Source organism: Myotis myotis, unplaced genomic scaffold (assembly GCF_014108235.1).
Source record: "Myotis myotis isolate mMyoMyo1 unplaced genomic scaffold, mMyoMyo1.p scaffold_m19_p_7, whole genome shotgun sequence".
NCBI lineage: Eukaryota > Metazoa > Chordata > Mammalia > Chiroptera > Vespertilionidae > Myotis > Myotis myotis.
Genome location: NW_023416379.1, coordinates 47,241,980 through 47,386,158, shown reverse-complemented (window position 1 = coordinate 47,386,158; position 144,179 = coordinate 47,241,980). Strand labels below are relative to the sequence as shown.

The following is a 144,179-nucleotide window of genomic DNA, read 5'->3' as shown; positions in this document are numbered from 1 at the left end:
CACCACCTTGGTGCCTCTCCCTCAGCTACACTTATTATCTCACAAGTTCTGCTTTATGACTAGCTGATAGAGGAGGAAAAGCACAGATTTTTTAGGGATACGTCTACAAGGTATTATGTCATCAGCCAAGAGTAGATCAATGCTTTATTTTTTTCTTTTCTTTTTCTTTTTATTTTTTTTAAATATATTTTATTGATTTTTCACAGAGAGGAAGGGAGAGGGATAGAGATTTAGGAACATCAATGAGAGAGAAATATTGGTCAGCTGCCTCCTGAATACCTCCTACTGGGGATATGCCTGCAACCAAGGTGCATGCCCTTGACTGGAATTGAACCTGGGACCCTTCAGTCCACAGTCCGATGCTCTATCCACTGAGCCAAACCAGTTAGGGCACTTTTATTTTTTTAATTATTTATTGTTTAAAGTATTACATATGGTATTACACATGTCTCCTTTTTCCCCCATTGGCCACTCCCACCCTCCTGCACATGCCCCCACTTCCCTAGTGTCTGTGTCCGTTGGTTATGCTTCTATGCATGCATACAAGTCCTTTGGTTGATCTCTTACCCCTCTCTCCCCACCCCGCCACTTTCCCCTGCCTTCCCTCTGAAGATTGACAGGAGATCACTGCTTTATTACAACCCACTTAGGGTGTCCCTGAAAGAGAGTAGTGAAGGGAAATGCTCCCTCTGAGCAGAAATTTATGAAATAATATTTGCTCCACATCTTGTAAAAGGAGAGTTTGGCACAAGTCTAAATTAATTATTGGTTAATGATTAATGGATTGCCCATCTAGTCAGGGACCTTTAGAGATGCAAAGATTGACAACAATATCCGAGGAAAAGGTACACAGATGGATGTGGTGGCCATGAAAATGCATTGCTCAGCTCTCCTGCTTTAGGAAACATAATTGACTGAGTACTCAAGCTATTGGTCTTCTGGATCCACCACCATATTTTTGTCCAGGCCGCATGTCCAATGGGCTGCACCAAGCCAATGACTTTGTAAATGAATTTATGGATGCAGATCCATTCCTGCAGACACAGACTTTTTCAGTGGAATATTTTGACTTGAGGACTTCCCATCAGCCTGGGAAAACTTTCCTGTAATTGCATTGCAGCCTGAAACACTTTATACATTGCCCTTCTCTCTCACTCTCTTTCAGAGGTGTCAGAACTACATTGAAGGCTTTCCTCACCATCTCTCATTCACTCCCCATTTTTCTTCACAGGTATTCCCCCAATAAATCTTGTACATGTTGTAGGAGGCAATATTTTAATATACAATGATATCAGGTCATAATCCCTAAAATCTGTAAATGTACCTTATTTGGATAAAGGGTCTTTTCAGCTGTAATTGGTTAAGGATATGGGGGTGAAGAGATTATCCTGGATTACCCAGGCTTGCCCTAAATGCTATCATTAATGCCCTTATGGGAGGTTGAGCAAGATTTGACATAAACACAAGCAGAGAAGAGGGCAGTGTGGAAACTAGCAGCTAGAGAGCTATTTGAAGATGGTAATGTGAAGGTCTGCCAGCAGCCCCCAGAAGCTGGAAGAGGCAAACAACAGATTCTACCCTAAAGCATCCGGAGGAAGTGAGGTTCTGCCAACAGCTTGATTTCAGCCCATTGAAACCGATTTTGGAACTACTGGCCTCTAGATGTTCAAGAGAAAAAAATGTGTTGCTGTTTGAAACTACTAAATTGATGGTAATTTGTTAGGGCAGCCTTAGGACCTGAAGTAACACAAATGGTGACACTTGCCCAAGAAAAGAGGCAATGAGATAGGTTTGGGAATGAGTTCACTCCAGCAGACTAGGATGATCCCATTCTGAGTGGTGTATGGGGCATCGATAGTCCTTGCTCCATACACCACAAGGCAGCCCACTTGCTAAGGTCATCAGCGGTGACCTGGAAAGCATTTGGAAGACAAAAAGGAACAATACCTACAAAGACAGCAGAGTTGGCTGGTTACCGATAAATTGTATTGCTAACTACAAAGGAATAACAAGAAACCCAGTGCTACTAAAAAGCTATTAAAGGTTCAGTGTGAGAGCATTGGGCAGTTTAATAGCTTACAGAGTGAAAGAAAAGACAGCTGAGCAGCAAATGAAAGGCCTGAAAGTTAAAGTTGCAGAGTTCCAGATGATTCAATACTTAGTCAAGGAAGGTCTGTTGTCCTAAGGTCAGAGCCCTGAGAGGAAAACCCTGGGGCCCTGATCCATACACTCCCGTGCTGGAAGATGTTGCAGAGGCCTTTCTCAGAAGCTGCTACAGTTTCTCTCCTGGCTGTCAGCCTGATGACCAGGGTTAAATCCCAGCATAAATTGCATGGTGCTATGCTGGGCCCAACAAAGGAGGAAGGAGACTAAATACCCAAGGGGTTGCACAAATAGCTACCTTACACCAGCAGGAGCTGGGAAAGTGTACTGGATTTAGAGAGAATTTCATCAAAGGGACAAGAATATACAATTTTATGAACAAGGATGTATTGACTTAGGCTGGAATACCCCTCAGATTATGCTCCACCGGAAGAAGAGGGCAACAATTAAGGTACCATTCAGCATGGTCATGGGAGAGGAGCACTCGCATCACTGAGAAGTTCGATAGTGGCCTTCTTTTCAGGCCAGGGCTGACTATGGGAGAGGTGACCACAGAGCTGAGTGTGTTAATATCAATGGAGATGAGAGTGCTGGTGGTGTTGCTTAACACCAGAAGCCAAGGGCCAAAATTTCCTCAACAACTGGCAAGGCCAGATGGGCAACCCAATAGCTTTGACTTGCTGGGAGTTAATAGAGCTTAACACTTCTAGGTGTCAGACATGCAGCCAACTATGATGTTACTTAACCTGTACAACCAGGTAATAACTCAAAAAGCAAAAAGCAGGAAGGTGAGGGTGGTCACTCCAATAAGAAGTCACAATCCCATTCAGTCCCCAAATATAAGCCATATTTCAGACTCAGAACACATTAACTAAACAGAGGAACTGGCACTTCAACTTTAATTTAAAGAAACTGAGACACAGGCAAGATAAACATCTTGTCCAAGATCACACATCTAGTGTCAAGCAATAAACTCAAGAAAATATATTTGTAATATCTGTGGCAAAATGTTATTATGTAGAAGGAATTAATAAAGTATATGAATATGAATGCAAAAAATATGCAAAGGAATGGAGGTGATTAATAAATATATTAAAAATTTAGTAAACAAAGGAACAAATGAAAACAATGTGCTATCATGTTAAACTTGATTAATATATATTTTAAAATAATAATATACTTAACTAAAAGTCAGGAGTATATAAACTGCCACAATCATGTCTGGAGGTAATTTTTACTGCATTTATAAAACAGTTAAATTTGGGGAATCATTTGACCTATTAATTATACATTTAGGAAATTTATTATACATGCACTATCAGACATATGAAGAACTCTTTATTTATAAAGACAATAAATGAACATAAAAAATAACATAAAATTAGAAAAAAAGCCTTAATGTTTAAAAAATTGGTAAAATCTTTGATATAATCATGTAATAGAATAACATATGCCATTAAAACATATTACTGAATAATATTCAAATGACAGAAATGTTCACAAATCATTGTTATGTATGAAAGGGGTTTCAAAATAATTTTTATATTGGTATGCATGAGTTTTCATACAAAGAATAAGTGAAATTTTAATAAAATGTCAAAGATTTAAGGGAGCCAGACCTCAGAGATCAATTATAGCAACACCCTCATTTTTTATGAATCTACTGAAACCCAAAAAAGTTAATATTTTAAAGTAGAAACAAAAGAAATAGATGAGAGCAATTTTGAATCCAGAAAAATGTGTTTGTGTGTGTAAAAGAATTATGAAAGTGTATGCCAAAATGTTACTGGTATTTATCTACCTGTGGTATAAGTATAGGTAAATAATTATTTCATATATTAAGTTTTCCTCTATTTTCATTACTTTCACAATGAACAAGTAGAAACAAACAAGAAATGTTATTTTTAAAATGTTTTCCAAAGAACTAATGTGTGATTAAAAGCCCTCTGTTCCAAACTTCTCAAGATCTGCCTGCAAAGACCTGACAGTTCTCAGGTGGCATTTACCAGCAGTCACACAAATTCTTTAAGCTCAAAATCACCTTGGTCTGGTTGCAATTTATTTGTTTTTTTACATCTGAAGTAACAATCCCATTGCATGAGTATAGGACTAGTTTATATGAACAATGGTGAATACATGAGTAAAATAAAATACTAGAATCAATAAAACTTAGAATAGAGTTTATGTGATGTGTTTAGCTATGTGCATAATTATTACTTTGCTGCTCAATAAACAAACCTAAGTTAAAATTAGATCACAAAAGTATTGTAATCAGTTGTTTTTTTTATAGCCAAACTAAAATTTGAAATTCCCCTCCTTATGTTGTCTCTATGAGTACAGATTTCCAGTTTTCCCCAGTGGCATTTACTCTTTAGTTCTCTTCACCATCATCATCATCAGTATGAGTACCCTTACACTGCATTATCATGACACCTTAGAAAAGTGTGGACCTAGAGCTCCAGCACCACTGGCTCCCATCTCAAACCCCATCAGTGCACTCCCAGGCTCATCACCGCAATCTGAGAAGTCTTTGGGCAGCTAGAAACTAGACCGCCCCTGATATACCCAAGAACAACATGGAACTTTAAGGCCCTAGGAACTTTGAGCCTGTAGATTATCTAATCACTTCTGCTTAAATCATAATGGCACCGAAGTTGGAGAATGAGCCTGTAGATTATTCAGAGTATCAGTTCAGGGAGGTGTGGGTGATGGGAGAAGATAGAATGAGGAATAACTCTGCATCTCTGGCACCTGAGATGCTAAAGACTGAGAGATCAGAAACAAGAGACTCGCATTAAAGAACATGAAAGAGGCTATCCCCTAATGCAGACTCTAGGACATTCTAAAAGATGACAGAGGTTTTACCTTCAAGGTCACTCTTAAACATAATTTAATTCAAGGATAAAGAGGCCACTTGCCAAAAAATATTTCTAACCACTCATGCCCAGTATTACTTTACATACACAGAGAAAGCCTTTATTCCACAATGAGAGAAACACAATGAAATAAAAATCCCCAGAAGAGTTCATCAGAAGAATAAGTGGAAATTGTATGTAGATTAATAGCATTTTAAGGCCGGACCATAGAGATTAATTATAGCAACATCCTCATTGTATAATGAGCCTACTGAAACTCAGAGACGTTATATTATAAACAGTATAAGTAGATCTCACAATAATGTAGTAAATTCCAAACCACTGGAACCAGAAATAAGCTTGAAATGTTAAAGAGATTGTTCTAAGACAAAAACAAAAATGCAAATTTTGTGTAGTGGTACATTAATTTAATTGATGCAAATGTAATTATGCAAATGTCTTTGGAAAACAGGGTTTACAAAACTATAAAAGAACTAGAGGCCCGGTGCACAAACTCGGCGTGGGGGGGGTCCCTCAGCCCAGCCTGTGCCCATTTGCAGTCCAGGACCCCTTGGGGGATATCCACCTGTTGACTTAGGCCCACTCCCCGGGGGATCAGGCCTAAGTTTGCAGTCAGACATCCTTCTGGCAGCCAGGGAGCCCTCAGGAGATGTCCAACTAAAGGCTTGGGCCCCCAAGAGAGAGGGCCTAAACCAGCTGTGGGCAAACTACGGCCCACGGGCCGGATCCGGCCCGTTTGAAATGAATAAAACTAAAAAAAAAAAAAAGACCGTACCCTTTTATGTAATGATTTTTACTTTGAATTTATATTAGTTCACACAAACACTCCATCCATGCTTTTGTTCCGGCCCTCCGGTCCAGTTTAAGAACCCATTGTGGCCCTTGAGTCAAAAAGTTTGCCCACCCCTGGCCTAAACTGTTAGTTGGACATTCTTAGTGCTGCCACGGATGTGGGAGAGGCTCCTGCCACCAACTCTGCACTGGCCAGCCATGAGCCAGCTTCTGGCTGAGTGGTACTATTCCTCGGTCTGACCTAAACCCTAGAGATTAGTACTTCATTTTACAAATTTTTCTCAGTTTATAGGCAGCAGCAAACTCAGACCACACAGTCGGGTATGTGAGAAATGTTGCTTTCTTTATTGTTTAGTAACCAAACCTAACTTCAACTTCAGCCCCCCATTCTGCCATGTGAAAAAGTATATATATATATATATTATTTAACTTAGGTTCCCCACCCCCTTCTCTGGAGTTGTACTTCCATGTCAGACAGTTTATATCTCAGGCAGAGGTGCCGAGGAACTGAGCAGGGCCAAGGACATCTGGACCTCAGTCTTCTGTCTGGGCTGGCCCCCACCCAGCAGCCCTTGACCCTCACCTCAGAGCTCAAGTCCATGCTGATCCCTGGTATAGTCTCCTCATCTGGGCCTTGAGGACCCTTGAGTCCAATTCACTCTCTCCCTCCCTCCCTGCCACCTTCTCTCTCTCACACAAAGAGGTATTGGGCTTTCTGGGGTGAGGTCCTCTGACACCTCCTCAGCCCCGTTGCACGGACACCATCTTGGTGCCTGGGTCACGGCCACCAGGCTGTGTGGCTGCTCTCAGACCCTCCGTCTCCTGCTGCCTTAGGGAGTGACTCACTGGGAGGGGAGGGTCATAGTCCTTTTTACATGGCCGCCAACAAACACTCAGTGTTCCTTCCCTCTAGCTCTCCTTCTCCTCCTCACCCCAGTCCAGGCACGTCTATGTGCAGGGCAGGGGAGGGTGGGAGGCAGGGGTGTCTCTGACCCAGCACACAGGCTTCCGGATCCACTGCTCCCCCAGGAGGCCTTCCACGCTCTGGACCTCAACACCCAGAACCTGTCCCCTCTCAGCTGCAGGTCTTTGCCCCCAGTGGTCAAGTCTGTTTAGAGCAGTGGTTCCCAACCTTGGCTGCGCATTAGAATCACCTGGGAATCTTTTAAAATCCTGATTTCTGGGCCTCATCCTCCGGAAATTCTGTTTCTTTGTTACTAATGTTGTGGCCTCACCCCATAACAAAGAAACAGAATTTCTGGAGGATGAAGCCTAGAAATTAGGATTTTAAAAAGATTCCCAGGTGATTCTAAGGTGCAGCCAAGGTTGGGAACCACTGGTTTAGAGGCTTGAAGTCAAGAAGTGCCCTCTTTGTTCTCTGCTTTCTGGAGGCAGTCAGCGTGGAACATTCCTGCCCTGGATTGGGGAGGGGTCTCTGGGTGTTAAGAATACCAGCAGGGGGAATACAGACTCCTCCGAGAGCTCCGAGAAGGGAAAGGCAGCACCCCCTCACCTCTAACCCCAGGACGTTTCTTAAACATTTTTTTTAAAATATATTTTATTGATTTTTTACAGAGAGGAAGGGAGAGAGATAGAGAGTTAGAAACATCGATGAGAGAGAAACATCGATCAGCTGCCTCCTGCACATCCCCCACTGGGAATGTGTCCACAACCCAGGTACATGCCCTTGACCAGAATCGAACCTGGGACCCTCCAGTCCGCAGGCCGACGCTCTATCCACTGAGCCAAACCGGTTCCGGCCCCCCGACATTTCTTTAGAAGCAGAAGCCTCGTCCCATGCAGGGGCCAGTGCTGGCTGCCTCAGTTTCTCAGAGACAAAGAATTTGATGAATGTCTTTTCCCCACTGCAGTAGCTGCTTCATTTGTTCGTTCTCGCATTTTTCATTTTTCATTAGCTGCTAAATTGCCCCTGTGGCTGCAAACCTGTTGTGCCTGACTCAGCCAACGGGGGCTATGGGAGCTGTGCAGTGACAGGGGAAGAGGGAGGGGGGCCCGGACTGCAGGAAGGGTCAGCGGTGCCTTCCGGGCTGTCTCAGAGGATGTGGCTTAGGTTAGGTCCTGTCCTTTGGCGACTTTAGGAGGGGAGGCCATGTCCTCCGCTCCCCACTTTGACTCAGGGGTGGAAGTTCTCCTTGCTCTCTGGCCTCATAACTCAGTGGATCATGGTGGGATGTGGCAGGCAGGAGACTTCTGCGGCTGCACACAGGCGCTGGCCTGTGGCCCGGGACCTGGATCTGGGTCCCAGATCTGGGTCTCGGACGGAAGGCAGGCGGCTTCTGGGGTCAGACACAGGGGCCTGGATGGCGGCTTGTGCCAGCTCGTGATGTCCTGCCCTGCCTGCAGTATGCAAATTATCCACCATCTTTGTTGGCAGTTAATTTGCATATCGCCCTGATTAGCCAATGGGAGGCATAGTGAAGGTATGGTCAATTACCATGTTTGTCTATAATTAGATAGGATAGACCTCCAGCAGATTATTAGGAAACTTTGGTGCTATTATGATAAGTCTAAAGACCTCTGGACAGAGGTGTGAAGATATGCACTCTCTTCCTATTCCACTCACCCACTGTATGGTCCTCAATAAGATAATGGACCTCTTAGGGGCTCCTCAAGTGTAAGAGAGCAGGAGGAATACATGATCTGTAAAGCCCAAATTCCACACCATACTATGAAAATCACACCTTCTGAAAATTTCTTGAAGACTGTGTCAAGAAATACTAGACTGTCTACACCTTTGCTTTTATTCACTATGAATCTCTTATGAATCCCACATAAGCAAAAAACTTATATCATTCAATCAATAGATTAGTGCTATTCCTTTTTATTATAATTGCCTTGATCTCCTATAGCATATCCTAAAATGATGCATAGTGCAAATATCTGACATCAACTTAATAAATACTAGAATGATAAAATTCTAAGAAAAATGATAAAATGTATCCCACAAAAAAGAGACAATAAAAATACAATAACCACGTATCCCCATGAATGATGAGCTTATAAATTATAGAACTGGCCTGATAAAGCCTATGAAAATTTTCATAACTAAAGATTAAAAATAATAAAAAAGTAATTCTCTCTGTAATTATAATTGATAAGAAAGGATTCTAAATCAACACTAACTTCAAGCAAATACTATGTACTGGCTCTTCAAATATCCAGTCAATTAAAGCATTTCTTTAAAATCACGACTTCTGCTTAAATTCTATGACTATATCAAGACTTAGAAGATTATTTTTAATTACTCCCCGTCCCTTCATGTAAAAATACTTTGTAAATGATTTTCAAAGGCTTGACATTGCCAAATGTTTCACCTCCCTTCCTCACCCTCTTTCTAAGAGTCATGGAGGGTAGTACAGTGGTTGGTATAGTGCTTGTCAAACTACTCCTCATACTCCAGAAACAGGAGTTCCCAGAAGTTAACCTCTGACACACAGATTAAATGTAACCTAACAGGAAATAATTTTTTTCTATAATTATTGGAAAGAAAAAGAGTCCAGTCTTATCATTTTTTTCAAGGAGTGAATATTTTTCATTAAAATACTCAACCATCTGGAAAAATAATAACTGAACAAGTTCTGAGGGCAATTTTTAAAAATTATTTCATGTTTATAGAAAGATAGTAAATGAAATTCTCTCTTTTTTGTTAATTTATCCAGCAATATTAGAGTCTTGGGCACATTCATTCCCATCAAATGCCTAACCTCCCTGAAGGGCTGGTGCACTCCCAGACATTTATCAAGAAATGATTCAGATTTTCAGCTTGCCTAATTTATAGTTTCAGGGAAAGAGCCTGACATCGATTTTGGGTGTAACTCTGATTGACTCTAGTTGGAGTCCTGCACACAATGCAGTAGTATAACACGATCCCTCGCATAGCAGTCTCTCCCATAGAGGTATTTTATTGTTTCCATTTCTAAGTTTTTATTTTCTGAATCATTTGCTCAGATCTACAGAGTTTTCCCCCTAACTCTTCTAATATCATAAAGCATAAAGTTCAAAACTTGGGCCAACCACTTTTAGTTTAATCTTATTTAATATTTACTACAGAGTCTCCATGGCCTCAAGTGCCTACAAAGTCCAAAAACTATTATTGGCACTATCTTTCCAAAAGAAAAATTATCAATTATAATAATCTTAAGACTAATTTAGTTTATAGCACTACTATTAATGAGCAGTTGTATATTTTTATTTTGTTGCCAATAGGAATAAACATTTTTTCTTTTCACAGAAATTGGTCATTTAGAAAAAGTTCTGCTTCAAGTAGCAAAATATATGAATTAATATGGCTTGTACTTTAAGGACATTTTAGTATCTCACTTATCAAGACTCCTTGAAGTTTCAAAGTTGGCTTCTTTAGCTGCTCAAACATGTCAGGGATCTGGGTTGGCACTTACCTCATGGTGACAAATGGCTGCAGCACCTCCAAGTCTCTTGGTCTCACACCATGTCTCCCAATGCATGAAAGAAGACTGTGGGCTTCGCATCATAATTTATTTCCCAGAGCTATCGGCACGAGTAAAATTTCACCTTACCTGCTTGCATTCCAGTCATATAACTAAACAAACTCATAGTTTTGCTTTCAATGAAGTGGGAAGAAGGAACGTAGGCCAGCCAGTCAGTAATGTATATAGCTGGAACTTCTTGCTCTAATGCCCCATTATCAGTTAATCTGTGTGAATTCTCTTGGGGTACTCGTATATGTACAGAAAGTTCCCAATAAACGTACAGAGTATATATGTATAGTGTGGTGGTGCTTAGGCACTCAACATACTTTTTTGCCAATCAAGGACCCCATCTATACTAATAAAAGGGTAATATGCTAATTAGACCGGACAAAGCCATGGTGGCGAGGGCCAAGGCAGAGGTAGTTAGGGGTGATCAGGCCAGCAGGGGAGGGCAGTTAGGGGCAATCAGGCAGGCAGGGGAGCAGTTAGGGGCATCAGGCAGGCAGGCAGGTAAGCAGTTAGAAGCCAGCAGTCCCAGATTGCAAGAGGGATGTCTGACTGCTGGTTTAGGCCCTATCTCACAGGGACCAGGCCTAAACCAGCAATCGGACATCCCCTGAGGGGTCCCAGATTGGAGAGGGTGCAGGTCAAGCTAAGGGACGCCCCCCCCCCCCCCATGCACGAATTTCATGCACCAGGCCTCTAGTTTTTAAATAAAGCACCATGGTCAGAGATGTTGAGATAACTTACCAGTTCAAAAATACCTAATTACCTTTACTGTATCATTAACCATTAGCATATATTTTATTTAACTGTGTATCCATTCACATGAGTACTAAAGGTATAGACTTTGAAAAATATTTAATACACTTGCAATGAGCAAATTATATGGTGTGTAAGTTGTAACTTTATAAAACTGTACATCCCACCCTCTAAAAAGGTAATGCAGCTTCTGTGTTGGTGTCTCTCTTTGGAATGTGTGCCCTTGGAACCAGCCACCATATTTTAAGAAAGCCCAGGACTGATGGAGAGGCTACATATAGATGCCCCAATAACAGCCCCAGCTAGGCCCTCAGCTGACAGCCAACATCAACTGCCAGAGAATGAGCAAGCCGGCTAATAATTGCAGCCCAGCTGAGGCTTAAGGCAACCTAGAGCCCTATCTTAATTCCTGACCCATAGAAACCATGGGAGATAATAAGTTATGATTGCCACTTTAAGCCACAAAGCTTTGAAGTAATTTGTTATATTAATAGATAGCTAACACTGACACTAATTAAACCACAACACAAATGAGTGCAAAATAATGACTACGGTGAGTTGTAAAATGAAAAGGTGAAAGTATATGATTGGGGATGAATTTATTTTTCACAATAAATTTTAAAAATTCAGGGAGTCGGATGGGCTTACATCTGTGATATGCTGAATAATTGGGCACCAACTGAATTCATTAAGTAAAATGACTTTTTTAGAGAATATGTGAAGGTAGACATGACATGGACTTATTAGACAAATCTCCCAGGTTGGTATTCCCTCTCCATCACAATTAGCTATGAGACCTTGGACAAGTAATCTCTCTGAATCTGTTTCCATGTGTGAAAAAACAGGTGTTTTAGAGGACAAATTGAGGTGATGCATGTTAAAAACTTAACATAGTACCAGACTTAATAAATGTTGGTTGTCTTTGTTAATATCATAAAATACTTGGGGTACCACCAATAGCATGGCCCCAAATTATCTCTACCTATAAAGTTGCTATGTAACCCATGGATTTCAGAGACATGGAAATAATAACTCTCTGAAGTCTTTCTGGACATATTTGTATAGTTTAAGAATCTTCACATTTTCTAATTACTAATTAATTGTTCAAAGTTACTTGTAGAAAATAACCATGGAACTAAGAATTGCAGTTGTTGCTAAACAGCTGAAGAATGAGGTTTCCACATATTTATTGGATGTAATTCATGGAATTAGATGGTAGTGAATATAATTTCAGATGATGCCTTCATTGCTAGAGAGGCAGTATTGCCACATCACTGTTTGCATGACTATTTCACCAAGTGATGCCTTTCTCTACATGCTAGTTATGCTATTTTAGAGAAAAAGTGAAGTCAGGGGCCTAAACAAAGATGATCTAAACTGTGTCATTCCATTTCTTCAAGGACATCAGCAAGGACTTGCTCTCTGAGGACATTTATAAAATAAAGAACATCTTTCTATGATTTAGTGTAGAGTCTTACTGTCTCCTGCTTGTCTTTCTGTCCCTGCACCTTATAGGATCCTATATAATAAAACCCTAATATGCAAATTGACCAAACGGCAGAGCAACCGGCTGAACAACCAGTCACTAGGATGTGCACTGACCACCAAGGGGTAGACGCTCAATGTAGGAGGAGCCTCCTGGTGGTCAGTGCACGCCCACAGGAGGAGTGCCACTCAGCCAGAAGCCAGGCTCATGCTGGCAAGTGCAGCAGTGGTGGCAGGAGCCTCTCCCACCTCTACGGCAGCACTAAGGAGTAGTGAGCCGGCAGGCAGTAAGGAGCGAGGGGTCCCGGACTGCAAGAGGGATCCTGGACTGCGAGAGGGATGTCCAACTGCAGGCTTAGGCCCAATCCCGGGGCTCAGGCCAGGCTGAGGGACTCCCCCGTCCAGTGCATATTTTCCATGCACCAGGCCTCTATTATCTAGATAATAAGAAGAACTCAGTAAATGTTGCTGACCTGAATTCAAGTACCAGGCAAAAAGTAGACTCAAACGCTTCAGAAGAATACCCTACAAAGCCTTAAGCATAAAGAAATGATGTTTTCCACTAAGCCCAATAAAGCTACACTATATCTTCTGTGGGGCTTATCTCACTCTCTCCAGCCTTTTCTCTGGCGAGGACTATACAATAGAGACTAGTAGATCAGTGCAAAATCTCTGGAGCACGATGGATGAGTTCAAATTGCAGTCCTGTTACCTTGGACCACGTCACTTCCCCTCTCTGAATCAGTACTTCGTATGCAAAATGGAGAATATCAGTGCCTATCTGTTAGGATTGTTGTGAGGAATAAATCCGTAAGCATATGTTATGTAAATAGATTCAAACTGGCACATAAACAGTCAATAAATGTTAGTTGTAAGGATAAGCATCCAATCTGGTATCGTCTGGTGCACACCCTAATTCCTCCCCCTTTGCTAGACTCGTCAGGGAGCCACACAGATGCGGCAGCAGAGACTGCTCTTTGCACTGCCACACTCTGAGAAGGATGGCTGGGGAGAATTTTCTTCCCACCAGAGCTCTAGCGAGCATGATGGATGGAGAATCACACTGATGGCCCTTGGAAAGCCCAGCTATGAGTGAAAACACAGTCTTATTTTATTTTGTGGGCAGTTACTTTCCTTCCTGTACTATTTCAACTAATGCCAAATATGTCTTGAAAATTCAACAAGTCCTTGATTTTTCTCAGCATATTAAGGAGTCTTATCAAGCTTCCCCCAAATCATTAGTAGTCATTTTCAAGCAGGACACCTTGTTTTGTGTATTTTTGACATATTATAAAGGCTTGAAATGCTGCCATCTACAGACAACTGTTTCAAAAAGAAAATCAAGACAGTGAAAGACTGCTAAAATAGAACTTGGACATGCATTGTAACTGTCATTTTAAAATTCTATAATGTAAACTGGTAATTTACCTGTTTTATATAAAATAAATAGGATCCAGTCAGATGGTTACTACACCTATTGTGGTAATTATTTTATAAGGTACATAAATGTTGAGTCACCATGTTGTATACCTGAGATACAACTAAGATAATATTGTATGTCAACTAAAATTAAAAATAAAATTTTAAAAATAAATAAATAAGATCAAGTAAAAAAGTGAGGATAATTTTAAGTAGAGCCCTAGCTGGTTTGGCTCAGTGGATAGAGTGTTGGCCTGCGGACTGAAGGAGCCCAGGTTCGATTCTGGTCAAGAGTATGTGCCCTGGCTGTGGGCTCCATCTGTTAGGATTGTTGTGGGGAATAAATCCATTGATGTTTCTATCTCTCTTTCCCTCTCCTTTTCTCTCTGAAATCATTAAAAATATATTTTAAAAAATAAAAAATAATAAAGGAGAAATAAATAGCATCCTTCATAATTAAGATTTTTAAACCAATTGTCTTACCAGCATTATACTATTTTTGTATTTATGACTGGAATAATCCCTCACTCAGAGCATAATGGGAATACACGGGCGTTAAAACAGTTTGCCTTCGAGCCTATCGCCCATGCCTGGGTGTCGAAGTCCCACCTGCTGTGCCCTGATAGACCGCATACTTTGTCAGGAGCACAGGAACCCGTTGGCATGGGCTATATTGCCTAGAGCCTCGTTTACAGCTTTCTACATCTCTCTGCAAGTCTCTGTGCACACACCTTGGAGTGACCATTTTTAGACCCAGATTGAAATTACACAGTGGAAAATAGGACCTAAGTAACTAGATAAGTTCTTTGGTTTCAATTAGAAATTTCATGAGGATCAGAAATTTCAATTTCCCAAAAGAATGTTTTGCGAATAGTAGCCATTATGCAAAGGAAAAAAAATGCAACTGTAAACATATCAAAGTTTTTCACATTTTTCATTACTATATGACCAGTGCCTCCTTTCCAGCCTCAAATCTCTCTTGCTGACATGTTGCTTTTATAAAGTATTACTGTCTTTGATTGTTGTTAAGCAGGCTTCATTTTTAAAAAATTATTTTTGCCACTAATCTTTTTTTTCTATTTTTCTTCACTTGGCATTCATGTATAAACTCCAGGAGTAGAATTATTCCACAACCACCCACAATTGTCCACCCTATAATAAGATGGAATAAAACAGAATCATGGAGATATCAGAGGTATTTTTAGATCATTATCTGGAAAAATGTCACAGTTAGAAAAATATATGAATAATTTGAACTCCCAAGCAATGTTCTAGCTATAGTCCAACAGATACTGATAGAATAAAAGCCAGCATGCCTTTTATTAGATGCTTGGCCAAGTAGCAACCAAATTTTCCAATTATCCTTACCCACTGCTTAGTGGCTGAAATCTCATATAATACATAATGCATTCAGATGTGAGATATAAACTTAGATTTCACTGTTCACAACAGGATGGGATTTGATTGCACATCTTAATGCAGTCACAATAAAAATTATAGATTTCAGTTGGGAACAGGATCACAATAAGATAATGCTATATCACATTTGTCTGGAATCCTAGATCAAGGATTAAAAAAAAAGTATGTAATGAGAGGTTCCGCTAATTTTTTTTCTCCCTATCTTATCATGGTTTTGCTCTGTTACAGTCAATCTTGAGACTATTCCACTCTCTTGAAGAGAATGCAAATTAGGCTCTGGTTTCCCTGCAAACTCCACACTGAATTGAGTATTTGAAGCTACTTTATAATATTTTTTATAAGTAATGCTTTTGAATGCCTTTTGTTAATATTCTACTTCTAAAATGTAGGCAAAATACATGAGGAAAGGATTCGTACGCCATGGAAATTACAAAAAGGGAGAAAACATATGGAAGCACAGCAAAGCATTCCTGAGATCAAAAACCCAGACACACAAACACTCTCTCTTTCACTTGCTCTCACTCTAACTCAACTCCCAAAAATACAAGTGAAAATAATCAGAAATAGAGAGGCATGAGAGTAAGACATCTCTAAGCTACTGAGAAATGCAGATAAAGGTCAACATGGGATACTTGCATATTCATTCCTCATATTCCTAAGTGAGAGGCTTCTATTTTGTGGAAATTAATACTTTATTGATGTGAAATCTCAGAACAGAAAGAGATTAGAGGATGGAGTAAAACTTTTTCCTCTCCACACTCCTTAAAAGTTAGTAGATATTAATTATCCCAGAATTTATTAATAGTGACAATAGCCTGACCAAGTATTTGTCCATATTCTAACAAGAAGGATACTCTTGTGACAGATTTTTTTTCTGATTTATTTTAATGGTTCTTCTAAAACTATGTCTTAAGAGCTGGAAACTAATTCAATAGCTATGCTTGAAAATTAGTGAATGTTCTTCAGGTAAAAGCACTTTGAAGCATACAATAATTCGTTCATTTAGCAGTCAGGGCTTCTGACCATCTACAATGAGTCTAATGTATTGGGTTTGTAGAATTCTGGATAATATTAAATGATCTCCACATTCACCAAATCTTAATGACACATGTGATTCCAAACAATATGTAAATGCTAAAAAATAAAATAAGTCAAAATTCAATGTTTCCCTAGCATTTTCTTCCATAATAAACAACACATCATATCCAGCCTAATTATTACCAATTTTTTCCTGAAATAACTTAATGTGTAGTGTCATTATGTTATCAAATTGAGAAGTCCTATTCCATCTTGCCCCCAGGCCCTCCTTTGATAAATATAGCTTCCTTGATATATCAGGTTGACATAAGCAAGGCAGAGTAGAATTGAAGGACATTTCATTGACTTTGCTGCCCACCAACATCATGGGTGCAGATGCTAGTATCAAAAAAAGAAAAAAGCTCAAAAGACTAAATTTTTCTCAAGTTTTTTCCCACATTAAAATATCTTTTTCCAATTCCCTCCCAATTCACTCCCTAACTCAATTCCCAAAATTTCATAAGAAAGGAAAGTAGGAGAAAAGTACCTGCGATACTTGTTTATAAGGGTTCCACCTGATGTGCTTATCTGGTGGTGTACCATTTTGCCAACTAGTCTATAAAGTTTCCAGACTCATGCAGGTCCTCTAGATATTTTGGTGCTTGAGTTACATACATCTTTCATAGCAAATAAGTAAAGATAAAAATGTGCTTCCACTTTATCAGAAAGAGGATTGAAATAGGCCTGAAGCTAAAATGAAATGCAGAATGAAAGCCTCTATGGATGCATTATTAATTCATTTTTATTAATAAAAGAGTAAGTTTTTATAGAAACCTTCTATCCCCCAGAGCAAAGGAGAGCTAATAAAGTCATGCCAATATTCACTTTTAAATTCTGAGCCACTCCTCCTGGGGACCCACAGCTGTTCATCCAATTTGAGTTCTAAGCTACTAGGAAATTTAACTATATGATTACAAAAATGTCACAACTGGGGTCACGTACATTTTCTTGAGCAAAATTTCAGAGATGCTCAGTAATGTGTAATGTTATCATTGAAACAGTTTCACAATTAATCAGGCTAGCATTCATCTGCTTTATAAAGGTGGACTAAAGTAAATATGCTTATTCTCTCTCACATACCTCTCTGCTTTCCTCAAGTCCTCTGACTGGCTCTAAAGGCAAAATGAGAGGAATCGTCTCTCTTCCAATTCAGGGAACTCTTCAAAGCCAGTTTAATTTTTACAGCATATCCTCACCATGTTACTTTTCTCCTCAACCACATCAAGGGCTTCTTGAGGTTAGCTGAAACAACCCTGCACTCACTGCCTCCCATAATCTTGGCCCTGCCTGCTTTTCCTGTCTTAAGCACTGGTGTGTGGCCACTCAAACCCTCTGCACTGGTTGGGCTCGTCAGCCCTTCGTTTTCAAGCACAATAAATTTACTGTGGCACAGCAATGTCCCCCAATTTTCTTCACTTGGAAGGAGCTCTCATCCATTTCTCTACCAGTCTGAGCCTTAGCCATGATTCCAGGGCCAGGGAAAGTCTCACGTTCTCTATAGAGAGAGTTGTTCCTAATCAGTCCATCTCACAGTTGTCTATACTTCCTAGGGGCTTGCATTGCATTTATGGTCTTTGCTGGCCAATTAATGTGTATGATATTCCCTGTGTTTTTTATTAACTACTTGACTTGTCATTTATCTCTCTCCACACATTTAAATTTAATAAGGAGAGACACTTCTTTAATGTTGTTTGGCCTTTAATTGTCCTCCTCCAGTGTACTGCACATAGCAAGTGTCCAACAAATTTTGAATTTATTTAGATACACACTAAAAGCAACACAAGTGACTCATGCTACATAAATAACACTCCTTTCCAGAGAAACCTGCTAAACATTGCTCTAGTTGCCAAGAAGAATCTTATCTCCTGGGTGTCATTAAAAATAGATACACACTATTGTGCTGAATGATATAGAGGAAAGCAATAACTTGGAAAAAAAATAACCAGGTGTATGGGCCCCAGTTCTCTTGTTTCATTATTTTTTAGATATTTCAATGCCTTCCAGACTGTAAACATCCAAAAGAGATGATTTAGTACCTGGGTAGGTGCTGTAGTCCCCAGTGGATGGGAAAAATGCAGCAACCCTTTGATGGTGAGTCCTATTTTTGATTCTAAAGTTAAGCCTGACAAATCTATGAAAGTTCTAGAATACACCACTTAGCAATATCACATTATATAATTTTTACAATATATAGCTTCTACTGAATAACATTAGTCAGAATCTACTATCAATGCATCTCTGTTTCATCCTTTTAAATCCATCTCTGTTGTCATCAACCTTGCCTTTTGATTGATCAGCTAGACCACTTAAATTTAATGTCATTATTGATTAGGGTCCATTTAAATACATCAGTTTGCTGCTTGGATTTATTTGTCCTGTTTTTTTATTCTCACTTCCTCCTTCCCTGCCTTTACTTGGGGGGAGAGAGTTAACCAAATAAATTTTAGAACTTCATTTTAATTCATATGTTTCCTTTTGAGCTATACTTTTTTGAATTTTTTGGGTGGTCATCCTATGGATTAATTTACCACAGTGTAGTTAGACTTAATAGTGTATTAATTCATGTAAAATCAAGAACCTTGCAATGGTAAAATTCCATTTAACTACCTCTTATTCATTTGCTATTGTTGTCATATATTTTACTTGTGTTATAAATGTTCTATAAACCTCAGTCAGTTGCTTTGTTTAAAAAAAAAGACAAGAAAGAAAAATAATATTTTATGTTAATTTACATGCTTTGCCATTTCCTGTGCTTTTTTTTTTTTTTTTTTTCAGTAGCTCCAATTTCAGCAGGTGCTATTTCTCTCTGGCCTGAAGAACACCCTGTAGTATTTCTTGAAAGCACAGGTTTGATGATAACTGCTGGAGGCTAAGTCCAGCAGGTCATAATAAATGTGAGAGGTCCTCAAAAGGTTGAATGGACTCTTTCAGCAGGGCTGAAAATCTGCATGTTATTACCTGCTGCTGGAACAGCCAAAGGCAGTTCCCCCAACCTGATGGTCCTTTATTGTTCACCCGACCTTACCTTTGATATGTATATCTGCTTTGCTATAGGGCAAAATGTCTAAATAAAAAGCTTTGGGTCCGGAGATTGGGGAGCTTAGTCACTAGAACTAAGTTTCTGTCTGGCACCCCAAAATGCCCTATTTCTTCTCTAGTCTCTTCATTCATTTATACACAGCCCTTCTCCAGATTCCTGTACCCTTGTAGATGCGGAAAAGAACCCGGCAGATAATTAACACTCTAAGCTTTCATTTTTCTGAAATTATCTTTCTTTTGCTCTCATTTTTAAAGAATATTTTCACTGAATATAGAATCCCGGAGTTATGATTGTTGGGGACTTTTTTCAATACCTTGACGATGCCATTCTACTGTCTTCAGTCCTCCAATGTTTCTAATGAACATTTCATATCTCTATTCCCGTGTATGTCATATGTCTTGTTTCTCTGACGACTTTCAAAATTTAAACTTATGTTTCCTTTCCAACATCACAGATAGGTGCCAAAGATGTGGTTCTCTTTGTATTTATCCTGTTTGGAATATACTGAGCTTCCTGGATCTGTAAATTGATGTTTTCCATTTAATTTAGGCCGTTGCTTCTTTAAATATTTTTACAGTATTTCCCATTCTGTCTTTTTATTTTTTAACTTAAATTAGACATATGTTACACCACTTGATATCATCCCATAGGCCATTGAAGCTGCACTAATTTTTCCCCCCCAGTCTTAATTTTCCTTCTCTCCTTCAGACTGGATAATTTTCATTGCCCTGTCTCCTGCTTCATTTAATCTGCTATTTAGCCCATTCAGTGATTTTTACCATTTGAGACACTGCACTTTTCAATTCTACAATTTCTAGTTTTGTATAGATATCCTTTCTTTACTGTTGCAGGAGGTTACCAAGAGGACATGACTGGCAGTTGACCCGCCAACTGGACACAGGCAATCAGTGGTTCTTACCCCTTCCCTGTCCTTAGAATACATGTTCCACCCACCATTCTGCACTAGGAGCCCTTTCAAGGATGCAGCCTTCAGACAGCAATGTGTTGTTGAGACCATCTGGACTGTACATGTGACTGAATTCCATTAAGGCCTCCATGTAAGATTCTGGCAAGCAGGTATATAAATCTACTTGTGTTGCGGCCACCCAACACTTATCAACTCATAGGTAATTTCCCTTGCTTATTAAAATTGATACCTACCAATGCAGAGGGGTCTGCCTCTTTCTTTGGACTCGCCTTGCCTTCCACAGACAAGAGCCCATTTTGAATTTCATCTAGGGAACTTGCTAAGTTGAAAATTAACATTTACTGAGATTTCTCATCTGTTTACTCTTTATAACCATTATTTCATTTAAGTCATTTAACATATTTATAATATTAAATTTAAAGTTCTTATATGCTATTTTTGATATCTGATTCATCTTTTTTGTCTTAATTATGGACCACATTCTTTTGATTTTGCATGTCTACAAATTTGTATTATATGTCAGATACTGTGTTTTATTGTAGATGCTGGAATCTATTATCTTCCCCAGAAAAGTGGTGATTTTTGTTCTGGAAGGGAGTTAAATGACCTATAACTTGTGGAGGCTTGGTAGGGTGCATGAATGGAAAACCCATGAGTTTTACCAAGCTCCCCAATGAGGTTTATCAAACTTCAAACAGGCTTCTTTGCCTTGTGAAGCATCTAAAATTCTATTTAATTTTCCATCCTTTTAATTATTACTTTTTAGAGGACTTTTTGGAGTTTCCCCCATACATAATAAGAAGTCAGCCAAGGATTTGAAAAGAATTCATCTTCATATTTTGAATCTTGGTTTTCATCTCTCTTTCTATGAATCCTCCTTTATTGGGTGTTCTAAATTTTCAGTCACTCTGGCATCCTTGAACTCCACCCTCTCATTCGTCAAGCCCATAAGATTCTGGCTTTCAGCATCCTACTCTGAAATGTGAGCAAATGATCAGGGACCACCAGACTGTTGACAAAAGGGCCTGGAATGAAGAAATGAGAACAACGCACCCTGTAAAAAGGAATTTGCAGGAAATAAGAAGAATTCTAGATTTAAAAAAAAAACAACACTTTTTAAAACCTCTATAATTAATATCCTCATAGATCTAAGCTTCACTTCTATAACAGTATTTTTTTGCACAATCTTTTATTTATTTATTTATTTATATTTATTTATTTATTTTTAAATTAAATCTTTATTGTCTAGATTATTACATTTGTTCCTCTTTTTTCCCCCCATAACTCCCCTCCTCCCAGTTCCCACCCCACCCTCCGCCCTCACTCCCCACCCACTGTCCTCATCCATAGGTGCACAATTTTTGTCCAGTCTCTTCCCGCATCTCCCACACCCCTTCCCCCCCCAAGAATAGTCAGTCCATTCCCTTTCTATGCCCCTGATTCTATTATAATCACCAGTTCATTCTGTTCATCAGATTATTTATTCACTTGATTCTTAGATTCACTTGTTGATAGATGCATATTTGTTGTGCATAATTTGTATCTTTACCTTTTTCTTCCTCTTCTTAAAGGATACCTTTCAGCATTTCATATAATCCTGGTTTGGTGGTGATGAACTCCTTTAGCTTTTCCTTATCTGTGAAGCTCTTTATCTGACCTTCACTTCTGAGTGATAGCTCTATAACAGTATTTAATAGAAATTTTAATTGAGGCACAAATACAGGATGAATAATAAATATTAAAATGAGTTAAAAGACAACATCCAGTAAAATGTAAACATTTTAAAGTGGTGTGGTTGAGAATTAGACAACTCTAAAATCCACACAGGGAGTATTAATGGGTTAACAGAGAAAGGATTTGGGGGGAGGGTTACTCTGGGGATAGTTGCTGGGGATATAGAGGATCTTCAGTAGAAGCACTAAGAAAACCTGATCTCTGTCCCAGAATTAGGAGGACCCAGTGGCTTTTGACTGACTCTTGCCCAGTGGTTATTGACTGACTCTGGGGCCAGAGCATGCTGACAGGTTGCTTTGGTGGTGGCAAGAAAGAGGGATACAACTGCTTTAGGCTTAGCTTCATAAAGATTATGTCTGATTTCTTTGGACAGATGTGGCCACATATTAGGAAGAACAAGCTTAGGAGCTATCTTAGGTGCTGTACAAAAATGTTGTCTAAGAGAAAAACAGGCCTCAGCAGAAGAGAAGTTGGGGATGGATGGTTAAACTCCTAGAGGGTGACTGTTTTATTTGAGGGTGTGACAGCTCGAATGCAGTATATTAATTAGTCTAAACCAAGAGAGCCGTACCAAAAACTTTGTCTTCAAAGAATCTATTAAATTATTGGGTGTGTTGGGGGAAGCAACATTAAATATCTTCCAGGTCCACTTAGGACAGGACCAGCAGTAAAATGATTGTCAATTGCATAGAAAATACAGCCAAGGTGCTGATTATTGTGGATGTGTTGGTAATGCAGTATTTGAAGCAATTAGAGACTCTGTAGTTTGTAAATAATAGTTAAAGTTCTGTGTTACTTATTAGAAAGGATAGCACTAATTACACTGGGTGGCCAGATTATTATGACCGGCCAGATTATTATGACCACCCCATCAGTACTTCATTGGGCCACCTTTGCCTTCAATACTGCGCAATTCTTCTTGGCATTGACTCCACGAGATGTTGAAAGGTGATGTGAGGAATCTGACACCATGCCTGCTGAATAGCACTGTCCAGTTCTGTGAGATTTGATGCTTGTGGAACCAGCTGCCTGATGGCTCTTTTAACTTCGTCCCACAAATGCTCAATTGGATTGAGATCTGGTGATTGTGGGGGCCACCTAAGCAAGGTAAAGTTTCCCTCGTGTTCTTGAAAGCACTCCTGCACAGTACGAGCACCGTGGCATGGCGCAATGTCTTGTTGAAAGAAGCCATCTCCATTGGGATATGCCATCAACATGATAGGATGAACTTGATCAGCAACGATACTTAGGTATGTTGTGTTATTCAGACGTTTATAATGATCTGGCCCTCTAGAAACTTCAGGGCAAAATTGTAGCTAATTTGCCTACAAATGTCAGGTGGTCATAATAATCTGGCCACTCAGTGTATATCTCAAGCACTTTTCCATGAACTTTATATTAATTCATTTGATCTTCCCAACAATTGTATTAAATAGTTAATATTATTGCCACCATTTTACAGATGAAGAATCTAAAGCCAAGAAAGATTAAGTATTACTAAAGTCATACAGATGCTAAATAGCTTGGGATTAAGCACCTTAGTCTGGCTCCAGAGTTTGTGCTCCTAATTGATATGTTTGACAGATAGCCCTCTCATTATAGGTAAGTGAATTATTCCCTACCACAATCCTGATTATAACACATACAAAAATAATATTCTGCCATGTTTTCAAATTCATTTTAAACCACATTTTAAGGGAGTAGGTTTCTATTGTTTCCAGTTGCCTTGATTTTTTTTTCCATTTTGCTTCAGAAATAGAAGCAGAGGAATCTACTCAAGGACTATTGCTACATGGGATTAGCCACTGGAGTGCAGAAACACCAGCTTCCTTATGTTGAATTAAGCCAATAAGTACTTTGTTACTTTGATCAAAAGTTTCTTGGTGAGACAATATTTAGATTATATGCATAATAATTTAGAGTTAAGTTTGATAAGGGCTGTTTTTTAAACATGTGAACACATAAAAAATTAGCCTGGCTTTAAAAAAAAGAAAGAAAGAAAGCAAATAAAAGGATATCAATTTTCTACTTGGAGTTCATATTTTTAATATGGCTGAGTTTGTTTTCAATCCAAGTAGTTAACAATTTTTCTCAGTAATAAATTTCACAGTTCAAGTCATTCAAGACAAAGCTAACAGACCTCAGAATAAAAGTGAAATAGTTTCTAACTTCAATTATCTCTAAAAGGCAACACAGCATCACAACTGGGATTTTCAGTCCTCTCAGGATATTACACATCTGGTTCCTAGGAAAAAGATCTAGGTTTTCTGATAATGCTAATTAATTTTCATTCACTCATTTACTCAACAAACATTTCTTGCACTTCTCCCATATGGTAGCATATGCTGAGCACTGGGAATCAAAACTTTAAAAGATCAATATGGTCTCTATGCTCGTGGAGATTGCAGTCTAGTGGATTCCTCAGGGTTATCTAGATTTACCTATTCCAAATGCCAATTGTAAATTAATAGTCAGGCATGTAGGAATGTTACATAAAAGGCAGTAAGTAGCTTCTGAATGAGAGCCCGAGAGGATTTCCTAGAAAATACAGCACATGAGCTTTATGACATAAAGTTTAAACCCTGAAGTGCTTACTTTCTTTTCTCTTCAGATTCTCTATTTTTATTTTATACCATTATCATTTTGTAAGAAGCAGTAACATTTGTCACATTCATACATTAAAAACTTCCTTTAGCCGTATTTTCAGCGAGCGGGTTTCTATTGATTTTGTTACCTGGCACTAGGTGCTTCCATTGCCCAAGGCAGAAACAGAAGCAGGGGATAGATGAACTGAAGCAGCATGCGCTCAAGGGATTAGCATGTAACAACTGGGTGGGTTGGAATTACTACCTTCCTTGAGCTTCCTAGGTTGAGTCAAAATAATGAGTTTCAGAGAGTTTGGGTAAAGAAGTGCATATTGATCCTGAAAATATTTTAGTCAGGCCTGAAATACATCGCATTCTAATTCTCCCTGTCTTTTAAAACAAACACCGCAATGTTAAAATAACAAAAAGAAAATACTGGCACCCTATGAAATCCCTATCACCAAACTGATTGTGGCTACTAAGTTATACAGGACTCTGCATTACCTAATGTTTTTCATGAACCTCCAGGGACTTGCTTGCCAAGAGCTATGAGTTGCCAAGACCACTGGTATCAGATCAATTCCGTCCTTCCTTCCTTCCTTCCTTCCTTCCTTCCTTCCTTCCTTCCTTCCTTCCTTCCTTCCACTCTGGGTACTTCCATGTCTAACTCCTTCACCAAACCATATTGGAGAGAGTCTTTCTTCTTATTGTCTTTGAATTTTACATCTTTAAAAAACTGTTTTATCTTGTTCACTTTTTTCAACTCAGTTTTCCTTTTATTGTGTTAGATCTCCTCATTTTTCTTTATTTTCTCTTATATCAGAATCTCCTGAACCAAAGTTTTGCTTCTGTTTTATGTTGTGTTTTTTGGGGGGGGATTATTTTTGTTGTTTTGTTTTTTTCATGCAGAACATGCTAGGAGTGAAATCAGCAAGGATCTGTCATCCATGCCTCATTTTCTTCACAGCAGGTGCTGTGGTGCAGAGCATTCTGCATAGAAATGTGGTAAGGCTTTTGTGGCAGCTGCCATGCTTGTTACCACAAGATCAATAAAAGATTAGAACATCTAGCACAGCAAATGATTCCAGTGGCAGCACTGAAATGATGATACAGAAAACCACCTAAAATTCACACATGCACTTGTTCTTTGGTTGTCAATATTTCAAACTTAGCATGCAGTTTCTGCATATATTATTTGAAGGAGTTTCATTGTTGATTTTCGTGTTCCATGCCTTGCTATACACAGTTAGAGAAAGAGGAAAAGCTATTTAAATATTTTGGCAATCAATTTAATTAGGTAAAAAATTCAGTAGAGTTATTTATTCAGTATTTGTCTATGTAAGGACATTTTCTAGATAGCTAATGTTTACTCCTTCTAGCACAAAACTTTAAAATTTATAATCATTTCAACTTCGATGAAAGCTTTCAAAATGCCTATACACAATTCCTTTCGTTCTTAAGATTTGAATATTGAATAGAATTTCATCTTTTTCTTGATGCAAGATTCCAATTACTCATTTGCCCTTGCTCTAGATGTGCCTTTCGTTTTCATTGTGATTTTTACAGTTTTTCCATCTTTCTATGACTGAAAGAAAATGTCACAACCCCACAAAATAAAGATGGTTCACATTGTCATCCACACTCAGGCTCTCAACACTGATCAGCAGCCCTTGTTTTTCTTGATCACCTTCCTCTCTTTTTCCATTCACAATCTAAAGTTTTACCCATGTCCTCAACTTCCAATTTCACTACCTACTCTCACCTCTTCAGTCTTCTTATTACAATGAAAAAAATTGAGCCACGAATCTGTCACGATCTTGTCCATTCCTAATTCAACATTTCAACATCAACTTTCCTTCCTCAGGGGATAAATGGGCCTTTTCTCTCAACCGCTACTATTTTTTGTTGTTGTTGTTAAAATATATTTTTATTGATTTCAGAGAAAGGAGAGGGCTAGAGAGAGGAAGAGGAAGAGAGATAGAAACATCAATGATGAGAGAGTCATTGATTATCTGCCTCCTGCATGGCCCACACTGGGTATCGAGCCCGAAACCCAGGCATGTGCCCTGACCAGGAATTGAGCCGTGACCTCCTGGCTCATAGGTCAACTATCAACCACTGGGCCATGCCAGGCTCAACCTCTGCTCTTGATCTTCCTTCTGATATACTCCAGGATTTCCATCAGTTACATTCCCTAAACCTTCCAACTTAGATCTGCTTTTCCTCTTGACCTAGAAACATACTTAAGTCTATTCCATCTTGAAAATGAATAAAACAAACCAACAAAGCAAAACAAAAACTCCCATTGATGCTGTACCACATTTTAAATTCTATTGTTTGGTGTTCATACTAACTCACTCATGGTGGCTTATTTCTTGAATATTCTGTAATTTTGAATTTTGATCGCAGTTAATTTAAATTTATGAAAATAATAAGGGGATCTGAGTTAAATATGAGTTTTTCTAGAGTAATTTTATTTGCTTCTGCCACACACCCCTGAGCATTATTTTAACCTCTAAAATTGGGATTATATAAATCCAAGTACCAATTCCATATGAGGTCAGGGTTATATTTAGGAATTCTTAAGCAATACATTATTTTTGCCTTGCCTAGGGTCAAAGCCAAGGACAAACAAGTAACCTTAGCATGTATCTTTGCTGGTGGGAAGACTTTTTTTCCCCCTTAGCTTGTCTTTTCACTGAGAAAACATATCACCGAAGAAACTGGTAATAGGAATCACTTTGCACAGGAATAAGGTATTATCGAGCCATGAAAATACAAGTCTCCTTGTATCAGAAAATACCTTCACCCACCCACAAATCTGGTGTTGGCTTACCACCCAAGATTCCTGATTTTTCTTTATTTTTGGAAAATGAGGAATTCCTTCTTGTGAACTTTTAAAAGTTGTTACATTATGTCCAGCTCCTTCTGTTGGTGGTGATCTAGCCCTCTACTTTGCTGGAAGCAAAACTCCTCAAGTTTCTCTAACAGTAAAGATTTGAGTCCTGTTTGTCAAGGTGATGCCAGACTGAATCATTGTGATTACAGGAAGCTCCAAAATACCAAATTTGATATACCTACAAAACAAAACATTTATATTATAACATTTTTTAATAGAAAGCAAAAAATTAGTCCAAGTTTCCTCACCTTTATGATACTAGGACAGGTAAAACTAAAAATCTACTAACCATGGAAATTATATTTGACATAATTTCCACCTCAAACAGATAAGAGAAAATGAAACCTTAAAAATTACCAAAGTGCCTCAGGTCACACAACAATTAAAAATAAATCTAGTATGCAAATCCAGAGCTCCTCTTTTAAAAACACATAATAATCATAAAGATTACACCAGAAGAACTTCTAATAATGCAGTAATTGAGTAAACACTGTAAAACTATCTTTAGAATAAAAATAAAAGGAATATAAGACATACTAAAAAGTCTTTATAGAAAATTGATAAATGTAGCCAAATTTTACAAAGAATAAAATAGAACTTATAAAAATGAAAGACCCAGTAATTGCCTCTGGTTTTCATATCCAATAACTCCAAGCAAAGTTCTAACCTCATTCTAAAAATAACTTTTAAAGCTGTCAAATATATTTTTTTTAATCTGCTTGATTTCTTTTGAGGATTAAAGAGACAGGAATGACTTACATGACAAGGCCTAGGATGAGAAAGACAAGAAGAGCTCTGCATTTGGGGGCACTTTTCCTTGATGGGTTTAGAACATGATGTCAGAGTGTATGTTTAGACTATTTCTTACTTGTTTAAGATGGCAACATATCGAATTTCTGAAACCAAGCTCCATACATAACCAGTAATACCTTATGGACTTCTTAACATGTTTTTAATGTTGTTTTTCTCTACCAATTATCCAAAAGAAAGCTATCATAGACAGAAGTAAAATGTGCGATGCCTCCATATGGCTATTCTGGCTTTTCAAAGTATAGCTATAGAGTTGGATCTCAATTCTGCCGTTAGTGTTAGAATCATAGTCTCGAGGGTAGAACTACTGAACCTTTTTTCTCCCATATCTCCATCTATTCTAGTGTGTATCATTTGTGTGAAAGATAAATATCTCATATTGCAAGGAGCACAGATGTGCCTCTCCTTCTAGGATATAATGATGAAAAACTCCAGTAAGCATTCATTTTGGGGATGGATTTTACAGAATACCAACTCATACTGCAAGACTAATTTATCCTTCTGTGAACAACAAACATGCACCCAAATTTTTCCCCATGTGCCAGAATACATATTGTAACAAATATAAGATTTTAGAAATACATGTATTTACCAAGTTCTGGAGCAGTGTTCAATCATAGCAATACTATAGGTTTTTTATGAGGAAAATCCATTACTTTAATATATTGCAGTATCTCCTAATCTAGAACATTGTACTGCTACAGTATTTCAAAGAAGCAATCTTGTTATGAAAGTTGTTTTGACCTCAGGGAAGCAATAGCAAATCTCTAACTTAACTTATGAAACATTATGCATACCTTGCAGAGTTGGGCATTTCATTTCTGACCCTTTGTTTACTGTTTGCTTTTGTTTATTTATAGTTAAGTACTTAAAGAAGAAAATTAAGCTTTACTGTTTGTCGGTGTAAAAAATTAAAACATTTGAAAAATGCCTTGATGTTTTTCATTATATTTGGGGTTTGACCTAATTTCTGGGTTCTCTACCAAATAAAAAAAAATCAGTACAAACTGAAGAGTCTCTAATTGCTTCAAATACTGCATCACCAGCACCTCCAAGATAATCAGTGCGTAAACAGCCTGACTTTTGTAACTCATGTCTGAAAGGAAAATATCCCCTTTGATATCCAAGTTTACCATCTTCATTAGTTTTCTGTGGCTGCTTTAACCAACTAGCATTAATTTGTGGCTTACAGGAACAGCAATTTATTTTCTCCACGCCTCTCCCAAGGTCTGGTACTCCACCATCTCTTGGCTTGAGGCTGTATCACATTACCTTCTTTTCTTTGAGTCTGTCCCCAAATTTGCTTCTATCTCTCTCTTAATAAGGATACATGGGATTGTGGTTAGGGCCCCCAAAAGTAAACTTTTCATCTCAAGAGCTTTATTTTGACCACATCTTTTATCGTGTAAAGTAATATTCACAGGTTCCAGGAAACTGACATATCTATCTTTGGTGCTATTTTACATCCCGGCATATGTCATCTGTGATTTTAATCTCATACTTTTCTGCCACTTCTGAGATTTTTCTCCCTTTGATACCCATCCTTCCCCCTGTCTCCTCCCTTTCCCTCTTTTATTATGCCTAATTCAATGATTCCTTCCTCTCATCCTATAATCATAATGTATTCATTTTCTAGAGTTGCCATAACACAATACCAGAGATTTGGGTGGTTTAAAAAAATATATATTTATTTTCTCACAATTCTGGAGGCTAAAAGTCTGAGATCAAAGTGTTGGCAGGCTTGGTTCTTTTGAGGCCTCTCCCCTTGGCTTGTAGATGGCTGGCTTTTCTCTGCGCTCAAATGGTCTTCTCTCTGTACATGTTTACCCCCAATTTCCTTTTCTTATAAGGACACCAGTTATACTGGATTAAGGTCCACCTTACTGACCTCATTTTATCGTAACTACATCTTTAAAGACTCTACCTCCAAGGACAGTCACATTCTGAGGTCCTGGGGATTAGGACTTCCACATATAAATTTGGGGGAACACAATTTACCCCATACACAGACCATCCTTTCCCATTCCGAGAAAACCCAAAACCCAAAATCTTCCATCTAAAGGACTACTCCCTCCAAGTACCAGCTGTAGCAGACATTTACTTCCCGTCAAATCTGCTATGCTCCTCCACACTCCCTGTCCCTCCTGCTGTCAGGAGGAGCCTTGGGACTAATTTTCGGGAGGCAGTACTACAGTTCTAATGGACCTGTAGGGGCTTGGACGGTGAAAATGTGGCTATAAAAAAGAAAAGTAATTTCATTCTAGAGTCACAGTCTTATACTAGTAAGACTGGCAGCAAATCGATTATGTTTGCTTCACAAAAAGCCATTTCTGTGACATCTCAGTTGCATTTTGTTCTGGAGTCCTCAGTTTTTACCAATGGAGGCTATAAGAAACAGTCTTTTGACATCCATTATGCCATTTACTACGGGAAAACTATTTAGTGCATCTGCAAAGCTCTTTGCTTCCCCCGAGGGTCCCTTTTCATCTTTTGGTCAATGGTAGTCTTTGTAAATGGGGTATTTGTTTATTTTTTGTTTGTATGTTTGTTTTTGTTTTGCTTAAAAGCCATATTTTGGATGCCAGTTATAGAATGTAAGCTCAATGAGGATAACAACTAGGGTTGTCTTGGCCATTCATGCATCCCCAATGCCTAGCCAGGTGCTCAATAAACATTTATTAAGTAAATGAACGAGCCAACTTTATAAGGCAATGTGGTCTAAATATCTGCAGTTATTTTTTCCCCCAAATTTGCACTTTTTTTAGAGAGAGAGAGAGAGAGAGAGATTCTTTTTTAAAATAGCTTTTTATTGATTTCAGAGAGAAAGGGAGAGGGAATGAGAGATAAAAACATCAATGATGAGAGAAAATCGTTGACCAGCTGCCTCCTGCATTCCCCACACTGGGGATTGAGGGGATTGAGCCACAGCCTGGGCATATGCCCTGACCAGGAATAGAACGCTGACCTCCTGGTTCATAGGTTGACACTCAACCACTAAGAACAGTGGCCAGGCCAGATGTGCACTTTCTATTCTTTCTTGTATTTCTCGGCACATAATTGTTTTGTTTATCCTTGATACAATAATGATTTCTGTATCAGTAATTCTGGCATGTACTTTCTTTAAATTATGAATGTATTTATTGTAAATGTTATAAAATATATTAAATAAACATTTAATTGACTGAAACATTTAATTGTTTGATATATATTATTTCCACAAACTGGATACTTTTTGAATGATGCAATGCTGAGGACAGTCCTAGGAAGAGACTTTCTGCATTCATTTTACAGCAGACATCCCAGAATGGGTTAAGGAAGAGGTTCTGAAGGTGTCAGTCAGAAACCTCCCCAAAATCTTCCAAGGGGGACTGTGAGATCAAAACTACTTTTAAAATAGTACTAAGACATTATTTGCCTTTTTCACACTATTTTCTCCCGAGCACATAGTGAAGTTTTCCAGAGACTACATTATGTGTGATATCATAATAAATTGAATCAAGAAGGTAACTATCTTCTATTAAGCCTGTGAAAAAGAAATCAAAATGAAGCGCACAATTTGAATGTGCTCCTAAACCAAACACTTAGAGACACATAATCACATTTTAAAATTGTCCTGATTTCCATGAAATGCTCTGTCCTTAAACAAAACTTAAGCTTTCTCCATACTAGCATGACCTTATAGCTTCCTTGCCAATCAAGTATAGGTATTTACAAACAATTCAGTGTATACAGGGCCACTGCTGTAACAATCACAATAGAAGCAATGCACTTCTGCATTCATGTTTGTAAGCTAAGCCTTAACTGCGGAAAGCCCCGCTTCTACCACTTTTAGTTTTGAAGTCTCCCTGTTCGTGAATAGTTTCTTTCGAGCTGAATAAGATATTCATAGCAAGGAAAGTTCTCTGTGTTTCCTTTCGACAAACCTATTGTTAAAAAGATTTGCAAAAACCTGAAACAATGCCAGTCCTCTCACTAAAATTGTTTTGTTCTAGATTAATTTAACAAAAAATATATTATTTATGTTAATAGGCTTTTACTATAGTCATTTTCAATAGCTATTTTAATTTATTCGTTTTAATTTTTAACATGGTAAATAATGATAGATATAACCTATATACAAAAGCTCTTTGGGAGATCCTCAAAATGTTTAAAACCACAAAGTCTCCTGAGACCAAGATGTGAGGACCACCAAGTTAAAAGAAGGAGCTCCTTCCTCGATGCTGCAGGGAAACAAAACAAAAGTTTCCCCTTTCACTACTCCTTGGACCACTACTTCCATGGAACACCTATGATGTCACAAAAAGGCAACATCTTGAAACGAGAGGAATCTAAGTGGGGGCTACACAATAGACAATAGATAGGTCTCCAGATACACCCCAAAGTGTTTTTTATTTTCACTTCCACCCTACATTCAAACCAGAATTATCTTCTCTCAATTCCTGAGAAATTAAACTATTTACCTGATTCTCCTGGTACAATTCCCTACCAAAAAGGTTTCTGACATACTCCTTTGTGAACCTTATATTTCTGATGCCACTACCCAGAGATATTTTTTATTTTTAATATATTTTTATTGATTTTAGAGAAGAAGGGAGAGGGAGAGAGAGAAAAAAACATCAATGATGAGAAAGAATTATTGATCAGCTGCTTCTTGCATCCCTCACACTTGGGATCGAGCCTGCAACCTGGCCATGTGCCCTGACCAGGAATGGAACTATGACCTTCTGGTTCATAAGTCGATGCTCAACCACTGAGCCACTGTGGCCAGCCCCAGAGATCTTTTTACATATGGCTTATTTCTTAGCAGTGTGGCCTTTCTCTGGAATGACAAATATATTTTCTAGAAGTGCCAACTATGATATATTGTTAGTGGTTAGCTAAAACATTGTTTGAAAAGGATTCTGAGGCATTTCCAGGCTTAGCAAGACAAATACCATAATTGATTACTCTGAGTAGACTGTGGGTGCTAGAAAAAAGAGTGTTAACTTATGTGTGTGTGTTTGCTTACCGTGTGAAATCTGTTGGAATTGCTATGGTCAAACAGATGTAGAGTGAGACAATTTTTAGTCCAAGTAAAAATTACACAGAAATATAGTTACCATGATTGGATAAAACCAATAATATCACCCTCATAAGCAAATTCAATCCACTTAAAATATAAGCATAGATTTTAAAGTTCAAATAAACAAATTAATTTAAAAGAACACAAGAATTGCCTTAAAAGTTTGCAATAACATATCCTGTGCATCTCTACTAGTATAACAGATTTTTTTTTTTTACCTTTCTCTTAGGATAGATGCCAACTACCCTTGACTTTGGCACTTTTACAACTTTGGCCAGAACTTACATTCAGAAGCAATCTCCTCAGAATGAAATTTCAGAAGGTGAATTTTAGAGATGCCAGCTGTGGCTCTTTACAACTTCCAGATGCTGTGACTGCTGCTGTTATAGTGTGGCACCTGCTACAAGTGCTTCATTTCTTTACACTGTATCATCTTGTTGGCGTAATTAATAATTAATACATGGAGAACAAAAACCTCATACTTACAGAGAAGAGGCTGGTGGTGACCCGAGGTGAGGGGGTGTGGGTGGGCAAAATGGGGGAAGGTAGGCGAAAGATACAAAAAGAAAACAAAAGAAGATAAAAAAGAAAGACACAAGTTGTAGCTGGAGACTTGAGCCAGTCTGACTTTTTCCTTGCTTGGAAGGAAGCACAGATAGCTATATATTTCTTTAGAATATGTTTCTATGAGTATTAACTCTACACACCACTGCCTTAGCGGTGATACAAGCTGGCAATATATTCTTTTAAATCACATTCTGTTGATAAAATAGAAGAATTTTCAGCTCCTTTGAGAACAAGGCCCAAGCACTGACAAGAACATGAACTTATTCCTTTTCGGATTTGCCTTTTTGTCATTTTGCCTGGGGATTACACTGTGAAGAAGTATACACAGGGAAGGAAGTGCAGCCTGGAGCTAATAAATCTGGCTCTAATTATGGCATTGTGAAAAAATTGGGGGGGGGGGGGCGCAAAACCTGAAAAGACTAACGTAGAATTTGTTCCCTTGGAAACGAGAATACTTACTGCTTTAGAAACACAATTTTCCCAATGATGAGGCTCTATAATGGATTTCTGACAATATAATCACAAAGAACACTAGTGAGAAATAAATTGGAAGCATAAACATATACATAATTTTATAGTTTACATTTGCATGCATTGACTCCATAGGTCAGACTGCAGAGATTATATATCAAAAGTAAAGTGATGTGAACCAGAAGCAATGCCAGTTATTACTTTACTGATGAATGTGGAAGGTCACAATGAGTAGAAATTTGCTCCCTCAACTCCCAAAAAAACCTACAAATAATATCAAAATGGAGTTTTAAACCTCATTTTGGAATAAAAAGAAATATATATATATATACACACATATATATGTATATATATATATACATATGTATGTATATACATATACATATGTATATGTATATATGGAAATAAGAACATTACAAAATCCTATATAATAAAGAGGTAATATGCAAATCAATCATCATGCCCTCTCAAGATGGCTACCTACAACCAGGGGTTAGTGAGGGACAACCAAACGACTGAACAAGCAGGCTGTGTGGGACGACCAGGCCGGCTGGGAGGTTAGTGAGGGGCGACCAAACAACTGAGCACCAGGCTGTGTGGGGCGACCAGGCCAGCAGGGGTGTTAGTGAGGGGCGACCAAATGACTGAACAGCAGACTGCGTGGGGTGACCAGGCTGGCAGGGGGGCAGTGAGGGGTGACCAGGCTGGCAGGGGGGCAGTGAGGGGTGACCAGGCTGGCAGGGGGGCAGTGAGGGGTGACCAGGCTGGCAGGGGGCGAGTGAGGGGTGACCAGGAAGGCAGGCAGGTGAGCGATTAGGAGCCAGTGGTCCAGGATTGTGAGAGGGATGTCTGGGATTTGGCCTAAACTGGCAGTTGGACATCCCCTGAGGGGTCCTGGATTAGAGAGGGTGCAGGCTGGGCTGAGGGCACCCTTTCTCCCCCTCCCCATCCCCCCGTGCATGAATTTCATGCACTGGGCCTCTACTAGATAACAGGTAGATGGACCTGTAGGATTTAAATAAAGAAAAAGGTGATTATTAGGAAATAGCATGAGTTTCTTATGAGTAGGTCTTGAAAAAATTTACTTCTAAGAGCAATAAATTTGAATTCTGAAATTCCATAAATAAGGTAGCATTCCATGATCTTCCTCTTAAACAAGTGGAGAAATATGGTATTTAAGCCAATCATATTCAAAGGTACATGTTAAGCCTCTTTTATAAAGTAAATGAATTAGACGTAGATGCCCCTAAAGTCCCCTCTAGCTCTAAAATATTTTAAATCTAGGATCCTAATGGATCATTGTCACCAGCTTATCAGAGGAATACATCCTTTATTCTCTCTTAATCAATTTTGTTAACTTGAATAAAAACTTTTTTGTTTGTTTTGTTAATCCTCACCTGAGAATATTTTTCCATTGATTTTTAGAGAGAATGGAAGGGAAGAGGGAGGGAGAGAGAGAGAGAGAGAGAGAGAGAGAGAGAGAGAGAGAGAGAGAGAAAAATTGATGAGAGAGAGACACATTGATTGGGTGACTCCTGCACACACCCCTGCCAGGGCCTGGGATGGAGCCTGCAACCAAGGTACATGCTTTTGACTGGAATTGAACCTGGGACCCTTCAGTCCATGGGCAGTCCCTCTACCCACTGAGCCAAACTGGTTAGAACAATAAAGTCTTAAACCATATTTCTCAAACTGATAGGTGACAGGTATTGGCAGAAATAACATTGCTGAATGACGCATTTATTTTTTTAAATAATATCAAATGGTTAGGACAGTTTGTTCTTCTTGGTATCCTCAGGGCATATCACAAAGCCTGGCCTAGAGTAGACCTCAAACACTATTTGCTGAAAGAATAATGAATAAGTGGGTCAAACTAACAAGGTGAAATTTATCAAATAAAATTAATTTGCCCAGGTACAGAATAGACTAAACCTGGTTTGATAGCAATTTAGATAAATACCAGTCAGATACAGTTCATTACCAGCTCAATTTAAGCCAAGAGTCCAATTAACAGAAGTATAATACCTAGGGAAATTAATCTCACTGTCATCTGCTCTAGTCAGGCTATGTGCAAAATACTAAATTCCTTCTGGCTATCACTTTCTAAGGCTGACCTTGGCCAGCTAGAGTTCAATGAGAGAGGATAGCCAGGCTCTTTAGAGGTCCGGGAATCTTGTCAGAAGATATCATTGAAGGGTCTGAGATGTTTAATGTGGAAAAGGAAAACAGGAGGGATATGCTTTGAATATTTGGAGAATTGTCATGAGAAAGATATATTAGAGTCATTCTGTGGATCACCCAAGGAAAGAATATGAAAGCCACAGGGAAACAGATCTTGCTTTAGTATAAAGAAGAAATTTCTAACAGATCTGTCCAAAAACAAATTAATCTACCTTGCAAGGAAGGGAACACTTCATCATTTTAAGCATTCAAGCAAAAAGTATAGTCTACCGGGACCTTGCAGAAAAAATTATTGCTGCGGATGGACATTAGCATGAATGATCTGAAGAGGCTTTCCTGACCTGATGTTCTGTGTGATTTGCTGCCTACCTCTTCAACAGTACCATAATCTCCCTTTTCACCGACTATCTTCATTTTATTTAATACCTCTCTTTGTACTGTCTGTCATTATTCTCATTTATTCAGGAGGTAGTCTTATAATCTGACTTCCTCTGCAAAGAGAGAGGAGGAGAAATCACTTCTTAAAATCACAGAATCTTTGTTCTAATAGCCAATGGGCTTGCATTTATTTTCATTCTCTTTGACTCTGTTGAGGTATTGTTAACTATTCCATCCTACCTTCTTGCATCCCTTATTTCTATCTTTTTTAATTTCATAATCTTCTTTAGTGTTCTTTCTTTCTCTTCTTCCACCCATGAATAATAGTGATTTCTTAAGGAATTGATGTTTTCTATGTATAGGATTTACAGCCATTTTTTGATGGTGGGATTAAGGTACTGTTAAATCTCTTACCACAATAAGATAATAAGAGCAATATAATTTACATGGTCTCTGTAATTTCTCTACAATGACAAATAGTAAATGCAATTGCAAATAGTAAAGAGTCCCCCACTTATCATGGTGTATATGTTCCAATACTCCCAGTTGATGCTTGAAACCATGGAGAGTACCTGACTTTACATGTACTATGTTTTTTCCTATACATGCATGCCCACGACAAAGTTTAATTTATAAATAATGCACAGTAAGAGGTTAATAACAGTAACAAATGACAAAATAGACCAATGTAACATACTATAATAAAAGCTATGAATGTGATCTCTTTCTAAAACTATCTTATACACTGTACTCAGCTTTTTTCTTGTGCTGTGTTTGTGGCTGTCATCCATGTTTTCTGACTATGTTGCCAGAACACAGGCAAATAATTTTGTTTTTATTTTTGAGAGCACATGGTCTCTTCACTCTGTGCACTACACTTGGCTTTATTATGTGCCCTACAGCATTGCCACATGGTGCCAGAGTTCATCTGTCCTTCCATGTTTCATGCCCTGGTACCTCCTTTGCACTTATGAATGTAGGTTCTATTAGGCATCTTCTTCCAGAAGAGCCTGGTTTCCTTGTAACTAAAGACTTGCTTTGAATGGTGCCCTTTCTCCTTGATCAACTTCAACTCTCCTGGAAATGTGACAGCTTCTTCATTAGCAGATGCAGTTCTTCAGTAATTTTTATATTTTTTTAGTCCAAACCTATTCCTGAATCTGTGTAATTATCCCTTACTTGCAGTAAATGGTTTGGTGTCACTCATTTCAGAAAATCCCTTGCCAAAGTCTTCTGTATATGCTTTCTGGTCCAACACATTGCCATCAATCGGAACACATTTTCTGTTCATGTTTTCCACCCACAAATATAATGCCTTTTCCATTTTAACTAAGTACTTATCATGCACTGTGGCTATAATTTTTGCAGGTTGAGGTGAAACAACAACTAGCATGAATTTATTTTTCCTTTGTTACATTTTCTCGGATAAAGGATTCTTTCTTACCTTAGATCTTAGCAACCTCAGCATAAATTTTTTTTCCACATCAAGTTGAGAACGTTCCAACTTCTCACCTGAAGAAAGAATTTATGGCTTCTCTTTGACATATCCGAACTGCAGCACAACTACTCTTGTGCTTTGGGGCCATTTTAAGTAAAGTAAGGTTACCTGAACACAAGCACTGTGAGAGGAAGGGAGAGGTAGAGAGAGACAGAAACATCAATGATGAGTAACAATCATTTATCAGCTCTCTCCTGCACGCCCCCTACTGGGCATGAGCCCACAACCTGGACATGTGCCCTTGACCTTAATCGAACCCGGGTCCATTCAGTCCCCAGGCGGAGGCTCTATCCACTGAGCCAAACCAGCTAGGGCCATATACATTTATTACCTTATGTTTATATTTCTTCATTATTTGATGGGACTGATCAACTCCATAGGAGAAATAGGAAAGGCTCTAGAATGCATGAAATTAATTCCCAGCCTTTATGATATCCGAATTATTCATCCTTGTGCAAACAAATTACCTTCAGTAATGTCTCCTAATATATATATATATATAGGTGTATATATATATCTTCTCTGGGCCCATGTAAAAATTAAACACGACTCCCTATAGAGGGATGCTAATACAGGCGCCGGGCAGAAGAAAAAGAAAAGTGGTTAATTTGATTATCGCTGCGCGGGAATATTAGGGATAATGCAAACACAGACTAACACTAAAGGAACACCTAACGGCCTTGGCCCAGAACTCCTGGCCCGGCTCCCCGCAAACCACGCCGGGCGGACACGCCTCCCGCGCGGGATGGGCGGGGCTGCGGCTCTAGGCCGGTCCCGCCCTCGCCGGCGCGCGCGTTCGGTAATTGCTTGGGCGGTGGAGTCTGTTGTCCCTCCGCGCGGCCCGTTCCGCCGGGCTTCCGCCGCCCGTGGGCTGACGTGTCTGCTGTTTCTCGGCGGCTCGACCAGTAGGGCCGTGATGGCGGATGCCTGGGAAGAGATCAGGCGGTTGGCGGCCGACTTCCAGCGGGCGCAGTTCGCCGAGGCCACGCAGAGGTGCCCGACCCTCCCTCTCCTTTGGGGCGTCCAAAATAGCCCCTGGGCGGCCACCCCCAAGATCCGAGGCCACTGGTCCCTGGACCCTGACCTCGGACTTTCCCAGCCTCTGTCGCCATCCCCGTCTCACCCCCACTCCTCGAGCCGGGGTGGTGGTTCCGAGTGTAGTTCTTGGCCCGGAAACCCAAAACCTGTGTTCCGATCCCCCCAGGCATGCCCCAGCCTAGTGCTAGCGCGCCCCGCCCCCACGGGGGCCCGGGCTGCGGGCTGGGAGCTTCCTTCGTGTCCCTTTCTTCCTTCGTGCCACCTGGTCACTGTGGCATCATCGCCCTTTGTGCAGTTCCCGACCTAGAAAGAGCGCGAGAGGCGAGGGTAACCCCCTCGCACAGTACTTTGCAAATACTGTGTTGACTCTGAAGAGACATTTTGCCTTTCTGCCCAGCAGAACAGAGGTGCTAGGCCAGACCCGTGGCCCCGTCTGTCATTTTAGGGCCTCCTGGATGCTGGCCGTTGCTACCAAGCCACTCGTTTGGGGGGATGTGTCCGGAGCGCCCTAACTCTGCTTGTTTAACAGGACACGTGCAATGCTAATAGGATCCAAGTGCAGCCATGTCTGTTTCTTGCCATTGATGTTTTTGTTCCTTCTGGGGCCGAAGACCTTAATCCCTTGATGCTGTATTTTGCTGCACACAGCAAACCAGGACGCGCACTGGGCTTCAGAGCCTGGGTGGCAAAGGGTTGCAGTTCTGGTTTCCCTGGGCCAGATCTGCCTGCGGACTGACTGTATGAAGTGCCAGGGTTTTTTTCGACCTAAATTATGCGTCCTCACCTTCCTATTCAGATTTGAGCATTAGAAGCTGGCCTAGGAGAGAGCAAACTTGAAATCCATGATAGAGTGATTTGTACCAATTACGTACATGATTTAAGGGCATGAGAACCTGCTTACTCCCAAGGGCTGCTGTTTTGGGGTGTTTTTTTTTTTTAACTCACTGAATTAGTATCGTTATACTAATAAAAGGTAGAGATATTATAATATAGAGCCTAATGATTCTTTACCCAAATGTTAGTCGTTTATTTTTTACTTTTAAAAAGCCCCTCTTCGTACATTATTTTAATTTTATTGAGCACCAACTGTAACAAGTGAATTTTAAAAACTTCTTGTTTCCCTCAGGTTGTCAGAGCGGAACTGCATTGAGATTGTGACTAAATTGATTGCTCAGAAACAGCTAGAAGTAGTTCATACACTTGATGGCAAGGAATATGTTACTCCGGCCCAAATTAGTAAAGAAATGAGAGATGAGCTACATATCCGAGGTGGTAAGTAATTCCTTAGTGTTTTTTGTTGTTTTTTTTTCCTTCTGGTTTTTTGGAAGGGAAAAAAAAACCCTTAAAACCATGAATAATAAATTATTCTGAGGTTTTAAGACACCCATCTCAATTGTCAATATGGTTACAGCCTTAATATTTGAACTGATTCAGGTAAACATGATCATATAATTTAAATGAAGTCAGATAGTGTCATTTTACAAAATAACATTAATATTTTGAGTTATATGTCTATGTGTGACTCAATCAGTTGTTTCTTTTCACAGTTCCTGAATTTATTGCATGACTCTGGGGAAGGTACTTAGCTGCCTATTAGAGTGGTAATTATGAAGATGAAACAGATTTTAAAGGATTATAGGTTGTTGAAAACCAAAACTGTGCTACCATGCCTTTTTATTAAAACTTACCTTTAAGTAGTTGCAAATTAGGAAACAATTCAATATGATGCTACACATATTTTATTGTAGGAAAACAAGCACACACAGTTTTTGTTTTTCTTTGTCTTTTAAAAATTTGTACAAACTACAGAGCTAATTTGAATGCTGATTAAAATAGAAAAGAACTATGAAAACAACTGTTCATTAGATATTATCACATATACCCTCCTTGCTTGTTTTCTTTATTTTCCTGCATAGTATTCATAAAGTATTAGCTATTATTTAGAATACTTAATAGATTTTCTTTTTCTAATGGATGGGAGTCTACCAATTTTAAATAATTGAAAAAAGTTCATCTGAATTTAGTTATCAATATCTCTTTGGTCACAGTAGATAATTGTGAAGGGAGATAAATAGCCTTCATAGGTCTGGTCAACTTGTATATCAGTTGATGCTTGTAATTGGCCTGATGTGACAAATGACACATTGAAAATAAATTATAAGCATGAAGACTTACACAGCTAATGGTTTATATTATTGCAGCCATATGTCTTTTGTAGGAGGAGGACTTCGACTGTCCAAAATGTAAATCTATTAGAATTTACAGTTTCTGGCTAGTGTGTACGTATACATAATTAAAAATAAATGGATGTCTTTTTTTTTTTTTTAAAGGTCGGGTAAACATTGTTGATCTGCAACAGGTAAATTTTTAATTCATAAAATTTTTTCCTATGATTTGTTCATTTTTTGATACTATGAATTTTTTCAATGTCTTAACTATTTACTAGTTACAGGTATCAGATTTTGTGTAATGTTTGTGAAGAAGTAATTACATTTCTTACTAATACATGGAATCAGTTCAGTAAGTCCAGTTATATTTAATCAATTTAATAAGTTCTTTCTCAGTTGACTTACTTATTCTTTATTTTTACCAAATAAACTCAAAATTGACATTTTATATAATTACAGGACTTATGTAATTTGGGGAGAAAAACTCATCAGTTTCATGTTCACTTGTTTTTAGTATATGGAAGTAATAGACATACCAGGTGTACCGGGTAATAATGCAGATTTTTTTTCAATAGATGGAGTTACACATATTGATATATATGCGATTTGATATGTATGCTATTTTGTTGTATTGACAACAGGCTTCAAAACTTCATATGTCAAATTTTCTGAAGGTACTAACATCTTAGATATTTTTACACTTACAAATGTCGAATTTTGTGCCAAAAAAGAGCATTTACGGGAAGTTTTAATTCATTACTTTTATTTTGAAGAAAAGTGCTGCTGAAAGTTATCATACACTTCGAGAAGCTTATGGTGAACATGCTCCATCTCAAGATACTTGTGAACGCTGGTTTAAACGCTTTAAAAGTGATGATTTTGATGTGAAAGACAAAAGAACGTCCAGGTCAACCGAAAAAGTTTGAAGACCAACAATTACAAGCATTATTGGATGAAGATGTGTGCCAAACTCAAAAAGATCTTGCAGAAAGATTAAACGTTGCTGAACAAACAATTTCTGATTGTTTACAAGCAATGGGAAAGATTTTAAAGGAAGGAAAATGGGTGCCACATCAACTGAACGAAAGACAAATGGAAAACCGAAAAGTCATCAGTAAAATGTTGCTTCAACGGCACAAAGAAAGTCTTTTTTGCATAGAATTGTGACTGGCGATGAAAAGTGGATTTATTTTGAGAATCCCAAATGCACAGAGTCATGGGTTGATCCAGGTCAACCATCAACATCGACTGAAAGGCCAAATCGCTTCAGAAAGAAGACAATGCTCTGCGTTTGGTGGGATCAGGAAGGTGGTGTATTATGAGCTTCTAAGACCAGGTGAAACCATTAATACTGATTGCTACCAACAACAAATAATCAATTTGAACCACACTTTGATAGTGAAACGACCAGAATGTGCCAGAAGACATGGCAAAGTAATTTTGCTTCATGATAACGCACCATCACACACTTCAAAACCAGTTAAAGACATGTTAAAAGATCTTGCCTGGGAAGCATTAACCCACCCGCCATATTCACCAGACCTTGTTCCTTCAGATTACCACTTGTTCTGATCGATGGCACATGCACTTTCTGAGCAGCACTTCAACATGTAAGAAGTGGAAAATTGGGTCTCTGCGTGGTTTGCCTCAAAACAAGAAAAGTTCTGTTGGGATGGTATCCACAAATTACCTGAAAGATGGGAAAATGTGTAGCTAGCGATGGACATTACTTTGAATAAAGCACTTTTGATGTTTCTCTTAAAATTATCGTGTTTTCTTTGATTACAAAATCCACATTATTAACCAGTACACCTGGTATATAAAAAAATAGAAGATGTTTTTAGAAAATATGAGTGCACATGTCACCACCGAAACAAAAAGCTGGTGAATCTTGTTGAAATGGTGCCCATTATATGAAAATGTAACTTTTTAACACAGACTTTCCTAGCAAGTATAAGTGTAATTGTTCAGAAATGAAAATAAATAAGCATTGAGCCTCTGCTTTTTTATTTGACTAAGACTTTTACAATATTTCAAATTTAAAATTCAGCTAAGAGTAAGTTTTTAAAAAGGTAGTTCTAAATATATAATTTTGAACTTAAGAAACAATATGAACTTATCACTAATAGAGTTTATATTTATTTCCCAGGTAATTAATGTGGATCTGACTCATATTGAAAATAGAATTGGTGACATTGTTAAATCAGAAAAGCATGTTCAGCTAGTGTTGGGACAGCTGATAGATGAGTAAGTACAACATTTAAGAGCACTCTGTTGTGTGTGTGTGTGTGTGTTTTAATAGTGTTAATATTTAAATTTAGAACAATTGTGGCTAATTCAGTATTTTGTTTAGAACTCATGATGCTATTTTTCACTATAAGGATCATTGTACTTAAAAAGTAAGTGCTTAATAGTGTGGAGTACTTGGAAATAATATAAACCTTAATTTTTTTCTATTAAAGCAACACAAAACATAATTTTTACAATCTTCCTATATGTAAAGCAGATTTGTTCCAAAAATATTAATAAAAATGACTGCAGAATTTCTATTGTTTAAAGAAATCCCAGCATTTATCATTTGATTAACCTTATATTTAGCTACATTGATAAGAAAAAAAATGATTTTCCAAATGTGAGTAATGAATAGTGTTTACCTAAACATACTTCATTAATTTGGTGCACACATTATTGCAACAGAAATTAAACATAAAACATAGAGGAAAACCATTTCATTATTCCTAATTGTTTTTTTACTTGTTTGTTTTTATTGTTTAGAAACTATTTGGATCGGTTAGCAGAAGAGGTAAATGATAAATTGCAAGAAAGTGGTCAGATAACCATATCAGAACTGTGTAAAACCTATGATCTTCCTGGGAACTTTCTCACACAGGTATTTTTTTCTTAATAGTAAAATGTGTCTTTAGAAAAATAAATAAAGAATCAATGTTTTTCAGTTCCAATTTTTCTGAATATCACAAACAGTATTATGAAAGCTCGTTAAGAAGTTAATTGAAAAGCATTTTTCTATACCATAAAAGTATCAGCTAGGCTGACTTAAGTAGATTTAACTTATCTTGGGATGTGAAATATATCCAGACTTATTTCCAGACTCCAGTCATATGGTAGCTGTGGAAAAATACTCTCTGGAGGTTACTAAGAAATCAGGTTTTCTGCCAGTGGGGATTTCTGGGCGCAGATAAGTTGTTAATACTTGTGTCAAAGAAGATAATTTTTCAGGTCTTGTGTTTCCCTAGCTTGTAAATTCTTGTAGTAATATTTCTCTCTCTCTTTCTCTGTTAGTGTTAGAAGCTGCAGAGAGGGTCTTCTCCAAGACTCGTGTATTTGTCTTGGCTGTCTGTGTGTTTCACATTGCCTATATCTAGAAAAAGTGGTTAATCATTTTTATTGTACATTAAATAGCCCTTATTAGCAGGTAACTAAGCCTTTCAACATATCAGCTATTTGACTCATTCAGTTCTTGGCTCTGCCATGAGATTATGATGTTTCCTAGATCCTAAATCTTGACTTTGACTTACATATCTCTTTATGCTTGTTGGAATTTCTCAATTATATGATTAATACAACATCAGCACGCAGCATGACTTTAGTAAGACTATAAAAATGTGTATGTGTGATTTTTTTCTCTCAAATTTATAAAAATTTGCATTTTTACCCCCAGGCACTAACTCAGAGACTAGGTAGAATTATTAATGGACACATTGATCTTGATAACAGAGGAGTAATATTTACTGAAGCTTTTGTAGCTCGACATAAAGCACGCATCCGTGGACTGTTCAGTGCTATTACCCGGTAAGCATGTGTAAAGTCTGAATATTTCTTTAATCTTGGTTTGCATCAAACACAATAAAGGCAGGGCAGATAGTTAAGTATCACTAAATCTGAGGTAAGAATTTTGGTGGGAAAGTAAATTGATCCTGGATTGGGGAGGCAGATCCATTCCCCTGGTATTTCAGTCGTATAATTCTTATTAAGGGTGTACAACTTGATGCAGTTTTTGCCCTCATTTATTTTAAATTAATTGATGTTTTTCATAAGCTATCCTAGTTATTTTTAATTTATAAATATGTATATTAAGTAAGGCTTTTTTTTTGTTTCTTCCCATAAAGGCCTACAGCAGTGAATTCTTTGATATCAAAATATGGATTTCAGGAGCAGCTTCTTTACTGTGAGTTTGGTTTAAATTTTGTCACTTAATTAGCTGCTGAATAGACTTAATATAAAACTTACTAATTATAATTTTACCTCTTTTAATCTTAAAACTTATGTAACTAAAATATATCTGGTTGAAAAATTTTTTTATACCAGTTTTCATGTACGTGTCTGTTATACCCACAAAACATTTATTGTTAGCTACCACCAGGAGAGTGGGATAAAAAAAAAAAAAAAACCTGTGTATGTGTGTGTGTTCTCTGTTATACATATACATATATAGAGAGATTTAGAATTGTAGTATTAAGAATAATTTTTACTTTGTTTCTTCAGATTTTTGCTACATTTCCTAATACAGAAGTAAATAGTGTTTGTCTAAATAATTTTACAAAGATTTTATAGTGGTAATACATTCTTAGCATTCAAATAGACTAGGAATATCTCTAAAACCATCGTGGTTCATTATCTATTTTGTGTGTGTTTATGAAGCTTTTTGAGGGTTTGAGAGTTTAAAGCTCTGCTGGAATAATTTTAAAAAGCAATGGCTTGATCTTTTGAGTCAGATATCTGTAAAAATATAAGAATTAAACTGAAAATGAGAAATCAAGTATAGTACCAAAATTAATTTTTATTCCCTGTATTTTTCTGAATATGGAGTTAAATTTAAATTTTTAAATATTTAAAGTTAAAATGACATACTTTGGAATCTACATAAATGGTGGTTGGTGGAGTTTCATTATAATACACAGTTCTTGAAGTAATTCTTGGCAGTTAGATAACTTTGGTCTGAATTTGGCACTTAAAATTATGTGCTGCAATCTATTGAGAAGTCTAGACTTTTCTGATGAATTCTAGTTTATTCAGTTTAAAATTCTGAATTCATATGTAAACTGATGTTTATTTCTGTTAAAGGTTAATTTTCATAAACCTTTATGCAAGGCGTCTTTTGAATATGCTTGCTGATTCACTTAGAAGTAATTCCTTCATATCTGGTTTTTTTTTAGGGAATTTTTATATTTTGTCTAGTTAAATGTTATTATTTAAGTAAAAACTATAAATTTGGTATTAGTTACAGCACTACCCACTTCTCAGACTGGCGTCAGTCTTTTGATGTTGATGATTGTGGTGGGGGTGGAACAATTATATATAGTTAACATATAAAGAATGCTTAATATACTAATTATGGATCCAAGCATTTTACATGAATACAACCACCCTATGAAATAGGTATTATTATTATCTCCATTTCACAGATGAGAAAATGAAAACAGTAAAATGACTTGCCCAGTTTTTGTCAGCTAGTGGGTGTCAGAATTGAGATTTGGACTTAAGCTGTCTACATCCAGATCCATCCTCTTAACCATGGCATTATACTTCTCTTTATAGATATGGTTAAAATGTGTTGCTTCAATTTAAACAGTGAAAATGTAATAACATATTTTTTTTTTTTTAAGAGAGAGGAAGGGAGAGAGAGGGAGAGAAACATCGATGTGATAGCGAAACACAAATTGGTTTCTCCCGCACCCCACACCAGGGAGCTGATACATCCACTTGGGAATCCAACCAGCAACCCCTTGAGAGAGAGGACAGCACCTCAACCAACTGAGCCACACTGGCCAGGGCACTTATAAAAATGTTTATGGCTTAATTTTAAACTGTTGTTTCTAATATGATCTAGGTATCTTGACTTTTCTAAATATGAGAAAATTGAATTTGGTAACATCTATTCTCAAAGTATTTAATCATCTCCTTTTAAGCAAATCATGAGATTAAATAATGGCATGTTTTTCCCTCAAAAAATTACTCAAATTAAAAACTTAGTGTTATTAACTAGTTTTTACAAGTTCTGCATCTTTACAAAGTTGCAAAATTTTCTGAATTAATGACCTGAGTATTCTCATAAATGTCAGGAAAATTTTGTCTGAAACATAATGTCTTCATTTAGTCAATTTAAACTTTAAATTGTGTTTTTAAAGGATAAGAATAACTAAATTGTAAAATAGTAAAGTTTTGGGGTTTAATTGAGATTTATACCTGCTCTCATTTATTTCTACTTGTTTTGTTTTGTTTTAAGCTGTCCTTGAAGAACTTGTTAATAGTGGACGCTTACGAGGCACTGTGGTTGGTGGGAGACAAGATAAGGCAGTGTTTCTACCTGACATTTATTCCAGAACACAGAGTACTTGGGTGGATTCCTTTTTCAGGCAGAATGGCTATCTAGGTAACTTTCTTCTTTGAAACTGAAACTTCTTTCTAATACTATCCACAGTCTTAGAACTTTTGTATTAGCCCTAGGAGTTGACCAGCAAATTATAACGGTTCTCTTTGAGTGTGACAGTAGCCACACTGCAGGTTTTTGTGGGTCCTAGAAACTGAGTTTAATTCTATAGTATTGAACTGTTATAGAAAAACCAAAAGCTGGCACTTCTTATTACCAACCTTCAAATATTTTTTAATACATAAAAAGGAATTATGTTTATTATATTGTATGAAGTTGCCCAGTTTTTCTGTTTATTATACCTGAAAATATTAGAAATATTTTCATTGGCTATTAATTTTATAATGTTCCTTTTTATTAGTTTTTTAATATTTCAGAAACATAGACATTATTCTAAATTTGGTTTCTGAGGTTATGTCATTTTGATAAAGTAGATTGATTGGATTTAGTCATTAAAGCAATTAACAACAACAACAAATATATATAACTTACTTTAATTTTATAACTCAAGTCAAACCACATAAGATATCAGTTTCTTTCTCAGTAATAAACTTGTATGTAAGTCATTAGTTTTCAAACACTTAAATGCATTCTAGAAATAGGGTTTAGCTTATGTTTTCTTGACTTTCTGTAATATACTTCCCAGTTTCTTCAACCATGGACTTGGATTAGAACTTTGTTATAATTAGTTTTCTTAAACATGATTACTTGGGGATGGAGAAAGGATGGTAGATACTTTCAATAACCTTAATGGTTTAAGTCTTCATTTTTTACTTTTATTTTATATGCTAACTCTCATACTAGTTTAAATTAGACTGGAGAATTACTCTGTCCTAATTTGTCTAATGAAACATTTGAAAAATATATTCCACTCCTTTATTTAACTATAATAAGCAAAAGAAATTCCAGTATTTGTTTCCTTATTTAAATCATTACATTTTCCTTTACCCACCTTTTCTACTTTAATTCCTCTATAGTTCTCAAGTTTCCCTTTGACCCCCTCAGTTGAAGAGGGAGTAAAGCAGCTGGAATTGGGGAAGTACTTGAACTCATTTTTCTACAGATATGTTTAGTAATAAAAATTTGGGAAAGTGACATAAGCAGGAAATAGGCTGTGGTACATATTTGAGCTTTATTCTTTACAAAAAAAGATATAAGAACACAGTGCATTCACAAAGAATAGGGTTTGGTAGAAGTTAACTTTTTCTAAGATTTCTGAAAGGTGTGAAGATTGACAGTTCTGTTCCAACTTTGGGATGTATTTCTAGAATTCGATGCTTTGTCCAGACTGGGAATCCCAGATGCTGTGAGCTACATAAGGAAAAGATACAAGACTGCACAACTCTTATTTTTGAAAGCAGCTTGTGTTGGTCAAGGACTTGTGGATCAGGTGGAAGCATCGGTAGAGGAAGCCATCAGCTCTGGAACATGGGTTGATATTGCAGTATGTTTTTTTCTTCTCAACTTTTCTTTAAACCAATGACACTGATACTTCACTAGTATATGGCCATTTTAAGAATTAGGATACATAAAGGTCTTGGCTTTAGAGCCAAATTATAACAGTCATTGTTTCAATAAAAATAATCTTACTTATTTTATGCTTAAAGATTTTCTAGCCTTTGAAGTAAGGTAACATTTTTATATGGATAGTCAACATTCAGAATTCTATAAATCTCAAACAAACAATATAATCCTCATATAAGTCCTGCCATACAGAAACTAATAAGACTTCTCACACTCTTATCTGAGCATTTACATCTTCACTGGCATCAGGAATCATGTCATCGCTTTTGTTTATCCCTAATCCATTAATCTCTGCTAATATGTTAACACAAGCTGCTTTAGCACTGATAGTCTTTTACTTAAGTTTTCAGTATTGACTTGCCTTTATTATGCCAAGAAGGTGAGTGTGGGTGTAAAGAATGAAATAAAAGGCCAATCCATTATACAGCAGAAAATTCGTTGTTTTAGATACATGAGCTCCCAGAGATTTTAGATATAAGTATTTATTTATTGAACAAATTTTATTAAGTGCCTTCTGTGTGCCAGGCACCATTTTACTTGCTGGGAATGTGGTATTCAGATAAGTTTTCCTGCTCTCAGGGAGGGGTACTTTCATTGGGGGTAAATAGTTGATGAAAATGATCTTTTCAGATACTAAAAAGAGCTAAAAAGAACTATATTTTGGAGGTAAAATTATCAAGACTTGATAGAGGATTGTTTGTATGTTTATGAGAGGAACTGAGTGTGACTTGTAGGTTTGGGACTTGATCAACTGAGTGGAGGATGGTGCCATTCATTAAGATGGGGGAGCAGTGGGGAGGGGTAGATGGAGCTGGGAGTCTGGGACATGTGAAATTAGCAATGCCTTTTAGGCATAGGAATGGGAAGGTTAGGTTAGCAGTAGCATATACAGTTCCAGAACTCAGAGGGATGATGAAAGCAGAAATGTAATTTGGGAGGTTATCAGCATATAGATGGCCCCAAAAGCCATTGCACTTAATGAGATCTAGGGAGAGCACATATAAAACAAATGGTTTATCTGTGTTATATTACATTTATACAGTGTTCATTTTGTTTGTAATTCCAGCCTCTGCTACCCAGTTCTTTATCAGTTGAAGATGCTGCAATGTTGCTTCAACAAGTGATGAGAAAATTCAGCAAACAGCCTTCAGCTGTAGTCTTTAGTGACACTGTTGCAGTCAGTGAAAAATTTATAAATGACTGTACAGAACTCTTCAGTGAACTGATGCACCAAAAAGCTGAAAAGGTATGCCAGGTTTCCTTTCACCTAGTAGTCTTAATAGTATTTCACATAAGAATCATCTGGTTATCTTTTAAAAAAGTGGGGTAAGCTGTACCCCAAAAAGGAGCACTGTTTTATACATCATTTCCTCTTATTGCATCATTTCTTTCTATTTCCTCTCCTGGATTTGTTTTTTCTCCTTTATTCCCATCAGGACATAGAAATTAGAACTTAAGGAGCTGATTTTATTAATTAAAATCATATAAATGAAATTATACATTTCACAATTGTTATATGAGGGTATTGTTCCAACATTAGAATCCATAAATATACAGTGTTTTTAATCTATTACTACACAGTATATTTACTAAATCTGTTAGAGCCTCATTAATTTTACCTGTTTGGGGTGCACAAACTGGATAAGTTAACTGATTAGTTCCTCAGAGCAATTGCTGTCAAAGTGTTTAGAAGTAGAGGTCATGCCAAGGCTGTTTTAAGGATATTCAATTCATGTTTCTAGTTAGCAGCACCATCCTATCCTATCCTATCCTATCTAATAAAAGAGTAATATGCAAATCAGCTGTCACTCCGTCACAAAGATGGCCACGCCCATAGCCACAAGATGGTGGAGCCCAGGCCCCTCAGCCCCGCCACTAAAGTGTCCAGGCCTGTTGGCCAGGCAGGTGGCGGGGGAGGGGGGGGCAAGGGGCAGAGCCGGTGATCAGAGGGGGCAAGGGCGGAGCCAGCGATCACAGGGTTCTGGGGGTCCCCTGCAGCCTCAGCCAGAGGCTACAGGCCTGGGCAGGGGCAGAGCTGGGATCGGAGTGAACTATAGAGGAAACACCTTTTCTGACCGCTCATTGGCTGAGCTCCCTGTATGCCACTGGTAATATTCTTAGTAACTTGGGTAATAAGAATCCAAAAAGGTGATCTAGGATTTTCCCACCACACTCCTGGAGAAAAAAACGAAGGCCCGCTGCTGGAGGGCTAAGAAATGTCATATCCTGCCCTAGCCAGTTTGGCTTAGTGGATAATGCCTCGGCCTGCTGACCACAGGGTCTGGGTTCAATTCTGACCAAGGGTAAGTACCTAGGTTGCAGGCTTCTCCCTGGCTGGGGCCCAGGTCAGGGCTCCTGCAGGAGGCAACCAATCAAAGTGTTCCTCTCACTTTGATGTTTCTCTCTGTCTTTCCCTTTCTCTTCCACATTCTCTAAAAATCAATGGAAACATATCCTCAGGTGAGGATTAAAAAGAAAAGAAAGAAATGTCATATCCTATGAAAGACACATCTTGAGAACACCTAAATACCTAAAGAAAGTTGTCATTTTTTCATGGTGAAGGGGATGGAGTCCGTGTTGATGAAAACACCTTGGTGGCTGTGGTGACTGGCAGTGGCTGCAGCAGCGGGGTGATGGGGCTGGCGCCTTCCCCTGATCAGCCTGGTCGCCTCCCACAAAGGGAGGCCAGACTGCGGCTTAGGCCCGCTCCCCAATGGGAGCAGGGAGTGGGCCTAAGCCGTCAGTAGGATATTCCCTGAGGGCTCTCAGTATGTGAGAGGGGGCAGGCTGGGCTGAGGGACACAGCCCCCCCGCCCCAAGTGCACAAATTTCGTGCACCGGGCCCCTAGTCTACTTACAAAACCTACTCACAAATAGGTAGAACAAGTCCATTTATCTTAGACTGTTAATAAATTTATGAGAGCTTATTAAATATTTAAATAATTTGTATTTATCTGTATTCCTTTTAAACTCTTTAATAATCTAAAAAATGAGATAATTTTCTACATTTGGCCTGCTAAGCATTAGAGAGGAGTAAAAATAACACAGGATTGATATCAGTAAACTTGAGTTCTGTTCTCAACTTACTTACTCTCTCTTTGACTTTGGAACAGTAGACCTCCAGTTCTTTCTTATCTTCAAAGAAAGGATGGTGATACCTACCTACTCTCAAAAGGATAAATGCTGGGTGGCTGAATCAGTTGGAGTATCCCATGCATCAGAAGGTTGTGGGTTTAATTCCCGGTCAGGGTGCATACCTAGGTTAGGAGTTCAGTCCCCGGTTAGGGCGTGTGCAGGAGGCAACTGATGAATGCTTCTCTCACATCGATGTTTCTCTCTCTCTCAAATCAATAAAAACATATCCTTGGGTGAGAATTAAAAAAAAAAAAGGATAAATGTAAATGTAAATAAAGGAAGGATGTTATATAAAATGTTTGCTGCATGTTAGCTACCAGCTACTAAATGCCTATATTATTTTTATTTGTGACCTTTTGCTAAAATAAAAACTTAATGTGGTCATCACTGTTTTTTCCTTGTGCTCCTGCTTCTAAACACAAATTCAGAAAAAAAATGGTGATTCTATCATTTTGAACTGTTAGCATCTAGACATTTTTCTTTTGAAAACCGAAAGGGAAATATTTTTAAAATGAAAATGGACTTTTGTCACTACAGATTTACAATCCTTTTCCATAATACAGAATCAGTTCATTGGAATAGTTCATTGTTCTTAACATAATATTTTTAAAAGCAGAAATCAAGAATGAGTCCAGGAGGAGTTTATATGCCAAGTGTGCAATTCATTTATATATGCTCATTCATTATGGTGGAGTGGGGTAGGGGGAGATTTTTTAAATCTTTCTAGTAATCCTACGTCTCCAAGTATGGCATTGGACTTGGGAGTCTCAAAAAGAAAGGGAGTAAGAGTCATCTGTTAAGCAGTGGTAAACAGCCAATAACAGCTGAAGAAGATTGTATTTTATGCTGTGTGATCAGTTGTTCAGAGATCAGATAGGATTTCTCATTAGCTGATAATAGATACAAAAATCCAAGAATAGCAAAGAAAGAGACTGATTTGGGGCAAAGAGAAACAGTCTTAGTGGCAACTATCAGACAGATCTCTATAGTCTGTAGAAATGAAACCAAACAAGAATAATTATGAGTATATAAACAACTTTTGTTTTGTCCTTTTTGTAATGCTGCATGTTTTTGCCTACCAAAAAAAGCATGTTTTATTTTAGGAAATGAAAAATAATCCAGTTCATTTAATCACTGAAGAAGATCTGAAACAAGTCTCCATTTTAGAAAGTAGTAATACAAGTAAAAAGGATAAAAAAGATGAACGAAGAAGGAAAGCAACAGGTAATAAATTATTAACAGAGATTCAAAGATGAGTTTTTTATTTGTTGCAGTGAACTCTGCATTTGCTAGGCACATTGAAATGCCTTTTATTTGTTCAATTCACCTTTGATTGCTAATACTAACCAAGTCTTTTACTAATGAATTAAGTATTGATTATAAAAATGGAAATATTGGTGATTACTTATTCTATGTTTTATTTGTGAGAGCTAAGTTATTGTATGCTTGGCCCATCATCTTTTATGTTCCAGCCCAGTAGCCTTTCTTTTTATTCTGAGTTGGCAAGTTCGTGTCTACCTCAAGGCACTAGTTATTCTTTCTATCTGGAATGTTCTCTCCTGAATTTTAAGTAACAGGTTTCTTTTTGTCATTTAGAGATCAACTTTAAATGTCAGTTCCTGAGAGAGGCCTCCCTAATCACCCAAAATAGTGGACACAGTCACTCTCTATCCTATTATCTTGCCATTTTCCCCCCATCACTTTTATTATTGTGATGTTTTATTGTGATATGTTTTATTGTTTGGGAAACTTGTCCATCTCATTTTTTTTTTGTTTCCCCTAGTACTGTTTTTTCCTTGACATATTTTAGGTGTTCTGTAAATATTTATTGAATGAATGAATTTTCCAAGGATATACTACTTTTTTAGATTTTTTTAAAAAAATTTAGAGTAACTGGGAATTATAATAGGTAGCACTGCTATACTAGTAACTTGCTTTTGGAAACTAACGTGTATTTTCTATAATTTTTATAGTAGGAACAACTTTTATTTGCTGTGGAAATTTACTCGTATTTCTTTGAGGTCGTTTTCTTTCCTCTTCAAAAGCCTTTTTCTACAGTCTTTCAATAATGATATTTTGAAATTTTTCTGTTCTTCTAGGAAAACTATATAGTAAATTGCTCCAATAAATCATAGTAGTATTCACAGCCATGGATATTTTATCATATTATTTGAAGATATAGTTATAAATTCACCTTAATTAATTGGTTGCACTATATCAATATAAGTAGTCTATTTTATTTTCTTCTAAAAACTCAGAGTCATTTGGTGTTTTCTCTCTGGTAGTACTATTGTATTATAATAGTTGAATTACAATGATGGAATAATGCCAGGTATGAATGTCTTCCCCATAAAAAGCTTATTACCAATGCAATAAAGAGTACATTCACTTTAGACTGGTGTTTTTTAAAAAATTGTATTTTTCTATCATAAAAGTAAGGAAAAATAAATTACAACTTAGAAGTATCTGATATGATGAAATTTATGGTAATTTTACTTAGAATTAAAAACATCTTTATATAAATTACTTAATTTTATTGAAAAATGAATTTTTTATGAAGAAATATATTTTCAGTAGTTTTCAGTGTTTCAGTCCCACTATTATATAAGTATTATATTTTGTGAATACATATTTTAAGTGTAAATATCTAATAGAGAAACACCTCAATAACATTTTTTACTTTTATTTATAGTGTTTTAGTTTGTTTCATAATTTGTGTGTTTTTTTAGTCTTCATTTAACCAGTAGGTGATTGGAATCTATATTTTTCTACTAAACCAGTTTAATATTAATGGTCCACATTTTTAGGTGCTCTATAAATACAGGAGTGGGCAAAAGTAGGTTTACAGATATACTATAAATAAATAATACAATGATAAATAATAATATAAGGAAGAGTACACTACAGTTTGTATACTCACAATTGTAAACCTACGTTTTCCAACTGCTTTATTGAGTAATTGTATGTGAAATATTGCTTTAATTCCAAGATACAAATATTAGTGAGAGATACTTCAAGTTTATCTTGTTGGATTGTGGAAGAATCAGAATGTCTCCTGTAAACATGGGTAATGATTTTTCAACTAAGAAGATAAAACCAAGTATAATTAAATTTGTGAAGTACTGGAATAGGGGATATTCATGAGACTGTGGTAACAGAAGGTCAAAATGAGGGCACATTTCTTTTGGGGATGAAAAGAAAGGAGGTAAATGAATGGATTTGGCAAAGAAAAAGCTCTCTAATGACAGAAGAGTGTCATTAGAGAAGGAGGAAGAGACTACATTTAGAGCACAGGGACTATCTAATAACTGAATTGATCAAATTCAAGAAATTTTATATTCTTTATTGAATTTATAAAACTTTTTTTAATAAAGATACTTGCATGTTAAAAAGTGGCTAAAAGTTTAATTATTTGACTTTTATTTTTCTGCTGTAAAGTATGACAACATAATGTCATTATTTTCTTAAAATGGTAATTAAGTTAGAGAATACTAACTATGTCATTTTCCACCAGAGGGCAGTGGAAGTGTGAGAGGAGGAGGTGGGAGCAATGCCAGAGAGTACAAAATTAAAAAAACCAAGAAGAAAGGAAGAAAAGATGATGATAGTGACGATGAGTCATCTCACACTGGTTTGTAGCATTGTTTTACTCTTTCTTTGTATATGCATGCTTTTTTTTAACATTTTCTAAGGTGCATACAGTTAGGTGTATATGCTTATACAAGAAGTCCTTGCTATGCACAATGTCAGTGGTCATAAATTTCAGTTACCACAGTTTAGTAAAATTACATTAGTCTCCCAACAACATGGTTCATGGTATGAAAAATCAACATGGTTCAGTGGCCAAGGTATATTAACTGTGAGTAATTGCATAAAGTACTAACTTTACCGCTAGCTCCTGAACCCACAGATCAGCTCATAAATAGCAGATGTGTCAGGATCTATGACAATCACATCACTTTTCAGTTTGTCAGCGATTGATTACTATGCATCTCTTACTCACTTTATGCACAAAGCATGTAGTTGTGTTGCCTCATTGTTTCCCAGTGATAAATCCATGTGACAGTTTTCAAAAATGGATAATCAAAAGAGAATTGGCCGTCAAAGATGAAAGTGTAGCAAATAAATAAAAAGTGATAACACTGGAACTAAACTATGAATCGAGAATAAATGGAGTTGTAGAAAAAGTAGCTGATTGTGAGAATTGACATTGTCACTGTTCAAGGGACTCCAGCTATGCAGCCAGTGGAACTTGGTAAAGGTGCGCTTGACGTAAATGAGGAAAATGGAAAAAACTTTAAAGGAATTCTCAGAGATGTTTCACAATGTTGAAAGGGCAAAGGATAAAATGTTGTAGAGTTGAAAGGCATAGAAAAGATACTTGCTTTGTATTATAGATTACAGATGAGAGGGAGCAAATGTTTAAACTATTCTTAATTTGGTTTTTTGCAGAGAAATAAAACTTTCATTCTCAATGTTTGTGATGAGTTAAATTACTTTGTACTAAATTATAAATATTAGTTTTGTTTTTCTCTTCCCTATACACCAGTAAGAACTTTTAATGTTTTCACAGACATTTTTAAAAGGTCACAGAACAATTGTAAATTTTCCCATTTTTAATTAAGAACACTTTGCATAGTTTTGGCTTGCATAGTCATTTTTATGGTCTTGTACTGCTTCACAAAACAAATTATACTATTTTGTGAAAAAGGTATTTCTGCAAATTTAAGTAGGAATCTAATTGGTTAGTTGCTTCTATCTAAGGGGGAGAATTAAGTATATCCATCTTTCTTTTCCTACGCTTGTTAGTGTTTGATGTGGTTAAGTTAGCAAGAGACATCTTACTTTATTTTTCTAAATAAAATTAAGATACTTTGTTTTTGTTTAAAAAAATAAACTGTGAACTGCACATCTTCTCTTTCCAAGCAAAAAGAGAAAAAAAACTGAAATGATAATAATTTGAGATTTTTATTTTACCTCTTCCACAGAGTTCATTATGTATGAGCTAGAGCTGGGAGATGTAGACATCAAGTGACATGGCTTTAGCTATTAATGTGCTACTACTACCCTAAAAAAAAAAGTACTTTTATTGCTTTTGAAAAAGAGTTGTATTGTAATCTCTGAAATCAGGATATGTTAGTTTCTCAGCTAATATATAGGGTCAACTCAATGTGAAAGATTATTAGAAGGAAATACAATTTAATAACTTTAAATGCCCGCAGGAACCTTAGACACTATTTGGTGTGAAAAAACAAATAGCAGATCTTAGAAAGAAAGGATAGTACTCATCTATTTTAAAGTTGTGATCTCACTACTTATATCTTTATGAATGGTAAAAATTGATTTTTGAGCTATTTTATTTTTTGCTAAGATTTTACTTTTAGAATCAGTACCTAATTTAGCTGAAAATAGTCACTTTTACACTTTTTTAATTAATAAGGGAAATATTAGCTTTCTTTATCTACAACCTATACTTTTCCAAGTAAATGAGTAAGCGTGACATTTCCACAATTAACAATTATTACCATTACAGTAGCTACATATAAATTTTCCTTGGCAAATAATTACTTTTGGAATTAAAAATAAATTATTGGTATAAAGTTATGAGGTTTCTTTTTAATCTCTGCCTTTGCAAAAAAAGACAATTTTTAGCTTAATTTGACTTCAGTTGTGGTTTGCATGATTATAAAGAGTTTTTTCTGAAGATCTTAGGTAAATTATAAGGATGATTTGACTTTTAGTAAATATTCATTTTTTTTTTTTTTAAATATATTTTATTGAGTTTTTACAGAGAGGAAAGGAGAGAGATAGAGAGTTAGAAACATCGATGAGAGAGAAACATCGACCAGCTGCCTCCTGCACACTCCCTACTGGGGATGTGCCCGCAACCAAGGTACATGCCCTTGACCGGAATCGAACCTGGGACCTTTCAGTCCGAAGGCCGACGCTCTATCCTCTGAGCCAAACCGGCTTCGGCAGTACTCATTTTTATAAAGAAGGAAATTCTGCTCAGTATTCATTGTTCAACAAAGAGAATTTATCCTTTCCTAAAAGATTTCCATCCATTTGATTGATTGGATATCTAACTTTTTTAGGTCAAGGCGAAATTATCTTTATTTTCTGACTGACTTGTAAAAAACAGTCATTAAATGAAGTTAGTAAAATATAACTTAAAAGAAATGCCACTATATATCCTATTTTTAAAATTGCTTCTGTAAGTTATTGTATTCGATTGGCAATTGGTGACAAAAAAAATTAATATCAGAGTCCGTAGTGGGCAATGAATTAATTACTACCTTATTAAATATGTTAATGAAAATAGTTTTCTTTATGTTGCTCATTTGTTTGTTTTGTTGTTAGTATTTTCCTTATTGCTCATTTCTTTATAGGAAAGAAGAAGCCAGAGATCACTTTTATGTTCCAAGATGAGATTGAAGATTTTTTAAGAAAACGCATACAAGACGCGCCTGAGGAGTTTCTTTCTGAACTAGCTGAGTACTTAATAAAGTACGTAAAAAACACGTTTTTTCTGTTTGATGATAGAAATGAGCTATTAAATTAAATTTTTGCCAAGATGATAGAAAACATATATTTTAGGTGGGGTTTTTTTCCCCAAAGCTTAGAATTTAGTCACCAAATTACAGACTTTGCCTGCAGAGGCAGTTCAATAAACATTTGGGCAAGGCAATGGGAAATAAAAGACAAGAACGTGGAGGTGTCCTTGTTCACTTATCTTACAGTCGTATTTGGGTGGAAACCACCAGCACTAATCATTGGCTGGTCTCTTCCATGGCATGAAAAGTAACATCTAAAAGGAAGAAAGGACCATTTCCTATCTAGATTTGACAGGAAGCACACAGTGCACTAGTAGGGAGAAAATAAAGTAACAAACTGCCTTCAAAGAGAATAAATTTAGCCCTGGCTGGTGTGGCTCCACTGGTTGAGTGTTGTCCCATGCTGTGAAGGGTCACTGGTTCAAACAGCCAGTGTTTCTCATATTGATGTTTCTCTTCCTCCTTCCCTCTCTCTAAAATCAATAAAAACATTTTTTAAAAAGAATAAATTTGACCACACTAACCTAAAATGAATCAAGCTAAATTTATAATTACAGAAGTCAAAGAAATTGAGGCCTACTTGACCATTAATAAATAATATGATCTTTCTTCCAATTGGTAGTCCCAATGTGTAAGGTTGTATAAATACAATCCAGGAACCCAGTGCATCTAACTTTTTGAATTTAGAAATTTAGCTTTTGTAATGAAATTTTTTTGTTCATGAATTTATTACATAATCATATTTTTATATGTAAAAAACTGGAGTACTTACTAATTATTTCCCATTCTTTAAATAATCTTTTCTGAATCGAACATTGAAAGTTTTTTTTAGTACACTAATAAATTGGAGAATTTAAGGTATTATCCCTGAGGATGGGGAACAGATTTAGAGTCTACTATTCTCCAAATTAAATTTGAAAAAGCTGCTCTTTAATTTGAATTGAAGCTTTTGTTGTTCTTAACACAATAACTTGGAGTATTTAAAATTGAGAAAAATAAACCATTTAAGTTATAATTTGTGGGATGGAGGACAGATTCTTATGAAGTATTCTCCAAATTAATCTTATTTGTTTAAAAAAATAGAGATGTTTTCATAAACCTTATTTCCATAGAATCAAAAATTTGTATCTATGTAAACTCAGTACATTTTAAGTAACTGAATATATTTATCTTAAATTCACAGACCTCTTAATAAAATTTACCTTGAGGTGGTACGTTCAGTATTCATGTCTTCAACAACTTCTGCCTCTGGAACTGGCAGAAAGCGCACAATCAAGGACTTGCAAGAAGAGGTTTCAAACCTATACAATAATATTCGATTATTTGAAAAGGGGATGAAGTTCTTTACAGGTATACTTAATGCTATTTTTTATTCATTGATTCTCATAATTTTTCTTGTACATTCATTTTAATAAAACACCTTTATTTTTCAGATGATACCCAAACTGCCCTTACCAAGCACTTGCTAAAGACAGTCTGTACTGATGTCACTAATCTCATTTTCAACTTCTTAGCTTCGGATTTAATGATGGCAGTTGACGATCCTGCAGCCATTACAAGTGAAGTATGTTAGTGATTTTCTTGCCACTCTTTCTTTTTTAAATATATTTTTTAAAAATATATTTTATTGATTTTAGAGAGGAAAGGAGAGGGAGAAAGAGATAGAAACATCAATGGTAGGAGAGAATCATTGATTGGCTGCCTCCTGCATGCCCCCTACTGGGAATCAAGCCCACAACCCAGGCATGTGCCCTTGTCCGGAATCGAACCTGGGACCTTTCAGTCCGCAGGCCGACACTCTATCCTTTGAGCCAAACCAGCTAGGGCTTTCTTGCCACTCTTGATGTGTTTTGTTTTGCAATCTGAGCATATTTTATTGTCTCATATCTGAAATAGTTTAAAAAGATAATAAAATACAGAAAAAAATTTTAGAAAAAATATTGATGAGGTTTTTAGGTCAAGTTCAGTACAGTGTATATACAGTTCAGGATTGGCAATATAACCAGTCTATTAAAAGTAATGCTGCTGAATTGCTTGGGAACCAGTGGTTTTATTTTTTCCTAGTTATTGTTATGTCACATCCCTTTTTCCTGCTGAGTTACAAGTTTCTTAATAATAATGTTCATATTAGATTCCATAACTTTGCAATCATTTTCATTTAGGGACACCACTTATTTCAATATTTACACTAATTCTGAAGAGAGTATCTTTCTCTCCTTTCTCTTATACTGCTTGACAGATGGGAGGAGTAAGGCTGTAGCTATTCTCTTTGGCTGACACTATTGGCTAGCTCTCTGATTTGAGAATGTTTTTAGCATATTATTATTCCTCGTTTGAGCTAAAAAATTCGAGAACAAAGATAAATTCCTTTCAACATTCTGTATAGTAATAAATGTATTTTTTTTTTCTTTTTGTTTGATCTTATATCTACCACCTTTCAAAAACACAATGCCGAAATAATTTTCTCCCCATAGGTAAGAAAAAAAATTTTGAGTAAATTATCAGAAGAAACTAAATTAGTCCTCACAAAACTCCATAGCTCCTTGAATGAAAAGGTAAGTAAAGTTTGATTCTATTTAGATATATATTGGAGCTAGCATTTGTGATCTTTGAGTAGATTTTTATAAAAAATAATGTTGAATTAAGTCTGAAACTAGTATTCTGCATTCAGATACGTTTTTGGGAGGTGAAGGGCAAGACCAAGCTAGGGGCGATTTACCCTCTTTAAAGTGCTAAATCACAATTTCACATTTAATGACAAAATAACCTTTATTAAAAATTGTATTTAGGGTGTAAAATTATAAAACAGCATTAAATGACTGTATTTTCTTTAGGCAACTTTGTATTATAAAGTTAATTGTGGTATTTAACACCCTTTCAGAGCATAGAAGACTTTCTTTCTTGTCTGGATTCTGCAGCAGAAACTTGTGATATTATGGTGAAAAGGGGAGACAAAAAAAGGGAAAGGTAACACTGAATTAATCTATCTTATTAATAAACTAGAGGCCTGGTGCACAAATTAGTGCACAGGTGGGGTCCCTCTGGGTGGCCTGTGGGGATCAGGCCGAAATCTGCAGTCCAATGCCACGTGCAGCTCCTACCTGCCGCTCCTGCTTATCCAGGCCCCACTGTGCCTGCTGTGGGCTCGTGCCTAATCAGTCCCAATCAGGAGAGGCTCACACCGCCGCAGCAGCACTCACCAGCCATGAGCCCTGCATCTGACACCCTCCCGAGGGGAGTGACCTGTGGGATCAGGCCAAAACTGGCTCTCTGACATCCCCCAAGGGGTCCCAGATTGCAAGAGGGTGCAGGCCAGGCCAAGGGACCCTGCTCGTGCACAATCGGGGCCGGGGAGGGGCCACAGGAGGGCTCCAGAGCATGTCCAGCCCCGTCTCACCCAGTCCCAATCAGCCAGACCCCAGCAGCAAGCTATCCTATCGGTTGGAGCGTCTGCCCCCTGGTGGTCAGTGCATGTCATATGCAGTGGTTGAGTGGCCTTAGCATAACATTAGCATATTACGCTTTGATTGGTTGAACAGTTGACCAGTCACCAAATGACCGGACACTTAGCATATTAGGCTTTTATTATATAGGATTCTTAGATGTGTTATATCTGAAATTGGAATTTGACTATCTGAATCTTGCATTGAGAACTGTTGTGTCTAAATTGTTGTATACCTTGAAGCATTTTGATCTTAATAAAATTCAGTTTTCCTCCCTGACTCATCTTGATAAGGTAGCAGAATTGTCTAATCCCATAGTTGATCAAGCCTGGCAACTTTTTATTAGCTTTGTGACTTTCTTTACAGGAAACCTGTTTAAATCAGTGCTCTTCTGTTTAATCCCCTACAACTCAAAAGGCATACTTTGAATGTCCCTGCTATATTGTTTTTTTTTTCTATCTTTTTCTAGCACATTAGTTTATTCATGCCTTTTAGAATTATGAGTATCTGAAACATATTTAAAAGGTCCCTTAAAATATTTATATAACTAGATAATTAAATTAGAGAAGTTAAAAATGAATACAGAAGGGAAGAACTGAAATTGGTGAGAATTTGTGTGTTTTTATTTTTGTTTAGGCAGATTCTGTTCCAGCATCGACAAGCACTGGCTGAACAGCTAAAAGTCACAGAAGACCCTGCTCTTATCCTGCACCTCACATCAGTCCTGTTGTTTCAGTCCTCAACCCACAGCATGCTCCATGCACCTGGAAGATGTGTCCCCCAGATCATCGCTCTTCTTAAGAGTAAAATTCCAGAGGTATTACATTTTCAATGCACTTGGAACTATTAAAGCTTTTATGTTGCAAATATTTTTAATGGATAGATGTGAATCATTGTAAACACCAAGATATATAACATCATCTTCCTGTTTCCACAAATGCAAACAATGAATTAGGAGATTGATTTTAAGGATACTCTTTTAGGATCCTATCTGATCCATGGTAAAGAATATTCTAAATTTGGAAATTAAGCTTTTGGAAAAGACACAATAATGTTCAGTCTTTCATTTCAGCTTATTCAGGTTTAACCTGCCCTTCAAGGGCCCCTTAAAATTCTTCATAAATTCTGCATAAATTCTTCTGAGAAACTCCTCAACTAAAAGTAATTTTGGCTTCTTTGAACTTCCATATCACTTTGACTATATCTTTGGTGATAGAAACAAGCCAAGTCAACTATTAAAATAACCTGCATTCATGTTTTCTGTCTCCTAAAATGTAAACTCCTTGAGAGCAAGGACCTTGATACATTCAGCTTTCTATTTACATGGCCAGGGATTTGTAAAGATGAAGACCTTCAGTGTGTTTTGGTTGAACAAATCCTACTTTGTTCCACAAAAATTAAATCATGTTTGTTAACTTTTCTTCTTTCTCTTTTCACAGGACCAGCATACACTTTTGGTAAAGTATCAAGGATTGGTTGTAAGGCATTTAGTTCATCAAAATAAGAAGACTGGGCAGGAAGAGGATCCCTTGAGTAATGAATTAGACAGTGAAGAAGAAGATAGCACCAGTACTACTCGGAAAGAGCTTCAAGAACTTTCTTCATCCATTAAAGACCTTGTTCTCAAATCCAGGAAATCATCTATGACAGAAGAGTAATGAACTTAATTTACTTTTGCCATGTAGTAAACGTTTTTCCCCAAAATTATTGCTGAGTTATAAATAATGTTTATTTCACAATCTCCAATCTCCCATTAGCCCACAATTTAGTTAAAACAGTACTGTTGTATTCATTGTAAATTTTATAAAAATGTGAATTTTTGTAAATTGAGTTCTCCATGGAAGATTTCTTTAGACATTATAACTCTAAAAATTATACATTTATTTTCTTTCCGTGTACTAAATGAAGAATAAATTTTCTGATGTCTTTCATTTCTAGGAAAGGGCTCATTTGTTGTGTTATATTTCTAGTGACATCATATTTTTACATTATAGGCAAAAATTTAAAATGTGGTCATGTTTTTTTAAAAAGAAAAATATCCCTCTGCTGTCAAAAATGAAAATTGTCTATTTTAAAGTCAATATAAAATGCTTCAAAAATAACAGAAATTTGCAAAATATTTTTTTATTGCTGAGCCCTTGCTCTTATTTCTGGCAGATAGAGGTTCTTCCATCTTCCCACAGGAGTGAACTGTTATGCGGTTGGAATCTTTAGAGATGCTTTTATAGCGGAAGAACATCTAAGTGACCCATGTGTTCCTGTGTTCTATTCTAAAACAAGATGCTAACAAAAGTAAGAAAGAATAAAATTTGTTGCTAATAGGTATGTCATAAGTTACCAATGGAATAACTAAAAGTGTTATGCAAATATTTTTTCCATTTGGCATTAATCCATTTTGCATTTCTAAGTGTCATTTCTTTAATCAGTAGTCACTCTAGCAACTAATGCTTTGTGTGGAGAGATTTCTAAGTGTATTTACATCATTGCAAGCTTTTTAAAAAATAAAAATAAAAACCCTTATAAAGAACTAGGTATTCTTGTTTTTCTAAAGATTAATAGTAGTTAAAACTAATTAAATTAACCAAGCTAATTAAAACTAAAATAGTTCCTTGGAGTAATCATTTCAATCTAAGCAACAATTTGTTATATATCAAAAGGAATTTATTTTGAATATAATAGTAAATTAAATCTCAAATATTAAAAAATACTGTTGTATATAACTCCTTGTGTGGCATTTAAAACTCTGTGTTTTAAAATGTTTGAATACAAAGATCAGTCTGCCTACCTCTACTCTAATTCTAGACGAAGTGTTAGTAACGGAGTAAAAGGAATTATATATTTACAGACTATTATTAAAGTTGATAGGAATGTAATGTAAATTTTAAAATGTTTTTCCATTGGCATTTTTTTATTAATGTATTTTCAGAAAAATGAAAATTCTCTCACCACCAACTCCAGTTAGTTTTATGTGCTTATTCGGCTTTCAAAATATTGAACTCCCAACATAATTTTTTATTCAGTCTTTGCTTAAGAACTTTATCATTTATGTTTCAGCAGATACCAAAGTAATCTTTGTTTTTGTCAAACTAGAGAATAGTTTGTGAAAATAAAATACCTTAATTTTTGAAAATAAAAGATAAAATGAAGCAAATAAAAAAATTATTCTTATTTTGTTGGCATCAAATATTTTTCATTTTTCAAAATAGTTCTTATTTTTTCATAGTAAATAAGAACAGCTTTGTTTTTGTAAATAAATTATATGGCTGACTTTTTAATGTAAAAATCTAATTTGTTAATAAAATTAAATTGTTAAATGTTTACTATGATCTTCATGGGAATTTAAGAATCTTATTTAAAATAAAGTTGCCTGTTGTTTCTATTAAATATGGTATTTTGAAGCTTCTAATATTTTCAGTATTACTAGTTTAATTAATGCATATATTATATGTACATTTTTAACTATTATTCTGAACATTTTTAAAGTAGTTTACTATATTCCTCTTATATAAAAATAGTTTCATAGTCCTCAGTGTCCTTCATTCCTTGAAACTGCCATTCATGAACCATTTTACCTTAGTAAGCCTTTTCATTGAGCTAGATTTCAGCGAAGGGGTTTATCTGGGACTGAGTTTGAGATGCCTGGGAATCTCTAAACAAAGATGTCCAATAGATAACAGGATATAGGCCTAGAATCTTTGAGAGGTAACAGTTGAGAACAGAGAGTAATAACAGTTTGGGAGTCATAATACATAATTGTTTGTTGTTGTCACAACCCATGGAGGGTGTACAAAGAAGCATTCTGAACTGAGGTTGAATGATGAGGTGAATAAAGGGGGAGGAGCCTGAGTATCTAAGAGCTAGAAGGAAATAAAAAAAATATATAACTTAGTAAACCAAAGGAAGAGAATTTCAAAAAGAAATAAACATAGCCAGAGATGAGAAATTTCTGGCAAGATGAAAAACAGTGCTCTTTGGGGTGTTAATACCATTTATGAGCTTAATGAAGCATTTTTTTGTGAAGTGGTTCAATTGGAAGATAGATTGCAATAGCTTGAGGAGCAACAGGAAGATCAGAAGTTGAATCAATGAATGTACCCTCTCAGGAAGCATAGTATAAACAAAGAGAATAATGGCCCCATAACTAGATGGGGACTTAGGCATTTTTTATATCCCAGACTCCACTTCCTCATTTATGAAAGGAGAAAAATAATGCCTGGTTAGTAGTATCACGAGGATTAAAATCTATTACTAATTGAATGCTCTTGTGTCCTTTCCCTAGCTCAAGATTTTTTTTAATTTTTTTTTTTTTTTTTTTGTACATACCTGAGTTTGACCTCAGGAAAATTAACATCATTCCTTTAGCACTTAGAACAAGGACAGTTTAAGTTTGGTCTGGGAATAAATGTAATTAAGGCAGAATATTTCTTACCCCACCTTGCAAACCAAAGAAATGGCCTCCAATGGAGATTCTAGGAGCAAATGCCACTTGTTTTGTGAGTCAGTTTGACACACTAAGAATTCCTGTTATGGATTACTTCAATATTCAAACATTTCTTTAAATTCAGTTCTTGAAATTTCTTGCCACTTTTCATGTTTTCAATTGAAGATTTCAAAAAGCCAAATGAGCCTGTGCTTAAATGGACATGACATAACAATCGCTGCCAGCTCATAGGGACATAGGCAGAAACAGGGAAAGCTCAGTCCACGCTGCAGGTGCAGGAAGCAGGTAACAACCTTGAGTTACTCTATCAAATTCAAGGCTTGGAGTTCCCAGATTTCCCAAGCAGACAGTGATAGAGGCCACAACGAAAGGCTCATCTCAAGTTACCAACTCTTCAGGTAAGAACAAGAAAGCTCTGTGGTTCAGCCATTTCTGATGTAAAACAAGGGTTCTGTTAGTCACCAGAAAAGAGAACCAACAAAACAGGTTAATCAAAGAAACAGAAAATACATTATCCTTTTAGAAATTTTAAAAATGTGAATGTGCCCTTAATTTAGCCTAGGCAGTGAGAATTTCTTGAGGGTGTAAGTGTGGTTTGTAATTTAAACTTGTTGGAGCTTATTCAGATCCTACTTCACATAGGAATCCAGGTTTGCCCTTTAAGGATGTCCTGCACAGAACTTGTTACTCGTAATTTTAAGTAAAAATTGACAAGGAATGCTTTTGCAGCCCAGTAGGAGTTAGCTATGTGCACGTCACCAGACTTGGAGGAAACCCATTTAACCCTCCCATTTTCTTCTACAAAGTTGAAAAAGCTGCAGTTGGGAGGGACACTCAGATAGCTCTGGTGACTCGTTCTGTTCCTTTTGGAGTTGACCTATGAATGCGCTGGAAGAAAAACAGTCATCTTATTGTCTCCTTTCATACTGTTTAAATTACAGGAAGAAGCAGCTTTAAGAGAAAGTAAGTTTTGTTTTCTTTCCCTTAATGTTTCCTACATGTTTTTTTATGTGGTGTTTTGGCTTCTTAAGTACAAGAAATTCCTATAAACTTTCTAGTGACTGCATAAGAGAAAACTTATACTTGGCAGGTAAGTATAGATCTTGAAGTTTCTTAGAAACTTTTTAAAAGCCATTTGAGCCAACAGTTATCAAACTTTATATGCTGAGCTGTTCAGATTTCTCATTTTGATGATATGCATGTGGAAGCAACATAGTGTCCAGCTAACTCTTTGGAGCTGCCTCCTGAGTTCTGAAAATAGTCTTTATTCACGAGGCATAGTTTCATTGTCATAGAGGGGTGGCGGTTTCATTTGACTTCATTTATTTGAATGACTAATTTTATCACTGAGGTTTATGGTGGATTTATATGTCCAGAGCACACTTTGAAGTCCTTTACATATTTTAAGTGCGATTCCTATTTTCAAGAAAAATCTGCCTACTTTCCAGTAACAGGCATAGAGACAATTCCTAATTTTAGGTGTTCTAAGATTAAATTAAAATGTCTGTGTGTCTAGCCCACACATATATAATATGCTTCATGTATCTAAAGCATTGCTTCTTGAAACTGAGATAGCGTTACTTAAGCAAAAGCATGTATCCCATGTTTATGCTTCCTCCACTATTTTAGTCAGACCCTCTTTCATGTCTGTCATCCATTTGAAAACCAAATGCAGCTTCTCAGTTGTCAATTTGGGTTTCAGGATTGTGAAAACTAAAAGAAAAAAATCATTAATAAAATGCATAATTCTCATAAGTAAAATGTGTAAAAAAAACCCTTAAGTCATTTTAGTCTTCATTTCACATCCATAATATGGCATTCTAGCATTTTTATTAGCAAAGTATATGGATTAAAATACAACACAAATATTGCAAACATATGTCATACAAGAGAGTTCTTAACATATTTATTGTGATTTATGCCTAAATCCAGAATCCAAATTGCTTGATGGAAAAGGTAAACGCTGATGTCTGTTTTCTACACTTGCTCTATTTATTCCCACATGTTATCATTAGTTGCCAATTCTGGGGCCGTTCTACCTAAACAAGAGCAGAGACTTGTGCTTTAATGTAACATCACCTCACTGACAAGTTTTCTTCTTATTTTTATTATACTTGCCAACAACATTTTGAGTAAAGCTGGATTAATTTGGGTTCCTTAGACAAGCCCAATAATTTTTTACTATATAATATTGAAAATAAATGGTTTTCTAGAATATGTTAGAGAAACCTTGATTTGTTTTCAATCTAGGAAACATGATCTCTTTAAAATTGAAAACCAAATACTTGGGTTCGCATGGGAAGCTCTGAGTCAGATGTCAGTTAAACAATCTTGCATTTCCATGTTCTTGTAAATTGTCTTTTTCCTGTCTGATTGTCATCATTTTTCTGTACCTTTTGGTACCCTGAGAGGGCTGGAGGAGGGGAAGAGGGGGAAGGGAAGAAACCTCTTCCTGCCATAATATCTTGAATCCCTCCAAAATGATCAGCTTGAATCCCTCCAAAATGATGAGCTTGAGCATTTTATCTACCCCCACATCTTTGGGATTATAGATCTCAATAGGATCAATGGACCCTCTTCTCAGAAAAGTCCATTGCAAATAGATATTTCAGTGGCATTTCTGGCATTGAGAGACTCCCGAAATCTGTCCTTGAGTATTCTCTGCCATCCTTATCATGAACCACTATTCTCCATGAAGCCATACAACTCAGCTTCAAACATTCTGGGGCAGTGGGTTCACCAACTTGCCAAAAGGCCTGGGGAGGGAGTATATGCCTAAGCTGTTTCTCTAAACTTTCCTCACCTGAGGACAGGTAAGGTTTAGGCAAGAATTATAGCTGAAGATGAAGTTCAAAGGTTAACTTTCAAAGCAGGTCCTGATCTAAATCATGGTTACCCTTGTTCTGGGCATGTCATGGGAAGAACAGTGGAAAATTCAAGTAGCAAAACAAGGCTTAGAATGGAAGGTGAGAGTGTTAAGCCTCTAAAGACCCCAGAATGTGGAAAGGATGGCTGCAGCAGATCTCCCTGTTTCTCTGGCCATCCTCCTGAATCCCTGTGCCCACCTAATAGTGGTTTGGAAGACAGAAGGGAAGATCTAAACAAATGCCCATTATCTTATACCCTCCACTTCAGGGATCACAGTCTCTCATTTTTCCTTCTGTATTATCTCCTTCCATCAGCATTTAACCATGTTCAAAATTTCCTATCTTGAAAAGCATCTCCATTATTGAGCTCCAGTGACCCTCATTCCTCAGCCTCATGGATGAATCTCTTGAAGAACCTCCCCTTCCTCAGCCTACATGTCTCAATCTACTGCACTCTGGTTTTAGTCCTCATCAGTTTCCCTCGGTGCTCATTGAGGTCATCAATTACTAGTGCATTGCTAAGTCCTGCAGCCATTTCTCATTCTCTATCAACTTGGTGTCTCAAAAGCATTTTACCCTATTCTCTACTTTCCCCATCTGGAAACACACTTTACCCAGGATTCCCATGATAACAAACTCCCAGGTTTCCTCTACCTCTTGGACCACTATTCTCAGTCTGTTTTGCAGAGTCCCCTTCTCCCCTACTCTCCAGACTCCCTTTCTCTTTCTTGGCAATTGGTTTGCTTCACTTATCATCCATTCCATATGCTTATGAATCCAAAAGTTTTGTCTCTGTCTTTTCTGAGCTACAGATCTAACTCTGCTGAGTACAGGACTGCTCAGAGCAGGTTTGGACACCAGTGAATATAATGAGGAAGGGGGCAGGGAGGGGGAATATCAGAGACAAACCAGGTAAATGCTTTTATTGATTTCAGAGAGGAAGGGAGCGGGAGAGAGAGATAGAAACATCAATGATGAGAGAGAATCATTGATCAGCTACCTCTTGCATGTCTAACACTGGGTATTGGCCTCACACTGGGGATCGAGCCCATAACCCAGGCGTATGCCCTTACTGGGAATTAAACCGTGACCTTCTTCTGATTTATAGGTAGACACTCAACCCAGCTACCCTGGCTGGGCCAGGTAAAATTTTTGACACGGAATTTGCCATAGGACCCCTTCCAAAATGCCCAAGTAACTTATATGGTTTCTCTGCCCCATCTCTTTAGCTCCCAGCTGAACAGCTCTACTTGGCTGTCCCTCAGTCTTCTCAAATGTTACCATTTTTTAAATATAAAAGTAATTTCATTATTTCCTTCTCCTATTCCCCACCCTACTTCTTTCAAGTATATTCTTGTATAGTAAATGGTACCACGATGCAACCAGAAACTTGTGGTGAACTAACTCTTCTCCCTCAATCATATATCCAAAGAATCTCTAAGTTCTGCGAGGGACCCTTGTACATTCACCTACTTTTTTCCTTTGTCACTGCCACCGCCCTCTTTCAGGCTGCCATCTTCCTTTACTTGTCTAAGAGTAGCTTTTCACTGGCCTCCCTGCATCCATTATTGCCCTCTTCTGCATTCCGCATATTGAAGCCAGAGTGATTGACCTAAAACAACTGGTCTAAAAACACTTGATTTTGCCAATCTCTTGCTTCAAACATTTCCCTGACTCTACAGGCCTTCCAATAATAACCAGATTCCTTCTCCAGGTTAAGGAGAAGTAGCACAGTGAATTATATAGCCCATCTCTTCTACCTTGAAGGTGCTCAGGAACCAGCTCTGGGTCTTTATAAAAATGCAAGTTCTGTAGATCTGGGTTGTGTTGGCACCTGTGTTTTTACATTTGTAATAAGCTCCCAGATGATGCTGATAATACTGCACATGGACCATACTTTTTATGGAAAATTGGCTGAAGCTCAGATCTCAGTTGTGTTACTCACTAAGTCTGGGAACTTAGAAAGGTCACTAGCCTCTGTGTCTAGTTTTCCTTGTATATTAAGTGATCATAATGGTGTACCTTCTTAGGTTTGTTTTGAAAAATAAACATGTTATATTAAAATTACTTGCAACAGTGTTACCAGTAAGTGCTAGTTATTATTACTAGTTAAGATCTTGAGTAATTTAGCCTCTACATCCTTTTCCAAGCCACACACACACACACAGTCTACGAATTAATAGAAATAAATGCATTCCATTATCAAAAATTCACCTGGGAAACTGATACATGAAATCCAAAAATCTTATAAACTATAACCTAAAGAAAAAATATATAACAAGATAAATTCCCAAAAGCATTTAAAACAAGAATTAATGGTTATTCTGATCAACGTAATTAGAAAATTTATTGTTTTGTTTTATTAGCCAAGAGCTTAGAAATGATGCTATTCATTCCTTCATTTTATTTTTGTTAAGTTTTAAACTACAGAGCTAGCACAATCAGAGAATCATTTAACATCCTGGTTATCCATACCAATAAAAGGGTAATATGCTCATTAGACCAAGTTGACTGGACATCTTCCAGACATCTGATTTCCTTCTGGACAGTTAGGGGGCAACCAGGGGGGCACTTAGGGGGCAACCAGGCCAGCAGGGGGGCAGTTAGGGGGTGACCAGGCGGCAGGGGGGCAGTTAGGGGGCAACCAGGCCAGCAGGTGGGCAGTTAGGGGGCAATCAGGCTGTCAAGCAGAGGGGTTAGGGGCGATCAGGCAGGCAGGCCAGCGGTTAGGAGCCAGCAGTCCTGGATTGCGAGAGGGATGTCCAACTGCTGGCAGGATGGGGCCTAAACCAACAGTCAAACATCCCCCCAGGGGTCCCGGATTGCAGAGGGTGCAGGCTGGGCTAAAGGGCCTCCCCCCCACCCCCTGCTGCCATGTACGAATTTCATGCACCAGGCCTCTATCTGTATATATATATATCAGTCTCTCTCTCTTCTCCCTTCCCCCCACTTATACAGTACAACTGACTAAAGAATAAAACCACCTTTATTGGAACAGGTGTGTTGTTTTGAAAGTTCCAATTAGTGATGTGCCCCCTCCTTTCAGAGTTCTAAGACAATTGCAAAATAGACACAGGTGTCATATCTGGATCAATTTGTCATCAATTGTATTATTGTTAAAGCTAAATTGGAAAACAAAGCCTTTTCTAAAGACTGTACCACCCAGCCTGATCCCAGGTGTGTGTGTGAGGGGGGTGGGGATGTGGGGGGTAGAACAACTTGGACCATTGCAGCACTCCTTCCAGGGGTGGGCAGCTGCAGGGGGCACCCTCCAGGTAGGGGAGCAGAGTTTTGGGCCCTGCGCTAGCATTTCCACTGAAGTGAGGGGGAGTAACACTTTGCCCAGTTACTTATCACTCTTCAGTGGAGTAGAATCAGTGAGCCCAAGGGAGGGACATTGTATCTCCAATGCTTTCAAAAGAGAGAATTTTTTTTAATGACAAGTATAGAAATCTGGGGGAAATGAGAGGTTCTCTCATATAATTATTTTAAGTATTCATCTTTTAACACTTTTTAATTACTTTTTCAAGTACAGTTTCCATTCAATATTATTTTGTATTAGTTTTGGTGTACAGTATAGTGGTTAGGCAATCACACAGTTTACAAAGTGTTTCCCCTGCTATTTCATATAATTTTTAATTTAAAAAATTCCTGGTTTCTTATACATTTATTAGAGGCCCGTTGCATGAAGGGATTCATGCAATTGGCCTTCCTTCCCCTGGCTGCCGGCACCGGTTTTCCTCTGGCACCCAGGACCCAGGCCTTTGCTCCGGCCGCAGCGGAGAAGCCACGCCTCGAGGCTTCTCCACTCCAACTGCAGCAGAGAAGCCAAGCCTCTTCAGTTTTCTGTCGTCTTCAGTCTTCGGTCTTCGCTCAGGCTGCAGCCTTCAGTCTTCGCTCCGAGCCTGCATACGCAAATTAACTGCCATCTTTGTTGGGTTAATTTGCATACTCATCCTGATTGGCTGGTGGGTGTAGCAGAGTGACACCAATTTGCATGTTTCTCTTTTATTAGTGTAGATCAGTGGTCCTAATACCACGACCCTTTAATACAGTTCCTCATGTTGTGGTGACCCCCAATTTTATTGTTACAAATTGAACATAATTAAAGCATAGTGATTAATCACAGAAACAATATGTAATTATATATGTGTTTTCTGATGGTCTTAGGCGACCCCTGTGAAAGGGTCGTTCGACCCCCAAAGGGGTCACGACCCACAGGTTGAGAACTGCTGGTGTAGATCATCAATATAAATTGTTGAAATGCCAAGTAGGAGAGATTTTAGTTGACAGTGTACATCACAGACCTACTTTTACAGTGTGCCCTTCAGTTGGCCAAGAAGAAAACACAGTGAACTAAATATATTCATAGCAATGTGTAGCTGAGTTTTTAAGGCTCTGACAGGTAAAAGTATTATGTTTCATATGTGGCCTTTCTATTATCCATGTATGAGACACTGACCTCCAGGTGTGGCCCCTCCAACCCCACCAGCAGTGCTCTCTGCTGTGGCCCACCCCCCTTGGCATGCTGTTTGACCACTTGCAGAGATCTGTGGATTCCCCAGTGCTTAAGAGCCTCCCCCCACCTTCCTTAGAGACTTTTTTTAAAGTTATAGCTCCAGAGGAAGCTTTACCTGAAGTTTTCTATAAATTTCCTAAAATTTCCAGAGCACCCTATACATGCGTTCAAGCATTTCCGTATGTCCTCTCCCTTTCTTCCCTCACCCCCTTCCATCTACAATATTTGCTGAGTGCTCAGCATATGCTAGTCATGCTCGAGACACCAGCAGCCTGGAGGTAACAGCACCTGCCTGTGGAATTAGGGCAAATGGGCAGTATGTGTGCTCAAGGACCAAAGACCACAAGAATTTGCAGCCAGGGTCCTAATCTGGTGGAAGAGCAACTGAGTGAAGAAATTACTTGTGAGTCTCTCCCGTGCCGGCACGGAAGCTTCCCGTGGGGAGATAACTGGTCTCACCCACCAAGCTCCGTGGATGGCCCAAAGCTGGCATTTGAGAGCTCTTTGTGAAACCCACAGAACCACAGTCCACTGTGTTCAGAGAGCTAGCTGCTTATGCTGTTGAGTTTAAAAGTAAAAAGGAGCCAGACCAAGGCCGATGACAGATTGTGAAAGCTAAAGAGCTGGAGCATGTGCGTCACAGAAAGTAGTGTGATGCAAAGGCTGGGTTGGCCTCTATTTATAAAATGGAAAGGAAGTGACTGTTTGGCTCTAAACCTTTAATATCCCATCACCAGACATCTGACCTTTCCCTTCCTGCATTCACGCAGTATTCACTTGTGCCAGGCTCTGTTTTATGTGCCAGGGACACCGCCCTGAACAAGGCCGGGAAGGTCTCTGCTCCTGTGTGTGACATGTTCCTATGCCTTAAAAATCCACACACGAAGTGATGCTTAGGGTGAAAATTTAAAAAAACAACAACACTAAAATGTATTTGTCAACGCACACTGTGAACATTTGGTTTCCAAGAGAATAACAGATTGTCCCCTTTCCTTTACGCGCCAAGCTAGCATAAACAACTCGAGATCAACACATTGTGTTTCCCAATGAAACACAACTATAAAAACACAACTTCGGAGTGAAAGCTGCGAGTACTCACTACAATCACTTTCCTTTGACAGATGCTAAGAACCAACTTTGAATCTCAGACTAGAAACTGATAAAAATTAAAGCTGTTTTTAAATACCACCATGGGATGCTTTAAATGGCCACTCTCTCCATCACAACAAATGTGAACTACATTCACCTATAGCAATGCGTAGCTGAGTTTTTAAAGCTCTAACATGTAAAAGCATTATGTTTCAAATGTGGCTTTTATTCACAGGAAACTAAGAATAACTGTAATAAATAAAATCCTATAGAAATCGAGTAGCCTTGGATGTCGCAGGGGCTATGTACTTGCTTTTCAGGATAATTGTTTCATTTTTTACAGCTGGTGGCAGCCCAGCTTCAGGCATGGAAGGAATCTCTCTGTTCATGCATATGAGGCTGTTACCTGGTCAGCAATTAAAACCTGGAGTGCCAGATAGCAACAAGGAGAGGGTTTCTACTTTTCCTTCCTTCCTTTCTTTCTTTCTTTCTTTCTTTCTTTCTTTCTTTCTTTCTTTCTTTCTTTCTTCCTTTCTTTCTTTCTTCTTTCTTTCTTTCTTTCTTTCTTTCTTTCTTTCTTTCTTTCTTTCTTTTCTTTCTCTCTCTCTCTCTCTCTCTCTCTCTCTCTCTCTCTCTCTCTCTCTCTCTCTCTCCCTCTCTCTCTCTTTCTTTCTTTCTTTTTTGAAAAATCACAGCAGGAACCTAAGTTTCCCATACAAGTCATCCCATACAAGTTTTTTGCCTATTTATATATGAAAACAACATCAAGAAAAGGCCCCTGTTAGGAGCCTGGAAATCTGAATTCGGGGTGAAGCTTTTTCACTAACCACTTTATCAGGTTAAAAGAAAAGCAACAACCCAATTTGCCCTTCAGTTTTCCTCACTTCTTAGATGAGAAAAACAAACAAGATAATTTCAAAAGTCCCTCTCAGCTCCCACATTTAGTGATTCTGTGAGAGTGGGCCTACATCAGAAGCATGTTTTATTTTTTAAAATATATTTTTATTGATTTCAAAGAGAAAGGGAGAGAGAGATAGAAACATCAATGATGAGAGAGAATCATTGACCAGCTGCCTCCTGCATGCCCATACTAGGGATTGAGCTTGCAACCCGGGGACGTGCGCCAGCTGGAAATTGAACCATGACCTCCTGGTTCATAGGTTGCTGCTCAACCACTGAGCCATTCCAGCCCAGCCGGGCAGAAGTATCCTTTAATAGCAAAGGAAAACCATCAAAATGACAGCAGGACCAGGAGGCTTTATTTCTAAATAGCTTCCTGTATTCATAGGAGATTCCTTTTTCGGATTTTCCCTACAAGTCTCTTCTGTGCTTCCCCTTCTACCTCCTTTCTCTCATCTTCCTTATGTAATGGTTAAGATTTAATTTTTTAGTAACCTGTTACAGAAAAGACTGACTGTGCCACCAATATATTGAAGTGCAAAGGTCAGTTCTTTCTTTCTCCTTGAGAAAATGAGGTCACACAGAGCAAAGCTGAGAAACAAGTTATTCAAAATTATGGTGAATGTAAGATTCTTTCAATGAATCACCAAACTGGCATCCACTTTGGCCAATCTTAAAGAAAAGCTCACTTTTATTTAACATTCTGGTCCTAAATAGATCACCATTTACAAACTAGTCATCTAGTCTAAAAAGAGCTTGTCAGTTTCTTTTGATTAGCAATGTGGGTATTTTCTATTAAGTATTTACAAATTGTTATTTAGAAGATAGATTCCACTTTTCTGAATTTTTTAGGAAAGGAATATTAGCTGATAATACCCTCTTGGGAATTTAGTTTCAATCTGTGTAAAATGAGGAGTTGACATTGATACATCTCTTCTAATTCTTATGTGCTATGATCAAGAACAAGAGATTCAGGAGAAATAAATTTAGTCATTTGATTTGTGTTGATTTTGTTTAACTTAAAAAATAGGCCACTCATTCATTTCGTGCAAAATTCAAAAGCTACATAGTCCCACTTCACACCCACATCCAAATGCACTCTGCTGGTAAACTTGCAAAGAGAGAGGGCACTTGTTATCATTTGACTTGGCCTTCCAGTTCAAGGGAAAGAAAGGATCTGGAGCATCCTCCCTAGAAATCAAGGAAGGATGCTCGCCTGGAGCATTCTAAGTGCAGGGAATCACAACGATGCCTCCCAACAGGAAATCCCAAGACTGGAGGTGCTTCTGCTTCCTCTCCTGGTCTTGAGCCATCATCACTTTCAATGAAATATAAAACCTTTGAAAATTATCATCAGTTTTATTTGAGCCACTTTCAAGGTCACCCAGTAAGTGTTGGCCACTTTCAGGCTTCAATTGAAGTTCAGAAGTTAAGACACAAAGGTGGTTCTCAGTGAGCTTACATTATGATTATAAGGAAAACAACAAATCCCCAAAACATTTATAATACATCATAACACAACTTATAAACATGCCCTCAGATACCTTACAATTAAAAAAAAAACTTTTAAAGGTGAAATAAAACTTGACAGACTCGCCTTCGTTCAGAATGCCCAGAAATGAGCTCTTCTTTCATTATTGTGTTTTATGAATTTGAAGATTATAAACCAACAGAATCTATAATACCCATTAATGTCAGAACACAGGAAAGTCAATATATTACATGGTTAGACTTGGCTTTGTCTCAGGAAAAGAGGATGTGGTTGACTGTGGAATCTTATTTATTGCTCTAAGTTGAATGCTTGAAAGGTCTTTCTAATGAATTTGTTTAACTGGAGTTGTTATTAGGCTAGTCATGGAATAGACTACTGGATAGATTCCATTAGATAAAGAGTACATCTATCAGTTTATATTGGTTACCTGCCAAATAAAGCACAGTCTTCATTTTACTGGACAGTTTCTAATACAATCTATGGTGTGTTCAGAATACAATTGATTTGTTTCTTATTTTTGAAAATGTGCTTGTTTAAGAGAAAATTATAGAAAATAATTTCTGCTTGATTCTCCTGTATTATGAAGAGCATGCACTTTTAGTATTTCATGATTATGTAGGATTAAGATAAATCAACAATACCATGATGGTTAGAGCACAACACCTCTAAATTCCCAGATCCATGGTTAACCTGACATGCTCTCAAGCCACTGCTGGAAAATTTTGTCATCCTCTTAAAGTAAATTAATTAAAGATTGAGTTTTCTAATCACTCTTTATGGAAGAAAATTGGACAATAAAATATGGTGATTACAGTGATCAAGTTATAATCTCACATCACAGGATATTGAACTCAAAAATGGAAAAAAAAAGTTACAAAAGATATTGTCTTTCCTCTCTGATAAAGTGTATCTGCCTAGAATATTCTCCCAGACAGCATATTTTTTTTCATGTTATCTTGTGCACTCAGATACCTGACCCTTGGGGGTTTTCAGCTGATTAGCATGGATTACAGATGTGGCCCTGGTTGCAGATTTAGTCCTTCCTCACTAGCCTTAGGTTTTACAACGACTAAATAAGCTTGAGTTTGCTATTAGACACCAGGAAAAGTAGGTTGAACCAGTGCTACACAGATGGATTTATGGAGCTCCCTCTCCACTGTTAAGAAAACTACTCAGGTTCAAATACTGATAGTAGTTAAGAAGCATGATGAATAAGGTGATCTTCAAATACAAAGGAAAACTAAAAACAAGCTACAAATTACACAATTACTACCCTTGAGAAATTCCATAGAGCACTTGTTGGGAAATAGTTTTTGTGTTTATATTAGATCTCCAGTGACCTCATAGACTCCATCTCTAGAAAATGGGGTTGATTTGGGGGATTCATATACAAGAAACACTTACCCTGCCCTTACCCTGAGATGAACCTATGCTAAATAGTTTTAGATAACTTTTCTCTTTTAGTTCAGTCCTTATATGTACCAAACCCTAGCACTAAATCAGAGCCTCAAACAAGACCTTGAGGCAATGTAGGAACTACATTTGCTCTTCCAGGACACCTTTTACAGAAATAAGAAGTTTTCAAGGATATAAGGGAAGATTCGACTTATACCTACTGAAATGATGGTGGTTCCTTTGGAATCAAATGGTAGAGGCAAGCCGAAAAATGGATTTAAAAGCAGAAACTTGGGATCCGACTAGACTGAGAGCCGAGTAATCTAATTTTATCTTAAAAGGCAATACTCTTTTTGTCTTGTACATTTCCATATATCCCAGTGATGAAAAAAACAGGATGGTATTAAACCTACATATATTTTAAGAGTCCTGCTTTTTAAAAATTTCATAAAGAATACAATGTTTGATAAAATACGGTTATACTTACACATTACCATGAACCGTATCTATTTCAGTACTAGCTGCCAAAATTACATGGTTCTGAATGTAATCCCTCCAAGAAAATCATACGAAGCACTTTTTTCTTTGCTTAGCATCTACAGGACAAATTAACCACATGGAAAGCTCTAGTCAGCTGTTTCTGTTTCATGGGAGAATAATTCATCGGCTCTCAGGAGAATTCATATTTGACCTCTCCACACAAGACATCCAACTTCCAACAAACAGGGCTTATGAATGTGTCCCTAGAGATTAATACCAAACATTCCACCACAATTCCACAGTGCTTGTTTTAGGTTATTTTTGATTGATGGCCTGAAGTTATGGCTTTAGTTATTTTTAACATTGTTGGGTTTTTTAAATATAATGTGTGGGTATGTGTTTTTGTTGTTTTTTGGGGGGTTTTTTTGAGGGGGGAGTGGAGAATAGCCTCCTTCTTTAAAATGAGAACTACAGTTCTAGTTGCACATGGCCCTCATCAAGGCCAGTATACCAACAGCCGACTTTTCCATTCGTGCATCTCATTTGATCCAGCGTAGGATCATAAGCAGCTGATATTGTTCTCATTTCACAGTTAAGGAAAGTAAGGGCCATAAAGGTTAAACAGGTTCTATAATAATGGCTTAGTTATATGCTAACTGGTGCTAAAGCGACCAGTGCAACAATCTACAACTCTGATTTCTATTCCAACACTCTTCTCATCTGTTATGTCTTGGGTTACAAGCAAACAACAGATACGGAAGTACACACAGGTCTACTCAACTCCACCCTCAGAACCAGGAAAAGAAATGAAAGAAAATGTAATAAAAGTAGAACTTCTTTACTAGTTATTCTAACTCCTTGATATTTTCAAAATTTGTGAATTTTAAATGTTTATGCTATAGAACATATACCTATCCCATCTGGCCTAGTTTATACAGACTTGAACAATTTATTTTTTCATATAATTTAACTCATCTACATTTTGTCAAATTCAGCAACCAAACAAAACTTCAGTCAAACAACACTTCAGTTAAGATCGTAGATCTCAGCAGACAAAGACCTTGCAATCTTGGTAAAGAAATGGTTTGTCTCAAAGTGTCATATGCACAGACCCAGAAGGGCTCGTATAGCTTCCAGCAGAGAACTGAAGTATGTGATCAAACAGTTGCAAAACTGTTAGTGAAAGCTTATTGGTGCCACTAGTTTCAAGTAAAACCCTTTAATAATGTCAACAGATTAAGCATCTACTTCTGCTGTTTCTTTGATATCCTCCTCAGCTGGCTTTCAAAGGCATTCTAGCTGTTCTCACAGGGAAAGGAAAAGGATTCTCCTTGCCATGGACAAGCCCTTAGGGCCTTACCCTCTGTTCTCTAATCTTTATTCTCAGTCCTTTAACATATCTGCTACAGATAGAATAGATACAAATTAATTCACAACTCAAGTAAACATATAGCATACAAATTCTTAACTCTCTTATACTTCAGCCTTTATCCTTCATTCTGTTGACTGAATCTTCTTTGCATGTGTTTTCATTAGGAAAAGAGATGAAAGAAAAGTATAGTAAAAGTAGAACTTCTTCACTAGTTATTATATTTACTAGAAGCCCGGTGCACAAAAATTTGTGCACTGGCAGGGGGGAGGGGCAGGTCTCTCAGCCCAACCTGTGCCCTCTCACAGTCTGGGACCCCTTGGGAGATAACCACCTGCTGGCTTAGGCCTGCTCCCCTGGTGGCAGATGGCAAGCCCAATCCCTCGGTGCCTGCCCCGTCTCCCCCAGTCACACACGGCAGGCCCAGATCCCGCGCTGGGGCAGGTGGCAGCTGGGGATCTCACTGCTGCCCACACCCCTCCCCACCCCAGGCCACACACAGCAATTCAATTAAGCCCAAAAATCACGCTGCCACCCTCGGAGGGTGGTGCAGTGGGATCTGCCTGCACTATGCAAATTTAATGGCCATCTTTGTTGGGTTAATTTGCATACTCTTCTGATTGGCTGATGAGTGTAGTGAAGGTATGGTCAATTAGCATCTTTGTATTTTATTAGTGTAGATTTGTTTCCTCATTCATAAAGCATGTTCTAAAGTCCTGCTTTGCTCAGACCTGAGACACAAAGATGAAATAAGCAACATCCTTACTCTCCAGGAGCTAACAAGTGAGGAAGACACACACAGGGCAAAGCAACTAATACTAAGCGTGGTGCAAGAGAAAATGGGCTTCTGTATGAACTACTGAGAACAGCTACTCTGTCCTGGGAGATATGAGAAAGTTACTGAGAGAAGGATTTTTAACTAGACTTTGATTAATGAGGAGTATCACAAGCTCAGTGGAGGACAAAGAGGAGGGCATTAGAGATCAAAGAAAAGTCACGTGTGAAGGCTCAAAGGCATAAAATACATAATGTTTTTAAAGAATAAGAAGTCATGAGAAGTGGCTAAAGCATAGGTGGGGTGTGTGAATGTGTTGCACAGCGTAGGGTTAGGAAAGGGATAGAGAAATAGTAGTAAAAGTCAAAAGCTAGTACAGGGTCTCTAAGCTAAATAATGGGGTTTAGACTATTTCACAAAGAAGAGCTGTTGGGAGGTTTTCCATCAGGGAAGAGAGACCAAATGAGTCTGAGAAAGATTTTTCTTGAGCATTGTGGAGGACATTCTGGAACTCCCTGGGGATATTGAGCTTATCATCAGAGAACAGAAGTCATGTAGTAATGTGCTTGGTTCCACTCAAAAGAGTAAGAAATCTTTAATAATATCTTCAGTTTGATATAAGCCACTGTAATCCATCAGAGATATGTGGAGAGCCTAAATTAAGATTTATGTGATGTTGCCCTGCTGGCATGGCTCAGTGGTTGAGCATAGACCTATGAACCAGAAGGTCACAGTTTGATTCCTAGTCAGGGCACATGCCTGGGTTTTAAGCTTGATCCCCAGTGTGGGACATGCAGGAAGCACCCAATCAATGGTTCTCTCTCATCATTGATGTTTCTACTTCTCTCTCTCTCCCTTCCTCTCTGAAATCAATAAAAGATGTTAAGATAAAAAAAAAATATTTAAGCGATGCTTCTGAAGTGGAATAAATAGGATGTGTAGTACCCAATAACCTTGTGAGGGTGCAGGCAGTGTAGGAGAAGAGAATGATTGAACAGTTGCCTTAGGAGACTAGGTGGCTTGAATAACTAAGCATTATCGATGGTTTCTGTAACTCTGTATAAAGCATAGAGCACTGTACCTTGTTCAGTGAGGCTTCCAAAATGCTCTTGACTGGCCATCAACCCCCTGCCTACCCTCAGAGAAGCAATCCTAATTAAAATCTTAAACGGGAAAATCACCACAAGTAAATTCAGTTAAGTATAGTTCAAATTAAGATTCTGCATCCAGTTTCTGTCTCCATCCAAGTTTGATATAGCAATCAGATACGTTTCAAAGACTTCAACATTTTATAGTAACATTTCCCAAGAGCAATTTAATATTCCTTATGCCATATATATTAAAATTATTTCAAGTTCTTCCCTAAAGAAAAACAGAATCAAATTTGCTTTACAAAGTCAAGGAAAGACCTGAATGGGCAATTGAAATTAAGCCAGAAGTCAAACTGTACAGAACAGTGCACTTTAGCATATGTGCAAAAGTAGTGGTTATGGCATCACTTGCATCTATTTAGCAAAACTTACAGATCATGTATTAGAGATAGAAGTAATCTTAGTTATCACTCGCTGTATATCCTCTATTTTAATACATGTAAACAATGTGATGATTTTACATAGTATTACTGCTTTGATGAGAAACAAAAAGCTGTAATCAAATCAATGTAGTAACTTATAATTGATATTTATAATAAAAGATATATGGTCATTTAATTCTTTCAAGTAAATAAAATTCCTCTAAAGCACATCCACAGAGACACATTGAAAACCAGAATGCCCATATTATAATCTAGCACATTTCAACTCCATCATAAGATGGAAGAGCCCTCTCATTTTTGAAACCTGCAATCTATGGTAGGAAAGTAATAGGACATATACAATTGTCCCTAACTTGTGCAATGCTCATGTATGAAGCTCATGTATATTGGAACCATGTCCTTGCTTTTCACATTTCCATGGTAACTGAGTACTGAGAGACAGAGAGGGAGAACTTTATTGTCTCCTCCCCTCTCTTGCATCTCAAATGGTCCCCCTCAGCAGTTGACCCTTTGCATCAGCCTACAGCATCCAAGATCTTGTCTGGACAACTTCCATGCCTATCATCAGCTCCCCAAACCCTTCTCTGGTTATGCTACACCCATCTGGATAATTTCTCTGTTGACAAACATAAGGAAAGGACATATTACTTCTTATTTATCATCCTCTTATTTTAAAAAACCTTTAGAAATTAAAACAATGACATGTAGAAAATGATATCTCTAATATATGTAAAGTATAAGAAATAACAATTTGACTTAATAAATTGAACACTTCCTATATATTTGAAACCATCTACTACTTTGGTAATCTTTTTGGTTGTTTCTTCATTTTATAATATACTAAAAGCCTTGCAAAGTGGAAGTACCTTGGGAGTTCCCAGTTCTGAGAGGCTGTGCTTCAAGGTGCTATTATATACATCTAAGGGTAAATAAATATCATGATGAAAATGGCATTTTTCCTATAAAGTGATAAAAGTTAGAGGTATGTGCCCTATTTCACTATTAAGAGATAAAGAGATAAACACTTCATCACTGTAAATGAGAATAAAACTTGCATTTTAAAGTCTTTCAAGGGAATCAGCTCTATTTCCTCCTGTCTCCACTCCCTCAGTAACACATTGAGTGTATGTGCACTCACAAGGAAGGGGCATTTCTGTGAAATTAATCAAATACAGAATTCAATGTTCCTTGCAGATAGATAATTTTGGGATGTTCCATTGGGAACTTTCTAGTCTGAATTTTCATATTTCTTGGGGAAAGACTCACATGTTCCAAATCCTCAGTGTTTCCTCTATTAGTGAAGAACACTGTAGCAAAACTACTATATACAGAATCAATATATATGCAGCAAGACACTCTGCGGGAAAAGTCATCATTAAAATGAAAGAAGGCAAAATGTGTGGGAATACAATCCAAATGTGGCAAATAAAAACTAGCATATAGAACGCTGTAAAAAGTATTATACTAATTAATTGACTTTCTGATTTAGCTAAAATTAAAAAAAAATCTGAGATGGAAATTTTAAAAATATTCATAGCTCTTAATATATTACAGTAAATTCAGAAATGACAAATCTCACTTAAGAATAAAATCGGTGCTATTGCTTTTGATGACGATGGAAAGCACATGTTCAATGCCTAATTAACTCTTTTGACATCTTTATGTTTTGTTCTTTAATATTTTCCTAAATTTATAAAATAACTCGAATCCTTATTCTGGCTTTGGCTTTATATTTCATATCAGTGTTTCATCCTGTAAGATGCTGCTGCTGCTATTTGTTCTATATACGTTAGTTTAGCCCCAAAGCCTAAAGAAGGCTATAGTTCTATCATTGATGCTTTTATCTGCACTTCTGCATCTGGGCAATTGCTCAACTCCAGTCACAAAGACCTGGCGCTTAGACTGCATCCTCCCAGCTGAGGAGTTTTATTTGGTCATCTTGGTATTGGGGTGGGATATTTAAATGAGATGTCCAGGAAGCAAGTCATAAACAGGCTAAAGCTATAGATTTCGGAGTCAATGGAATATTTGAAGCCACAAGTAGGTAGCATGTCCCAAAGGAGAGTATATGGTACAGGAAGAGATCTTAGGACTAATGTGTCTAAATCATTAGGTACCCAACAAAGATTTAAGAACTAAAAGAATGGCCTAGAAAATGTACTGTACTTGATGAATAACTTCTATTGCAGTTAGAGTAAAAGATTTGAATTCTTATTTCCACGGAATTCCGCCTCCAGACCTCTCCAGCAAAATAGTGATGACAGCTAGTGAAAGCCCTATCAACACTTCATATTTATATCCCTGAGGTGGAACCATCCTATTTCAACACATAGCACATTCTCATTGAATTCCACATTTAGTGAATGATGAATGCAAGACGTTTTCCACAATCTGGCTGCCCGCTTCATGCATTTTGTTAGCAAAGCACACAAAACTGGCAGGATCAGAGAGTAGCCTTTCCCAAATCCCTCCCAGTTTCAGCATGGCTACAGCATATGTTCCTAAACTGGTGAATTTTCTCTTAAGAAAATACAAATTCAGCCCTAGCTGGCTTGATTCAGTGGATAGAGCGTCAGCCTGCAGACTGAAGGGTCCCAGGTTCTATTCCAGCCAAGGGCACATGCCTGGGTTGCGGGCTCAATCTCCAGTAGGGGGCGTGCAGGAGGCAGCTGATCAATGATTCTCTCTTATCATTGATGTTTCTATCTCTCTCTCCCTCTCCCTTCCTCTCTGAAATCAACAAAAAAATGTATATATTTTTAAAAAGAAAATACAAATTCATCTCAGTGCTTGACTCACATTGTATTGAGAGGCTTTATAATCTCTCTCATCAACAAAACTTGCTTTTATATACGTGGATCATTTTCTTATTCACAGGATTGAAGCAAAATGACAGCTTCTCAATTTGACTGTCAATACTGCTCAGCATCACTTCTTGGGAAGAAATTTATGCTAAAGGATGGCAATCCATACTGCATCAAATGTTATGATCGCGTCTTTTGTAACTATTGTGAGGAGTGCAAAGAAGCAATTGAATCAGGTTCCAAGGTAGGTCTTCTGTCAGTTCACAGAATTATTGCATATGAGCAGACAAATGCTTTGGAAAGCCTCTTTTCCTTTAGTTAAACATTAATACTCTATAGCTCTGCTACTGGGTATAAGGATCTTCAGAGTTACCATCAACCAAATTCTAGGCACTATGCTTAGCACTATTAAATATAATATATACTTTAATCTTTGCAATGATTTTAGGAGATCGTTTAGGATGCTAAATATTAAATAGGCTATTTGTCCAAAGTTACACCAATAAAATGTTGAGTTATTTCTGGAATCACAAGAGTATAAATGAATAAATACATAGATAATAGGATGTGTAAAGATTAAAGAATCTATTTTCTGGCTTCAAATCAGCTTCATTTCCACACCCATTGTGCCCTGATGCCTTTCACACATATAACTCATTCCTCCTACAAAGCAAATTATTGCATTTTTTTCATTTTCATTTACTTTGCCTTTGTTTTAGCTAGGTGGTGTTGAGATTTTGTTTAGTTAAATCTCAAATAATAATCTATAATAATAAAAGCATAATATGCTAATTAGACCGGATGTCCTTCCACTCATCCTTCCAGATGAAGCCGGGGCTGCAAGGGAAGCCTGGGTCCCGGGTGCCAGAGGGAAGCTGGTGCCAGCAGCCATGGGAAGGAAGGCCTACTCTTGCATGAATTTCATGCATCGGGCCTCTAGTAAGATATAACACCCTAAAGGTAAAGATTGGCTCTAGCCAGTGTAGCTCAATTGGTTGGGCATCGTCTATGCACTGAGAGGTTGCCGGTTTGATTCTGGGTCAGGGCACCTGCCCAAGTTTTGGGCTTGATCTCTGATAAGGGGTGTGCAGGAGGCAGTGATCAACGTTTCACTCTCATATCTATGTTTCTCTCTCTTTTTCTCCCTTCTTGTCTCTCTAAAAAACAATAAAAATATTTAAAAATAAAATAAAAGATTATTCCACGACAAGCCTCTCTTGTTTATAAAAGGAAGGTAGAGGAAATTTGAAGAAATAGGAGAGGGTCCACTTATTTTCCATCTGTCTTCAGTAATCAACCAACAAAGCCCCAGGCTCTAGCTCTTAATTGCCCCAGTCTCCTCTCAATGGGTAACAGTATCAAGAACAACTTTCCCTCAAGCTACCAACACAATCTACTGGCACCAGAGTCCCAGGAGTGTTTAGTTTTGTCTTATAAAATGGCTGGTTTTGTTGAAACACATTTAATTAACTTTTATTCACCGTCTCCAAGGATCTTTGTTACAAAGGCCGGCACTGGCATGAAAGATGCTTCAACTGTGCCAAATGCAATCACTCTTTGGTGGAAAAGCCTTTTGCTGCCAAGGATGAGCGCCTGCTCTGCTCGGAGTGCTATTCCAATGAGTGCTCCTCCAAGTGCTTCCACTGCAAGAAGACCATCATGCCTGGTAAGATCAACAGGGAGTTCTGGTCACTAACGGAAGTAACCGTGCTTTCAATTAAACCCAAGCACAGAAGAGAATACTAGCTAACAACAAAAACCTGCTTCTGAGAAAAATACCTTTCTTGCTATCCCTTGATCTCATTTAGTGTACTGTAGAAATAAATCATTATTATTTCTGTCTTGAATGGGTAAATTAAACCTAGGTCATAGAAACATTTTGAATGAGAATGTGAGCCATAGAGTAAAGATAAAATCTATACCAATAATGCTAACATAGCATTACATACCCTGTCCTAGATATAACCAATGGCAGTTTTGTTCTCTCTTAGGGAAAACAAGGATCCATGTAATCAATAGATTACGTGGATCCCTTACACGTTTAGGCAAGCACTAATTCTCTATGATTTTGACCCTCTTCTCAATCCGTATAGACAGCAGCATAAGAACATGACTCTTATTTTCTTATTATGGATTCAAATATTTTCTAGTTGATCATAACTGCACAACATTAATCTTATGAGTTTGTGCCCTTGGCATTCCTAAAAGTCCTGTAAGGATGATTATGGCCCAATTTATCTAAACTACATGCAGCCTTTCAGAGTCTCTATTTATAACACTTTCACATTTCAAAATTGTAGCTTCCAAAGCACAAGAGTTTTCAGCGAAAGAGTGACTAACCGTCATCATGTCTGAACTCTATTTACTTTTTATTCCCCAGATAAATATTTTGGAAGCCAACAAAACATTATTTTTATAAGGATAATTAATTTATCACTTTAAAATACATATTTTAAATAATTTGACATATCTTTGCTTAAAAGACTATAAAGTTATGCTTGATTTGTACTAACAGGTTATTAATTTGGGGGTACAGGTTCCCGCAAAATGGAATTTAAGGGAAACTACTGGCATGAAACCTGTTTTGTGTGTGAACATTGCCGACAGCCAATAGGAACTAAACCTTTGATTTCCAAAGAGAGTGGCAATTACTGTGTGCGGTGTTTTCAGAAGGAGTTTGCTCACTACTGCAACTTTTGTAAGAAGGTAATTATCTAAAGAGGATAAAGTTTGGGTAATCTTCCAGACCACTGCCTTTTAGCTGTACTATATAGTGGAAGTGAACTGATACTACCAGGTTACATTTGTCTTTAGTGTGAATTCCAACATGTCCAAAGCACTACCTGTCGCATTGAGGATGGTCATCTGTTTTTCTCACCATAAAATTCCACCCAGAACATTAATTTAATATTCCAACATCTCAAGTGACTTGAAATTCCACTTCCATTCACTGCTTTCCTCTAATTTCATGTATTCTAGTAGAGAACACACACCTCCCTTTGAACAAAATATTGCAAAGAAAATAATTTTTGATCTATTTCATTGCAGAGAAATATGGGTTTGTCTCACAGAGTGATGAAGTGAACCAATTTAAACAAGATGTTTAACTCCTCACATTATGTCTCAGCAATACAAATGCCTTCTGGCTTGAAGCTTTTATGTTTCTAAAGAGTAGATAGGGAGGCTCAAGGGAGATCATTAGGGAAATTCATTAAATAAAAAGACAGAAGACTAAGACCTTTGTGTGGCTGCCTTCACTTCCTTTAACTTTGATATTCATTCCAAACATATTTTCCAAAAGAAAAAAAAAGGTCATTTTTTTTTCGAGTAGACTTTGCCCAATTCTTTTTTTTATCCTCTAAGCTTCTTTTGTGAAAAAGTCGCTCATCTCTGTCACCTTTACAAAACCTGTCTGTAGTCTATAAAATATATATTGATGTTCTTGAAGAAATCCTTGACCCTGAGGCATCATAAGTTTAAAATAGCACTATAAATTGTGATGAGAAAGCTGAATCATGAAACTACATTGGATTACTACAGTGATTTCTCAACACTTTTGATATATGGGCTACTTTGGCAGATATCTTAAGACCTTTTGTATTATTGCATCTGGAAAGCTAGAAGTCTCATTACTACTTTCTACAAATGCATAAATAAACATACATGCATACAAACACACACAGTAATTTTCTAGGTATATTTAAAATACTACTACTGCATTTGAGGTGGCATCAATAAACCCCTAAGTTATAATTCTTAAATTACACTATAATGATGTCTGAAACTTACAAAAGATAGAACATGACATCTTATATCCGGAGACTTCCATTACGCTACCAGAGACACTGACTTGGAAAATGACTTCAAAAGCAATAGTCAGACCCTATGACCCTGTGACATGTGAAGCTCCAAAAAATTGTCAGAGTCAATGACACATTTAGAAACAGATACCCGAAATAAAAATGAATAGATTTATCTCACTATTTTGAGGGGCAGTGAAGTTGACCATTTTTTGACTGTTTCTTAAAGATTTACTCTAAAATAGTAATAAGACTTATGGGAATTATCTTAATGTCATTGATTGGGCACACAGTATAAAGTTCATTAGAATACTGTGAAGATTCAAGAAAGGAACTTCTCTAGTACATCAGCTGCTAAGCGCTGTCTGGGGCCAAACCTCTGGCATTTCCCAGGTTATAGGAACCTGTCCTATATTTAGGACATGGTTTGAAGTCACTAAAAATTTTAAAATGTTTATATTGGATAGTAGACAGATCATGACAAGCCAGATTATTTTCTATTTAATTTTTTAAGCCATAAATCCTTTAAAGAAAGCCAGATATAAACGTTTCTCATTAAAATGATCCAATCTGAAGAAAAACAATTCGTTTCAATCTAACCAAAGAACAAATATTTTTTAAAAATTAGGCAAAAACTACTTGTCAATCAGGCTCTTAGAAGTTTTTTCATAATAAAATAAAATAAAATAAATTTTTTTTTGTGAAACTAAATTTTATTTTCTACCCAACAGCAAGTAACCTCAAACTACAAGTGCTTTGAATTCAAACTTCTCAAGGTTCAAATAGACTATTCGGCAATTTATCAGCTGTCATCTACTGAATGTAAAATCATTATTGCCTCCACTTTGTCAGAGAAGAAACTTGATCTAAATCCTGGCATCAATCAGTGGCAAAAACTAAGCTTAGATATTAGACTTCATTTTAGCCCACCTGCCTCTTCAAAAGGAACATGATCACAAGCAATCTGCTTTAATGCCCCCAGAGTGTCTTCTCCCTAATTAAACAGTCTTTGCTGTACATTTCAAGTTTTACTTTGCTGTGAACACATTTTTTCAAGTTTGAATCTTTTAAGCATTGCCTGCTAATCATTTGACCAAACAAATCAAAGGGATCTTGAATTCTGCTGTGCCTGCTCTAAGGCATTTAAAGTCAGTAGGGAGTATTTTAAATTGCTTGTGTTCACACACACCATCGTGTTTCCCATTTACTTATTTAGAATAGTGTACTTTTTTCCCTTTAGGAAAAATAACTTTTCTTCATAATACCTTTAATTTTTAAGGTATTTTTGTTATATTTTAAAATATCTTTAGAATAATCATTTTAAAACCCTCTATCACAGGCAAATAACATTTTAATGGCTTATCTACTTCATTGAAATACAAAGGTTACAAGAACCATCTCAGCTACAACATTGCTTCAGTCATTATAAGACAGCGGTTCTCAACCTGTGGGTCGCAACCCCTTTGGGGGTCGAACAACCCTTTCACAGGGGTCGCCTAAGACCATCGGAAAACACATATATAATTACATATTGTTTTTGTGATTAATCATTATGCCTTAATTATGTTCAATTTGTAACAATGAAATTGGGGGTCACCACATGAGGAACTGTATTCAAGGGTTGCGGCATTAGGAAGGTTGAGAACCACTGTCTTATAATGAACCACTTATAATATAAAACATTTACATGAACACATTCCAAGTTCCACAGCTACTGCAGGTCAATAGCCATGATTCTGAAAGGTGCTATGACTTAAAAATTGTTACACAAGTTTTTACCTATATTATCCCAAAGAAAGATGTCTCTGCCTTTTAAAAAGTAGAACCAAGGATTCAACTGGTATAGAAAAAAAAAAGTATATTATGGAGGAACGATAACCATCTCTGACAAAATTCTAGCACATCACACATCAATGTACAACCAGTGCCCTTAGAGCCTTAACGCTGAAAACTTACACTGTTGCCCACAGTATACCATTTGTGCTAGATAAAATATTGGAATTGCTTTCCAAACACTTTTTCCATTGGAGTTTATTCACTCATTCAACAAGGACTTATCAACTGTTTACCACTGCAAAGTTATCTTGCCTCAGTATTGTATTAATGTTTAAGCACATGGGCTCTGGGATCAGACTGTGCAGGCTTGAATGCTAGCTCTGTGTGTCCCTGGCAAGGAACAACCACTCTAACCCCAAGTACTTGCTCATCTCATAAAGGGGAAAGATAATAGTCCCTACTGTGTAGGTATGTTGAGAATAGTAAGAAGAGGCCATCCCTTAGCACAGGGCTGAAGACCGAAAAAACACTTAGGTTTAGCTCATTCCTAACAGATGATGGTGCTTATCCATTCCATTCAGGGCTGTTACTGCTGGATATTCTTGAGCCTGGAGGAAAGCCTTCAGGAAAAAAGCTTGTTATTCAGCATCCTTAAAAGGTAAACATGGAAATAAGAACAGAGCATAGAAAATATTTTAGATCTAATGGCAGATCTTTGAAGCCCAACAAGAAAGTCATAGAAAGATAAGAAATGAAATCAATAGCTGACTTCTTTTTCTTTTTTCTGGATCCATTATATCCCTGTTTCCTTTCTGTTTCTGTAGAAAAATTAGGATATGTATCACCAGTTCATATCCCTATAGCCTTTTGCTTCTCATATCCATTCCCCAAAAAATCTTAGAAAAAGGACAGCCTGACACAAGATGATCAAGTAGCCCAACGAATCACCTGTGGACATAGACGAGCATCACAAAAGGTCTGAATTCTTACAGCTCCCACGGTCATTACCTTTTTTTGTGATCCTTTGGCAGGTGATAACTTCAGGTTGGATAACATTTCATGACCAGCCATGGCATAAAGAGTGTTTTCTGTGTAGCGGCTGCAGGAAAGAGCTCTGTGATGAAGAGTTTATGTCCAGAGATGATTATCCATTCTGCTTGGACTGCTACAACCATCTTTATGCCAAAAAGTGTGTAGCCTGCGCCAAACCCATTACTGGTGAGTTCTTTAGTTGAATACAGTCCTTACATGAGACAGTTATGGCTACATAAATGCTATATAGTTCACTCTGAAAATAAAAAAAAAAAAGGTAATCTTTCCCTTATGTTTCTTTTTCTAGATAAATACAAAATACATAAGCAGCACTATTATACAGACCCTTCTAGGCAAATATAGATTATAATCAGGGTAACTATACTCTAGAGGCCTGTGAAATTATTTGGTATCAGGCCAATGAAATCATTTAGTTTGGCCCTGTCAAGGCATTAGGGGTGAGTTAATTAAATGTTTGCCCAAATAGAGCAGGCTAATTTTTAAGTTGATAATTTTATATGGCCCTTGAATGATGTTATAAATATCCAAATGGCTCTTGGCAGAAAAAGGGTTCCCCACCCTTGCTATAGAGGATTATTAATTCTAAATGTAATGGTACTAACTCTCAATAAAGGAATAGTTCAGAGGAAGAGGAGAACAGGATGAACTGAGACATAGAGACCTTCATGAGGAGGCCTGGTCTGAGCCGGACCTTTAAGGATTCGAGTGGAAGGAAGGGATATTTGAAAATAAAAATCCTGCTTAATTCCAAACAAGGATGAAAGGGCCTTAAAAATGGAAAATGTTTTAATTAAATGTAAGTATTGTACTGAAATCCAAAGCTGTACTAATTAGGGTAGCATAGGTTACGAATTAATTAAACTTCGTTTTAAGATGTTTCTAACAAATGTATTATTCTATTTTTTCCTCTTTGCCCTTGCATTAAGTTTTAATTATGAATAGATGAAATAAAACCAGATAGTGTTCTGCTGAAGAAACAAAGTACACGTGGCATGTTTGAAAATAACATAAGTGGTAAATCAATCTGTGTTAAATAGGTTTTCAAGGCAACAAACAAAGCATTACCTTTTCCTCAGAGACCCTTCTAAAATGCTTACCCTGTAGTAAAAGAACTAAAGCTAGCACGGCCCCTGAGAAGCCCCACCATCACTCTGCTAGGTAATTTACAGTCACTGAATGATGTGGCAGAACTCCCCATGTCTAGTATTCTTAGATAATATTTCATACTAGAGTCCCGGTGCACGAAAATTCATGCACTCGGTGGGGTCCCTCAGCCTGGCCTGTACCCACTTGCAGCCTGGGACCCCTCAGAACTAAGCTGGCAGTTGGACATCATCCCTCTGATAGCCTGGAAGCCCTCGGGTGATGTCTGACTGTGGCTTACGCCCGCCTAAGCCGTAGTCAGACATCCTTAGCACTGCCGAGGAGGTAGGAGAGGCTCCTGCCACTGCCTCTGCGCTCCCAGCCGTCATCCCGGCTTGTGGCTGAGCAGAGCTCCCCCTGTGGGAGCACATTGACCACCAAGGGGCAGCTCCTGCATTGAGCGTTTTCCCCCTGGTGGTCAGTGCATGTCATAGCGACTGGTCATTTCTGGTTGTTCCACCATTAGGGTCAATTTGCTTATTACCCTTTTATTATAGAGGATTTTAGTTCAGTTTATGTAACATGGAATTAAAGATTATTGTATCCCCCTCTTTCTCCTCCATCTTCAAATGTTTCACAAAATAAAAGTTGAATCTTCATGAATCTTTAAAGGAAGAAAACAGTTGTGCTGCACACCCAGCGTAGCAGGCTTTCATTGACTTGCAAGCAGGGAGAGAGTGTTACCTGGTACTCGGAGCACAGTCCTGCTCATCTATGTGGGGCACCAAGCTTTTCACAATCTCACACTGGTCCTCAGGCTACGTCTGGCCAGCATCCATGTTTTGTCTGGCCTGCACATGTTTGGAAACAATGTAATGTAATGTGTAATGTTATGTAATATAATGTAATGTGTAATGTAAAATCCTACCCAGGTGAGTTGACTGCCCTTACATTCCAGAGCTAGGTCACTGTTACATGGAACTAAGCTGCTGCCTCGTTGTGTAGGGCATGCCCTCTCTGTTCCTCACACCTTGTTTTCATCACTCAGCTACGTCACCTGTCAGCCCTTTCAAGGCCTTGCTTTGGCAATTCCATACAATCAGGCTCCAAAGGTTGGACTCTTAACCACTCTACTTTCCTGCCTTTTACACATCTGACAACTTCTGAAGTCAGGAGAAAAAGCCCTTATCTTCTCTGATTTTATCTAGAAAATGGGTCTTACAGCAATGCAATAGTACCTGGAGCTCCAAAATCTCCTTAGTGGAGTCTGCCATCACAAACCAACAGATACAGTTGACTTATTCTAGAACACTTTTCTTGAACTAGTCAGAAAAAAATGGGGGGCTTCCATGAGAATATTAGAAAATTACACAACTCAAAATGGATTTGAAAACTTTTGGGGAACCCAATTGGCCAATACTAGTTTGTAAAGAGCCTACACAAGCCCTGAACTTGATGAGTTTCAGTTCTGATCCATAACAGATTCATGTGTCTAGGAAATTTTTTTCTGATGAATTGTAGCACGTTGATCACTGAGCTCAGCTTTTTAAGGTTCAGACAGAGAAACCACAGTGTTCTGAATATTACATAAGGATGATCAGAAACCAGAGATTTGACCCAAAAGTAATTCAAGATTATCTATTTAATTTGGAATAACCCATCTTTTGATAATTATCTTCATCTCCTTTTGGCTCTGTGACTGAGAGATACTAGGTACTGAACTTCCAACTTGCTTTAATAATTTTATCTAATTCTTATATTTATTATATATAAATCCTAGAGTAGTGCTTCTTTTAAATTGAGCTATTTGAACTAACATCCGATAGAGAATTCTTATACTATCATATCTTCTGAAAGTTGCACATTCAAGCAAACAATATATCACTTGTAAGAAACTATGTTAGAATGTTTTAAAAATACTATTTTATAATAACTAAATCTCTAAGGCATCTGGTAAAAAATTTTAATCCCATCACAATGAATTTGAGTCATCTGAACAAACTCAATGTAAAAATATATTTTTTCCTCCTCTAAGATAAGACTAACCTTTCAAACTCTTGGGGATAAATAAAGCAGCTTGATGTAGTGCAAAGTACTTTGGACTAGAGAGTAAATTACATACCTTAGTCTTGCCTCTGCTCCTGACTATTGTGTGAAAGTGAGTAAACAATTCACCTCTGAGGTCCTCACTGGCCTTATTTTTAAAATAAGGCGTTGAGCAGGATTACATCTTAACTTTCTTTCATTTCTGTTTATTTTAACTAAAAGGGGTTTCAAATATTATGATTTCTTCAGAAAGGGATGCTAATGTTTCAGGTTATGTTTTTTTACAAAAGATAAATTCAGGCTTAATTTAGTGGAGTGAAGAGCATACATAGGCTCTGAAACTAGATGGCCTTGGATTAAATCCAGATCTGCCACTTACTAATCGGGTGATTTGGGCAAAGAGTTGAACCTCTCTGTCAATTTCTGTATGCAAAGTAGGGTTGGTGATAACATCTTCCCCATGAAGGTGAGGCGAGCGTTATATGAAGTAATACATGTAAAGGGCTTAGAATATTGATGGGTTCATCTTTAAGTGTTCAATCAATGTTAGTTCTTATTTTACTGAATTTTCAGGAGTAAATGAAGCCAGATAAAAACAAGTGCTGGAGACCTGTTTCCTGGATGAGTCTCTTACTGCAGATGACCCTCATGACCTGAGGGCACAAGCATATCTAAAATTGAAACAATTTATAAACATCACAGGATCAGTTAGGCCCTTCTTAAATTCCTGCTACCAGATACTCCTAGTTTTTTCCCTCTTTGTAAAATTCTAGACTTGTTTTTACATTTGCCACTGTACAGGCTTACTAATAAACTCAAGAAAAACTCATGAGCATCAAAATGCTAGATGTGTAATAATTAGTTTTATGAACAGAGATGATTTACATTTATCGAGAACATCATTCTTACAATCAGCTTGTCAATGTTTTAAATAACATTAAAAGAATTAATTGGTTCATTATTGATTTACTCTTATTAGAAAATGATGATAGCACCATAAGTAACAAGCTATAAATTTATTTAATCAAGGAAAGTAGAAAAATTTTATATAAATGTTTCTATGAACTGGTAAATTATATGTAAAGACATCAAATAATGTTTCTAGAGTGGAAATAAAAGTTCATTATAATATTAAGGAGAGTTTATCTGAAATAGAATGCTTATTCACTCTTTTTGCTTCACCATCCCAAATGGACTATTTGGAAATTATATGTGAATAAGCACATGAACTATTTTAGCCTCATTCTATGGTATAAATCACAGGAAGTTCACAGTCCTAAGGTCACTTGAAAAAAACTTGGCAAATAAATAAAGACCCAAGCTTAGGGATATTCCAACCCCTTCCCAATTCCTAGACCTTTCTCCTTTTCTACAACTCCTCAAAACCAATTCCTTGAACTGTGTGCCTTGGATTCATATTAGGGATATAGAGATAGTGTCCACTGAAGACTCAAATTCTACCTTTCTTCAAACACCATGGCTGAAGTGAGGCCCAAGTGGTGACGGCTGACAAGGCACTTCTTAGGAGCTAATCATGGGATAACATGGTCTTAGAGTGATCAGATCCACAGATCTTTGTCACAGGCTGAAGTTGTCTCTGGGCAAGGTAATGAGGTCATCATGTTAGGCTAGCTGCATGATAATCTGGATAAAGTTCTAGATTTGGGGCTTTTGGAAATTGTATCCCAGACCACAATATGAGCATAGAACTTTATCCTAAGTAAAATTTAAACATGGGAAAAGAAGGAGAAGAACTAAAAGTCGTCAAAACATCAGACATCAGGCTATGAAGTACAATTTTATTTTATTTTATCCTAATATTGCCTCTAAGAAAACAAAGGCACAACAAGAGAAAAGAGAAAGATATCTTATTTGAGTATCTATTCCCAGTGCACTACACTGTATTTCCTTATCTGTCTTAGCAGTCCTTATCTGCTTCCAAAATTATGTGCTTTTTATATCCAAATTCTACCTACTTGTGTAGATGATGGGAAGTTTTCACTGGGAATCAGACTGGATCTCATCAGAGGAACCTATTGCCTGGGTGACAGTCCCAGATGAATGCAGAGCACGGGGGGGGGGGGGGGGGGGGGGGTGGCGGGAGGCAGCATTCCTTTTGAGGTTACTTGCCTCAGTGTCATCTTTCTGCATCTCCAGTGCCTAAAAGAGATCCTGATTGAATGCTCAATCTATTCATGGAAAGAATAGATTATTCTTTTTCTCCTATTTTTTACAGGTCTCAGAGGTGCCAAGTTTATCTGCTTTCAAGACCGTCAGTGGCACAGCGAATGCTTTAACTGTGGGAAGTGCTCAGTCTCCTTGGTGGGGGAAGGCTTCCTGACCCAGGACAAGGAAATCTTCTGCCGCAAATGTGGCTCCGGGGTGGAGACTGACATCTAGACGGAGACAGTCCTTCCCTTCCTAACATCCACCTTGCTTTTGTTCTCACTAAATCCAGAACTTGGTTGAAGTCTTGGTTGTATTTCTGACTTGAGTTTTAGAAAATATTAATGTAAACTTCATAGCAGAAGGGTTTTGCACACATTTTGATTGAACTGTATTATAAGAACTCAAAAAAAGCACAGTCTAACGGAAATGAATGTATACTAAATCACAAAGGAACCTCTGCTTGCAAAATACTGCACTCTGCTGTTAGAAATAATAGGAGCATATCTCTTTATTGTAACCAAGTAGAGCACCTATACATAGAAGTCATGGATGTTAGTACTGAAGACAGATGTCGTTCAAAACTGCAGAGTAAAAAGGAAATTAAGAGATCAAATTAAAAGGCATATGTAAGACTAATGTTTGTGCTCCTACCAAACTAGTGATACATATGGTGGTATGAATAATAAAACAGTGATCCGGGAAAACTGATCAGCAATCCGCACATTTAAGAATTCTGTCATTTTATCATTCTTTTATTACACATACTGGCTTTGAAAAACAAAACTGCAATTTGCCCTCATCCACACTGCTTCCACAGCTCATTGGTTCCCATGGTTAATCAATGTCTCTGATACGCTATATAATATAATGGGTTCTCTCTACCTGGGGATAGTCAAAACATATTTTATTAAATGTATTTTCAAAGCCCACATAATTTTTCTAAAGAGTTACATATTTCATGAGAGAAAATGTCTATTCTTTCAAGCTAGCTAACCAGGATAATCATTGTCTCCAAGGCAAACCTTTAAAGTAAATAGATCATTAAATCATCACTTGTGGAAATGAGTTTTAGGGAAGGGACTGAGTGTTGGAACATGACTTTCATCCAGATATCTAAAGGCATAATAGAATGCATAATTAGCTCTGAGCCTCATGCATTTTGACTTCTAAAATTACATAGATGATGAATGGAAAGACATAAAGGCAGGCTTTAAAGAAATCTAATATTAATAACTGAAAAAGAATAATTCACTGCTGGTAATTCAGGACCTGTAACGCCGTAGAGCAGAGCCATGTGGGCTATAGATGAGACCTCCCACTGTTCCTTCTCGCTGCGCCACCCACCTCACCCAGGCCAGCCACACCCCAGAGCTTCAATCTCCGGCATGACCCAGGGGTGCACTCTCACCCCTAAGCAGTCATTCTACAAAGAAGTCTGTTTTTATTGGTCATAAGGGACGTAACGGCCTTAGTGAAAAGTCTAGCTGCCCTGCACAACCCTTTACACATTGTGTGGGACAACTGAAAGCAACCTCTGCTCTCTACAGTCAATTATCAACCTTTTAAGTGCACTTGCGTGGGATAGGGGGAGGTCAGGAGAAGAAACCCACCTAGATGTAACTTTTATGCATCTACTCTCAGGTTATTACATAGCATTAACTTTTCTGATTGAAATCTAATTATATGCTGTGGCTGATTACCATCATTAAACTAGCATCCCAGGAGATTCAATTAAAATTGTTATGGAAACACCAGTTTTGAAATAGTTTAAAGTGCAAGGACATTTAGAGATGCTAACAACTTAGAGATACTAATAAAAGTTCAGGCTGCATAGGCTATTTGAAAGTAATAATTGTCTCCTTTTATATTAACAATGCCAGGATATTTGCTTACTTCTACTTTATAAAATGTAGAAAAACCTATCAATATTTTTCCTGATTTGTTTAAAATTTCACATAACAGGTAAGGAACTAAATATGCCAATTGTTCTAGGATCTGGAAATAATAGTACATTACATATTTAGAAAACCAAGTCATTCTAAGTCTGGAGAGATATACAGCATTGTAACATTGTCTCAGTTAACCAATTACATATAAATATACAAAATGTAATGTTTTCTTGGTTAAACAATTGGTAATATGAAGGCATTTTGCTGTGTGGGTGTATGGGGTTGGTGAGTGCACGTGATCAGGCTTGTATTCTATCCGTACAATTAAAATTCACAGAACCATTGCTGAGGCAGAGATATTATCATCCTCTGGTGTATATACTTATGTATATACACTTCTTCATATAAATAATTCCGTATTTAGAATGTAGTTTAGTCACCAAATATGTATTAGGCATGTCTGTGCACAAAGGTAGAGTTTGAGCGGTTGTGGTTCTGGGATGAGGGGTGGGGAGGTCAGGTTATGGAAATGTGGGAATGTCAGATATAAAAACCCTCCCCTACAGCTTTTAAAGGTGCCACTGTAGACACAACACACATATGCAAAACAACTAAGAAAGAAGGCCTCCTTAGACTGACATGCATACAATGGTAACAGTAAAAACTTTATGCTACCATTGATTTCGGGTTAATAAAGATGGAATTGACTGCCTCAGGAAGCAATGGGCTCCCGGTGATTCAAAGAGTGATATCTGAACAGGCAGGAAGCAGTTAGAAGTAATTCCCTTGCTAAAAACAACCAGATGGTTTGGAAGTAACAGAGAGCTGCTCCAAAGAGCAAGAAGAAGTGAGATTGCTAAAGGAGAAAGGGCAAAAAAAAGGAGAATGTTAACTCTTAGGGCAGAAGGTTTGTATTTGAGCATAACGTGCAGTAGAAAGTTACTAACTATTCTTAAATAGAGGAGAAAGCATCACAACAGTATTTGAGAAAGATCATGCTGCTGATTCTGTGTGGCCTGGAACTGAAGAGGACAAGGTCCAAAGGCTAGGCCTCTTAATCAGCAATATGTGTGGTTAGTGGCAAAAGAAGTGAAAAGATAAAAACAGTAAGTAATGCAGGCCAAGAGCTCTATCAATATAAATGTGTATGCAAGACAACAAATCAAAATATTTTATGTTGTCAAGTTGAGATTAAAGATGACAAAGAAAAACAACGCAGAAAAGAATTTCTGCTTCCATGATAACAGGTAGGGTGCCCATGGGTTCAATTTTCACCCAACCAATGGACATTGGAACAATCCAGGTCCATTGGTTAAAAGAAGTGTGACAATTCTACCATCATCAATTCAAAACTTACATAGTCACTATAACTGTAAAAAAAAACCTCAAACTCTGTTGTGCATTGGAGATACTGATCACAATGGCCTTGGTTAAAAACCATCACAAAATTTAGTACCACAAATGAAAAATCAACCCAAAGATATGTCTGATGTTAGTGACACCATTTTTTAATTTAAGGAAAAAATAGTTATTAGTCTAACTGGCATAGTAATAATACTTAATATTTTAAATAAGAAAATGATTGTTACAGTATGTTTTAGATATATTGAGCACTAAATTATTCTCAAATATATTTATCAGTAGATGTTTGTTATTTGCAATAATACAGTTTTTACATTGTTTCTTCAATGAAGGAGTCAGAAAATCAATAGAAATTATACTTGCTAAGATATTACTTTTATCCTGAACCTTTTCCACTGGAAGCATCAGACCTTTGGATCATGATTCTACCAAAAACATTTCAAGAGTACCCGGGGATAAGTGTAAAGAAACATTGGAGGAACTTGAGATCCTCTTTCCAGGGAGAGATAAAGGAGATCTATCAATACTTGGGGAAAATGTCATAAGGTAAATTTACCTTACAACTTCTCCAAAGTCAATGTATGTACTGTATTATCCCAACACAATAAAGTACAAGGATACCAGGAGTCTTCATTTGAACCATCCAATTCAAGAGAAATTAAGAAATCAGTCCATCCACTCAGTCACCCATGTGGCTTCTTAGATGTTCCTAAAAATGCATCATCCCAAGAGAATTAGAGAAGTTCTTTTTCAGAATTATGAACAATCTAAACTTTCCCAGATGACTAAGCTTTAGGACCAGATATCCTGTTAAAAAATGGGGTTGGGAAAAATATTTCTCAAATGGGGAAATAAAAAGGAGGAGAAAGAAACAAAAGAGATTCATGTTCAATTTTGAGTCTATAAAAGAAATAACAGGATTTATGTGTCTTTGGAATGACTGGATTATATATCTCTGTGGTTGTGAAAGGGAACAGCTCACTGTGATAGAATTATGATCCATGTCACAGGGAGCAGAGAGTATTTGGGTCAAATATTTTCCCACGAATGGTAATAAACTTATGAAGTAGATGTCCATAAAGGGTTCTCTGAATGAGAGACATTAATGAGCTCAACAGACATCCATTCAATGACTCAAGCAGTGACATTAAATGCTATTCCCACCATACGCAAAAACAAAAATTCAGCTTTGATATTTATGGAAGTCCACACACTGAATCCAAAGGCTTATTCTTTCTTTATACAAATGATAGCCTATCCCTGATTTATCTCTGTAGCATCATTTATGAAGCTGTCTATCTAAAATTTCCAACCCAAGCTTTCAAACAGGAAATGATTGAGGAAGGATGAACAAGGAAAAAATGGAAGAAAAAAAGAGTGGTGATGAGCCCTGGGTGGGTAGCTCAGTTCGTTAGACAACAAATCTCTCTCTCTCTCTCTTCTCTCTCTCTCTCTCTCTCTCTCTCTCTCTCTCTCTCTCTCTCATAAATTTTCTGAAAATTAAAAGAGTGGTGACAACAAAAATTGACATTGCACAAATTGTTGTTTTTTTAAAAAATTTTTCCTTATATTTTTTTTCAAAACTACAGAGTTTTTCAAAGGAAGCAAAATAAATGAACAAAAAAAATTTGATAGAATTCTGGATTTAAGAACTATACCTTGGTATCTGTTACCTCCCCTCAAGGGAAATTACTTTTTCAGCCACCAATGGATATGTAGTCACCGAAGTCAATAATCTTCAACTTCTTATGCTGCTGTGAGGTATTTTGCTATTGTTGACTTTCCCTTGTTCCTTCAAAATTTGACTATAGTAATAATTTTACTCTGGATACATATATCAAATTATCATGTTGTACACCTTAAATATACACAATTTTCATTTAAAAAAAATTTTTAAATTAAAAATAGCAAAATGCTCATAGGCAATTGCCATCAGGTGGTAGAGCAATCTTAAAAAACAGATCCTCTCCAATAATTATGTTCCATATTTTCCTTACATTTATAAAAAAAATTATGTTCAACATATATGTCTCATTATTTTCATACACTACTGGGTAGAGAAAAGTATTTCTGAAAGGCAATATGAGAGCCTTAAATTTTTTTCCTACACTTTGACCAAGAAAATTCAATTTCTAGGAATTTATACTGGGAAAATCATTGATAAGCGATACAACTTATTTCAGTTCTGGAATGTTTATTGATGTATTGTGTATGTGTTTAAAGCCCCAAACAAGAAACCAACTTAAAGATCCAAAATAAAAATGAATTCATTCTGGTACCTATTTACAATGGAATACTTTAAAAGCAGCCATTAAATTTTTTTGGCCCTACTCGGTTTTACTCAGTGGCTTGCCAACTAAAAGGTGCCTGGTTTGATTCCAGTCAAGGGCACATGTTCAGGTTGCAGGTTCCATCCCCAGTGTGGGGTGTGCACGAGGCAACCAATCAATGATTCTCTCTCATTATTGATGCTTCTATCTCTATCTTCCTCTCTCCTCTTCTCTGAAATTAATAAAAAAATATATTTTAAAAAAATTTTAGGACTACTTAGTAACATGAAAAAATGTAAATGATATAAGGTTAAGTGGAAATATAATGTTATAAAAAAACATGTATGATATCCAATGTGGCTAATTTTATTACAATAATTTGTGTGTGAAGAAAACTGCAAAAAAAGTACAATAAAATATTAGCATTAACTAAACAAAAACATTTTCTGCCAATGCATCCATAATACCAGTCTCTCTTTGTCTCCTAAAGTACACCATCCTTTACCTATTTCTTTGAAACAGATATTCCTAAATATTCTCTCCTCAAGCTTCTTGCTCTACATTTTCTCTGCCAGTGAACTCATCTAGTTTCATGATTTCAACTGCCCTTTTGTGTAGCTGAGCCTAAATCTTTGTGTTCTGCCTTAAATTCTTTTCTGAGTTCCAGATGCAAGTTTCTCTCTGTTCCCTGGACAACTGCAACTCAGAATAATGTGGACAGCTCACAACAACTTTATTATTTTTCCTACGAATTCCACTTACCTCCTTATGTCCTCCATCGTAGTTAAAGCATGATCCAAATGGAGCCTTTAGAACTTATGTCCTGGGCACAAAAAAGATGCTCAACACCGTCCATTAGTTACTAGGGAAATGCAAATTACCACCACAACAAGATAGCATTTCACACCAATTATAACGGCTATAATATATAAGGCAAGCAATAACAAGAGCTGTTAAGATGGAGAGAAATAGTAACCCTCATAAATTGCTGGCATGGGGCCTCCACTTTGGAAAACAGTTTGGCAGTTTCTCAAAAAGTTAAATATAAAACTACCATGCAACCCAGCATTTCCACTCCTAGGTATCTATACCCAACAGACTGAAATGAAAACACATGTCCACATAAATATTCATGTCAGCAATACTCATAACCACCAAAAAAAATGGACAACCCAAGTGATCAGTTGATGAAGGGTATGCAAAACATACAATGGAATATGACTCATTCATAAAAGAGAATGAAGTGCTGCTGTGTGCCGCCACATGGAAGAACTTTACAAACATGCTAAGTAAAAAAAAGCCAGACAAAAAAGGCCACATCTTGTATAACCCCACCTGTCTGAAATGTTCAAAAGAGGCAAATTTATAGAGACAGAAAGATTTGTAGTTTCCTGGGGCTGAGAGTGGAAATGGTGATGCATTGTAAATGGGCATGAGGGCTCTTTATGGAGGGGTGACAATATTCTGCCACTGGTTGATGGTGATAGTTGTGAGACTAGATAAAATTACTAAAAATCGGTGCATTGTATAAATTGAAATTAGTGAATTATATGATACGTAAAGTAAATCTTAATAAAGTTGAGTGCATTTTTAATCTGTCCTGGCTCCCCCTTCTCCCCAATACCTTATATCTAAATCCTATTCTAAAAGCCGTAATTTTAAAATTTTGCCTGGCAAGCTTTTTTTGTTTCCCCCAAATAACATTCCTTTTTATTTTTCTGTAACTAGGATTCTCCTCTTACCTGCCTGTCAAATTGTTAATCAACCTCTAAAGTCCAGATCAAAGTTACCTTCTGTGTAAAATCTTTACTAATATCCCTTAGAAAAAAGTTAATTTTCTTCAACTTTTTTTACAATTCTGTGAGCAGTTTAAACAACTTGATTTATATTATAGCTGGGAATGGGGAGGCAATCTAATTAGACTCTAATTATTAGAGGATGATAGTATTTAGAGCCAGAAAAACTGGATTCAGTTCCAAAGTGTGCCACTTTTTTTTGGTGTGTGACATTTGGTGGTTACTAAATTATCTGAGCCTCAGTGTTACAACCTTTAACTGGGGTCTATAATATAAATTTCAAAAAGCTCCTGTGAATAGTAAATGAAATAAAAGCAATTTGCCTCACATCTACCTAGAACATATTAACTTATTAAAAAGTTATTAAATGTCAATTACCTTACCCTTTCTTCCCACCCCTACTCAACCTCTAGAGAATGCATTTATTCATCTTTTATAAATCCAACTCCTACCAAAATGTCTGACACTTGGTAGACAACCAATAAATACTTGCTGAATTAAACTCTAGTTGTGAAAGTATTGTTTCTATAATACTATCCTCCCTATATTGGTTGTCAATAACCATGATAAGTATATAAATCCCTTTTGCTACTCACCTTGATCATGTTATATGGAATTGCCCATGCAAGAAGCAACTAGATTACAAATCAACACTTGCAATTTCAAGCCTCTGCTTTGAAGTTTTAAATTTGATATCACTGTTTTCTCTGTCCATAGACTTACTAATCTGTAGTGTGTGCTTCTCTCAACCAGCATTCACATGGGTGTCTTGAGACACTTGATTTTCAGGTTCTCTGGGGAATAATTGCCTATCCTGAAGTTTCTCCTCTGGGTCCCCAAGTAGATTTTTCATGCATTCATACCTCTTGGGTTAACCCAGGCCATCTCAAATGTGCCTGCCAAATTTGGAGTCAATCTGTCCTATCAATTTTTTATCCTGTACTTACATTAGAAATGTAATTGTACTTACTTTTCTTAAACTGCAAAATATATCCTCTCTGTCTCTCAAAAATGCAGACAATTTTTCTTTAACCTATTGCTGAGTATGTGTAGCTTTGGGCATCTTAAATTCTCTTATCACACCGGTCCAGCATCCATGGGCTGCCTCAGTCCTTCCAGCGTACAGCGTTCCTCTGTTCCTCCTTATTAAGCTTCCCCTTTTCTTGACAATTTCACCTCTCCTACTTCAGTGTCCTCTTTCTCTTAATTTGCATTATTTCCCTCTGGACATAAATTCAGACTATTCACATAATTACTTCAGAAGGATTTCCAAAAAGTAAACATCTAGGCACATGTTTTAAATCTACATAGCCTGTTCTTTAACCAGCACCCACAATTCTGCTGCCTGGTGACTCTGTACTGAACTCTCTGTGTGGCTTCTCAGGATGGGATAAACGTCTACAGCTAGCATATATTCAGAGACAGGTCCTGGGATCGGGGGAAGTAAACACTCGGGTATTGAAACGTCAGTCTAATTCACATTTTTAGGTTCTTCATAAAATCTCTCTTTATCCCTCCAAGGGGTGCATTTCTATCTGCTGAAATGAAGCCTTTGCCAGTTTATGAGAAGAATAATAGCAAAACACAGAACTATTTTGACTCCCAAATGCAAAATATGGTTCTTTAATTTGTGGTTTCTTTTCTTTTTAAAAAAATTGTAAATGTTTTTTAATTTATTTTTCAATTACAGTTGGCATACAATATTTTATTAGTCTCTGGTGTACAACGTAGTCATTAGACATGCATATACCTTATGAAGTAATCATTTCAATAAGTCTAGTACTCATCTGCCACCATACACAGTTATTACAATGTTATTGACTATATCCACTATGCTGTACTTTACATCCCCATGACTATTTTTATAACTGGCAATTTGTGGTTCACTTTCTTTTTTTAAATATATTTTTATTGATTTCAGAGAGAAAGGGAGAGAGAGAGATAGAAACATCAATGATGAGAGAGAATCATTGATCAGCTGCCTCCTGCACGCTTCCCACTGGGGATTGAGCCCGCAACTCGGGCTTGTGCCCTTGACTGGAATCGAACCCGGGACCCTTCAGTCCACAGGCCAACACTCTAACCACTGAGCTAAACCAGCGAGGGCTTGTGGTCCATTTTCTAATGTGACATAATTGTTGAAAAATTCTCAGCTAATTATCTTATTGTGAATAATTGCCAACAGTAAGGTGGGAGCCACCTCTCCTCCAAATACATCTAACTCTACATGCGGGTAGTGTATGTGACTCTGTCGTACCTTCTCTACATTCCCCAATACAGCCTCAAAGCTCAGCCTCAAGGGTTGAGCGCTCACCACGTCCCTAGTAATATAAGAACTAGCATTTGTCCTTATTTTCCATACTAACCTAATAAAGTGGTGCTTTTAATTATTCCCATTGTGCTAATGAGGAAATTCAGGTTTAAAGAGATAAAATGGCTGCTTTGAGTTATTACCATACAGGTGGGTCTGACTCAGGAGTCTAGGCTGCGGGCTTTGCGAACAATTCCTGTCTATGCAGCAAGCCTAGCATCATCATTTCCCACATGCCCACTTCCTGCTGGTACCAAGCACTGCTCTACTCCTGTTGGATGTGTTTTAAGTCTGTTTCTCCCTTTTCACTTTCACAGTTTTAAGGCTTCATTACCTCTCACCTGGATTCATTACCTCCTGCTGAAATATTTTCTATGCCTGCAAGGCCTAGGATCCTTTTACCTCTCCTTCACACTTCCTCCACCAGATAAGTATTTCTTAGGTAGTGCCTGATCATAGCTCCATCTCACTCAGCAGCCTCTGTGGGTTCTCCATTAGGTCCCCTCCAAAATCTAGCCCTGCCCTCTCTTCCCAGTCATCACTCTCCATATTCCTCCCGCACTGAAATAGACATCCTTGGGAACAGAGTCTTTGTCTATTCTACTCACCATCATCTATGCACTACATAGAACAGCGCCTGGCACAGAGCAGATGCTTAGATAAATGTTAGGTGAAAGAAGGAAGAAATTGTATGCTTTAGCAAGATCTTATTACTCATTGCATCCAAAATAAATAAATCCTAGATTTTTTCCGACCTGATCGACCTGATTCCTTTGCTTAAAATACCTCCTGGTGGAGTCCTCCCTACCATCTCCACTTATGCAATTTAATTTCCAAGAAAATGTACCCATTATTTCAGTTACAACTCATAAGTCAATTACTCCAGCTGAAAAACAGCCTTGCCCTTATCTGCACTTTGTTTATGATAACTCTGGTCTCACACATTATCTTTGCTTTGAATTATAGTGAATTCTCCCCCAATAATTTATGAGAACAATTACTCAAAAACAGGGCAATGTCTTATTCAACTTTAAATTTCCCATGATGTTGAGTATAAAATTAGCTTAAATAAATGCTTGTTAATTTTTAAATTGAATTGAATCTCAGAAGCCACTTCTGAACTCCTTCCTCATATTAGTAAATACTGATACACACGTAAACAACAACAACGGTAAAAATAATAATACATTAAACACTAAGTGCTTTGCCTGGATTTAACCCCTCCAACAGCTCTATGAGGCAGGTTTTATCATTATCAATGGGGAAAGAGGCTAAGTTCTCCAAGTTCCCACACGTAGCACAAGGAAAAATCCAAGGTTTGGCTTTGCCTTTCAGGCTCTTAACCCTGAATACTAGTGCCTCCAGCATTTCAAATAAAACCTTTTTAAAAGAGCCAAATATAAACACATTTATGTATGTCACAGGCCTATATGTATGCAAACTTTTAGGAATTGATCACATTTGCATTTATACTTTGTGGGTTCACAAATTTCTTGACAACTTTAAGTAAAATAACAGAATACAATGACATTTTTACAACAAAAAATAAGTCAAATAAATCAACAAAGGAAGAGTACATTTGAAAAGAAGGATCTCTTACCCTTTGAGACAGCATGAAAGGACCTAGAGAGTATTATGCTAAACAAAAAAGGCCAGTCAGAGAAAGACAAGTATCACATGATCTCACTCATATGTGGAATCTAATGAACAAAGTAAACATAAACAAAATAGATTCAAAGACATAGAAAAAGACATAGAAACATGGAACAGACTGATAAATCTCAGAGGGAAGGGGGGAAGGACAGTGGGAAGAGATTAACCAAAGAATTTATATGCATATATACATAGCCTAAGGACACAGACAACAGGGCAGTGAAGACCTGGGGGAGGAAGGACTTGGAGGGAGTCAATGGAGGAAAAAGGGAACATCTGTAATACTTTCAACAATAATGAATTTAAAACAAATAAAAGGAAGAGTACATTTGAGACATAGCTTGTGGAATACTAGTTGTCTTACTGTGGGAACCATGCCAGGTCCCTGGATAGTCAAGGCCGGTGGGAGCACAGTGGCCTTGTTATCAATACACCAGAATGGCCCGAGGCCGCTCTGGGCATGTGCCTAAATGGGTTGTTCAAGGACTCTGAGCCTGGGAATCCTAATCAGGCCAAGATACCAGGAGCGGGTGCAAGGACACACGGCACACTGTGCCCTTCTGTAGCTGATATGATTGATGTCACTATTGGCACAAAGCCTTCTTTGTCTAAATGGTATAAAAGCAGGTTACTGACCAGTCTAGTTGGCTGAGGCGGGAGTGAGAAGTAGACTGCTGGAGTATGGAGAGAGAGCAGCTAGGATGGAGTGTGTAAAGAAGTCTGCTAGAGAGCAGCTGGGCCAGAGAGCTTAGGTACCGCTACAATGTGAGGCAGTGAGCCTAGGAGGCAGCGTGTGGCTGTTCAGGTAATAGCTGAGGGTACAGAGATGGATGCTGCTTTATGGGAAAGATATATGTGCACCAGCCGGTGTCCGGCCGCTTGCCTGTATGGACTTTGCTGTGGAGACTGTTCCTGCCTGATGACTATGCGGCCACTGGCTTCAGCAATAAAGACTCATTCTTATACACCCACAACCTCTCATGGCTTCTCCACCTAAGACCTGGCATCCTAGGAGGTCCAGCTCCAGGCAGGGGGGCTCGAACCCAACACCTGTTACTAATGAGCAGAGGATAAAGGAGGAACTTGAACTAAGTTCCCCACAGTTGTACAGTGGGCAGGGTTTGGCAGGAACCAGCCCTGGTGTAGTCGAATGGGAGAATTTAGAAGAATACATGGACTCACAGCCACTCAGAACAACTCAGAGCAGCTCAGGCAGGGCTCTGACACTCACATAAAAACATTTCCTGTCAGTAGCAGGAGACTTAAAAATTGTAGTGTGATGATGTTCATTTTCTAAAAATAAAGACATGGTTTATTCTTTGAATCCTCCACTAGATGGCAGAAAATTGTTACTGTCCAAAGTAACGTTACTGGATTAGTCCAGGTTCTCTAAGGTTCAGATTGATGCAAATTACTTTCACCTCAACCTCTAGCAATGCTGGCCTTTTCCCACAAGCCATTTTAAAACAAATGACTATTTTTAAGCTGGGAAAGAAAAAGGTTGCACAGGAATAAATAGTAGCTATCAGTATGCTAATTATATGTTTGTGTTGCCCTGCTTTAACATAGTAGGAACAATTTTCTTGACAACTGTACGGACATGTTGGGAGGAGGGTTGAGAGGGAAGAATGTTCCATTCAGATGTCGGATATTAGAGAACAGATTTCAGTCACTTTCAATCACAGTTCTCATCCCTGGCCGCACATTAGACTCACCTGGGGGCCCTCCCCAAACCTGAGTCCTCTGATGATGGAACCTAGACACTGGCATTTCTTCAAGCCTACTCACCTATAAAGTAAAATGATCAGACTGGACATCTTAGTCTTTTTTCCAGAGCTAACATTCCAGTATTGGAGTCTAACAGCTAATCTGTTACTATAAGCTTCATGAGAGAAAGAGCTAATTCTGCTCTAGAGCCTTTATGATTTAGTTAATCCACAGCACTATGACAGAGCTGGGGGAAGGTGAGACACAACTCGCTCAAGGCCACACAGTAAGAAGGAAAGTTGAGACTCAGTCCAGCAGCCTGACTCCAGAGTCTGAGTATATCACATGACGCCATCATTCCCTCATTAATAGTTGGTGAATGAAAGAAGTACATCCATCTCCCTGTCTAATTTTCTACCTATATCTAATTTTTTCCTGCACTAACACAATGGTTTCTACATTGTTATTTAAGCCATTGCTGCCAGCTAGGTTAGAAAATTAGCATAGCATATTCTGGGAACAGCTACAGCAAAGGCCAATTCTTTAAAAAAAAAGTCAGTACCTTTGGGAGAGCTGTTGTTTTTCTGGATGAATTGTAATTGAATTCAGTGACTTTGCAAAAGAAGAGCCTTTGAAATGCACTTATTAGAATTCTCAGGAAAACTAATTGAGCAAATCTTATAAGCATCGATTGACATGGGTTCGACTCCAGGGCTCATGGAGACTAATAAAAACTGGATGATGTCCACACTCTGTCCTCCTGTTTTAGAACTTTGTTTTTTGGTTTGTTGTTGTTTTTTCTGGAATCTGAACAGGTAGGTCTCCTGACCCAGCAGGGACAGCTTTAGAAGCATAGGTGGACGTGGTATAGATCCTTCCACACACGAAAGATCAAGCTGAATTCCCTGGGGCTTCTCTCTGAAAAGTCAGTAATACTTTTTATCAGCATTGCTGGCTAAATAAAGACCTAGCAGACAGAGCAGTGTGAGCCTGAAGGACAGTGGCGATGAACTTCTGGATGATTTGTCTCTGAGGAGAGTAATCATGTTCACAAGAACTTAATGCCTCTAAGGATGATCATTATAAGCATATGCAAAAGTGTAGTAAGCACTCACATACCCATCACCCAAATTCAACAATTATTAACTCCCGGCCAACCTTTTATCTGTATTTCTATCTAGTCCCGTCTCCTCACACATGGATTATTTTGAAACAAATCCCAGACACCATAATAATTCATCTGTAAATATTTAGTATGAATCTCTAAAAGAAAAGGGCTTTTTAAAGAAAACATGACCATTATATAATATTTAAAGTAATAATTAAATTTTAGAGCCTGTTTTATCTAGATTTCATTCTTTATTAAATGCCCTGGTCCTGAGGAGAGTGGGCGAATATTGAGGAATTAAATTTTTATTTCCAGGAAGTAGTTTATCAGGCCAATTTTAACCCAGAAAAATATTAAGGGCCTCAGTACTGCACCAAAGATTACCTTATATTCCCCTAGCACTTTGTCCAGACTTTAGACTATGTTTGGTTCTTCTCAAATAGTTGTAATTTCCTTAGTAACCATTTACTTTAGACAAAATTGTTTCTTTTATTTTCTTTTTTTATTATTTATTTTAAAATATATTTTTATTGATTTCAGAAAGGAAGGGAGAAGGAGGGATAGAAACATCAATGATGAGAGAGAATCATTGACTGGCTGCCTCCCGCACACACCCCACTGAAGTGGAGGCTGAAACCCAGATATGTACCCTGACCAGGAATCAAACTATGGCATCCTGGTAAATAGGTTTCTGCTCAACCACTGAGCCACACCAGCTGGGCTCCATCACCATTTATTCCCCCTATACTCTATTCCACCTGCACCAACCCTCTAACCCTCTGGTCGGCAAACTGCGGCTCGCAAGCCACATGCGGCTCTTTGGCCCCTTGAGTGTGGCTCTTCCACAAAATACCACGTGCAGGCGCGCAAGTACAGTGCGATTGAAATTTCATAGCCCATGCACAGAAGTCGGTATTTTGTGGAAGAGCCACACTCAAGGGGCCAAAGAGCCGCATGTAGCTGGCGAGCCACAGTTTGCCGACCACTGCCCCAACCTCTCAATCACCACACTGTTGTCTGTGTCCACGGGTTCTTTCTCTTCCTTTTTTCTTTTTAGCTCAATCCCTCCACCCACCCCAACACCCACACCCCCTATCAGAGCTGTCTGCCTGCTCCCTTTGTGTGTGTGTCTATGTGTGTATTAATTGTCTAAAGTTTTACATATGTCTCCTTTTCCCCCAATTGACCCCCTCCCCCCAGCCATTCCCACCCTGGGCAAGCCCCCACCGCTCCAGTGTCTGTGTCCATTGATTATGCTAATATGCATGCATACAAGTCCTTTGGTTGCTCTCTAACAAAAACACCCCCGCCGCCCCGCCCCTGCTCCCCTGCCATTTGTCTCTGGATCTATCCTTGTTCATCAAATTATGTTGATCATTACATCCTACATATGAGTGAGATCATGTGATATTTATCTTTCTCCAACTGGCTTATTTTGCTTAGCATAATGCTCTCCAGTTCCATCCATGCTGTTGCAAATGGTAAGAATTCCTTCTTTTTTATAGTATTCCATTGTGTAGATGTACCACAGTTTTTATTCCACTCATCTGCTGATGGGCACTTAGGTTGTTTCCAAATCTTTGCTATTATAAATTGTGCTGCTATGAACATAGGGGTGCATATATCCTTTCTAAATTGGTGTTTCTGGTTTCTTGGGATAAAGTCCTAGAAGTGGGGTCCAATGACAGTTCCATTTTTAACTTTTTTGAGGAAACTCCATACTGTTTTCCACAGTGGCTGCACCAGTCTGCATTCCCACCAGCAGTGCACAAGGGTTCCTTTTGCTCCACATCCTCACTGGCACTTGTCGTTTGTTGATTTTTTGATGATGCCTGCTCTCTTATCTATGAGTCTGTCTCTGCTTATGAGTTCAGTTTGTATATTAGATTCCACATATGAGTGAAAACATACGGTACTTGTCTTTCTCTGACTGGTTAATTTCACTTAATATAACACTCTACAGATCCATCCATGCTGTTGCAAAAGGTAACATTTTCTCCCTTTTTATGGCTAAGTAGTTTTCTATTGTGTAAACATATTACAGCTTTTTTATCTTCATCTACTGATGGACATTTGGACTGCTTTCAAATCTTGGCTATTATAAATAATGCTGCAATGAACATAGGGATGTATATATTATTTCGAATTAGTATTTCAGGTTTCTTCAGATAAATTCCCAGAAATGGAATCACTGGGTCATAAGGCAGTTCCATTTTTAATTTTTTTGAGGTAACGCCACACTGCCACTGTAGAAAGCAGTATGGAATTACCTTGAAAAAATCATCTCTTTGTGTTAAATATCAGTAGCATAAGTTGTGTGAAATACTGGGATATGGTGATTTAACAAACCACAGAAGTCTACTGAACGTCCCCAAAACTGAGGATTGGGTGATAATTTTTAAGCCATGGAGAGACTTCTATTATGACTGGACAATGCAATGAAGCAGGGCTGACTTCTGAGAAGCTCTCACAACAAGGAGATTGATCTTGACAACAGCCCTTTGGGCACAGACTTTCTTCCTCGAAGACAACATGGAGACGTCTTCCCAGACAGAACTTCTTATGTGCAATCACGTGGTCCTCAAAGTCTTGAGCATGGGTCACAGCAGGGAGGAGTTCTCCATGGTATGTTCAAACTCCTTGAAGTCAATGGGAGAGAGTCTTTTTCTAAACCATCGTCCTGGCTCAGGCTGGCAGCCACCCAACCCTTATCTGGGAGAGCCAGGTATAAATTCAGGCCTCATTAAGTGAAGAGGTGCAGGAAGGAAATGAGACAATTTACAATTGAAGACTCTATCTTTGAGGTTCCCAAAGGGCCCTAACAGTTATTCTAGAGTTAGATGGGACTTAGCACTAATTATGCTCCGGTTCCCGGAGTGCACTCTCAGCAGAAATCCAAATATGAGGAGAAGCGAAACAGAACAGGCTACATGAAAGCAATATTTCTTTCAGCCCAAAATTAACTGAAAATTATGCACTGATATAATTCAGCAAGCACAGGGAAACGTTCTTTGCAAACAGATATACAAAAACACACCTGATATTTTCTTTCAAAGACCTATTTCAAATCTATCAGCCTATCACCAAACTGATTTACGGACAATTCTCTCTCCTCGGCTTTTTGTCTATGTTGGGAGTCTGGTTCTCTTAATCTTCGTTCTGCACTGTACTTGTCTTTCCAAGTATGCCAGCTTTTTCAGCCACAAGGCTGGAACATATGAGGCACAAAGAAAACACAGGACACTCACCACGTTGTGTTTCTGGGCCATAGATTCTTCGATGGTCTGCTGTGTCTTCTCTCCACCCTTCAGACTCTTCCTGTGTATTTGTTAGCTTACATATATAATGTCCAGGATTTTTATTTGTATTTAAGAGAGGAATAGGAAAAAATTACATCTATACTATCTTCCTGGAAAGTGTACTTTAACTTCTCATTTAAATATCAAGAGATATCTGTGCCAGTACAAAAAGACTTTCTCAGTTTTACAGCTACACGCTATTCTTTTGCAAGTACCAGAATTCATTCAGCCCTAATTTCTGAACCTTTTAGCAATCATCTACAATCATTAACAATTCTACAAGTAATACATTATACATGTGTTATTTTGCATGCATACAACATATATCTATTGGACAAGTTCCCTAAAAGTATAATTATTAGGTTCAAAGGGTATATGCATTTGTAAGTTTGTTAGTTATTGCCCAACTACCCTCCATAGGAATGGTACCAATTTACACCTCAACCTGTTAAGTATGAGAGTACCTGTTTTCCCAAACAATGTGTTTGTTATCAATTATTTGGCCCAGATTTATAGGTGACAAAACTATGTCAAGTTGTTTTAATTTGCCTTTCCTTTATTTTGAAAGGAGTCTAGTATTGCTATAGTTTTTTTCAGCATCACTTGTATTTCCTTTTTTTGTGTGAATTGATTGCTCATATTCTTTAAAGACCAGTCTATTAGTTAGCTGGGTTTTACATTCGTGTCTTTATAAATTAGGGGCAAGGTATGATTTAAATATATAAAAAACACATCTGTGATTTGTTTTGACAAATGTATTCACTCATGTAGCCACCAGCACAATCAACATATAGGACATTACAACACCCAGAAAGTCCCCTTGGGCCCATTTATAATCAATTGCTTCTCCTCAAAACATTCTCAAATATCATCTATTTATAAAAAAAATCTTACTTAAGAATGACTAGCGAATGTATTGTTTTGCTCACAGCCTAACTGTCACTCTCCATTGGCTCCAGTGGGACAGTAGGCACAGGTATCTTATTGTCTTAGAGTAGGAGCTGTTAGATGATAGGAAACATGGCTCCCATGTGTTTTATATCATGCTTAGCATTTGCAAGTGTTTAATGCCTATTATCAATCAACACTTGCTTATATCTTGAAAGTAGTCATCAATTGGTCATAAAAATGAGGAAATAACTGAATCACAGCCTGTAATATAAAAACAATCCCCTACTTACCTGATGCTTTGTTCCTGACCAAACAATTGTGAGTAAATACTTATATTCTTGCAAAGAAAAAGGATGACAGCAACAGTATACAGGCAAAAGCTCTCTCATTGAAATGAGTGTGAGCAATGTGCCAGGATCTATCATCCTCATACAGAAGCCTGCTCGTGCAGAGCTGATGTGAAATCACTGATCCGCAGCCAGCTTTGCCGGTCTGAACAGGAAAGCCATTATGCACCCTCAGCCCAGAGTGGCAGCTTTCGCTTATTGAAACTTGACTTATTTTTGTAGATTGTTTGTCTCAGTGTAGGAAGAATGGAAGCATAGCATCTGGAGACAGATGGAGGTCATCTGAACTCATTTTCTATACACTACCGTAGGCAGCATACAGATATTGAACCTTTTGTACCAGCTATCCTGGTAAATAAATGGGAACCTACTGTAGGGTGCTGTGTTTCCAACACCATCATCATTTCAAAGAGATTCCTCTAAAATTAAAAGCAAACAAACAAGAACTATTCTCCATTAGAAAGATCGAAATATGATTAGAACTAGGTGCCCCTCACCACCGTATTTAAGGTGAAGTTCTATATCAGTGTGGCATTCATCATCTAAAATAACAGTTTGCAGATTCAAGTAAACCTCCTTCAAATAGAGAGTCAAAGCTATTTTCTAAAATTATCACAGAACCAAATAAGGACTTAGAGTTTCTGGAGAAAATACTTCTCCAAGCAGCAGAATCCCTTATTTGGGCTGCCTTCAATGACATTGATTCCTCACTATTGATTTTGTATATATTTAATAATAAAATTCCATGTTTTGAGGATGTATTTTTTATTTCATTGAACTAAATTATAAGATTCTTAAACTGTATATCATGATGTTTTGATAAGATGAAAATTTCTTAGACATAAGCAGGTTCCCCTACATGAGGATATTTTCCTCATATCTTAGTTGCTCCAAAGTATCACATAATTTTTAAACTGGTAGAAAGACTGGTCTCCCATTCGAAGCTTTAAATCCTATACAACAAATCTCAAGATGTGGGATAGCCATTTAGTTGAGACTTAAATTCCTCCTCTTCTAAAGAAACTAGTGTCTATGGCAAGGGATTGTAATTATTAAGCCTTTTTCAATGCTTTTGAAGTAAGTAGCACAATGCCTGAGCAATAATAAGAATTTACATGAGGAACCCAAATCATAGTATATTTGCCTAGAAGGACATGTGCTTAGTAATCATGAAGTCCATTTTTATTTACCTTTTAATTCATTTTCTCTGAGTGATATATGTAAATAACCTTTTCCTTACACATCAAGCTAAATATGCATTGAAAACTTATTCAAAATAATTAAAAGATAATCATCTAATTCTTGCCCTCAGCTTTAATAGTCGTTCATTTCCTGGGGTCAATCAGATGCTGAAGCAGAAAAGCATATTGGTTGTCCTAAGGGCACTGTTCCTATGTATAGAGCAGGCTATGAAACAGGACTGTGGGAGCAGCGCTCTGTGTGGGCCACCTCTCAGGGGCTGTCCGCATTTACTGCTGGCTCCAAGAAATGCCTGGGTCACATCCTGAGATCAAATACTACATCTTAGTGTATTTGTGATTGTTTTCACTGAAAGATTTAAAAGTATATCTTTAATTATTTGAGTTTTATTTTGACCCCCAAGACTCTTTAAACAGGGGGGGGGGAGGGAGAGAGAGAGAGAGAGAGAGAGAGAGAGAGAGAGAGAGAGAGAGAGAGAGGAATTGCTACCTTTATAGACAGATGAAATCACTCAATTACCTTCTTTTTGGAGACTTTAACATAGAAAACAGTTTTCTGACTGTGAGGCACAGCACCTTCCTGCTCTTCCTAGAGGTGGTATATTAACAGGAAAAGCTAGCAAAAAGAGCTATTTCTGTTTGGCATAGAGAATGATCCCTAGACATGTGATGTTTCTATCTCAGTGTTCCCTTGCCTATGTCATTATTTATTTTAAGAAAAAATACAGAAAAGGTGTATATAGCAGGACAAAACACATTCCCTCATGAAGACATGAAAACAGATCTTATGTAAGAGAGTGCCAAGAATAACTATTCATTATTATTTGAATTTACAATTTTTGGATTTATAATTCCTACTTATCTGAGAAGTCAAAATAGAAAAATCAAAGAGGAACAGATCCTCAGAGACCTGCTTTTCCATATGTATTCTTTCTCCTCTATCTTATCTCTCTTCCTTTCTGAAATCTAATTTATATGTATGTATAAACATTCCCAAATCTCTCCCCGTTCCCCAGTCCCAAGCAAGCTTCTAGAAACAGTGGCCCACACCCAGGGGCCCAGTTTGCTTCCTCATGTTGCAGCCCCGCTGCTTCTGGCCCTTTGGCTCCTGTGCTCCTTGAACTAAGGTTGGCATCAGTCCCTTAGGTGCTAAAGCCAATGGGCATGTCTAACAGCTGTGTTCTGCGTGAGCATGCTGGATAGCTCCTAGAAATTGATACTTTCCTATGTTCCCAACTAGTTTGCCTCCAAATTCCTGATTTCTCATTCTTAATATTTTTGAAGCTGCCCCTTTTCATAAATATTGGTGTTCCTCCTTTTATTTTCCCTTTCTCCTGTCTCAATACATTATTCTTAGATGTAGAACTAATTAATTCCCATAGCTTCAACTTCCTCCTGGATACCAATGACTCCTGTTTGCAGCCCAATTTCTCTCTTATGAACCTTTTTTATTGGATAAATTACTTAGAGCTGGTAGCTCAAACTCCATATTTCAGAATAGAATGTAAGATCTTCCCACTCCCCGCTCTGAGACTTTCCCTGATCTTCCTCTTCTCTGTGAATATATCAACCTAGTGATCATCATAGCTTCCATCCCAGTCTGCACTGGAAGATTGCTAAGTTCTCCATTATGTGCTCTTGCATATAATGTTCACTACAACTCTAAGAAGGAGGTGCTAATATTATGCCCATTTAATACATGGGGAATGGGAAGCACAGCATCATTACAGAAACCCGCCAAAAGTCAAACATGGAGTGACAGACTCGGACGGCAGCCCAGAGACAGGGTCTTCGCCACGTGTGGCACTGCCTCTCCTCATGTCTCACTCTGTCCTTGTGTATATAAGCCCTGCCCTCCCCAGCTCACCGGTTGGAGGCAGAGAATTAAACAAGCAATCGCCATAAAATGAGATAAGCACTAAAGGCAGTGAGGAGGCAGAAATAAGATTCATTTGAAGTTTTAGTCAGACTAATTCATTTTGCCAGGAACAGACGTCCTTATCTAGGATGCAGATATCATCATCACTGCCATATCTCTGGAGGCTACCTATAACATTTTCTTTTCTGTGAGATTCTTTTGGCTCAGTGGAGAAAATGATTCGCAGAATAAATTGGGGTATGGTCTTTTTATTTTACATTGGTAAGAGTAAGGGGTGCTTTGAATGACAAATATTGAAATGAGAAGTCTCTACACCAAGTTTTCACTCATTTATTTTCTCAAGGGCTCTACAATTTCACTCTCAAAATGGGACTAGAAGTGCTCAGAAGTAGCTCAGCCAAACAAGTACTGAACACTCTTCAAACTGAACATAGATTGTTTACACATGCACTCATTCTGTCAAATATAATATAAAGTGGAAGAATGACCCAAACTCTTCATTACATAATCCCTAACTGGCTTTTTACTAACATGTTAGACACATTTTAGTGTATTTTTTAAAAAGGATATTACTAACATTATTGAGTTGTAAAAAGGAACTAATTATTTTACAGATTATGATCATATTTAAAAATGAATTTTCTTTTTCTCCTCTTCCTTACACCAACACACACACATCTATCCCAGAATCCAGCATTTTGAAAGAGAGAGAGAGAGAGAAAATGACTAGACATCGGAAATGGAAATTAAATTAATAAGTGTAGGAACTTCACTGCAAGACCTCTTGTTATTACTGTGAATTTCTGAAGAGATTACCTTAAAAGTCGCCAAAACCTGGTTTCTATGTTATTATTTTTTCATTAAAATGTTTTTTCTTTTTACAAGAATGTTAGAAAATAACCTAACCAAAACTAAAGTCCTTGGTCAAAAGGGTAGAAACTGTTGCTTCAGTAGCTAAGACTTATTTCTTTTGAAATAGTCAAATATAATTCCTTAAGTTACTAAACAATAAGAAATACAACTGGAAATATTTCTTCACTCTGAAATAACTAAATAACTTAACATACTGAAATAAATATTCTGTACTCCAATTGCTATAGTATTTTATACATTTTTCTCCCCAAATTTCAGACTCATTTCTGACCACTGAAATCTTTTCATGCTGATATTTGAACATGAATAGAAGACCTTTTATCCCAGTTCTTCCTTTTATCACCCTCCCTACGGTGTCAAATCTTTTGTTCCACATTCCCGAGTCCTAAAGATGAGAGGTTCACTGTTTGTCAGGGTGCTAACAAGATCATCTAAAATAAACCTAGTGGGTCGCACTTACAGATAAAATACAGCATCATGAATATGGATGGACAGGCACATTTGAAACCTTAGAATTTCACCAGTGCTACTGTCAAATCTTAAACCTAAAAAAGAAAGAAAGAAATTTAGTATTTTGCTGCTTCTGTCTTTTAATGAGCTAAACACTCTTCAATTCTGCTATAGTAACATTTCTCATACATTTAAAAATGGCAGCTGAAAATTCCCAACTCATGATAATTTGACTCATTACCATAAAACCCACCAACACTGGTGCATCTGTACATTCTCATTCTCAGAATTGAAAGCTTCTCCTCCTCTTTAGCACATAACTGGTAAATCAGGTAACTGGGAATGTGGTTCTGACTCGTTATTGTTATAGGTGCCTCCTCTAATCCCTGTGGAAAGTAAGGACATCCTCTGAGATACTTTCATGGGTATGGAGTTGTAAAGGTACCAGACTGCAAAAATTTCATTTCATAGATAAAGAAACCAAGAGCCAGAGACGGCATTACACTTGCCCCCCCAAAAAAGATGGCTAACCATTAACAAAAACTGCCTTGATTTAATTAACCTTTCATTAGTCCCTTATTCCACCTTACTCCATGCAGGTATATTATCTCAAAACAGCAATTAGTTTTGGCTTGAATGCAGTGGACTAATATCAGTAGTCTGTAATCCAGACATGCCAAAGACAAGAAAATAGACCAGAAAACTAAAAAACATTTCCATTTCTGAAATTCCATAGAGTGGGGATCTGCATACCTTGCTACTTTAAAGGTACAGTTTTTATACTAAGAAAAATGATTATAAAATGAATGGTTAAATCATGAATTCCTTTTATCTCTTCCCACAGAAATGTTCAAGTTCTTATGAATCACAGAGCAATCTATGCTTTTTTTTTTTCAGTTAGAAACGGATTTACTCATTTCAATTTCAAGCTGCTTATCTGTGCCTGCTATTGGTTTGCCTTATACGCCTTTATCTTGTTGCCTCTCAGAGGCAAATCCACCTGTCTCTTCCCTACTTTATAATGCTGGATCAGAACTCTGCAAACTACTTTTCTTCTTTGCCAGCTAACTTCATGTTAGGCTCTGCCAATAGCGGGTGTTGGAGGAGACGAGACGAGAGAAGACTTGTTTTCCAGCAATATCTGCCACATAACTTCAAGAAATTAAAGATTCTTTTATATATGCTATGGAACTCTTTGGTCCTCAGTCTGTGACTTGAGTTGAGTTTGTCATTTTCTTTATGAAAAACCTCAAGTGGACTCAATAGAATCTGTCACACACCTGAGTCCATGTTGTTTATCATCGTTGCCACCATCATGTCCTTACATTGCTACTTTAACTTGGACATTAATTTTGAGTCAGTGTTTTAATAAATGGTTTTGTAAGTTATGTTCTGTAATAGCCAGAATCTGGTCAGGAGACAGAGATCACACCAGTAATCATCTGAACTGGAAAAACTTAATTTAAATAATTAACTAAAATTAAATACAAAATTTAATATCTGGTTACAAAAGTGGAATCTGAAGCTTTGCCAACTTTCTCATGTAAAATTTGTGGCACTATTTGGTGAGGAATAGGACCTTGAACTGGTTAATGGGATGTCTGGCTCCATTCAGACATAACTGAGAATCTTCAAATCCTGAGTCAATCATTCTCTCTTATCAGGAGAATGAACTTGCTCTCCTATGTAAGGAGACTGTCCTTCCTTTACTTATAAATCCTATAATAACCTCACCTGAGACAGATGTCTTACTAGGAATGCTTATTCTGCTCGAGATGCACCTAAACCACCCCCTTGCCACAAGATGAAATATAAACTTACAGACTCCAGAGGGTCAAATATAAGCATGACCAAAGAGAAAGTAGTAGTACACCGTAAGAACTGCAATAGTATTTTGCTAATGTATATTGGAGAATCCTGGAGAACATGTATGTGAATAATTTTTTAGGTTATTATATCTAGAAGACAGATTATCTATCCTATCTAATAAAAGAGAAACATGGTAATTAGCCGTAACTTCACTACCCTTCCCATTGGCTAATCAGGGAGATATGCAAATTAACTGCTAACCATGATGGCGGCCAGCAGCCAGGCAGCTGAAGCAAACATGACCATGAGGCTTGCTTACTCCAGTGATGGAGGAAGTCAACCTTCCCCGCCTGCCGCAGCTCAGCTCTGAGCTCCGGATGAAACAATGTTGCAATTATAGAACCTAAACAAACCCCAGAAACCTGCTTTCAGCCAGCGTGGCCTCAGAGCTTAGAGCGGCCAGTGATGGCAACAGAGTTTCAATTATAGAATCTAAACAAACCCAGGTACCTGCTTTCAGCTGGCAATGGCCTCAGAGCTGGAGCCTGCTCTCAGCTCGTGTGACAGCTATAAAAGGTAAATTAATCCCAGAATAAAAAAAGAAAAAGAGAAAAGGAGAGGTTGGGAGCTTCAGTCCCCCACCAGCCTGAAAACAGCCCTCAGCCCCTCACCCAGACTGGCCAGGCACCCCAGTGGGGACCCCCACCCTGAAGTGGGTGTGACCAGCTGCAAACAGCCATCATCCCCTCATCCACGCTGGCCAGGCACCCAAGCAGGACCCCACCCTGATCCAGGACACCCTTCAGGGCAAACCAGCCGGCCCCCACCCATGCACCAGGCCTCTATCCAATATGGTAAAAGGGTAATATGCAAACTGACCCTAACAGCAGAAGGACTGGGAATGACTGATCACTATGACACACACTGACCACCAGGGGGCAGACACTCAATGCAGGAGCTGCCCTCTGGTGGTCAGGGCGCTCTCACATGGGAGGAGCTCTGCTCAGCCACAAGCCAGGCTGATGGCTGCCAGTACAGCGGTGGTGGTGAGAGCCTCTCCTGCCTCCTCAGCAGCACAAAGGATGTCCGACTGCAGTTTAGGCCTACTCCCCGCTGGCAAGTGGACATCCCCTGAGGGATGCCAAGCTGCCAGAGGTATGTCTGATTGCCATCTTAGGCCCAATCCCCTGGGGAGTGGGCCTAAGCCAGCAGGTGGTCATCCCCTGAGGGGTCCCAGACTGCGAGAGGGCACAGGCTGGGCTGAGGGACCCTCCATCCCCAACAAGTGCACAAATTTTTGTGCACTGGGCCTCTAGTCCTATCTAATAAAAGAGAAACATGGTAATTAGCGTACGTCCGCTACCCTTCCCATTGGCTAATCAGCAAGATATGCAAATTAACTGCCAGCCAAGATGGCGTCTGGCAGCCAGGCAGCTTGAAACTAACATGAGGCTTGCTTGTTTCAGTGACAGAGGAAACCAACATTCCCCGCCTGCCTTGCCGGCCTCTGAGCTTGCAGTTTGAAACATTGTTACAAATATAGAAGCTAAACAAAACCCCAGAAACCTGCTTTCAGCCCGCAGGGATCTCAGAGCTGGAGTTGATACAGTGTTTGATTATAGAACCCAAACAAACCAGATACCTGCTTTCAGCAGAAGAGGCCTCAGAGTTGGAGCCAGAGCTAAAGCTGGCCCAGAATAAAAAAAGAAAAAGAAAAAAAGGAGCAGTTGGGAGCTTCAGTCACCTGCCAGCCTGAAAACAGCCCTCAGCCCCTCACCCAGACTGGCCAGGCACCCCAGTGGGGACCCCCACCCTGATCCAGGACACCCTTCAGGGCAAACCAGCCGGCCCCCACCATGCACCAGGCCTCTATCCTATATAGTAAAAGGGTAATATGCCTCCCAGCACTGGGATCAGCGGAGCCGCGAGGCCTCCCAGCACCGGGATCAGTGGAGCTGAGAGGCCTCCAGGCACTGGGATCAGTGTGACAGGGGGCAGCGCCCAAACCCCCTGATCGCCTTGCGGCTCTGTGTGTGACAGGGGGCGGGGCCACAACCTCCCTATCCACCCTGCTCTGTTCGTGACAGGGGACGGCGCCCCAACTGCCTGATCAGCCCTGCTCTGTGCCTGATAGGGGGAAGCTCCCCAACCCCCTGATCGTCCTGCAGCTCTGTGTGTGACAGCGTGCGGCGCTCCAACCCCCCCCCCCCCACGGGCCCTGTTCTGTGTGTGATGGGGTAGAGCCATAACCTCCCCATCGGCCCTGCCCTGAGTGTGACAGGGTGTGACGCCCCAAGCCCCTGATCGGCCCTGCTCTGTGGGTGATAGAGGGCAGAGCCCCAACCCCCTGATCGGCCCTGCTCTGTGAGTGACAGGGGGGAGCTCCCCAACCCCCTGATGGGCCCTGCTCTGTGCATGACAGGGGGGAGCTCCCCAACCCCCTGATCGACCCTGCTCTGTGTGTGACAGGGTATGGAGCCCCAACTCCCCCTGATGGGCCGTGCTCTGTGCGTGACGGGGGCAGCACCCCAACCCCTGATTGGCCCTGCTCTGTGCATGACAGGGGGCGGTGCCCCAACCCCCCAATCGGCCCTACCCTGAGCGTGACTGAGGGTGGCATCGCAACCTCCTGATCCGCCCTGCTCTGTGCATGACAGGGGCAGTGCCCCAACTCCCCAATTGGCCCTGCTCTGAGCCCGACCAGGGGCTGCACCTAGGGATTGAGCCTGCCCTCTGCCACCCAGGAGCAGGCCTAAGCCAGCAGGTCGTTATCTCCCAAGGGGTCCCAGACTGTGAGAGGGCACAGGCCGGGCTGAGGGACCCCCCTCCCCCCCGAGTGCACAAATTTTTGTGCACCGGGCCTCTAGTATATATATAAAAAGCCAGGACCAGAACGCCATAACGACCAGAATGACCAGTCACTATGATGCCCACTGTGGCCAGTTAACCAGCTGGATCTGGGGGTGGAGCCAGCTGGCCAACACCCTGTGGCACCTCCCCCCATCTGTCCCCACCCCCGATGGGCCCCTCACCACCCCAATCAGCCCACAGCCTCTCCCCCCCAGCAGGCCCCCACCCCAGATCAGCCCCCCCACCTCCTCCCAACAGGCCCGGCCCCTATGTACCCTGATTGGGGCCAGGCCAGACGGACCCCACTCATGCACGAATTCATGCACTGGGCCTCTAGCAATTCTATATCAGGCTGAATTCTTTGATATGAGTACATTTACTAGAGATACTGGTTTCATTGTGCTAGCTTGTATGGCTGGAATGTGCTCTAACAGTTTAATTGGTTGACTGAAACTTGGACTCCATGATGGCCTAAGTTTAATGAAGTTGAGATGCTAGTGTTTTCCCAGCACAATATAGAGAAAGGAATACTAAGACAAGGATGGTTTGTTGGAATGGATTTATCCTGGATAAGCTTCATACCCACACATACCAACCAAAGCTAAGAAATATATTAGTAAGGATATCATTAAAAATATCTATGTTTGCCCTCATTTCTAAGCCAGTAATGACTTTGGTATAATGCCTTTAAGATGGGTTCCCTCATTACAGGGAAGACTCCAAAATAGCAGAGATCAAATGTCATTTTATTATCAATAACAAAGTAAGATACTTTAAATTTTAAAAGCTCAGTCACCTAGTGATACTCAGAATATTTTGACCCATAGGGATGTTTGATGATGGCCAGTAGATCATGTAACTCTGGTAATGAAATATATTGGCAGCTGCCAGATATTGTTTGATCTATAAACAGATCCTGATTTTCATAATCAAAAGCCTGTCACAATAGTTATCACTTTTCACCCAGTATCAACATGGTAAAAGGCCTGGATATAAAAAGGGGTGAAATGTTAGGGACAATAATGCCATATACCACAAGAACCTTAACTAAGCAATGGAGGTGGGTCACATTTTCAACTGACTCCTACATCTGTGTCTAATGTCAACAATCCATTAAACTCAAGTTCATTAATAACTTTTCAGAGATCGCCAATAAAAAAAACACTAAAAATAATTTTATCTGATACATAGTTGGCTGAATCTATATTTTGTTGAATCTATTCCATAGATATATAAATATTTGGTAATTTAAAAATCACAATATTGGAATTTTTCTCATTAATGTTAGTTATACTTATAAACAGTTATTCAGAATTTTTATGGTTCAATACTGTATTTTTTATATTCATCATAAAACTCATAAATCTTATTAATATTTATAATTTCCTTTAAGGAAAAAAACTATCTGGATAGTTGATTTTGTAGCTCAATAGTAACTTATAGTCCCCAGTGAATGAAATGTGTACTTCCTCATCTTACAGTGACAAGAAACAGTATTTCTTTTTGAAAGGCAAGGTATGACATTCCAAAAGAGCAAAAAAATTTATAGACCATGAACGTCATCTCATATTTTAAGTGCATTCAATTTCTAGCAAGACAGCTGACTGAGAGATTTCCCACAACTTCAAGGATAGACCTCTGATTTATTTCTACGATGGTTGGATATTGTCATCAGGCACTGCCCCTTCATTCCAGCAGCCAATCGATGCTGCTGCCAACATGGCAGAGTTTATCCTTATCTGCCATTACCTACCTATCTACCACCACCACCCCGGTGTGATCCCACTCACTTCCAAAGCTTACACCTCCATGCCACTCTCCTGCAGCTCAGAGAATCAGTGAGGTGGCAGTGACAGAGCATGGTGGGACCCCCACTCCCTGCTGCCTCCTTCTCTCCCTTTCCCCTGCTGGAAGGGAAAGATGTTTATTTCTAGGATCAGCTTATATTTATTTTATAGTTTTATTCAGATTATTCAGTACTTTAGTCTCTCTATGTATGTGGTTCATTTCTCATGTTACCTGCTGTTCTATGTTGAGAGCTCATCTTCCACGGAGCTAAAATATTTCCTGGGTCTTTTTCACACATGTTCTGTACTAGTAAGGCACATGGGAGATGCAATAGAAACATGACTCAGAAGACCTTTCCTTCATGACTGAGGGAAAGACAAAAAACTGGATATAGCGAGAGAGAAGCATGTATACATTTAAAGACAAAGCAAAAATGGGTTGAGTAACACAACAAACTCTGGAGAAATGAGATTTCAAAATATTGTGAAGAGCACCTGGTGTACAACTTCAAAGTACCTGTTTGCAACTTAATAAATAGAAGTAAATTGAAAGTAATTTGAGAACAGAAAGTTTACGGCCTAAGCACAGCTTGGCGAAGATTATTTTGGCAGCTGTGTCCAGTACCAATTCTAAAGGGGTGATGGGTGGATGTAGGAAGTTCAGCCAAAGATGACTGAAGTGGTCTAAATGAAGCGGGATGAGTGCTCAGTCAGTGGGGTAGGAGGCAGAGAAAAGAGGAGCAGTCAGAGCAGAGTAGTTTTTCCACAAATAGTTGAGTGTCTATAACATGCCAGGCTCTCAATAGAATATTGGGCAAAAATAACCATGGCCTCTGCACTTACAAAGCTTAAAACATAAATAGCATGAAAAAGGCTTCCTTGAGAAAATCCCTTTCCCGAAGGATAAGTCAGAGTTAACCGAACAGGTTGGAGGTGAGGAGAACATACATAGAGTTTAGAAAATACTAATTTTCATCAGACTAAGTCTGTAAATTTTTGGTTACCTCATTATCATTTGTGTTCCACAGATGACCTCATGACTTACTTAAGACCTCATCATTCACTCATTCAGCAAATATTTATCGAATGGTGCACTCTGTATGGGTCATAGCTCCAGGTGCTTGGGATACAGTTCACTTCAAATACAGAATAAAATCACTTAAACAGATCTTAAAATATGGTGGAGGAGATAAAAAAGTAAAATGACCATTTCAACCCATTGCAGTAAGTGCTGTGTAATTCTAAGAAAAAGATAGAATTAATAGTAGTAACAGCATCTCCAATTGCAAAATAATAACTATTATTACCAAGTTCTTGAGAATCATCCTCACAGTAGATTTTTAAGTTGCATTAAACACCTTGCACGAGAGCCTGCAGTCGCAGGGATGCAAAAGATGATTAGAACATTACGTGTCCTTCCCTGCCTCGGTTGGTGCATGGGCACTGTCACCTCAGACAGAAAGGGGCCCGGGGAAGGTTAGAAGCGCCTTCTCTTTGTCTCAGCTTTGTGACACCTGCTGCCTTCATTTCAAATACAGAATAAAATCACATAAGAAACCTTTTCATAAACAGCAGGGGGAAAGTGAGGGGGAGCTAAAGCTAATGTAAAGCCGATGCTCCCCAAGGCAATAAATTTAAGCTGCTTATCCTCTGAGAGAAACAGTTGTTTTGCCAGCAATCACCCTTATCACGGTGAGTGGGCATGCTGAGTAACCACAGGCCTTCTGGACGATGGAGGCAGCAGGTAGGAGCCTATTTCCTGAATCCAGCCTCCCGAGCCCCCGCAAATACGAAGAGCTCAGAGTGGGAATTTTTGCATATTTACAATGATTACTTGGGCATCTTCCATCACCAGAATTGTGATGTCTCACATTTCACTTATTTAGCAATAACACATTTAAGGTGCCAATTTCAGACTTCTCAGGAAACTGTAGTGCTCGTGGAATTCTGCCAACAGCCTACGGAGGTTTTAAAGGGTTTGGCTGAGAAAAGGAATCATGTCAGAATAATCCAGCATGAAAGGTCACACGAGTCAGTCTGTTGCCAAAATGCTGCTACTGAGGATTAATTAATATCAATGGAACAACCAAGAGTGTCTGGCATTTTACCAAGACTTTGTTTCTAGCCCTCCCCCGCTGACAATGATTATGGAGATTAAAGCTGCAGGGCCAACAGACCATCACCTCTCTGGCCATAATAGAATGAAAAAGAGCTGATGACAAAAGATCAATTTTGTCATCATTTATCCAGGAGTGATTCTTTTTTTTATTATTATTATTCACAGATAAATAAACAAAATAACTAAAAAAAAAAATCGCATTCTACATATATGTCAGACCCTGAGTTGGGCCCATATTTATGTTTATCATTTAGCCCTCACAATAACCCTGAAAAGTATTATTATCCTCATTTTATAGATGAGGAAACGGATGTTTTAAGTATGGGCCAAAAACACATATCACACAGGAATTCTCTACCTGCAAAGCTGATGCCTCCCACCCCACCATGCTGCATGTGTCTTGTTGAGCCTAAGAAATTCATGCTTTGCTGCAAAAAAACTTTGCATGATGACCAAATATATTGTCTATCCTGTTGACTAGCTTAGAGTTGGCCACATCTCTTTGGCACATTTAATGATTAGTGTAGAATCATTAGTGTGGAGTCTTGGTTTAACAGTTTACCTAGAACCAGAGGAATCCTTGCCAGTAGCAATAAGTCTAGACCATAAATAGAGCATAAATTCCACATTGGAATTATACCATGGTTCACTGGAAGCAGAAACATGCAGAAGTTAGTTTTGTGGTGGGCAACGAAACTTTAAGTGCCTCTCTTTGTCGGCATCTCTCTTGCTCTAAGATTGGCCATTTAAAGTGACACATCTGTAGGACATGAAGGATTTTCTGGTGGTGGCGGGGGGTGGGGGGAGGGTCTTTCCACTTCTGCAAAGGCACAAAGTCAAAGCCCAGAATTCTGATTACATAGGCATTTTGGAGGGTGCAATAGATATTCTGTGAATTGTGCTCAATTTCTCACATGTAAATTTTTTAACGATTAAGTAGTACACATAACATTTCAAAGAAGCATGAAGTACTCAAAAGAGAAGGAATGGCTAAGATGTTGAGTAGGATGGGACCACGGATATGCCAGAAAACTAGTGTAAGTCACGTCTGGTTAGTTATCACTGTGTCAATCTATCCTAAGGACTCTGTTGTATTTGTTTTTATTTTTTGTCATCTAACATTTTTTTCTGGTTTCCTCAAGCACATAGAGAGATGCTTTGGATTGTAGAGAGACTGGGCATTCAACAAAACAAAGTAGGAACTCCTGTTTTTCCTCCTTTTTTGCAGCCAACCTCTACATAGCTAGTAAATGGGCTGGGAGAATGGGGTTTGCTGGTATTTGAACCTGAATGATACAGCTCCAGAGTCTGGGTTCTTCACCACTATGCCCCACTGCTTCTCCCGCTTTAAAGGTAATGACACAGCAACCCGTGAAGGTTAGGTGGTCTGCTCAAGACCACATATACAAACAGGCAGAGTCAGGGTGTTTACAAGTTATTGTATTTCTGCTATGTTCCATCATCTCCCCTTATCTGCCCCCATTATAACTCCTGTCTCTCTGGATTTCCTGTCTGTTGGTAACTTTATTGTACTCTGTTACCCTGGCTAAAACTCCTAACATCCTTTTCCTATTCTTTCCTTATCCAACTAGTTGCCCAGTCCTACAGATTTAATTTTATAGCTCTCATCTAGTCTAAATCTCCTTTCTTCACTGCTCCTGCCTCAACTCACATTCAGCTAATTTTAGACTTCCTCCCACTTCCTTTTCCTGATCCCCAGAGCCAACCATTTTCAGTTCTTCTAAATACTTCTTTTGGCATGTGTACATCCTTTTAAATAACTTGTGTACATCACTCCTGCTTGACTTTTTAATGTTAGGCATTGACTATTGATTTCTTACAGTAGAAGATGAAGATTTAGCTCTTTCTCCCCAGCTTTTACCACACACTTTGCAATCTTCATCCTTCATATATAAAAATATTGGAGTCTTGATTGGATCAGTGATTGCATTGTTGTGACTAAGTAAATGCTTTTATTGATTTAGGTACCCTAATATGATGTCTTCCTCTTCTCCACTGAACAATTTGTTTCCTCGTAAGTTTTTTTGCTTTTTTTTTTTTCTGTCATGAGCTCGACCACAAATTCTCCCCTGTTGTGTCAATATCTTCTCGATACAGTCGAAGAGCTCAGCTGTCCTTTCAGCTTGATCTCACTGGAATAAGTGAGACCTCTCTCACTGGACCCTAGACCTGTTCCTTGAAGACTGGAACCACCTCCCAGTCCCGCCCAGGCAGCTGCATTGCTGCCCTATTTAGACTCCTTCACCATCCTTCTGGCAAGTTCTTTCTTCCAACTCCTAGGATGGTTCTGTTTTCCAGACCCCAGGTCTCCTTTCCAGGTGCAGCTCCTCATTTTGCTGACATAGCATCCTACGAAAAGGTGCAGCTCCTCATTTTGCTGACATAGCATCCTACGAAAAGGTGCGTACATTTTTCCGGACTTTTAAAATTCTACCTTCACATTTGCTTGAGACTATGCAGAAGTATAGAATTCTAGGATAAAAATAATTTCCTTCTCATCTCCAGTGTTCTATTGCCTGTAATATTTTTATTCTTGATCATTTTATGAACACCTTCTCTTCCTCATAGTATTTTCTATCTCTCTGTAATCTTGAAGGACATTTCTGTTGTCACTAGTATTCTAAACTTTCACAAGGATGTACTTTAGTGTGACTCTAGTTCCATCCATTTTCCTGAGCACTCAACTCAGAGAAATTTATGCCTTTTAATAGTGGGATTCATATATATAGGGTATCCAAAAAATGTATACATACTTTAACAGCTGACAATTCAATTTTCACTCTTTTTAAAGCTTTAGCTGATTTGAAATAATGGATGAAGCCAAAATAAGCTTTGAACAAAGAAAATTTACCCTAAAGTACCACTAAACTTTTTTTATGGGGATACATAAAAGATAAATTTTACAGTAAAAAATTGGCAACAGTCAGAGTTGAGAGCACACAAATACTGAATGAAATGATTCTTTATGTTTGTGATTCCATTGCTTTGAGTTATCAGCAGTATCTGATGACCAGAACAGTCATCAACAGTCATCAGTTTGAAAACAGGCATTGACAGAAAAAATTATTCATTTCTGTAGATTCTTTTAAATTTAAAAAATGAATTGTATGTTAATAAACACTGGCTTTATAATCATTCAAAGTGTGTATACATTTTTTGAACACCCTGTATATATGTGTGTGTGTATATATATAGCCATACTATATGTTATATATAATCTATGTATATAGATTATGTACCATATATACTATAATTGGAATATATATGCACATATATAATTGAAAATTAATCTGTTCTGTATTCCCTGTTTCTCTTTCTGAATTTCCTAAATATTTGGATATTGAACTGCTTGGAATGTTCCTCTTTTCCACTGTATTCTGGGAGATTTTAACTTTTACTTTCAATCATCCTTACAGGGTCTTTTTTCATTTCTTCTATCACATTTTAAATTTTCAATAGTTTTTGTTGCTGTTGTTGTTCTCTTTCCCACTTCATATTACTGATTATGTTTCATGGACACAATCTCTTTTGTCTCACAGAACACCGTAATGACTGATTTCTTTGAGGTCTTTGTGCATCGTCTGTTTCTCTGTGTTTTTGTTTTGGTCTGTCTTTCATATCAGAAACTTTACTGGTCCTGAGGTGGCAGCTTATATTTCAGAATGGCTCGCTCAGTGGGCAGCTTGGAAGCCTTGAGCAAATAGGTGGGACTGTCAATGAGGAGCTCAACTAAAGGGCCAGACTGGACTTGGGGAGATACATCTGACATCAATTTTTTTAAAGCTTTTCTTCGGGGCTGATCAGTTTCCCCAGGAAAAACCCTCCAATTTCTGCATGGATGGTGCCAGCTGAGCTACTAGCATTATGGTAAACTAGAGGCCCGATGCATGGAATTCGTGCAAGGGGCTCTGAGGGCCGAGGCAGCAGCCCCAGCCGCCACCCATGGCCCTAGTAGTCGCAGACCCGGAAGGACACCCAGAAGGATGTCTAGTCTAGTTAACATATTATGCTTTTGTTATTATAGATGAGAGGAAAAAGAACACTTAGAGTCTCAGAGTGAGACTAAATTTTCACTTAATACCCCTGGTTTCCTACAATAATCTTTTTTAAAATATAATTTTATTGATTTCAGAGAGGAAGGGAGAGGGAGAGAGAGATAGAAACATCAATGTTGAGAAAGAATCATTGATCGGCCACCTCCTGCACACCCCACACTGGGGATAGAGCCTGCCACCTGGGCATGTGCCCTGACAAGGAACCAAACTGTGACCACCTGCTTCATAGGTCAACGCTCAACCACTGAGCCACGCCAGCCAGGCTCATACAATAATCTTGCCTTCAAATCTGATTGCTGTTGCCCAATCCAAAGACCCTCTATTTTACAATCCGCAAGGAACAAATCTCTGGTCTCCTGCCAATGAGAGAGATTGTCTTGGTTTTATACAATAGAAATAAAAATAGAAGGGATAAAGGAAACCAGAGTACATCAACCCAAAATATGCCTCTGGCGTAAAAATCATTTTGATCTGAATGTAATGGAGAAGTAGCAAACCCAGAAAGGCTCCTGCTTTTCTGCCTTAGGCAGAATATAAATTCTTTCACTGGAGATAGACTCCTATCAGCCCAGAGAGGGCAGCAGAGGAATCTGCAAACAAACTTCACTGTTAGTTTCCTCCCAGAGTTTGCTGCTCCTGAAAGCTTAGAACTACCTTCCTGTGTCATGTCACTTCTCCAAAAATGTATTGTTGTTTGTTGAAAATGCTGCATAGCCTGGAATTCTAAGCTGCCACTATGAATGACTTTTGGTTTAGGTTTCTCCCGTGTGATGTGAACAGCCCGTGTTAATACACTTGTTTTTCTCTTTTTAATCTGTCTTTTTGTTAGAGTCCCTGCTGAAGACCTAAGATGGGTAGAGGTAAAAATTTTGCCTTCCCTATAGGACTGTCTTCTACCTAAACAAACTTTCAATTATTTCTTCTGTTTATACTAGTAGCCCCCAATTCACTTACATTCACAGAGTCACCTGATGCCACCAATCTCTCTTGAGAATTGTGTAATGTAACTTGGTTATTTTTCACCTCTTCCTATTTCTTAGGTCTGCTAATTCAGTTTTTGTTCATCCATCTAGTTTGCCGGCTTCAAAATTGTTGCCATTGGCTCCTCTCCATTGCCCTTTGTCATTTTAGGTTTAAAAAATAAAATCTCGTTACTGTCACTGTAATGTAGTTTGGAAGAGAGAGCAGAGGTTCAGTTAATGTTTTAACTGCAGTGTATAACTAGATACTTGCCTTCATTTCCTCTTCTTTGGTAAGTTACTAGAGTCTCCTTACTCCCTGATCAAGTCAATTCTCTGCTTAGAAACAGTCAGCTTTTCTGTTGACTAAAGCAACTATCTCCAGTGACGAGAGCAGTTGTTCCCAACCTGTTTAGTGTCTCCACTTCTATTCAGATGAACAATGTTTCCATCAGGATTACCTCTCAATACAGTGATTCATTTGCTTACAACTCCTGAAGTTATGATGCCTCATGTATGTCCTTAGTCTTCCATTACCACTTACTACATATGATTCCTGGTGCCCCCTTGCTCTAGCCAAAAATGGCTATTTTTTTGTTCCCCTAATCTACCAGGTATTTTCTTCTCTCTGTGACTTTGCTGATGCCTTTTCTGATGAGCGGGATGCCCATTTCTAGAACACAAATTCTTCTGAGCCTCCAAAGCACAGGTCAGATGTGCCTGCGTACTTTCCCACAGCACTTTATACATCTCATTCTCTTTTTAATAAAAATATTAATGATATCACTTTCATCTCTTTATACAAACTCCTTGAGAGTTGGAATTAGGTTTTATCCTTATATCTTATCCGATGCAGCAAACACATTGGCTCATTTCATCACATTAAGACTTTCCAACCCATGATATGCAAGAATGCATAAGAATTTCTAAAACCTTAAAACATTTTTCCTAACACCCATATTGTATTCATTGAAAAAGCAACAACATTTTAAGCAAAGAAGAAGAAAGCAAGGAAACAACAAAGAAAGAAAAACAACAACACTCATTTCTTCATCTCTGTTAGTTTAATTGACCCAGAGCAATTGTATCATTCTAAGCATGATCTGAAATTTGATTGCAAGTTGTGTACCTATGAGGGGAAAAATCATTATCTAAAAATGTCATTTTTCCCATAAAATATATTGATCAAAATTTCTGTGCAGCTTGCTGCTGAGAATTTGCACATGACTCACTAAAGCAATTTCCTCAGATAAAAGAACATTTCTGGCTTGAGGGGTTCATGGGTATTATTGTAGTAACTTCAGAAAGATAGCTAAGCATCCACCCTTGAAACATTTTAAAAATCTACTTCAGCATTTAAAATATTGTGTGCCAGCAGGAGGAAAATTGATTGACATTAGCACATACTGCAGTAGAAATACCTACAGCATTGTCAAAATAAATTCAGTTTTAGACTTAACACGCCCCCAATTTTTATTTTCAGGGCCACGTTTTTGTTTTGTTTTGTTTGTTTTTGTTGTTGTTTTTTAATATATTTTATTGATTTTTCACAGAGAGGAAAGGAGAGGGACCGAGAGTTAGAAACATTGATGAGAGAGAAATATCAATCAGCTGCTTCGTGCACACCCCACAATGGGGATGTGCCCGCAACCAAGGTACATGCCCCTGGCCAGAATCGAACCTGGGACCCTTCAGTCCGCAGGCCGATGCTCTATCCACTGAGCCAAACCGGCTATGGCTTGGGCCACGTTTTAATAACATTTCTGATTAACCATTAGTCGTTCCATATAATTCCATTTAACGTGAACAGTTTCTGTTCATTGAGCATTCATTTTGTGTTAAGCACGTTATATACATTTTCTTATTTAATGGTTACATAATCCCATTGGGTCTTATTATTCCCATTTTTACACATATGTAAACTAAGGCTTAAGAGGACGCTGAGTAAATTGCCTAGGGTCAGATAGCAGGTGAATAGTTCTTTCTCTTACTAAATGGTTTTTACTTTGAGGTTATTTTTGGATACTATTATCAGTTTGTCCATATAACTTTGCTACTAGGTATTCACTTTGGCTTTTATCCAAGAATCAGTGGAAAAGAAATTATGCATAAAGGTCATCTGGAGTGAACAATTAAAAGGAAAACTATGGCCCTAGCTGGTTTGGCTCAGAACATAGATCTTCAGCCTGCGGACTGAAGGGTTCCGGGTTTGATTCCCGTCAAGGGCACATGCCTGGATTGTGAGCTCAATACCCAGGCAGCTAATCTATGATGCTCTCTCATCATTGATGTTCTATCTCTCTCTCACTCTCCCTTCCCTTCCTCTCTGAAATCAATAAAAAAAAATTTTTTTCAAAAAGGAAAACTATCTACATAGTCTCTAAAGTGCAAATCCTTTGCACGGTACTTGTGTGGGGTTCTATTTTTCATCTCTGTGCATCCAAGAGAGGTGGAAACTGTTGTTCAGGGTTGGCTCACTTTCTTTTGCACTTGTTGCTAGAGGCCTTTGTGCCTCATGCTGCCTCTAGATCCAGTAGTAGTCTTATTATCCACAGAAGTTTTAATCAACTCATCACAGTCTGTCTAAACTCTCTGCTTCCTATAATATGTTTCTGCTTTATAGAAACATATTATAATGGGAATCATATTTTTTCTTGACTAGGCTAAAGAAACCCAAACCTTATTTTTCACTGATTATGCACCCAGCACTGTGCTACATAGATAAGGCTCTCTTGTTTCTTGTTAACCACAATCCTCTATCTACGGAGCTTGAGCCCCTCCCATTATACTGTAAACAATAATATAAACAGAGCAAATTTAAAAGAGGGACTGCCTTGCACATCTTATGTTTCAAACCTTTGAATGTTAAAACAGGGCAAAATAACGTTTGGACTGGGTCTAGGACAACATTGTGTCCCAAAATAACTGTTTGCAAAGGCAACAAGAAAGCAGTTATGACTATAGGACTGATGACTACTGATCTAAAAATTAAAAGCATTCTTTAGAATTAACATCACTCTGCTATGTTACCTGCACCAATAGAAATGCCTTTCTTCTATTGATATAATTGTTTACCTTACCTTTCTCAAGTATATTTATTGCCTTTGTCTCCTAGTTGAAACATTATTTGGGCTTCTGCCTGAATTAAGGATCCTGAATAGCTATTCTTACTGATCTCAATAAATGCTTATTGCTTCTCACTTTAAAAGACCTTTTACTTTTAGGTTAACAATACCACACCATCTTTTCAGCAACATAATTGAGGTTATATTCATGATCAACCACTCAGCATCAAATAAATGACAAACATAACAAAGAGCGTGCATTCACTAAATTATTGAACACCTGTTATTCACAATTGGATAAGTACTTAACTGATACATAAATGAATAAAATGGCTATTAATGTACTGTGAAATCCTGATATTCCCTAAATTATACACAACACATGCAATCAATCAGCTATATCCTAAATTTTATTTGAAAGAAATGTAATAGTTTTTAGTGAACTACAGAGTTCATCCCACTTTCTTCATCCTCAGCTCATAATAAATTTATTTCCAGGAATCAGAGGAATCACTCATTTGTAGAATATAGAGAACAACATAGACTGATGAACAGGAACAGATCAAGAGACAGAGAAGCAGCAATCAGACTGTCAATCCCCAGAGGGAAAGTAGGGGAAGGTGGGGGTCAGGGGGGTGATCAACCAAAGGACATGTATGCATACATATAAGCCAAACCAATGGACACAGACATCAGGGGGAAGAGAGCATGAGTGTGTGTGTGTGTGGCGGGGGGGGGGGGCGTTAATGGGGGGATGAGGACACATTTGTAATACCTTAACCAATAAAAAAATTAGATATTTAGAAAAAATTATCCTATCTAATAAAGAGGGAATATGCTGATTGATGCTCACACCATCGCAAAGGTGGTGGCACCCACAATAAGGAAGGAATATGGTAATTGACTGCCCCACCCTCAAAGATGATGGTGCCCAGTCACCTCAGCCCCGCTGGGGCAGCAGGCATGCGGCAAGGTTGGGCCCAGCCCCAGGCGGGCCCAGCGGCTCTGCACCTGCCTCTGGAGTCCCCCAGTTCCCTCAGCCCCCCAGCCACCCAGGGCCAGCTCGAGGTGCAGGTAAGCCTCAGATGGTGGCTACCTAGCCGCCCAGGACTGCCTGAGGCTCAGGTAAGCAGGCCGGCTGAAGCTTGCACTGCCAACGGTGGCAGCAGCAGAGGTGTGATGGGGCATCACCTTCCCCTGATCACTGGGACTGTGAGAAGGGGCAGGCAGGGCTGAGGGACCCCCCACTCCAGTGCATGAATTTCCATGCACTGGGCCTCTAGTGATAACTATAATTCTGTGTTAAGAGTGTGCATTTCAAAAATATCCATGGCAGAATCTAAATGCTTGAAGTTGCAGGTGTCAGAATATAATGAGAAAGGGGTCTTGAATTTTTTCTGTTTCCATCAAATGCTTGTTCTTTCCCTGCCACATACCTCCCCCCCACACACACATCTTCCTCCACAGTCACACCCTGCTGTAAATTGAAAGTGTGTGTTTCCCCAAATTTATACATTGAAACCCAATCCTCGGTGTGATGGTGGAGCCTTTGGGAGGTGATTAGGTCATGAGGACAGAGCCTTTGTGAATGGGATTAGTGCCCTTCTAAAAAGCACCCTTTACCTTTTTCATTCATGTGAGGACACAGCAAGAAGCCAACTGTCTATGAATCAGGAAGTAAAAACTCACAAGACACTACATCTGCCTTATTCTTGAACTTCCCAGACTCCAAAACTGTGAGAAATAAATGTCTGCTGTATGTAAACATTCATTCTGTTACAGCCACCCAAATGGACTAATACACATTCAAAGGAAACACTGATGGGAAAAACAGAATGTTCATTGGAAGGCAATTGGAGAGAGAAAAGAGGGTAGTTTTATTCCTTTGCCTTAGAAATGGTTCTCAAATGCTAGCATCTAACGAAATCACCTAACAAGTTTCTCATAGTGTGGTTCCATATCTCCTCCCGTGCACATGCAGTGTGTCCGGTACAGATGCTGCATTTAGCACGCATCCCAAGAGAGTCTAATGCATGCTGCTCTGAGAAAGACTTCTTTTGAGAAACCTGTTTCAGAAATAGGAGAAGGTTTTTCTTTTACCTAATTTATCAATAAATTCCCAAGAATTGAATCCAACTATATCCCATTTAGACCCCCTAGTCACATCTACCTCCTACCGAGTCCACCACATCAGTGGACAGATTCATCAAGGAGTAACATGTAGGTGTTAGGCTATATCCGGATAGAGGTGTTGGTTATGATGAGGATGTGAGATCCAGGGAAAGACTGGGAGAAGAATTCATAGGCTTGATTGGAGAATGGATGTCTATGGATATTGGGTTGTTGCAGACTCTGCAAATGTGTACCCCAAGTGCTATTGAGAGAAGTTAGCTTGAGACGTTGGCAGGTAGGGCAGGGGTCCAGTGGGAAACAAAGGCAGGTGGAACACAGGCAGGGGCAGACACGGCAGTTTGAGCAGCCTAATCACAGAAACCAACCAAGCAGAAATTATAAAATGTTTCTGGACTCAAAATGAGAACCCAAGGGAAGACCTGCAACAATAAGATGTACTGACACATAGAAACAGAAAGGTCGGCATAGGCACAGAGGAGAACACATAGAAGCAGGGAAAGTTCAGGTCTGTTGCTGGGCAAGAACAATTGAGGGAATCAATCAGGTGACAACACAGGTGGACATAGGCTTGTAGCAAATATATACCCTGGACTCCAAGGCTTTAACGGGCAGTCCATTATTATCACCCCCTCTTCCCTTGGGGGGAGTCTGAATCTGCTTGTAATACATTTTCCTCACTTTTGCTTAAATCTCCTGCTCTGAAGAGCTCATACTTCGGCTTCATGAGACAAGACCCTGGGAAAAACAGCTCACCGTTCCAATTATCAGTTAATCAACTAAATTTTTCTTTCCAAATATTTCCAGTGACTGGCATCTACATTTATAGCTTCTGTAGACTGGTCAGAGCAAATAACAATTTTGCTCTATAGAACAGCTCAGGATATCGCAGATATAAGGCCTATCATAGCTGTTTCAACCCAAGTCTAAATTTCACACTTTGTCATTTATTGGATCTGTATCCCTAGTTTGCATGTAAGTGTGCCTTGCAAGTGTCACTAGGGAATGGCACAAGAATAAAAATAGAAGTGTCTGAGCTGCCTAAATGTGAGCCTGGATCTCACAGGACACTGGATTAGGTGCCAAAAGACTCCTCTGGGGATTTCTTGCCACATCCACATCCTCTCACTCTGCAGGGCTTGCAACTGCCCCCTCACCTCCATGTGGTGGCACTGCTGGGAAGCAATCAGGTAAGCAGCATCTGACTTACATGGGAAAAATATGTGTCAGGAGAAAAGAGATATTTAATTTTAATTAAAGAAAGGAGATCTTTAGCCGAAACCGGTTTGGCTCAGTGGATAGAACGTCGGCCTGCGGACTGAAAGGTCCCAGGTTCGATTCCAGTCAAGGGCATGTACCTGGGTTGCGGGCACATCCCCAGTGGGAGATGTGCAGGAGGCAGCTGATCGATGTTTCTCTCTCATCGATGTTTCTAACTCTCTATCTCTCTCTCCCTTCCTCTCTGTAAAAAATCAATAAAATATATATAAAAAAAAGAAAGGAGATCTTTAATTTTGATTAGTTTTTCAAATATACCATTGGGAGTATGAAGTTCAGGGAGGTTTGGGATAAGGGATAAAGAAGAAAAATGGATTAAAGCTTACTTGCAAAACGGTTTTAAAGAAATAGTCAAGTCAGTGTTTTCCTGTTCTGTGCCCATATGCAGTGAGTCATTTACAGGAGAGCTTAGAATGAACCCTCTGAGGTCATTAGTGCCCAAATGTGCTTCGGTGAGTACCCGATTCAGATTGCAGACATACATTTTAGTGGAAAGAGTGGTATTTATTCCCTTCATTATGTTTTGAGACAAAGTTGTGCATCTTTTGAGGGGCACTGTAGGTGGGTGGAGTATTTTGAGAGAGCAATGAGTTCAGTGTCTACTTGATCTACTTGACCTTGACTAACTTACATCCTCTTTCACTATGATGCACACACACACCTTGACATCTTCCAGTTCCTCCAAGTATAAGCTCTTTCCTGCCTCAGGGCTTTTTTGTGCTGCAGCCTCTGCCTTGAATGCTCTTTTTTGCCACAGTTTTTTATTTGCTTTTTCTCAGTTTTATTGAGATACTAGAGGTCTGATGCATGAAATTCTGCATGGGCGGGGAGTCCCTGAGCCCAGCCTGCTCCCTTTTGCAATCCGGGACCCCTCGCTCCTAACCATCTGCCTGCTCGCTCCTTACTGCTGGCTAACTGCTCCTTAGCACTGCTGCGGAGGTGGGAGAGGCTCCTGCCACTGCTGCTGCACTCGCCAGCATTAAGCCCAGCTTCTGGCTGAGCGGCACTTCCACTGTGGGAGCACACTGACCACCAGGGGGCAGCTCCTGCATTGAGCATCTGCCCCCTGGTGGTCAGTGCACGTCATAGCAACCAGTCATTCTGGTCGTTCCGTTGTAATGGTCTCTGGGCTTTTATATATATAGATAACTGACATATAACATTATATAAGTTCAAGGTGTACAATATGATAGTTTGATACATGCATATATTTCTAGATGGTTACCACAGTAGGGTTAGTTAACACCTTCCATACCCTTACATAATTATCACTTGTGTGTGTGTGTGTGTGTGTGTGTTAAGAACAATTAAGATCTACTCTTATAGCAACTTTCAAGGATGTAATACAGTACTGTTAACTATAGCCACCATGCTGCACATCACATCCCCAGAACACATTCATCCTAAAACTGGGAGTTTGTAGCCTTTGACCAAAATCTCCCCATGAGTCCCCATCATTCCCCCCAGGTCCAGGTGACTACCATTCCACTTTCCATTTCTATGACTACCTTTCTACTTTTCATTTCTATGACTACCTTTCTACTTTCCATTTCTATGACTACCATTCTACTTTCCATTCCTATGACTTTGGCTTTTTATAATTCCATATATTTGTATGATCTATTTCAATGCATCCTTCAAGTTTTGGCTTAAATATCACCTTCTCTGACAGGTCTATCTTGCTTATGTAATTTGAAGTTGTCTCCAGAAATTCTGAGGCATTATACCCGTATGTGTGTGTGTGTGTGTGTGTGTGTGCATCTGTGTGTGCGCACGCAAAACTGTTACTATCTTGCTCTCTCTTACTTGTCTGCAAACTTACATAGAAATGTAAATTTTATTTTTTCTGAAACTGCTTTTTTTAGCCTCCAGTCTTCTAAGTAACAGAAACTTAATCTCAATTTCCCTACAGTTGCATCTGTGTTCTGATGGAGTGTGGGGTGAGAGGGAGGCACCAGCTGGTCCTCAATACCATCATCTCTCCATACCGGGGTCTGGTAGAATGGATTTGTTCCAGGCTGATATTTAATCAAAGCCATCCATCCCACTGCTGCACCCTCCCTAATTTCCATTTTGCAAGTTGTCTCAGACAATATCTTCAAAATTAAAGTTTCCCAATAACCTGCTTATTCAATAACAGGCTACTAGATTGGGAAGAAGACCATCCAGTGCATCATGAAGATTATTTTCTTTCTTTGAGTGGCTGAGAGTTCACACTGTGAATAGAGATGTGGTAGTGGTGGGTGAATGGAGGTTAGATGCAGTACAAGAGTTTGTCCACGGATTGCATTTATAACACTGAAAACTCTATAATTTTTACTAAAGCAAACTATTTTGAAAAACATATAAATTAGTATGAGAGCACTGTATGCAACTGTCAGTCATGACAATGACTTTAAGTATGTAGTGCTCCTGAATGAAATCTCATATGACCTAAATTTCTTTTCATCAATAAGCTATTTAAATAGTTCATATTCACCTGCCTTTTATGGTATTATTTCTGACAGCAAGTTGCTGTAATTAATTTGTTTTAATTAGGAAGAATAATGGACTATCATTTTGCTTTTCATTTAAGCTTTAGTCATGAGCATTTCTCCAAGTTTTAAATTTTTATTTAAAATTAATGTTAATGGCTACATAATATTCCATCATGCCTCATTAATTCCAATCTCCCA

General features: G+C 38.2%; 2 protein-coding genes across 3 annotated transcripts; both read left to right on the top strand.

The window, feature by feature from the left end:
• The first annotated feature begins 39,387 nt into the window (after nucleotides 1-39,387).
• UFL1 (UFM1 specific ligase 1) lies at nucleotides 39,388-65,889 on the top strand. Its single transcript, XM_036317201.1, has 19 exons — nucleotides 39,388-39,548; nucleotides 40,720-40,865; nucleotides 41,924-41,952; nucleotides 43,911-44,008; nucleotides 44,537-44,651; nucleotides 45,441-45,571; nucleotides 45,889-45,947; nucleotides 48,006-48,152; nucleotides 49,418-49,593; nucleotides 50,740-50,919; nucleotides 53,912-54,032; nucleotides 56,323-56,439; nucleotides 59,198-59,315; nucleotides 60,546-60,712; nucleotides 60,796-60,926; nucleotides 61,837-61,917; nucleotides 62,244-62,329; nucleotides 63,442-63,622; nucleotides 64,245-65,889. The coding sequence occupies exons 1-19, from the start codon at nucleotides 39,472-39,474 to the stop codon at nucleotides 64,461-64,463; spliced, it is 2,379 nt and encodes a 792-aa protein (XP_036173094.1). The 5' UTR covers nucleotides 39,388-39,471; the 3' UTR covers nucleotides 64,464-65,889.
• Nucleotides 65,890-66,187: 298 nt separating this feature from the next.
• FHL5 (four and a half LIM domains 5) lies at nucleotides 66,188-99,233 on the top strand. Of its 2 annotated transcripts, XM_036317204.1 has the most exons (7): nucleotides 66,188-67,644; nucleotides 68,188-68,209; nucleotides 86,544-86,714; nucleotides 87,962-88,136; nucleotides 89,007-89,176; nucleotides 93,078-93,264; nucleotides 98,465-99,233. In XM_036317204.1, exons 3-7 carry the CDS (start codon nucleotides 86,556-86,558, stop codon nucleotides 98,626-98,628), a joined length of 855 nt encoding a protein of 284 aa, XP_036173097.1. In that variant the 5' UTR covers nucleotides 66,188-67,644; nucleotides 68,188-68,209; nucleotides 86,544-86,555; the 3' UTR covers nucleotides 98,629-99,233. The 2 variants fall into 2 exon arrangements, with proteins under 2 accessions (XP_036173097.1, XP_036173095.1); XM_036317202.1 differs by lacking the exon at nucleotides 66,188-67,644 and having other exon boundaries at nucleotides 67,755-68,209.
• Nucleotides 99,234-144,179: the final 44,946 nt, after the last annotated feature.

What these genes read in the sequence shown, in the direction of transcription:
- UFL1 (XM_036317201.1), top strand. Translation starts at nt 39,472, where the DNA reads ATGGCGGATGCCTGGGAAGAGATCAGGCGGTTGGCGGCCGACTTCCAG. An exon ending in GAACATGGGTTGATATTGCA is followed by an intron (nt 49,594 to 50,739) that starts GTATGTTTTTTT and finishes TTGTAATTCCAG; the next exon opens with CCTCTGCTACCCAGTTCTTT. An exon ending in GGAGACAAAAAAAGGGAAAG is followed by an intron (nt 62,330 to 63,441) that starts GTAACACTGAAT and finishes ATTTTTGTTTAG; the next exon opens with GCAGATTCTGTTCCAGCATC.
- FHL5 (XM_036317204.1), top strand. Translation starts at nt 86,556, where the DNA reads ATGACAGCTTCTCAATTTGACTGTCAATACTGCTCAGCATCACTTCTT. An exon ending in CAAGAAGACCATCATGCCTG is followed by an intron (nt 88,137 to 89,006) that starts GTAAGATCAACA and finishes TTGGGGGTACAG; the next exon opens with GTTCCCGCAAAATGGAATTT. An exon ending in ACTGCAACTTTTGTAAGAAG is followed by an intron (nt 89,177 to 93,077) that starts GTAATTATCTAA and finishes ATCCTTTGGCAG; the next exon opens with GTGATAACTTCAGGTTGGAT.